The sequence below is a fragment of the Anabas testudineus genome, chromosome 7, assembly GCF_900324465.2.
Source record: "Anabas testudineus chromosome 7, fAnaTes1.2, whole genome shotgun sequence".
Taxonomy (NCBI): Eukaryota; Metazoa; Chordata; class Actinopteri; order Anabantiformes; family Anabantidae; genus Anabas; species Anabas testudineus.
Genome location: NC_046616.1, coordinates 1895694 through 2022394, shown reverse-complemented (window position 1 = coordinate 2022394; position 126701 = coordinate 1895694). Strand labels below are relative to the sequence as shown.

General features: G+C 40.9%; 7 protein-coding genes across 16 annotated transcripts; 6 read left to right on the top strand and 1 right to left on the bottom strand.

Annotated features, from left to right (window-relative positions):
• The first annotated feature begins 9656 nt into the window (after window positions 1–9656).
• nppal (natriuretic peptide A-like) lies at window positions 9657–10996 on the top strand. The gene is made up of 3 exons (XM_026367055.1): window positions 9657–9845; window positions 9925–10238; window positions 10609–10996. Exons 1-2 carry the CDS (start codon window positions 9672–9674, stop codon window positions 10234–10236), a joined length of 486 nt encoding a protein of 161 aa, XP_026222840.1. The 5' UTR covers window positions 9657–9671; the 3' UTR covers window positions 10237–10238; window positions 10609–10996.
• A 2007-nt stretch (window positions 10997–13003) lies between these two features.
• On the top strand, window positions 13004–14617 carry nppb (natriuretic peptide B). Its single transcript, XM_026367057.1, has 4 exons — window positions 13004–13022; window positions 13624–13742; window positions 13944–14214; window positions 14493–14617. Exons 1-4 carry the CDS (start codon window positions 13004–13006, stop codon window positions 14501–14503), a joined length of 420 nt encoding a protein of 139 aa, XP_026222842.1. The 3' UTR covers window positions 14504–14617.
• A 1946-nt stretch (window positions 14618–16563) lies between these two features.
• nppa (natriuretic peptide A) lies at window positions 16564–23677 on the top strand. Its single transcript, XM_026367485.1, has 3 exons — window positions 16564–16674; window positions 18210–18519; window positions 23610–23677. The coding sequence occupies exons 1-3, from the start codon at window positions 16564–16566 to the stop codon at window positions 23675–23677; spliced, it is 489 nt and encodes a 162-aa protein (XP_026223270.1).
• LOC113167497 (rho guanine nucleotide exchange factor 10-like protein) lies at window positions 21424–47673 on the top strand. The gene is made up of 29 exons (XM_026368161.1): window positions 21424–21568; window positions 23610–23686; window positions 24839–24906; window positions 26990–27244; window positions 27343–27370; window positions 27480–27553; window positions 29055–29291; window positions 29370–29503; window positions 31469–31582; window positions 31689–31797; window positions 32022–32125; window positions 32287–32364; window positions 32633–32812; window positions 35034–35150; window positions 35717–35809; window positions 36965–37135; window positions 37291–37436; window positions 37576–37742; window positions 38385–38500; window positions 39237–39364; window positions 39486–39586; window positions 40715–40836; window positions 41864–41950; window positions 42096–42316; window positions 42552–42709; window positions 42820–42962; window positions 43682–43853; window positions 44358–44474; window positions 44801–47673. Exons 3-29 carry the CDS (start codon window positions 24870–24872, stop codon window positions 45385–45387), a joined length of 3996 nt encoding a protein of 1331 aa, XP_026223946.1. The 5' UTR covers window positions 21424–21568; window positions 23610–23686; window positions 24839–24869; the 3' UTR covers window positions 45388–47673.
• A 4681-nt stretch (window positions 47674–52354) lies between these two features.
• On the top strand, window positions 52355–74769 carry LOC113167503 (immunoglobulin superfamily member 21-like). Of its 4 annotated transcripts, none has more exons than XM_026368173.1 (13): window positions 52355–52442; window positions 53954–54045; window positions 54969–55170; window positions 56753–56852; window positions 63066–63178; window positions 65543–65664; window positions 65965–66083; window positions 67981–68096; window positions 70338–70854; window positions 71354–71454; window positions 72518–72710; window positions 72800–72829; window positions 73195–74769. In XM_026368173.1, the coding sequence occupies exons 4-13, from the start codon at window positions 56792–56794 to the stop codon at window positions 73281–73283; spliced, it is 1461 nt and encodes a 486-aa protein (XP_026223958.1). In that variant the 5' UTR covers window positions 52355–52442; window positions 53954–54045; window positions 54969–55170; window positions 56753–56791; the 3' UTR covers window positions 73284–74769. The 4 variants fall into 4 exon arrangements, with proteins under 4 accessions (XP_026223958.1, XP_026223961.1, XP_026223959.1 ...); XM_026368174.1 differs by having other exon boundaries at window positions 52380–52429; XM_026368175.1 differs by lacking the exon at window positions 52355–52442 and adding an exon at window positions 53363–53425.
• On the bottom strand, window positions 74519–115836 carry vps13d (vacuolar protein sorting 13 homolog D). Of its 5 annotated transcripts, XM_026368153.1 has the most exons (70): window positions 115371–115836; window positions 114434–114638; window positions 112959–113036; window positions 111413–111603; window positions 111085–111165; window positions 110457–110573; window positions 110089–110193; window positions 109534–109704; window positions 109115–109215; window positions 108791–108959; window positions 108459–108560; window positions 108078–108264; window positions 107686–107868; window positions 107176–107306; window positions 107023–107077; window positions 106139–106318; window positions 105710–105840; window positions 105494–105626; window positions 103126–105396; window positions 102868–103019; window positions 101494–102543; window positions 101224–101314; window positions 100983–101109; window positions 100706–100886; window positions 100341–100523; window positions 97961–98105; window positions 97485–97701; window positions 97146–97317; window positions 96887–97002; window positions 96429–96647; window positions 96007–96314; window positions 95668–95801; window positions 95412–95567; window positions 94871–95054; window positions 93410–93484; window positions 93089–93289; window positions 92715–92804; window positions 92255–92395; window positions 91992–92117; window positions 90604–90678; window positions 87264–87366; window positions 86767–86919; window positions 86222–86357; window positions 86096–86143; window positions 85505–85655; window positions 84895–85111; window positions 84569–84816; window positions 84282–84473; window positions 84036–84162; window positions 83760–83902; window positions 83424–83554; window positions 83141–83316; window positions 82909–83032; window positions 82217–82452; window positions 82033–82135; window positions 81357–81514; window positions 81147–81255; window positions 80897–81067; window positions 80335–80439; window positions 80042–80191; window positions 79062–79211; window positions 78879–78975; window positions 78641–78789; window positions 77846–77980; window positions 77470–77637; window positions 77212–77344; window positions 76892–77087; window positions 76609–76740; window positions 76282–76522; window positions 74519–75354 (listed from the first exon to the last, which is right to left on the bottom strand). In XM_026368153.1, the coding sequence occupies exons 2-70, from the start codon at window positions 114528–114530 to the stop codon at window positions 75223–75225; spliced, it is 13140 nt and encodes a 4379-aa protein (XP_026223938.1). In that variant the 5' UTR covers window positions 114531–114638; window positions 115371–115836; the 3' UTR covers window positions 74519–75222. The 5 variants fall into 5 exon arrangements, with proteins under 5 accessions (XP_026223938.1, XP_026223933.1, XP_026223934.1 ...); XM_026368148.1 differs by lacking the exon at window positions 90604–90678 and having other exon boundaries at window positions 87264–87369; XM_026368149.1 differs by lacking the exon at window positions 90604–90678.
• Window positions 115837–121395: 5559 nt separating this feature from the next.
• On the top strand, window positions 121396–125467 carry LOC113167513. Of its 3 annotated transcripts, XM_026368199.1 has the most exons (7): window positions 121398–121540; window positions 123212–123544; window positions 123631–123726; window positions 123856–123954; window positions 124334–124456; window positions 124702–124841; window positions 125256–125467. In XM_026368199.1, the coding sequence occupies exons 1-7, from the start codon at window positions 121501–121503 to the stop codon at window positions 125319–125321; spliced, it is 897 nt and encodes a 298-aa protein (XP_026223984.1). In that variant the 5' UTR covers window positions 121398–121500; the 3' UTR covers window positions 125322–125467. The 3 variants fall into 3 exon arrangements, with proteins under 3 accessions (XP_026223983.1, XP_026223984.1, XP_026223982.1); XM_026368198.1 differs by having other exon boundaries at window positions 121396–121540; window positions 123631–123954; window positions 124711–124841; XM_026368197.1 differs by having other exon boundaries at window positions 123631–123954.
• Window positions 125468–126701: the final 1234 nt, after the last annotated feature.

Sequence of the window (126701 nt, the reverse complement as noted above, 5' to 3'; positions counted from 1 at the left end):
CCTGAGGTGTGGAAGGCAGCTGAGATCATTAGGGGAAATGACTCTTGTGTTGCATACCAGCTCTGATAATAAAATTGTCACACGGGGGGACAGCGTGATGACTGCAGCACTGCAGCGATTAGGGAGAGCACTCTTTCTGTTTGACTCGCTCGCTGCTCTTCTGAACTATTCTTCCTTCTTTTGTTGTTCTTCTTTAGTTGTTTATGTAATCTCTTAATGATGCTAAATGAGAAACATCATGTTTGGATGACTGAGTCTCTGAACTATATTACAGTAAGCTGTTACTTGGTTAATTTGTCAGAAAATGTGAGGCACAAAGGCAGACACCTTCAAAGAACAGGTCAATCAATCATTTCATTTCTTCCAGGAATATGTGCCCTGATGGCAGCCATTTAGCCTGTTTATGCTAATGTGAAATACAGGCTGATGCCTGCTGGTGTTCCTCGCTGGCTGCAGAGTATACAGTCTACTTTAGCAACTTTGCATGTCTCTCACCTCAGTATGCAGTTGATTTTTGTGAAGTGACATTTTTCTTATCACTACAGTATGTGCAACATTTCCTGAACCAGTGGCAGGCGCAGCCCCAAAGCAGAATATTTCCTGTGCTGGCAAAATGTTTCGTTTCCTCATATACTGCTTCTGTGATTGTCCAAATGTATGGTGATTGTAGCCAGGAAACTAAATTTCACATTCATCTATTCACAAGTTGTTTCCAAAAGACTCTAAATTATCTAGATGCTGCTTTGCAGCCTGGTCTACTGTTCCCCTTAACTACCATTTCTTGACGTGGCATATTGGGGAAAAGAAGTGTCAAGCCTGGAGCAGTGTCTTATCTATTTATAGTGTCTCCTTTTTTGGAGGAATCAGTGACTTCATTTTCAGGTCCGCAGTCAGTTGCCATAAGGTATGGAGAGTCATAAATTTATCAGCTCTGGAATTGTCATTAGCTGACACATGCTAATGATAATTCCTGACCTGCCTTACCACCCTTAATGAGCCAATTAAAGCCTAACTAGCTAATGAGTGTTTTCAAGTAGATATGGGCCCAAAGTTTTTCATATGGGACAATTACAGTTACATTTTTACAGAGTGTGGTTGGTAGCTGAGGACAATTTTAAAGCTCACTTATGACTTTCTCCTCTGTCCCTTCTTTCAGTGCACTATAATAAAGGCCCACAAATGTGTGTAGATTACTTTCTCATACAAAGGTATAACCAAGGCTCTGTCACTTGTGTGCATACAGTATTAGGTTTAATAGCACCTTCACTAATAAAAAAAAATATTTTTATTAAAAACAGTTTTCATAACTACTCAAATGCAGCTAATACACAGGTGGACTGTAGGAGGTGTTGTCATCACGTTTCTGTGGAGAAACTCAAAATGGCTTCCTGGGGACTTGGTGGCTGCAGATTATTGTTTCACCTACATGGGGTGTATTTGTGAGGGGCTTACTTTCTGTTCTCCTTTGTGTTGTAACCAGTGCATTAGTGACTGTGGGGGCTCCTGCAGCCTGAGGTAACACCATTGATATCTGTCAGAACGCAGTGGGATGCCAACAGTGGGGGAATGGGGTCACTAAAGAGGTTTTAATGACATTGTAAGCAGCTCTTTGTATCTGCATGAGAACAATGTCTTGGAGGCATATATGGAGTTACACACTGGAACATATTTTGATGTGGTTTTGTTGCCTTGGAGAAACTTTTGAATGGGAAATAGGGACTTCAACTGATTCTATTCTATAATTGTTTGTATCATTCTATAACCTATTATTAACCTGATTATGTAAAGCTGACTTTATGTCTTTATTTTGACAGTATATATTTTTCCGATAGCTATATGAATGACAATACTTACCTCCACAGGGACAGTATACTAACTTTTGATGCCCTGTACTATCAAAACTACAAGGTTAAAAATAAAGGAAATAAATACTTAGCAATACATAGAAATGTTAGTATAGCAGGGAGCGGGACAGATAGAGCAGAGCGGGTTGGTTCAGAGTATCATGCTAACACTACCTTCAGTTGCATATTGTAGCCTTAGACATCATGAAGCAAGTGCAAAGTGACATAAGAGCATCATATTCAAAGTCCAGTGCAACTAGGAATTAAAGGTGCATCTAATGTGATTTAAGGGCTCAGACACACCAACACACAACAAACCCATGAAGGCCAGAGTTAATTAGAAGCTGAAATAGTGATTATAGCTGACAGTGCTGGATGACTCATTTTAATGACTTTATAGTGAATATATAATAGCCCAGTGACATGGAGGTTGTCACAATCAAATGTCTTTTGTTAACCGAATGTGTATATTTGATTATTTTCTACAGTAAAATGTTTCTAAAATGTGATCTGAGTTAAAAATAGCACAAACTACTGAAAAGTATATGAAACAACACTGTCCTTTACATTGTTATGTCAGTAAAAGTGGCATTAGAGGGTCACATTTTAAAGATGTGTCCACTCGTCTTTCCACAGCCAGCGGGAAGGGGAAAGCTTGATGTAATGGCGTGGGAGTCTGGGATCAGTCTAGGGACAGGAATAGGCAACAGGCCTGATGGACACCATGAAGGTTAAAATGGTAATCTGCTGCAGCCATGAGCAAGGTGGACTGGAGGGACACAGAAGTACAGTAAGTATCAAGCACCTTCAAATGTGCAGTATAATTCTCTGAAACGTGTGTTCTTTACTGTTATAATAATAGCTACAGACTGTAAATGACAGGACTTAATAGTTTATTGCAAACAATTAAGACAGTTTTTCTGCAGGTGTAGATGTTTAAACCAACAAAGAGCACAGCATGCACAACCAAGACAACTATAATTGTTTTATACTAGACAGTAGTACGTAGTGTTTTGGAGAAGAATCTGTGTTTAAATCACAGTTATTGTGTAGTGAATAGTGAAGGAGTCAATGGGGAGAGACATTGAACTAACTAATTTCTTGGTGATGGTGTGTTCCTAATTCTTGTTTTTATTATTATTAGTATTTAGTTCTTTGTTTATTTAATATGATAGCAAAAACTTAGCTAACAATGTAAGTTAGCTGATTTTTATCTATTATTAGATTATTACATCTATTATTAGATAGATCTAAATCTGCAAACTTACATAGTTGGCAATTTTTTTCCGCACTTCAAGATCCACAAATCGTAATATGTTATTTTTAGTGTTTTGCACTGCTGGTGCAGTGCATTGATATATTTGCTTATATATTTGATTGGTAAGACAAATTCTTAAATAATTTAAATGCATTTCTCATTCAATAATATCACTGGATTATTGTATGCGGCATGTCTCAAAGACGGAACCTGTTTTCTGTGGGAAGTCTATCTCCTACACATGTATTTAGGTTTTCTCACACAAATGAATGAATGAACTTTAGCTTGCCTGGAGCTCTGAATGGCAATGTTGACTATGTCTGTCTGTTTGTGTATTAGCACTGTGACATACTGAATATTGCATCAGAGGTCCTAGATCCCTGACCCTAAATAGGGTAAGTGGATAGAGCCAATGATATGAAACAGAGAACTGAGCTTCTAATGCCTCACTGGTTCTGCACCTTCCCCATATCTCCTTATTGTACAGCTAATAAATGGTCGCATTAAAGGAAAATTATTAGGCCTACATGGAATACCCTCAGTACATGCGACTCAGAAATACCCACAAGCCGGCCATTTCATCTCTATAGACAGTTAACAAGTCAACCGGATCTGCCCTATTACTTACAGGGTCAAGTTTTGACCTCTATTTTTGTCAGGTTTGTAAATGATTAACAGTTGGTGGAAATTAGTAAATGGTGGAAGGAAGGTCAGACAGAAAAAAGTCAGAATGAAAAGAAAAATAAATAACCATCTGCAGACATAATAATATGACTTAATATTATACAGAGTGTAGTATTGATTGCAGCCTACCTGTGGCAAGTTGCTCACACAATTCACACTACATGTTCGGACAAAAACCAATGCAAGTCCTGTAGAGCCCTATGCAAACTCTGTGGACAAGTATAGGTCAAGGCAAGGCTGTAGAACTATTTTAAAGCTTTGAGCACAATAGATTCAGTTCTTATAAAATGGAAGTTTGGAATCCTCAGTCCTCTAGTGTTGGCTGTCGAGGTTGTGCAATGCAAAGATGCTCTGAAAAGCTTTTAAATAAAATGCATTACTATTATTGAAGAAATATGATTAGGATGGCACAGATGAGACGGGTTATCCATGTTATAAATGTGATTTGTGCTGGTGTTGATCATATAATAACATTGCATCAATCAGAACTTTGTAATAGTGGTTAGAGGTAAAACATAAGACAACTTGACTGAATTTTGATCATAACCTACTAATGCCATCCCCACTGTGAAGCATGGTTATGGCAGCATCAAGCAGAATGCTTTTCAGCAGCAGTGTCTATTGCTTCCAGAGTGTCAGCTACAAAAGACAAAGCTCAAAACAAAACAAAGCTCCCCCAAAAAAGCGGAGGCCCATGAACAGATCCCAGGAGAACTCCACGAAATGGTTCAATTGCACAAGCTAATGAGTTACACATCCTACATTATCAGTGGGTAAACGGTAAACTTTTCAGTGAAACTCTTAATGTTTCATTGTGAAGTTGAATGACGTTCCGCTCGGGCAGCCGGCTTAAGGGCAGATAGCTGAGGATTCTTCCAGCCTCGTGTTGCAGATACGGTAATCTGTTGAGAGGAGGAAGTGGAGCAGCAGTGTTGACACGATGACACAGATGAGCATCTGTCTCTATTCCATCATTTATCAGGTGCCACATTCTCTGTTTAGATCATAGACCACAGGACATGGATTCACATAGTCAGAAAATGAGTTGTAACCATGACAGCGTTTTTACCATTCTTGGTGTTGTCATTAGCAGGTTAGCAGTGTGTCATTTTGTGTCTGCCTCAGGTGATGCTGTTTGTAAAATAATACCACCAGAGTATCTTGCCCAATTCCCATATGACCCTATAAAACACACTGACATAACTGAACTCTCATTATTGACAGGTGTAATGGGATGAAAAGATGTTGTACTGGAAAAATAAACAATGGTTTCCAGTAAGAAAACCACAATATCACTAATTATTAAATGATTAATGGATGTTTTCTATTGAAGACTTGTTCCATAATTCATAGAACCAATCTTACTTGTAACGGACTGTGATTTACAGGAACTCTGAGGAAATCAGATCAAGAGAGTAGATACCAAGGACACAAAATCATCCTGGTTTGTAGGATATATCCTTTGTTTGTTGATAAATTTACGTTTGTTTTAATTGATTCGGTTTTAAGTGGCACATATGTACCATACAAATGAAATTGACTAACTTTCTTTTCTCACAGTGGGATACACACTCAAAAATTATAAAAATACATGGTGTTTAAGGAAAACTATGCGTTATTATGATGTGACTTTCACCCATCACCATTCTGATTGGCTGTTCAGCTTAGTAAGTCACTGCACGACAACAGAAGTCAGGATGGTGCCAAGTGCTGCTTTGTTTACGGTTTATAGATCCACTTTCTCTTTTTGAATGACAAATACAGACTACCACCACCTGCTGGTATTGGGAATTGTTTCCCAGTGCCACTTTTATGGTTTTAACATCGATTCAAAGCACAGTTGCACACCTAGAATGAACACACAGCACCACGTAAGGCATGAAAAGGTAACCACGTACCAACATGAAAACATTCCAACAGTGAAGTTCAAAGCATTTTGATTTGGGACTGCTTTGCTGCCTCTGGACCTGGACAGCTTGTCATCATGGAGGGAAAAACTGAATTTCCAAATTAATCAAGGTATCCTACATGATAATGTCAAAGGTGTCTGGCCACAAGTTAGAGTTGGTAGAAGTTGGATGATACAGCAGCACAATGACCGTAAACATCTAAGCTAAGCTACTACATGATGTCTTCAGAGAGTTTCTCCTGGAAGTTGGGCAGGTCTAATTGACAAGCTACAGGAAGAACTTGCTTGAGGTTATTGGTAAAGTCACTGTAAATGACTGTAATGACTGTGACTAATGAGGGTTAGAAATATTTTTGTTTACATTTGTGACTTCATGAAGATCAGATCACACTTCATGACTAATTTAATAGAAAACTGGGAAATTGCGAATAATTCATTCATTATAAACAAACTAACCAGATTTGAATACAAACTTTACTACTGTACTATTTAACTTCCTGTAGATCTTATCTCGCTGAAATATTAGATATGTCATAGTACTACAGTTTGTGTTCATAAGTTACAGTGACCTGACCCAAACCTGGTCCGTCCTGGTCGTGGAGCGTGTTGACTCAGGTTCAGGATGTTTTGATGCATGGAGCTGTGGCTCAGGTTGGATGCAACACAGCTTTGAGTGACGCTCAGGTTGCAGCGGCCTCAGTGAGTGTGTGTAAGTGGATTGTATTGAGTAGATTGTATTATTGATTGAGCTTTTATTAAAATGTTTTTATGTTATTTGTTCTCATGTCTCTCTTGCAAAAGAAGTATTGATCTTAATGAGATTTTCTTAACTTCATAAGGCAGACAGTGTGTAATATATTTTGTAGCTACCTTAACCAAATGGAACTTAATGGAACCACAGACAGGAGACTTGATGACAACATCGGACATCTGGCATCACAGTCCTGCGCTTTGTACGCCCACTATTTACTCTGACCTCCTCCTAACGAGTCCTTTCCAGGTAATGAGTGTTTCACAAATCGACAGGTGCACATTCACAATTAAAGCTCAGTAAATACGAAGCAATAGTGTCTTTTGTAATATTAGAATAAAGGCTCATCTTTTTATTGTTTGCCAGCTGCAAAAATCCTTTTTTACTCTAAAAATGCCCTTGGGGGTTTTGACCTAAGTGGTAATGTAAGGTAATGTTTACCATGGTCGCCATCTTAGTTTAACACAGTGGTTCCGTTCATAAACATAACGCTTCATTTATTAATAAAAACATTTCCTTTTAACTATAATCCAGCCATTTGTTATTTGTCACCATAACATAATTAGGAAAACAATGTAATTGTCTTCACATAACTGTTGATATGGTTGTTAATTCCCAGAACTCTACTCTTAAAGCCCACTGCAGTTATTACTTTCTGTTCTGGATTACAACTGTTTGCACTGTTACATTCATCTGAGAAAGGTGTTGTCTGCTAACTAATGGGACATTAACATATTATTTATTAAGTAAGTACTTAGAAACCCTCTTTTGGCACCTTTAGTAGCAGCTAAGAGCCTTTAGTTCTAGATTTAATTTTTTTTGAGATATTTTAGACTGTTTTCATCACACCGAATGTATGAGATGTACCCACAGACTGTCCGTGCTGTTCAATTAGAAAAATCCAGTTCATTCACATTTAAATAAAGACCAGGCCAAGGCTTTTTTCACTTTGAAAAATTTCCATGGGGTTTGTAAGTTGCTCATGAGAAAGTCTTTGTTGTGCAGACATTGGGTATTGGCACTAAATGAAAAGTCATAGTATCACTGAAGTGATAATCATTTATCATGAATTGATCCCATGATGTGAATCTAAACAGTGCTGTTGAGTTATAGCATTTATATAAATATCTCATCACTAGAGTTGAATGGGAATAAAAGAAATGGGTCATTTGTAGTAAAAATACCAGTATTTCATTAAACTAGCATCATCTAAGTGGGGGATCCCTCCTGAAGGATGAGCCTGCACTGACGTCAGTATGTGTGCATCTCATTTCAGAGTTGAGCAAGCACCATCGTTTAGACAATGAGACGCTTATGCTCTAATTAAGGCCTTTAATGGAGGGGAACCAGCGATGCGAGGGTGGATTGAACATTCTTCATCTAAGCGACAGTTAAAAGGTTTAAATGTCAGCGAGTCTAACCTACTGACTCAAAAGGGAAACCTGCATATTCCATGGCTCAGTCCTTCTGAAGCTGCAGCTGTAGAGTAAAATTAAGTAATAGAAAGTTTTTACTGTTGCCGTTAGACGGAGGATCAGGTACATGTACGGGGTTCCCTTAAAGAAAAGAGCAGTAAGTGGATGTATGTTTGTGTTTCTGGTGGGATTTAATGTTTTTGGAACTTTGTGAGAAGATGATTGATGTTTATTCAGCTGACGTCAAGCTGACATCTGTGTGCCTGTGTGAAAGTGACCTGACTAAAATGAAACAACTAATTGATTTGGATTCATGAATTCTTTTTGGATTATCATTCATCTTTTTCTCATTTGTTCTATCAAATATCTAATCTTCATGGTTCGGCACCGAAAGACGGAAGAGAGCTCAGATTTTATGTGTAAAAAACATGTGGAACATTCATTGCTGCCCTGAGGCCTGAGTCAATTTCATATGATAGCCCTCCAGTTGAGAAGCTGATGAAAATGTCAATTATCCATCATCCACCTCCGCACAGTGCGCTCAGCTTCAGAGGGTCCAGGGCTAATTGCTCATCATTTACCCTCGGTCCCTGTCTGGATGGCAGTTGTGGAGGAGGTGGTATGATTGACGTTGGAGGGAACAAGAGTAGAAACACAATCGCATCAATCAGACAAACTTCAGATTAATTTTCATTTTCACTACCTCCAGCCAGTCCCACCTCAGGACTTTGCAGGTGCCTGTATGAGCCCCTCTGGACGAGGTACGAGATGGAGAAAAATGACACCAGCAGCTGCATCAAGCAGCTTATGTTTCCACTGAAGGCATGAACACAAGCTTCAGGAGCTGCTCAACCTACATCAGTTTGTCGTGTTTTATATTTTCCATTTTCACAAGCATTTTCTCTGTTTGTTGTAAAACAGACCATTATCATCTGGTTTTCTCAGCGGTGTGTACTGTATAAAACATATTAATGTGACTTTCTGTAGCAGAGTCAGTTTGTGTTTCAACAGGAAAATAAAAAGAAATAAAGTGCCATGCAACATAATGTGGGGTTTTTAGTATGTGAAAAGGTTCGTTCTGTCAGACGACCTCAAAAGCAAACGTGCAGTGACTTAAGATTCACATTTAACAGTTACTGGTAAAAAAAAGAAAAAACTAAGAAATGTGAAGTTAAACCTTTAACTGCTGTGAGTCAGATATTACATTGATCTAATGTTGATAGAATGGGATTTACTGGTGGTTTGGTATATTTGTATTTATTTATTTAACCCTCATTTGTTGAGTAGTTTTACAGAGAATTAACAGTCTCTGTTTTTCAGCAGGACCCTGATCATTCAAACCTGGATGTTCACGTCAGTCCTGGTCTTTCTGTCTGCAGGTGTATGTTTTCAAGGAGGAATATAGGAACAATAGCATGAATATGATAAATATATGTGTGTCTGTAGCATAATGTGCCTCTCCTGTTTCCATCACTGTCTTTTCTGTATCTGCTGCACCTTCACTTTGAGTGATTCCACTTTGCAGCCTGTTGTGATCATTTCTCTTCTTTTTCCTCTAATATTTATTATAATTTAAAAAGAATTTATTATAATTAACTACTTTAACTCTGCTGTGAACCAGTAGCTGCAGTTATTCCAGTCAAACCTCTTTCTACCTGACACTGTCAGGTTTAGTTGAGGTCCTGACCCTGCACCCTGACAGCTTCAGAGGACTCGGACCTGTGAACGCTTCCAGTTCCCATTTGCAGCTGTTCTCCCACGTGGAGCAGCATTAGTCACCCTCCGTTAATTTTCCGGGACCTCGTGACGGATGCAGGTCGGTATAAAGGCGGCACCTGGCCCCCGGTGGAGAGCCAGAGGAACCGGAGCCAGACAGGAGGGAAGAACTCTGCAGAACATCATGAACCCCAACATCTCTCTGTGCTGCCTGTCGCTGCTCCTACTGCTGAATTTCGTTGGAGCCAAACCCGTGTCCGAGCTCCAGGTGAGTTTACCTGTGCACGTCGATAGGTGGTGGTTTGACGGCGCTGGACGTGTCACTGAGAGTCTCCTTGTTCCCGCAGAGTCTGAAGCAGCTCCTGGAGGAGGAGATCAACGCTGCGCCCTTCTTCTCCTCGGAGGAGGTGGAGGTGGAGGGCGGAGAAGATGGAAACACGGAGAAGTCGGTGTTCGGAGCTCCGGAGCAGCGGCCGTGGGACCAGTCCGACCCCAGCAACTCGGCACTGGCGGCGAAAGAAAACGTCCTTGCGCGTCTCTTCAAGGACCTTTTAAGAACCTCCAAGCGCTCATGGAACCGGCACAAGAAGGGGGGGCTGAGGAGCTGCTTCGGGGTCCGGTTAGAGAGGATCGGCTCCTTCAGTGGGCTGGGATGTTGAAGGTAGGAGCTGGAGAGAGAACAGAGAATGAGTCCTAATCCAGTATATTAATACATGACGCAGAGAAACTCTTTAATCAGATCCTGGAAATGAGACCTTCAGAAATAGATCTTCAGTTTGAAGTAAGTAAAGCTGGATAAACACATTTTAGTACCTGACAAGCATCAGGTTATTGTACACAGAGGAGGAAACAGCGTCCAGTGAGCATTTATTATACTTAGCAATTATTATATTAATATAATATTTATTGGTGCAGAGGACAGTGAGGACCTGGTTCTGCTGAGACCTGCTGTCCTGTTACAGAACCTGCAGCTGCAGCAGAGATCCGGCTGTTTCTGACCTGTAGTGTTGTCCTTTCTGTTCTGTCCACAGACTCCAGGTTCCCTGGTGCCCTGGTTCCCCTGTTCCCTGGTTCCCCTGTTCCCCGGTTCCCCCGTTTCCCCATCGGAACCTCAGTGTGAGCAGAACCGACACCAGAGCTGCTCTCAGAGCTTTGACACTTCAAAGGGCGTCGTTCTCATTCAAAACTGTGATTTGCTTTTTTCATATGTGAGATGTTAATAATGATAAATTATTGTACATGTATTTATTATTTATTATTTTCTTGTCGGTTAACGTAGAGTTGTAATAGATTGGATTCTAGTAAAAGAATTATTTTGCATAATTTCCCGAGTGTGTGATTGAATTTGTTTCTTTGTGGGGACACAGATGAAAGCAGCTTCTTCATTCTCAATAAACAGGTGTGTTCGATGGGGAACCATTCAATCCAAGCACAGTTTATTATTTCTTCATTTTAATATCTGAGCTGTTGTTTGAGGACCACTAAGTGGTTCTGTTCCAGTATCAGTTCAAACTCAATCAAACCATGACTCAGTGGTTGATCTCGAACTGACTGGAAACTACTAAATCCAACGACTGGATCCTTCAGATCAATGTATGAGGGCGAAACAAAGATATGTTTGAAAAACTCTTCAGTATCAGACTTTACTCCAGATCATTCTTCTACATTATGACAGGAAATGAATTGATTTAATATTTCCTGTTTATAAGTACAGTTTGTTTTACTTCTACTTCATTTATAAACAGTTCAATTCTGTTTAAGGCATCAATAGAATCTGTTAAACTTTAACTTTTCATTTAAACCTCATATTTGACATCATTTCGTATTTGACATCATTTCGTATTTGATGATGACTCATCCTCTATTTCTGAATTTTCACATTTTAAGATAAACAAAAGATGATTGTATTTGCATAAAGTGAATTACTGCATATGTTCACCACATGGTGCTATGTTCATGAAACACAGTCCTCATCTCCTCTCTCTCTTCAGTTGCACTTGCTGGCTGCAGAATGAGCAGATCCAGTATTACTACATGCTTTGTACAGTGCACCAGTCCACATTTGTTTTGAATACCCTTTTTTCACCCTGCATTTTTCCAAATCACATTCTCAGTGCTGCACATTTCACACACCACAGATTAGTCCTGGAGGTTTTCCAGCTTCACCTGCTACTCACATGCTCAGTCCCACCTACGCTCCACTGTATGATGAGGGCTTGAATGGAGCTCCTGTTGTATTTATTGACTGATCAACTAGGACAGTTTATCTCTTCTGCTCCAAATTGATCTATCTTATCTGATTTGGGGAGAATTACTGGCATGGAACCTATAGGTGACTATTAAATTATCATATAGACTTTGTAAGCATCAATACCCACTGTCATCTCTGAGTGTAAGACCAAATACAAATACTATGATGATGATGATGATGATGATGATAATAATAATCTATTTTAACCCTTCGGTAAAGAGTGTTTTTATTTCTCTCTAGGCATGAAAAAAAAAACAATGCAATTCAAACTTCTTTATGAACCTATTTTACAATATGCATTTGACTTTTTAACAAAAACAAAACATGTATTTAACAAACTAGCTAATAGCAGAAAATGATGTACTGTAAATTTGCATTATTAGTCACGTGGAAACAGCTAAAGAAGCTGTATGACACAGTACATGATAGTGATCACATCATCAATGTGTTGAGTTCTTTCCTGATTGTTCACAGTGACGCCATTTAGTTGGACCCAAAAGAAACACATTCTGCAATTTTCTCATTTGGTCCATTGCTGCTGGAGCTTTTTTATTTTTTAATCAGCATCAATATGTAAGAGATATGATGTCTGATTCTGTTTCTCTTAGTTACTTTCTGCATCAGACAGATTAGACATCACAGCCTGTCATTGAGCAGAGTGCTGGTTGGAAGTTTGAGTCTTTCCCAAGTATCACGTAGCAGAGTCTCTGAATGTGGATCCTCCCACCGAAGACCGTTAGGAGACAGTAACTAAGTACATATACTCACGTATGTTACTTTTAATTTAATGTTACTTTTACTTCATCAGAGAAAGATGCTCTTTGTGCTCCTCTACAGCTTTAATAACTAATAGCTTAATAATAGCTTTAAGATACTGTACGTTATTGCGAAATGGACCATTGTGCTTACTTCCAGTATGTTTTGATGTCAGTAACTAAGTACTGTAATAGTTTCCAGTGCAGGACTTGTACCACTAAGTATTGTCTCATATTACAGGTTTGTCTCCCACAACATTAGATTTTTATTTTGTTACTAACTAGAGGATCAGTTTCTGGATCGAAGACATGAAATGAATGGTGATAATTCAAATTTTAATTAGATTCTAAGTTGGTTTGGGTTGGTTTTTTTTTCATTTTTCCATTCATGAGACTCACAGGTACAAATCTGGACTAGTCATGTTGTCAGCAGCATCAGGTTCAGCTGTGTTTAAAACACTTTGTTCATTTCATCTGTAACTCTGTCAGGTTTCTGTCCAGATAAATTAATTTCTTAGTGGAGTTCCTTTACAGTAAATCTTAAACATGTACACGTAGAACACGTACTTTGTGTTGAGTTTGAAGCGACACCTCTTCTTGTAGCAGTACGTGCACTTTTACTTGATTATTGAGTTTGTGTACTTCTGCCAAGCCCGGCTACCCTACCACAATCACGTACACCCCTCCATTTAGTAACAGTGTCTCACTCCCTGTGGGTTTACTATTTCCCGTATCTCAGTGACAACACTGTCCCGTGTACAGGGGGGTTGGAGTAAATTTCTGAAACAAAGTAGTGTATGGCAGCACCTATGTCATACGAATGCCCCATATCTAAGAGACAAGGCTTTAAAAGGAGCAGTTTCCGACAGCTCCTGTTATCAGAGGCAGGTGTCAGGAATGCAAGCTCAATTCTTGACATACCTACGTGTGTCGAGCTCAAGTATAAAAGAGCTGAGGGCTCTAGAATCCAAACAGCTACCTAGAGAAGAAGACAGAGAGCTTCCATCCATCCATTCTTTGAACGACTGATAGGAACATAGAGAGAAACATGCGTCTGTCTTCCATCCAGCTGTTTGGCTTCTTCATGTTAAACCTGCAGCTGGTCAGCTCACATCCCATCAGCGCCGGTTTGACTGACACTGACATGGACATGTTAAAGGTGAGTCTCCAAACACTTTGATTTCATTTAAACCATTAAGACTCCTGTTGCCATCCCACATTTCACTCAAGAGCCACTTTCTATGGAGACCTTTGGGCCTGATGTGATTTAAAGGGATTCTTCAATCACAGATAAAGTTTTTCAACCTGTAATTATTAATTGTTCTAATGCATCTAACTCATGTCAATGTGACTGTTGCAGATGCTCCTTCACAGACTAGAGGACTCTGTTTTAGAGCAGACTGAGGTGGATCAGAGAGTCCCTGCAGAGAGGGATGGTCTGAGTATAGAGGATGCTACAGATGAACAGGAAACTGGACTGGATGAAGCTGCTATTAGGGAGTTTTTCTCAGCTAAGAACCTGAAGAGTGTCCGCAACGACTCGTCCAGGAAATCCTCTGGGTGCTTTGGTCGACGGATGGACAGAATAGGCTCCATGAGTTCTCTGGGGTGTAACACTGTTGGCAAATACAGTAAGTTACAGCTGGGTTGAACTGGTGTAATGTCTGTGGTCCACTGAGACACCAGCAACAAGTTTCACTCAGTCCTTGGTAGTGTTGGCAAAGTATGACGTCTACAGAAATCATTAAAAATAACTCCTTCTACATTTATTCCGGTGATGCAGCCTTTAAAACGTCCTCATTCAGATACGTTTAGTGAGGCTACTTCAAACACTCTAATTTGAACTATTAATATAACAAGACAGTATTTATACCATTAACACCATTGTTGTTCTCTTGTCTTCTTGCAGGTCCAAAGTAAAGATGAAGTCTTACCATCGAAATTCTGGAACTGCAACGTCTCTACTGAAAGATATTTTTATTAGAATTTTATTTATTAACTAATATTTATTATATATTAAATATTATTTGTGGCTTATGTATTTATTTAAAATTGATGTTTGATTGTTCTTTATGTACTGTTCAGTGTTTTAATAAATGTTTACACCATGCAACAGCTCGAGTCTTCTCTAAGACCTCAGTCCCACTTAAACTGCTTCTTCCCCATTGATTGAGCTAATTTCAACAATGAATTCATCCAAAGCACCAACATGCCATCCAGACTAGACTGCACACAGATGTTTTACCTTCAATCAGCATGTCCAGTAGATCAGATCAAACTTTCCTTACAAACAGGCTACGTACCACAGACTTTTAGTGTTGTATCAATCAAACCCTTTACTCCACAAAGCCAGTGATGTCCTCTTAGCTTCAGACAACTGACTTGTCTCCAACCTTCATGTTACATCTTAGTACTACAGAGACATAGTATTACAGGAACAGCACTAGGTTGTTTTAAATCATATCTACCAGATAATTGAGGAAGGAATTTATTCCTGTTCAGTGGATTCTTCCATGTTCACAAAAGTTAGTTATGGAGTTCCACAGGGTTCTGTGCTTGGACCAACATTTTTCACTTTATACGTTCTATTAGGAAACACTCTAGAAACCTCCATTCCTGCAAAGATGTCACACAACTATGAAATATCTATGAAGTCAGACAAAGCAAACAAATTTAACAAATGTCAAACATGCTTAAAAGACATAAAGGTCTGGATGTGCTGTAAAATTCAGAGAGACGTTAATGCATGTGGACCCAAAAACCGCAGAGATATGGTATCTAATATTAGACTACATAAATGTTAACCTCAAACAGTATCATGAGCCATCTGAGAGTCATCTTCAACCAGTGTGTGTCCTTTACCTACATGAAATCTTTGACTTCTTCCACCTGAGAAATATTACTAAGATTACTATATGTTTTTCATACAATTAAGTAAGGTCTTAACTGTATTATTTAAAGTGCCTTTAAATGATTTTTGTTGTGATTTGGCACTGAGCTAAATAATCTAGTAATAAAGAGAGAGTAGTTTACCAGATTACGTCTACTGCTGGGTAATTAGTTTGAAAACTAGACAAATAAACCTTGTGACACTGATGATGGCTTAAGAACAGTGACTTTGTTTGGGATCTGCATAAGAACGAATGGACTTCCAGTCAGCAGGCAGGTACATAACTTAACTGACCCACATAATGGGCCAGGTAAGATCTATTAGATCACAAGATGCAAACTCTTCATCAGCAGAAAGAATAGGAAAACCAGGTAAAACACAGACTGTCTGTTTGTTTTATGGACTGATGAGGCCGTGATTAACCACTACCGAAGTGTGGACTTGGGGAAAGGACCTGTTCACATTCCAAACCATACAAGCTCAGTGGTGATAGTGGAAGAAGGGTCATGGTTTGGACTTGTGTTCCTTCAGAGGTGTACAGAAACAAACATGACTCAAAACCAAACAGTAAAGAATAAATCAACTATTATAATAATACTACAAGTGTCTTGTTGACATCGACATTGTTTCCTTCCTCTCGTACCCCAGTAGCATCAGTTTTAACCTACTATGGTCTTTTTCAGTCCCAGGAGTGGAGACATGGTGAAGTGTTTGCATGGTGAATGCTGCATTCCTGTCGATACACACCACGTCTGAGCTCAGGGCTCCAACACGGTTCCTGAGCTCATGCCACTGGGAAGCATGATGGTACACAGACACGTATACTGTACACAAACACACACACACACACACACACACACACACACACACACACACATCACCTACCACCAAGCGCCACTTACAGAGACATCTGACCAGCTGCCTTATCATGCAAAGGTGTCAGAATGCACTTGTGAGGGTCTACAAAATGATGAGCCACTGACACTCACTGTCTGTTGCATGGCGAGTGTGTGTGTGTGTGTGTGTGTTGGCATGTATATAAAATCGTGGAGGCAGGCTGGAGCATCAGTAGTAACAACAGAAGGATAACATGAGGATTGCGGTCCTGTGGGGCCTCCTGGCCCTGCTATGTCAGCACACACTGGTTAGCAGCCACATACTGGGAAGGTCCTCGTCTACCAGCGACCTGGCTCAGCTCAAGGTAAGAAACCACATTTAGACTTTACTGAACATTGTACTGAACATCGAAGGTCACATACGTTTTGAATTGAAGTCGGGGAGTTAGTTATCAGTGTTGTGTAGAGTTTAATCCTGTATTTGCTAGTATTTCTCCACCAGAATTTAACATCACCCAGTGTGGAGATAGTACTGGGACTAAATTTACAGCATTTTTGGGAATCAGATATTAAGTTATTAGATGCTTGTTGGAAAGAATGATGATACAATATGTAATCTAGTATTTATTATACGTAGTTGTATGTTCCACCATAGAAAGGGACAAAACTGTAGGCTTCACTAGTTTCAGTTGAGCACAGTCACTCTCCAACACTCCAAGATGTCAACTCTGTCTTTTAACATGAATGAACTCTCAGTGTGCATCAAACAAACGTATTCTAGTTAATATTTGATAGAAAAAGTATTTATACCATGTGGACTTTCCCAGAGAGGAGACATGATGACTCCATCAAACTGGCATTTGGGAAAAGGTTTCACCCCAACAAGTGTTTAAAACATGCTGAGGCTGTAAACAGATCATCATAAATATAAACCAACTCTTAACTCCTAAAATTAAACATATTTGACTTTTAAATGGTTATAAACTACTAAACAACATCAACCATTCAGTTCACCTTTAGGTCAACAAGTGGTCAGATTTCCATTTAAAAATGAAGCCAGTTTAATTTAAATGACAGAAAATACGTCTCCATCCACGGCTGTAGATGCTCGTATTAAACAGATAAAATGAAAGATTCCTCATGATCTGAAAATCCACAAACACAAAATACAATATTAGAAAGGAGCCAAATGCATTTCTACTGTAAATATAAGAGCTCATCTACGTTTATCAATATTCGAAATTATGACTATTGCATGACATAGATTTGCAGTGTCACATGGTCAGATGGTGTTTTACATGTGCATGTGTACATTTATATTTGTATTCAGATTTACTGTATCAGCTACTTGTGGATTTTACTTCTGTAATCAGATTACATTTGGTGGAGAGACAGTGATCTGTCTGAATCTGGATCAGATGCTGTGAGTGATCGTACTAAATCACTTCAGTGACTGTTTCAGCTTATTTGGGACTTTTGTGTCTCAACACCTGAATTGTGTCAGTTTGCTGAGAACTAGTTATACTAGTCAAGACTAGTTTAAAAGCTTAATATCTTTTTCCCATTCTTGTTCTAGCTGCCAAACACAAATCAGTCAAGTCCAGATCCAGTAGAAACCTCGTGTTGTTGCTCTTTTCTATATCTGCTGGTGGGTTTCTACTGCAGGAACTGGCTCTTAACTTAACCCCTTGGTTCAGGTCCTGGTTTTGTTTCCTGTGCCCTCAGCACCTCTCTGGAGGTTCTAGTAAATCAAGAACTAAATTAAATAATAAAGTTGAGGGCGAGGGGAGTTCTGGGGCATGGTTCTATTAGGTTCCTTCAGTGGAACCCACCTTCTGTAAAGCATACTGACAGAGTGCAGTTAGTTCTGAATGTAAACCCATCTTCACCTCTTCATCAGTCTCTACTGGAGCGCTTTGAGGAGACTCTGGCTGAAGCAGGCCAGGAGGAGGATTCTGAAGGAGACTATGAAGGGACAAACCAAGAGTCTGCACGCAGCCGAGAATGGAGCCAGGACCAGGAGGGGGACCAAGAACCTTTGATACCAGAAAGATCTCAACCACCAGCAGAGTCCCACAGCAGGGCTGCGAGTCAGAGGAGCCGTTTGCAGGACCTGCTGTTGGCCACCAGGAAACGGGCCTCTAGCTGCTTCGGAGCCAGGATGGATCGAATAGGAAATGCCAGTGGTCTGGGCTGCAACAATGGAAGAGGTAAGACTGAAGGGAATCAAGCTAAGGTTTGTGTAAAGGCTGCTGGTACTGACACAACATGAACATTGACTATGGATGTAATCATAGAACCTCATGATGATTCAATTAGCTGAGCACTTTAAATTTAAAGTTACTACACTTTGGCTTTTGTTTCTGAGAGTGGCATTAGTGTTAAATCATCCTCCTGAGTTCTTTTAGGAGCTGGAGACAAGAGGCAATAAGATTAAATCAAACAAGCAACAATCCACCTTTTAAGAAGCAGAAAAAAATAGTTTATCCATCCATTCAGCGCTGCTTTCCAGCAGTGAGCAGACGTTTAAAAGTTGGACCTAATTCAGCCTCTTATTGTGGGACTGCACAGAACAGAAATATACATAAATACAACATTTGTCTTTTTTGTTCGTTGTTATTTTCCAATCAGGGTAGTTCAGCGGTTTCCTGGAACTCATGCTGGATTACAGTTTTATCTCCAACTGAAGACCACGACTGAAGAAATCGGATAAAGATGATTTTGCCTTAGTGACGGTTCAACTGTGTGTAACTCTTATGTTTTTCTGTACTATTGCCACCGACATGAAATGAGGTAACTGCAGAAATGTGTGTTGGTTGCTAATAAACATAAATAAACTTTTTTTCATATGAAAACTCGTCTCGTTTAAAATAATGACAGTTATAAACCGGCCTCCTTTAGTCAGTCTGTGTTTGACCATGTCGGAGATTATTTAGTTGCTGCTGCTGGCGTCGCCTGATTTCATGCAGCAAAGTCACTGGATATCAGCTCCAATTCACCATCATCAGACCTGACGTGTTGAGCTGACAATCATGAGGTTTAAAATGCAGCAGGACAGGATTAAATGACTTCATACGGCAGTGAGACCCCTTCACACTCGACTGAAAACATGTTTTAGAATCATTTTCAAATGTGTTGTTCTGTAAGTTGCTGAGTGCACGTTCATGAGACAGGCAGTAATCAGTACTGTATACTGCACTACTACTGAAATAACTTCAGTCCAGATAAATATTCATGAACTAACATCTGAACTTGAATGATAAAATTGAATTTGATGTAATCTGAGACGTACCGTCATTGAAGCAACCTACCCAATAATTGTTGAGACTGTTCAATCTCTACTAAACATGGCCTCCTAATTGTGAGGAAGATATTTCCAGGGTCTATCCTCCATGACTGTAACGTAGTTTCTTCTAATAATTCAGTCTGGATCAGGATGGATCCAGTGCTCCTGTAACACAGATTTGTACAATTGGTGTATTGATGGTAACTAACTTGCTGTCATATATTAAAATAGATTTTTGAGAGAGAGGATGTGATTCATTCAGACAGTATGTCTGATTCAACCATTAACCACTATGGTCTGAATACATTTGACAGGCAGCAAGAAGGAGATGTCACTGAGGGTTTGGTAAAAGTACCTGTCACACTGTTCTGTCCAGTTAGATGAGGACGGTCGTGGAGACCAGTTAAACCCATAATGCAGCTGCTGCTGGGTGAACCAACACAGACCTGAGTCCACTTCTTAGGGAACTACAGGACAGAGGAGAGGGCTGGCCACTGTTAACTGTCTGATCCAGGTGATAAGGACACGAGCAGGTTTTCTTTCCACTGCGGGTCAGAAGCCGTGTTCCCTGACCAGACTAATGTGGAAAACCTCGAACCGGGTTCAGATCTATGAAAACAGATACTCAGCATGAACATGAACTTTGTAGCTGTCAGGTTCACTCAGTCTGGAAAAACTCTGTATCCGACAGAGGCTGCTACGTTACGCTAGACCCCAAATCAACAGATAAAATAAACTGTTGAAGTTAACACTGGATAAAAATCACCTGCTCACAGTGACGTCTACTTTAAATCAGAGAGCACCATCTTCTGGAGAGTCTTCATATAAACTTTTATACAACTGATTTTTACAAAACAACACAAGAATCCCCTCCCCATTCAAAACATGTATTTTATAATATTTTATTTACTACATTCATAGAAGTACAGTCCATTATACAGTAGTCTACACAACAGAATTAGAGTTAGCTCCACCTAGTGAGTACTTCACTTTATTGGTACTTTCAGTGTGTTTCACTGGTAGTACATTGGTACTTCTGGAAGTATTACTACACTGTGCTATAGTAAATATTGAGTACTTCCTGCACCGCTGCACTCAGCTTTGACAAATCAGCCAGATTAAAGATTAAATTCCAGTTGCCTGATTTATAAAAGTTAAAACAGCAGAGACAGAGCAGTACTCAGTTTTCATAAAACAAGTGAGGTTATGTGAGTTACTGTAGTCAGATGGATGAACTAGTGACTACTTGAAGCCACTTGGCTGCAGCATCCAGCTGGAACAGTTGGTTCCTGTAGGAACCAGCTCCAAACCACTGGACCCTGGTTCCAGTGAGTAGAAAACAGTCCCACACCGCCATCTAGCGTTTATTCATATGTAGTGAACCCACTGCGCCAATATCCTTAAGAAGTAATATTTAAACTTCATCTCGTAGTTTTTGATAAATGTATTTAACAAGTTAGAGCAGGTTCATCAGTTTGATCAGTGACAGACAGTTCACAGACAGACAGACAGTTCACAGACAGACAGTTCACAGACAGACAGACAGTTCACAGACAGACAGACAGACAGTTCACAGACAGACAGACAGACAGTTCACAGACAGACAGACAGTTCACAGACAGACAGACAGACAGTTCACAGACAGACAGACAGTTCACAGACAGACAGACAGACAGACAGTTCACAGACAGACAGACAGTTCGTGCAGGTCTATGTCCTCGGTGATCATCTGTCTCCGTCCAACGAGGCTCTTCCTCTGCAGCAGAGCTCGACTCTGCAGAGGAAGAGGAGGAGACAGAGGAGGAGACAGAGGAGGAGACAGAGGAGGAGACAGGACGGAGGGAAACACAACAGGAAAACCCTGGATAGACACTTTCCTGGAAGCCTCCGTTTATCCAAAGTCATGTTTTTTGGAGTACGACTGTGAGGAGGCTGCGTCGGGGCCGGTGGACGCAGTAAACCCGGAGCCTGAGGTGAGACTGGTCCTGGACACGGATCCTAGCTGCGAGGACTCGTTCAGCTTTCGGGTTCTTTTCTTCTAACGTTTGTTCGACGCAATAACAAACGACGACACGTTAACGCAGGAGGGGGTCATTAGTCAGGAGGAGGAGGGCTGGACAGGTAGACAGGAAGTGGACAGGTAGACAGCAAGTGGACAGGTAGACAGCAAGTGGACAGGTAGACAGCAAGTGGACAGGTAGACAGCAAGTGGACAGGTAGACAGCAAGTGGACAGGTAGACAGCAAGTGGACAGGTAGACAGGAAGTGGACAGGTAGACAGCAAGTGGACAGGTAGACAGCAAGTGGACAGGTAGACTGGAAGTAGACAGGTAGACAGCAAGTGGACAGGTAGACAGCAAGTGGACAGGTAGACAGGAAGTGGACAGGTAGACAGCAAGTGGACAGGTAGACAGCAAGTGGACAGGTAGACTGGAAGTGGACAGGTAGACAGCAAGTGGACAGGTAGACAGCAAGTGGACAGGTAGACAGCAAGTGGACAGGTAGACTGGAAGTAGACAGGTAGACAGCAAGGGGACAGGTAGACAGCAAGTGGACAGGTAGACAGGAGTGGACAGGTAGACAGGAAGTGACCAGGTAGACAGGAAGTAGACAGGGTAGACAGCAAGTGGACAGGTAGACAGCAAGTGGACAGGTAGACAGCAAGTGGACAGGTAGACAGGAAGTAGACAGGTAGACAGCAAGTGGACAGGTAGACAGCAAGTAGACAGGTAGACAGCAAGTGGACAGGTACAGGAAGTGGACAGGTAGACAGCAAGTGGACAGGTAGACAGGAAGTGAACAGGTAGACAGCAAGTGGACAGGTAGACAGCAAGTGGACAGGTAGACAGCAAGTGGACAGGTAGACAGGAAGTGGACATGAAGGCACTTGATGTGTAGAAATGTGAAGGCTGAGTGAGTCGGTGCTCGGTGGACTCGGATCAGCTCAGATCTCTCAGGTGAGCTCGTGACCTGCTGCAGACACCTACCTGCATGAACACACGTGAGCTGTCAGCTGAGCTTCCCAGACTGCAGGTTTGTGTTGAGGTGTGTCCAGAACAAACAACCAAGTGTTTTTCTGTTCCAAAGAAAAGAAACCGGGAAAACGAGCTGCTGCACTTCACCTGAACAGGTTAACGTCCACCACACCTGAGCAGCCTCACCTGAGCTGTGCTGCTGCTGCTGACTGTTCCACAGATACATGATACAGATACATTTGATGAGTTATTATTAGTTAGTTATAAATAGTTATTAGAGTTTCTTATAAATTACTACACTACACTATACTACTATACTCTAGATCAGTCCCACCACAGGGTTAAATGAACTGACTGCTATTAAAACAGCTGCTAAACATGACGTTTGTTATATTCACCCCCCACCCCCACTTACTGTGGAGTCTTGTGCAGAGGATGCTCCAGACAGACACGTCCATGTTTTTGGTTTTTCACCTGCTTTATATCTGTGAGGCTCCGGGTCTGAATCGTCCCCCGGTGCCTTGACCCTGATACTTGATAACCTCCCCCCTCTGGTCCAGTAATGTAATTAGGTCTTAGACTTGAGGTTATTATTATTATTATTATTATTATTATTATTATTATTATTATTATTATTATTATTATTATTATTATTATTATCATTATTATTATGCAGTGGGAAAATATATAAAATTCTCTTTTTGACTATGTGCACACAGTCTTTTTAAGTAGTGCTGTTAAAATGTGTGAATCGTGTCCTCAGTTTGGTGCAGGGTTAAAGGTCACGAGTTCAGTAAACATGCAAGAATGCGCCTTCGTCTTGTTTCCATGTTTGACTTTGGGCTTTAACTGAACGCCGTCACCGCGGTGGGAGTCAGTAGATCACTGGCTCGGGACAATCCAGAGGCTGTTTCCTCCTCACAGCTCCCCGTCCCTCTGCTATTGTCCATTCAGCCGCCCGTCCCACGGCTTCGTCTTCAGAATGAAGCCTTTTTCCTGATAGTCCCTGAATTATTTCTGTGTTTTGTCTTCATTGAAGTCGCCACAGGAGATGATCGCTCTCAGTCCTTATCTGAACACTTCCCCTCAGACTCTGGTAGCTTCTAGAACAGAAAGGTGAGTGTGAACTTTATTTAATGTTTCTGTGTGAGTGTAATTTAAAGTGTCTTTAACAGTTGCTAGTTCAGAGAATCATTCCAAGCTGTGATCTCATGTTTGAGGAGCTTGTCATCAGATTGTGTAACTGACTCTAGGAAAGGACATGTCTGGCTTTGCTGTGAAGGAATGTAACACACTCACGGTGCCGCCGGCAGAACTCAGTAACGTGCAGATAAACAGTAGCAGGTTGTCCACATGGATCAATACCGTCCCAAACGTCTGCTCTTTAACATGCCTGGGGGGTCGAACCTTTGTAGATCCACCCCCCATCACCAGTCAGCAGCAGAACTAACAAATATAATCACATCACGCTCTGGTTTCCAGTCGATTCTGACTCTACACTCCGCTGACGCAGGTCAGAGGGCGTCAGAGCATCTGTGGAGCCTCTGTAGATATTACAGCTCCTTCCTGTGAATGTTTCAGGCCAAACTAAAAACAATACGAGCTCTACATTACCCACAATGCAATTTAACCAGTGAGAGTTCATCAGGAGCGGAGTGTATTATGCTGCTACCAGCTAAAGTAGTGACGAGCCTGTAGCCTGCAGCAGAGATGGAGAACAGGCTGCACAGGACCGGTAAGTTCACCACCTCCTGAATCCTCAGCTGCAGATTTTTGTATTTTTCAAACTTCTGATCCGTCTAACAGCGACTGAAGGCTCATCACCTGAGGACATTTATCAGTTATCACTCCGTCCAGAGACCCTTTTTTTAGATTATGCAGTAGCAGCGTCCATCACCTGGAAACCAACGTTGGCGTCAGTGGAGCTACTTTTATGTCAGAGGTGACTTCACATGTTAGTTTTCTATGCAGCACAAAGCCAGGGCATCATGTGGCTTGAGGTTTTCAGCTCACTGTATTTAAAGTACAAATCATTGAGTGGCTGGAACATGATGCTTCTGTAGCTGACTCACACGGACTGACGCGAGTGCAAACAGGCACTAAACATATATGTTGTGCTCCAGGGGCCGGACACCCTGAGATAATATTTCAATCTAAGAAAACAGGTTTGACTTTAGACCATATCAGGGTTTGGGACTCAGCTACAGCTGGTTTGTCCAGCACTCAGCTGCTTCTCTGACTAATTAAGGTGTTTCTGTATCTTCCCAGGAGCTGATGTGACCATTGAGAAGGATCCACCATGACCTCTCCTCATCCACTCCTCTGTCTTCCCTCAGGTGAGTCACTCAGCTGCTGATGTTCTCATAGTTCCTAATTCACAGTATCATACAGGGTGGAGATTCACACAATCCAACTTGCTGTGACGCTGCTGAATTAGTTTTCAGATTTGGTGATATGTATTATGTTGGGTTCAGATCTCTTTTTGGTGTAATACTATCAGCCTTTATAAAACTATAAGGAGCACTCCTCTGGCTCTGACAGCTCAGCGTGGTACAACATCCTGTAACAAGGGAAACTGATTGAACTCAGCACAGGCTAACTAACCCTAACCCACAGCCAGGCACAGGGGATCCGTCATCTGCAAGTGTAGCCTGAGTCACTAATCCCCTGCTGTCATGGGGAAACACAACATACGGCTACTAGCCCTACTAACCTAGTTACCGTATGCTGGGTAAGAAGGAGCAAGCCTCTGCAGGCCATATGCTGCAGAGACAACTTCAAGTGAATCTACCTGAGTCAGTTCAGCAGCAGCCTGACGACTGGCACAGTGAACTGTGGACCCGTCCCTGTAGCAGCTACTGTTATAAAAACACAGTGAGCACGAGCACTGACCACGTCTGCAAGTTCATTTATGATTCACAGAGAAATTAACCTGAGCTCCTGCTCCCGCTGACCCCCCCGTGTTCCCACAGACTCCACGTTCTACTCCACTACATACATGCAAGTGAGAAGTGACAGTTGGAGAGTCGGTGCTTAAACCCATTTACAGAGTGTAATCTGTTGTCAGCATCTGCTCCGTTCACAGTGAACAGTCTGTTTGACCTGTTGTCTTATCTCACGTGAATCGTCTGGACCAAAGAAAAGATCAACAAAGATTTTACATTTGGATCAAAATATATTATATATATATATATGTATATATGCCAAAAGAGTGCAACACCACTCAGAACACGACGTTCTAAACAGAGAGCTGTGGAAAAAGTTACAACCTGAAACACTGATGGGATATATATATATATATATATATATATATATACATATATGTATATATATATCATATCATATCATTAGTATAAAGCCTAGTTCATCTTCTTATTGTGTTAATTAACTAAACGTCACCACTCAGTGTTTTCAGTTTACAGTAGTTCTGATTAGTTGTGTTTGATAAAACATAACTAGAGTTATTAGGTTGACGTTAGGAGACGTTCTGTCTGTTAGTTAACTGCTGATCATGTTCGTGCTTGTCACTGTTTTGATGGATGTTTCTACAGAGCGACAGTTTTGGTGACGTCAGTGGTTAAAACTCAATCTATTGATTCATGTTGTATAAATACGTTTTGAGGTTCTTGGTTTTGGCTGAGAGCTGATTCTCTTTTTTCCTCCTTAATATTGTACCACTACTTTTATTTGACAGCCATAATTACTAGTTACTAGTTACTAGTAACTTTGCAGATTAATGCAGTCTTAATGCTTACTGAGGACTTTTATTTTGTAGGACTTTTACTTGCACTTTTGTTTTTTACAGAAGCCAAGAAGCTACTTTGAATTTCTAAGTCTAATTATTTATTATTTATAACCTAAGAACAGGTGGAAAAATGTTTAATTTAATTAAATATTTTTAATTTCTCCCATCAGTGTTTCAGGTTGTAACTTTTTCCACAGCTCTCTGTTTAGAACGTGGTGTTCTGAGTGGTGTTGCACTCTTGCACTCAAGAAAAATAAAACTTACAAAAAGAAAAATAAATACAGCTGTAACACAAACAGAGCACAGGAAACTTTAACCTTCTCAACTCCACTCCTAACTGTTTTATTTCTCCTGTTAATAACAACAATCATTTTATTTTTTTAATCTTTATTTAAAGGTTTTTCACTTGCACTGAGGTCTTCATAGTTTCTAGACTTTGCTAATGATACTTGGACATTGGTAACGTCTATAATCTTATTTCTAACTAAAACTAAAACTAATGAACAAAACACACTTTTTGACTTTTCGGCACTTTTACTTAAACAAAGAGAGACGCAGTAGCTCAGTAAAAAGCAGAAACAAACAAATGATGTATCAAACTTTGATGGGTGATCGTGACCGTAATCACAGTTATTTAGAGTATTTTGGACTAAATCTCCTGCTTCTTTCCTCAGTACCTGCATCTAACGGGGGGCCACCGTCAGAGAAAGACGAGGATGAAGACGAGCAGGGGGAGAAGTTTGAGTTTGATGACAGCGATGACGGCGATGACAACAAACCTACGGAGATGAGCTTTGGTTCTGAGACAAAGACCGGCAGGACCCCAGCGTCAAACTCAGTCCAAGAGACGGTAAAAGAAGGAACGGACGGGACAACCAGCCCAGAGCAGAAGGTCCAAACCTCCTCAGTGAACCAGCAGGACTGCTCTGGTAAAACAACAACTGGTTGAATGTATTATAATGATGTATAATATATAATATATATAATGAGTGTTTACAGGCTTGAATGTTCTTTTGTTTTGTTTCAGATATGGAGGTCAGAGAGTCACCAGAGGGGTAAGTTAGAATAAAATAAATCTGGTTATAGAAGCTGTATTTAAGAGCCACCAGAGACACAATAAAGCTATGACTGTGTCATGAATGAGCTCTAAACCACTTGTTACAGACGCTCCACCTCCTCTGATCTGGGAGTGACCAGAGAGTCCGAGAGTTTGTGGAAGGCGAGCAGCATTTATGAAGGTAAGAAACGAGGACTCAGAACCAGACGTGGTCTGTGTTGATGATCATCAGAGTGAGGATGTTTTTGTGTCGGCTCTTGTTCGGACAGCCCAGCCATCACATCGAGCCAAGGAGTGGCTCAGCGTGGTGTCAGAGCTCACGCAGAGATTAAATAAAGGTACAAAACCTGCCTGTAGTAGCTTTGAGAGTAGCTCTGTAGTAGCAGAGGTGAGGAGACAGCTCTTTATTTAGAAAACACCAAAAGGCAGTGCAGGTTTCTCTCCTGTTTCCTGTCTGCTTCTCCACTGACAAGCTGTCAAATAAGAATAAAAGGCCAAAACAATCATCTTAAAACATGTACATGAAAGCAGAACTCCCACTGGTACAGGGAGTATTTTTCCAAGTGGGGATTTCACCCAGCAGGTTTCACCCAGCTGTTAACATCAGTAATAACCAGCTGTCCCCCGCTCTGCACCCCCGTAAACTACAGTGTGTGTACAGAAAGTCCTATTTCCTGTTCAGTGTATGTTCACAACCCAACAAACAAAGAGCTTATAGTAATACTAAGTATTACTTAGTATTACTTATAGTAATACTAAGTATTACTTAGTATTACTTAAAGTAGTTCACAGTGAATGAGTTGTTAGATTGGACATATGCAGACCAGCAGAAGAGGAACTCAAGAAAGGGATGATTATATTAATACGGCCTAAAAATAAGATAAATAATTCAGTATGTGTGAAGAGAGACCACAATGAAAACCGTCAAACTACAGGTGATCTTCATGTTTGATTAATCCGTCTCTGGTCACTTTGAACAGACTCTGCAGTAAATTATATTTGATCAGAGGAAGTCGAACAGAGCTGGATGTAGGTAGAATAAATATTATAAAATACAGTTTAGAGACCAAAATAACCTGCTGTATATGATCCTAAAGAAAAATGGGTTTCATTCAAATCTAATATAACATTATCTGCTGATTTAATTAACATTCATTCAGTGACCAGGTGTCACCACTAGATGGCGCTTTGTTCACAAAAACCCATTCCCCCACTCGCTACAGGTACACCTTATACCTGTACATCAAATACATATTTATATATAACATGTACAATCAAAGCCAAAAGAGCTGTTCTCACATGAATTGCTGATAATTCATAATTATTAAAGGTTTATAGTGTCTAATGTTCAAACTTCACTATTTCAAATGAATAAGAGGAGCAAAACATTAGAAACACCTTGTAAATTAGAATTCAATTTAACACTGTAAAAGTAGAATTGCTTCTGCCGTGCACTTCAAAAGTTCCAGATCACTTCCAAATTTTTGAAAGAAAAGCTGATTTTACATGAGCATTTCTTAGTGACTCCACACTTTTATGGTGGATTACTGTAGCTGTGTGAACTTGCAGCTCCTCTGTAGCTGTTACTGCTGCGTCTGTGTGCACAGTCTAGTTGTGAAGTTCATCTGATTTAAAGAAAAACACAGATGATCCTTAAACGTCGTGCTTCAATGCTTTTGTAGGAAAGTCTTCAATAGCTGACGATGGTCTGGAAGAGTCCGGCAGTGTAGTAAATGGGTGTAGGCCACCACTGGACGCTGTTGCAGATGACGTCCGTCCACAGACTGAACATCACACAGGTGATACAGAGAAACCAGCCAATCAGAGTGCAGAGATCTGCAGCCCAGACAGTGTGTTCAGAGACCCAGAGGTCGTCTACGATGACGTGCCTGCTGAGACCCTGCAGCGCCCAGTGGAAGGTAGGTCTGACAGGTTATTACAGACACAGCTATGAACTGTGTTCTATGAAACTACACAGTGTGTTTGTGCTTGTGTAGATGTAGATGACGTCTACGAGGACATCCAGAGACCTGACTGCTGCGGCTCCAACGGCTGGAGCTCCAGTGAGTTTGAGAGCTGTGATGAGCTGTCGGACAGCGAGATTGTTTCTCCCGCCAGCAGCAAAAGCAAGGTACCATCGTTTGACTGACTCAGTCATGTGTGGAAGCTTTTATGCTTATTTTGCAAAATTATATTGAAGCAGTTTGCATCATTTCCATCCCAGACGGAAAAGATGTGATCATGTTTGCTCATCGACACGAGTTTTGATTCACTTTTTTATGATTTTCTTTGCTTGTCTTTCTTTTTTGGAGTTTTATTTCCTCATTGCTCTGTGTGGTATTCTTTATTGTTTCTGACTTGCAGTTAGGTCCAAAGGTAATAAAATGATCATGTGTTTTGGAATTTGTCCTCTGAACGTTTCATTTTAAATGAAACACTGCTGCTACCATGTTCGACACGTGATGTCGTTGCTTTGGATCAAGTTAGTCTTGGTTTCATGTGTCCAGAAGATCAGTTTTGAGGTGTTCGAGGTCTAGTCTGGCCTCCTTTTTTTCACTCCTAGTGTTTTTCCTACCTTTCCTATTGTGATTTTTCAGCTTCCTTCACTTGCACAAACACCTCTTTGCACCACATATTGCCAATTCCAGTGAACAGATACTAAATGCAAATGTAAGAACCACATCCAGATCTTTTATCTGCTTGATTAATCATGAAGTAACCAGGGAACAGGCCACACCCGCTCATACACCTGCTAGTCAGCAATTTCTTCCAATATTTCTGAGCCTCCAGAATAACTCCTGTATTCCTGAATGCCACACTTTAGACTTCCAGACCCCTCGAATTAAAGCTTGAAGTGTTGTCTTTGCTCCCATCTTCAGTGTTGGATGAACAGAGGACGAATTCCAGGAACACGATCATGATTCCATTACTTATGGCTCTCACTGTATTTCTTAGTGGGTTCATTACTTTGGTTTTGGAGCTGCTTCTCCACAGAAGTTAGTCTGTGAGTACTGGTCCAGCCCAGTCAGCTCGGCAGCCACAGTGATTTAATACAGCTGTTAATGTACAGTTTGAATGAAAAGAGGAAGCGGATTATTTCTGGCTGCTCCTTTTCCCTGTCAGCACTTCTATCTTCTGCTTTTGTCACCATGTGTTGGACTTTCCCCACTCCGCTCATGTGTTAGTATTTTGAAAATGACACGGTGCCATTTGAGCACAGCTCGTCACTGTGGAGATGTTATGAAGTAAATAAAGAACTGAACGTTTTAACGAGGGTTTTAAACTGAGACTGACTGATACGGGAGGTAGGTGTGATTAGAGTTCATTCATTTGCATGTGTTCTGTCAGTTTAAAATGTACCTTAACTTAACATCGTTGTGTTTATTTCTTATTGAATTCAGTAAATTGTTTAATTGAATTAGATTTTCTCACATGCAGATTCCAGTTAGTTAATAGTTGACGTCTGAACTGAAGTTTAGTTTGAAGAATGCTTCATTAAAGCTGCTTGTTGGGTGTTTAAAGAGAAGGTCAATCCGACCTTTACGCCCACGTCACGCTGTGATTGGTCGACTGTGCAGATGTGAGAAAGTAAACCAGGGTCTGAACTCACTCTCTCCCTCCTGTAGTTACTATTTCAATTTCACCACAAATGTCTGTTATATATTAATTTCTCATCATTTCTCATTTCTGAGGTGGTTCTCTGTAGTTATCACAGCATCAACGTGAATACACCAGCTAAAAGTGTTTAATTTGACCTTAGTATCTTACAAACAAGGAACTGAAAACAATTCACTACTATTATAACCATTAAATGAACGTTACGGTTCGTCTGAGGGGGTTCTCAGTCGTCCAGGTCCTGGACTTTCCAGAAATGCTGTTTATTGACTGCAGCTGCCGCCACAGACTTTTTGTTTTTGTGTTTTCAATTGTTGATTCTGCACAATGAATGTTCAGGTGTGGACTTTCCAGCTAATACTGACTGATCCTGGCCTCAGTGCACGATACTGCTCCTTTCTCTTCTTGGGATTAGCTGTTGCCAGGCGTGTTAATCTGAAGCAGTCTTGTTTTTCTGCTCTGTCTGGTGTTGGACTGCCAGCTGCCTGCAGATGTCCTGAGGCTGAAGGAACGCTGTGCTGTCAAAAAGAAGGGGCTGGTGGTGCGTCTCAGTGCTCCTCATGTTGCTCAGATCAGACAGAGCTGTGACAACAAGGTAGGACTCGGACTCTAAAGCATCCATCCATCCTCTCCTTATGATACAGCTCCTCCTCCTGACCCTTACACTGCGTATACACTTGTACTTGTGTTCCCTTTTCCAGGTGCAGCAGTTGATGAAAGCAGCAAGGAATGGTACCAAGGACGGTTTAGAAAAGACAAAGTTAGCCATGATTCGCAAAGTGTCGTTCCTGCAGAGGAAAGATTCCATAGGTACAAATGTCCTGGGACAGTTCACCTTTCAAAATCACTTCATTCATTTAAATATGTTTGAATGCAGAATGGATCTGTTTCTTAGTGTGTGTGTTGTAGGTCTGCAGGTGTTTAACAATGAAAACTCAAGTGTTACAGCCTCAACAAAGATTAAACCTGCAGTTGTCCTTTAAATTATCTTTAACTAATCCACCAGCATAAAGTGACTGTGTTTGATTTTGCAGGTGAGGGAAAGGATGATGAAGGTTACATGCACGTGTCTGTGTGTGAGCTGAAGCACCCTCCACCACAACTGTGCCCCATGCCAGAGGGGCTCAGCAGTCAGCAGGTGTGTGTTTGGATGGGGGTGTACTGAGAACTGGCCAGTTCAACAGATAACGATGGAAACAGCTAATGTTCTTTTACACAGGAACTCTTAATTCCACACTTTGTAGAAGCATGTTTGGCAGTAATCACAGCTCAGAGTCTTCTTGGAAATATCTTCCTCAGGTTGTCAGACGTCTCATTCTCAGCTCCATTGTGCAAAGTGAGAGCAGCTACCTGAACTCTCTGAAGAGAATCCTCCAGGTGAGTCACGTCTCTCCTCAGGTAACCACAGAATGGGGCTTGCAGTTTATATTTGTAATAATCAATGACTTCAAAGTCCTGATCAGTCATTATTTAGCTGTTATTAATTAAAATTATGATAATAATAATTAAATTAAAAACCCAAAGTACAAAGTGTGCAGTTTAATCTGGAGCAATCACAGCTTTCTGTTGAAAATATCACAATACAAAGACAAATGCTGAAACCACAGATCAACACTGTGCTGAGTTGAACCTTCTCTGTTCTCAGGAGTACCAGAAACCTTTGCTGGAGCCACAGAACTGGATCCTCAGCCCCAAGAAGGTGCGTCAGATCTTTTACCGCGTGCAGGAGATCCATCAGTGCCACTCGATGTTCCAGATCGCCCTGGCGTCCCGCGTGGCCGAGTGGGATCACAGCGAGAAGATCGGAGACCTGTTTGTGGCCTCGGTTAGTCCTCATTTCTGCCTGTCTGACTTTCTTTGCCTCTGACTGATGTGTCCGGATCACTGGTCTTTGACCCAGGTTTTCTGTTAAAGTGTGAATTCTCCAATTTCATCGTGTCTGATCGACATCACCTGGGTTTTCAAAGGCTGTTGAATCAAAACAAATAGAAACGCTGCTCAGACTCCAGGTGAACCTTTGAGGATGCACAGGCAGACATATGTAAGAGCTGATTTTAGATCTGTGCATGAAGGAAGAGTGAGTTATGAGCCAGCTACAGGGATTCTCACGCTTGTAATGATCAAAGCTCGCACTGGTTCTTGGCAGCCTGAGTCCCCTGAGCACAAATTCAAACAGAGAGCAGAGCGTTGCCTGTTCAGTTCAATTAGGATGTGAAGGGTCAACCTGTGAGAGTCTTTCTCCTACTCACAAAATAAAAGCTGCAGCCGCTGAGAGATTCTAACCATGAAATAAAGGCATTTAATTTGTTGGCCAAAGATCTAGTTCAGAGTCATATCACTTTAATAAGAAGTTATGATAAAAGGTGATAAATGGAAGAATTGGAATCAGGTTTACTTTTAGTCTGGGCCGTTTTCAGTCAGTCCTGGTGTGAGGAGTGTTTGACCCCGTTGTTAAGGACGACACGTTGTTTTAAAGGCTGTGATTGGTTGAAACGTTCACTGTCTGTCCGTTATCCTCACTCAAGTGGTTTTTTTAACCTACACAGCTGTTTAGTCCCAGTCCCCTGCGTTCCCTTGTCATTGTACATGTGGAGATGCTCTTAGTTTAACTTTTAGACCTAGCTGTGAGTTGTTCTCTATGATTTGATTTCACCACGTCAACGATCACAGTCATTCCAGATTTGATGGATAATAATGAACTTGGACAGTTCTTAGGTTTTGGTAGTTTCCTTAATCTGTTGTCATGTTTTCTTTGATTCATTCCAATAATTTGACTCTTCTGAAACAGATAAACATCTTTACGCGACCACAGGATGTGTTTTCAGACGAGGTCGTCTACTCACTGCATCAGTGTGATTAAGAAAACTGTGAGAGTTTAGTTTGTCACCATGATGGAGGCTCCTGAAGCTTTTAGTGGCCCCCGGTCAGTGTTCTTGTATGGAGAGATGTTGGAGATTGTTATAAAACTGAGACAATGATCATCCTCTGATGGTTTAACTATTAAAGCAGCTGGATGTATTTGATAAACTGATGTCTCATTACTTCTCTCAGTGACGTAGGTGAAGTCTGCTCTTTGTGGTCTGAACTTCCAGTGAATTAAATGAGGAACATGTTGGTCTCAGTATGAAGCTGTGGAAGTTCTGCAGTAGTTTGTCTGATCACTGCTGATAAAAGGTTCTGACAGAGACGGGTCATCACTGCTCTCTGGTTCATGTTCTCCTATTTTAGTTTCTGCTGTTACTGTGTTGGCTGATGTGAGCACGTCTCTAATGAGTCATTCACTGTTTGGAGAATGTTTCTCTGTCCTTCCACCAGTTTGTCCTCTGATTAAGAAACTCCTAATCCTCTTAAAAGTCCTCCTTCCTGCTCTAAACTGTTTTTCACCTTAGGAGATTCTTAGATTTTCTCCACTAGCAGCAACTTTTAGGCTCAGCAAGCTTTGGGAGTACGTTGGACTCACAGAGAGATAAAATATGTAAATAACACGTTCCGTGTCCAATTTTAGACAAAGACATGATCCAAACATCTGGTTGTGTCCCGTGATTCATAGTCAAAATGTTTGGCAGCCTCTCCGATGTTCCATTGCTTTGCTCGACGCTTTCGTTTCATAGAAGGTGTTTCTGAAATAATACAACAGTCAAAATATTTGTGAGAAAGAAATATGTCGCTCAGTGCAGCCGTGTGGCTCCGTTCTGTGATTTTAACGGAGCTGAGTTTACAGCACAAACACATGATTCATTTACGATGAATGAACATTGAGTTTTCGTCGAGTTTTCCCCTGAAGTCGTTTGAAGGTTGGAAAACTTCTCCCACTCTGAGTCAGGTTATAATGTTTTATAACTGGACTCCACGTGTGTTTGTGGCTGCACACAAACAGTCTGATGATCTTTGGACGCACTCCACCAGTGTTTCAGGGGTAGAACAGGGTACAAAGGACTAGAATTAGTATTAGCAGTAGCTTTATGTTCAAGTGCATAAAGACTGTTTGACTGATGTCTGTGAACTTTTTAAAACACTTATTTTAGTCCTGATGTTTCCTTTCACAGTTTTCAAAGCTCATGGTGCTGAACGTGTACAGCGACTACATCAACAACTTCACCAACGCCATGGCACTGATCAAGAAGGCCTGCATGTCTAAACCGGCTTTCTTGGACTTTCTTAAGGTTTGTTTTGCATTTAAAACAGTTAACACTGTGTTTCCCAGTGTTTGCTCTCCTTTCCTCTGCGCTGCTGCAGACCGGTCTGCAGTGGGCGGGTTTCAGTTGTTTGTCTGATGGAACTGAAAGACTGATATTTTTATCCAGGTCTTTTATTTTGACTAAGAGTCTGAACTGAAAACGAAAAAGGTTTAGACATTTTAAAAACTTAGATTTCTTAGATATAGACCGACACAGGAACTTTAAAACTGCACTAAACTCTGTGTCAAATGGAAACTGGGTCTTTCAGCACAGGAGCCTCTCGCTCAGGTGCTCCACCCAGGGTTTATCAGTCGTTGCTGATGCCTCAGAATACACCAACCTTCTTTATCCAGTGCCATCTAGAGACCTTCTCTGCAGCCTCCGTCGTTGCCCGTGCAGCTTTCTTTGTCCCACCACTCATTCAGTTTGATTCAGTTTGAAATATTTATCTCTGGATTTCAGTGCAGTGGGTCCCCTCTCTGTAGAGGTACAGCATTCAGAGTCAGTAGTTTGTGGTACAGTATCATCACCTAAGTTTCTTCTGCTTTCAGAAGAAGCAGGCGTCCAGCCCAGACAGAATCACTCTGTACGGTCTTATGGTCAAACCCATCCAGCGCTTCCCTCAGTTCATTCTGCTGCTGCAGGTGAGTGACTGAAACACAGGTGAAGGCGGTTTACACATCAGTTACATCACGTCAGCTTCACAAACTACATGTTGAACAGTGGTTTTAGACAATAGTTCCAAATAAAAGGTGTGAAAAAAGTTATATTTTAATCTTCGTTAGTTAGGATGTAATGCTGCAATTCACAGAAAATGTTTCATTCTTCATAGTATAAATGACAAATGAACCCTAATTTAACAACTATTTAAACATAATGATCTTTAATATAAAAAAAAAACACAACATGCACAAACAGATTGAAGATGGAAGTTAATAAATCTTCGCTGACTCCTCCCTGCGAATCCCGTCAGCATTTTCAAACAGGAAGTGGACGCGGCGTGCGGTCAGATGTAGGTCTTTCTGAAACTCTGCGCCTTCACTGGAATATTTGGTTTCATTTCAAGTCTTGAATTGTCACTCTGAAACTTTGTGTTGGACTTTCTCACAAGGGGAAGTGAAAGGCAGCCAGTCCTTTCTCTGCTGCGCCATCACCCACTGTTACAAAACAAAGGCCGGCGGGTATCACTGCAGATCAGATCTCTACTGATGGAACCTTCTCCCCAACAAGTTATCAGAATATAGGATTTCCGTTAATAGTGTAGAGTGCACAGAGATTAACATTGTCTTCATGATTTTATAGGTGTGTTTCCGTTCAGCTGCTTCGTTCTGTCCCTCCTCTGGCTGTCTGCAGGTTTTATTGCAGGTGTCTGTCCACTATCATCCATCTTCACCTGACTAGAACGACGTTTTTGTCAATGAAACTTGATTAAAGATGAAAAATTAAGCAGTTTTCAACAAACCTCACAGAGGAAAGTAGGAGAATTTTAAACATGAATATGTTGGTGCGTGAGGCCCAGTTACTTTTATAGTATCCAACGTGTCTCTTCTCCAGTTCTGCTCTTGATTCACCAGCTGCTGTTTTGTGATCAAAGCATTGTCTGGAGCTGTTTGTGGTTTCCTTATATTGTACAGGATAATGAATTGTTCCATCATGTGATAGTTCACAGTAGAGACCTTGCAAAGCAAAAGGAACTGACCCTGATTCCTTAACCTGACAACATGTCTTGTCACAAAGAGAACATGCAAACCTCAAACCTGTTGCTCTTTGTTTTCATCGTTGTTGTGAACATTTTGTAGGACATGTTGAAGAACACTCCCAAGTCCCACGCTGACCGACTGCCCCTGCAGCTGGCGCTCACCGAGCTGGAGACGTTGGCCGAGAAACTCAACGAACAGAAGCGTCTGGCAGATCAGGAGGTTGAGATCCAGCAGTTAGCTCATAGCATGGGGGACCGCAACTTCAACAAGGTAACACAGGACGCATCAAACGACACATCTAGTTTATGTAGTATTCTATGTCGTCTTACTATTCACTTTTATCTCTTGGTGTCATCCTGGTGTCACAGTGTCATCCGCTGATTTATCATTGTGATGAAGGAAAACTAATATGTTTGTGTTTCCAGCTGCTGAACTCGGAGCAGAGGCAGTTGATTCACTGTGAAGTGTTGACTGAAATAGTTTACGGTGAGAAAGGTCAAGTTCTCAAGTCCAAGGAGCGAAAGATCTTTCTCCTCAACGACACCCTGATCTGCGCCAATGTCAACCTGAAGTAAGTTTACTTCTCATCTTCGGAACTTTCTCGAGGTGTAAAATGAATCTACTATTTCTAGTTGCCGTGAGTCCTGTTCTGAGGACTTGTTCTGCTCACATTACTCGTCATGTCAACTTTTATAACATTTGTCCACCAGAGGTCCCCCTGACATCAACAGCCTGGTTCCTGTCGGTCCTAAGTACACGTTGAAGTGGAGTGCCCCTCTGCTGCAGACTCAGGTGGTCGAGGTGGGACAGGACAGTCTGCAGACCTTGGAGCGTTTCAACACAAACAGACGCCACAGCTCCATCTCCAGCACCACTGGTACAGTTAACAACAAAAGGTCTAAATAAAACCAAAGAATGAATCCAGGCAACAGTTTCTGTTTGTACAGTCGCTGCTATTTCAGCAGTGGAAGCTTCAAACTGCTTTAGAGGAGTCACAGGTGTCTTCGTCACTTCCCTTCTTGTGTGTGACCTTTTCTGTCAACTGCTGATTTACATCAGTTACTTTAAAGAGGTCAATACTTCTGCAATCACTTATTTTCAGTTCAGTATTTATAAGTCATATTAATTTCTGGATATGTGTTTTTTGTTGTTGTAATTTAGTAGAGTAGAGCAGGATTCAGTGAAGCCATGTGCATATGAAGTCAGCTCCTGTGTGAAGATCAAATTGCAGCTGAATTAGATGACCTAATTATAGCCTTACACTGTGTTATTATAAACATGTTAAAATTATACTTAAAGGCTGTTATTATACAGCAGCCTAATTCACAGTGCATGCAAAATGCTTAGTATGTGTCAGCTCACAATTTATTTAGCTCCTGCTTTTTACATTTGGTGCTGCTTGACGCTCTGATCTCCTCTTTTGATGGTCTGTAGACACTAAACCATTAATTAATTTGTTAATAATTAGAAAACAATGCTGCGAGGATAGTTCATTATAATGTGACTCGCTGTGTTCCAGGTAAAATGTTCCTGGGTCCTCCCAGACTGTACCAGGATCTGGAGGAGCTGCAGCATGACCTGGCTGTGGTGGAGGAGGTCTCCCTGTTGGTGGGCACGCTGCATGGAATCTACCAGGTAACAGCACTCAGAGTTTGAAGGTATCAGTTCTGAACTGAACTAAAACGGACTAATTCATATTAATTTAAATAACTTAAATCATACTGTACTTGATCAGGCTTCTGTGTTGCTTCTTCTCTGAAGCAGGTTCCCTGAACTCTCACAGAATCCAAATCAGTGCATGTAGCTCCCATTTTAATAATAATAATAATTAATTAATCTTATTATAACTTTAGATTTAGTTGTTTTGGGTGTTTCTTCCTCAGCTCTTTTCACTGCATTCTGTGTTTTCTGTGATTAAAAGTGACATTTAAACAAAATCTCTTTCTCAGACCTATTTTAAGATTTTAAAATACTCAGCAATAATAATTTTTCATCAAAAAGTTCAATCACCTAGATAAAAAACGACAAAAAAAACCCGTGCATGAATATGTAAATGCTGTTGGTCCATGTAACACCTGTTCTTTCAATTATCTCTGCTCAGCTGGGAAAACAAAATTTCGTTTTTTAATTTGTTTGCAGAAAGTCTGAAAAGTGAGGAACATTTTCCTAAGATACCTTTTTCATCTGACATGAAATACGAAACAAGCTGTCACTGTGCCACATGCACAAAGCTACAAGGTTCTCGAAGAAGCGATGAGAAGTAAATTATTGATGTTCTTGTTTGAACTCAAACGTCACAGTCACATAACAGGAGTCAGGCTTTAAGTTGTTTGTTTGTCTGGTTCATCTTTCCTTTCTCCTCTCGTCTCAGAATCTGAACACCACCGTGTCTCAGGACTGGTGTCTGGCTCTGCAGAGACTCATTCGTCTGAAGGAGGAGGAGATCCAGAACGCCAACAAGTGTCGCCTGCGTCTGTCCGTCCCGGGGAAACCTGACAAGTGAGTGTCAGGACGTTTATCGAGCAGAGACTCTGAAGTTCAGGTTTTCTCAGGCAGTAAGTGTGTAGCGACATACTGTAAGTACATAAGTAGTTTCAGGTCCACTGTCCTTTGCTCTCAGGTGTGGTCGTCCAGTGAGCATCATGGTGGTCTTCAGCACTCCCAGCCCCGTCAGCAAGATCACGTGGGTGAACCGGCTTCACCTCGCCAAGATAGCTCAGAGTAAGTTCTGCTCTGTGTCGCAAGTTTTCCATCTAAATGTAGAACAAATCTCCAATAAGCAAAAGAAAATGTCACTTTATGCCTTTCCGTGCACTACTGTGAATATTAGAAGTTGGTTCATTGACATAAAAATAAAGTGTGTTTCCTGTCAAATGCCGGAAAAACAACAAGATGATGTAATAAAACCGCGTTAGTCAAACCTCAAACTGTGAGAAACAGTGGAGAAAAAACATTTGTGTTTGTTTCGTGTTTCATTTTAGGGAAGTTACTGTTTCCTCGATGTGCACACAGATCTGATGGGTTTAGTTTTTCTCCAGCGGAGCACAAACTTCAGTGCCGCTGGAGTCGCACGATATGTGTTTGTCATGATTAATTTAGGCCTGTTTCCATTGCGCTTTGTTGCATTTTTCTTTTATCTATACCAACACTCAGCCAAGTGTAAAAAGTTTTGGTCTTTGGGAAACAGTTTTTTATGTGCAAATTGAAAATACTGCTCATAAATATTGGGATGAAAATGGACCTCTTGTGTTTCTATCCTGGACTGAGTGTACTCTCCAACCCACAATTGTCTTTAGTTAACATCCAACTCTTCTTCTGTGTCACTGATGTTCTGATAAAGACATTTATTCGTTACATTTTCTAACTTTTATTCACAATAGACTTTTATTTTGAAAATCCACTGACAGCTTTCAGACAATGGAACACTAAATGCCTTATTGTACATGTGTCACACATGCTGTGTGGGCACACTGAGGTGAATCCATTTGCATGAAATTGAAAATGAAATTTGCATCATGTGTCCTATGATTCAGATGCTATTTTATTCTTTCTTCTCAAGAATGAAAGAGAATCACATTTCCTGCTCAATTTGTGCACATCTGTCCTCAACTTGATTTACAGCAACACGGGCTCCGAGTGAAATTTGGTGTAGACTGAGTGAAATGTTTGGATGTTGCCTACATCTGTCAGATCATCTTTAACAGTTTGTTGAGGAGTTACAGAGTGTAGACCTCAAATATGAGAGCAGCAACGACAGATAATAGGACGATGTATTCCTGGATTGTCCTTCAGGGTGTTAGTCACCTAAAAACGACTGGTCTCAAACGTGTGTGTGGTTTGTTTGCTCAGGACAGGAAAACACTCCAGGTTGGGAACATGCGGAAGAAGACGGGAAGACAAAAACTCAGTTTAACTGTCCACTGCTGACCTGCAGACTTCCTCTTTTCGCTTACAGAACACAAACACTGAAGGTAAAAACTGCCGCCGGTTATTGATGTGAATGTTTCTGAAGAAAGACGAATGTGAGGCCCTGTTATTATTTTGTTGGTTTGAGGTATGTGTGGTTTTACTTTCCGAGCAGAAACATGTTCCGGTTGTGTATCTGTGAAGACTGAGGAGGATGCAACATTTCCACATGAAAATCATTTTTAGAAAAACAAACCGTAAAAAAGCATTAGACGATGATGAAACAGAGACCGTCACAAATCTTGAAAATCCATTTTTAAAATGTGTTTTTTTTTCGTCCTCACTGTCTCACTGAGCTTTCTCATCCTTTCCCAAGGCTGTGACACTGTGGGTTGTGCCCGTATCATCAATGAACAAGCACATGACTTAATAAATAAATAAACAAATATATGTAAAAATAATTACAACAATATTTATTTTAATGAATAAAATAAATAAATTAAAGCCCAAATAAATACAGAAAGTCAGTGAAGTAATAATTAATTAGCATTGTCAACAGATAGAAAAATGTATTTCAGCTGCTGTGTTGGTAATGTTTGGACTCCAGGACAAGAATATTAAAAACGCTCCAGACCAGAAGAGCAGAGCTCTAGAGAACAAAGAGTTGTGACAGTGAGGGGTCAAAAAACGACCTGTGACCTGTCCAGGTGTACCCTGCCTCTCACTGGGATCAGCTCCAGGTCCCTTCAAACCCTTAAGAGGAGAAGTGGTGAGGATAAGACGCACTGACAGCTCTGTAGTGATGAGTTAATGTTACCTTTAATATCGGGTGCATCAGTTATATATATGAGGTGATATTAACATGACGTGATATCTATCAGCTGTGTCTCAGCTACAGTTAACATCCTACAATCCTGCAGTGACTCTAGAACATGTGAGTTCTTCTTTTTAAACCGGTCATCTGTGCATTCTGTGAACACAACACTGAAAGTTGATGGATGTAAAAGGAGCATCCACCTGTGGAAAGTGAGCGTCTTGTATTTTTGTCCAGCCGTCCTCGTAAATGAAACATGTCTCTTTCTGTGTGTGTAGCTCGAGGCAGCTCTTCACAGTCCATTTCAGTCCAGTCTTCTTGGTTTCTGCACGGCCAGCACCTCCTTACCTCAGGGTTACCTCTGGGTCAGTATGTAGTCGTGAAACTTTTCTTCTCCATATTTGTGCGTTTCATGTTTTTTACATGATCATTGATTATGAACTGTCAGAGTCTTGTTTTCATTTCTGCTCCCTGAGATAAACCGGGCTGTTTTGTTCCAATGCTGTTCAGGTTGCAGGTGGAGGAGGCAGCTCCAACCATGGCCAGGTGGAGATCTTCTCCCTAAACCGAACCACCCCTCGCCTGGTCAAGACCGTCCCACTGAGGGCCTCAGTCCTCTGTCTGGAGTATGCGAAGGAGCCGTGTCCCAGCATGATGGAGAAGGAGGCCGACAAGCCCCCGAGTCCTGCTAAGATAGGAAACATCATCTGTGTCGGCCTGCAGGACGGCAGGTCGGTGATCTTCACCTGATTACAGATGAAACCAGACTGTTACTGCACGTTATTTAGTGAACTTTAGAGGTGTCGTCGTCTCCCTTCTGTTTTTTATACTAACATAGACTAACTTTGTCTGTAACACGCTGAGAGCTTGAGATCAAGACAAACAGAGAATAAAACTTTCTTTTAAGTCTTCTTTCATTAAATGTGCAGTTCGACTTCTCAGTAACTCGTCTCCTTGTTTTCCCAGCATCCACGTGTACAGCAGCATGAACACAGCTGTTCAGTGCCTGCTGACCATGGTGAACCCTGACAGCTGTCCAGTGCTCTGCCTCAAACACTCGCTGTCTTTCCTCTTTGCTGGACTGGCCAACGGCAAAGTAGCCGTGTACCAGAGGAGGAGCGGAGGTAGGTGCTCACCTACAAGAATCATCCACATTCATGTGACACTGCTGCTGTAATCGCTTGAGCAAATAGATCAGAACAGGTGCCTAACTACAGACCATTCACCCTCTCAGAAAGACTGTGGGACGAGGACTCGTGTAGACTGGTGTCTCTGGGCTCTGAGCCGGTCCGCAGTCTGCTGACGCTTGAAGACGCTGTGTGGGCCACCTGTGCCAACCGGGTCAGTGTTATCCAAGGAGCCAGCCTCCACATACAGGTGCGAGTTTTTAAATCCATTCACTTTGTGTTCTACATTCACTGTGAAAGGTCTCAAACCACCTTGGTGGTCTGATGGTGCATCGTCATAGTCACTTGTATTTAGGACGGTCTCCCTGATTTTCAAACCACGGAGCTACACCACAGCTCACACCTGCTTGTAGGCTCAGTTGGGCTAAAATGAGCTTATTCAAATGTCACTGCAGTGAAGAAATGTTGTATCCTGCATTATGTTGGTTTGGGATCACATTAACATCAACATCGTGTGCCAGAAACCCGTCGCTGCTGGCTAACAGAGCACGACTGCTGTCCTAGTTCTCCAGAGAAGCTGAAAATCAACGTAGCAGATCGAAAATAAATTCAAATAAAGTCAAATATGTATATCCTAGTTCCAGTAGGGACCCGCTCGCCCACCACAGTGTTCTCACCCTCTCAGACCTGTGTCAGCCATCAGGTGTGTGTGTTTCCATCCCAGGGACTTCATCACTTGTTGTGTGTGAGCTTGACTGACAGATGAGTGTGTGTCTGGAGCTCACAGGCTGCTAGAGGCTGTGTCTCCTCTCCCTCTGTCTCCACATTGATTACCTCAGCTCAGAGTGAGTGTGTGAGTGTGTGTGTGTGTGTGTGTGTGTGTGTGTGTGTGTGAGTGTGTGTGTGTGTGTGTCATGTCATGTCATGTTTTACCTGTCCACTGTGACCCTCTCTGTCTCTGTGCCGTAGAGTTTTGAAGCCCACTCGGATCCAGGCTTCAGTGTGAGTCACATGGTGCGTTCAGGTGGGGGGGTTTGGATGGCCTTCAACCAGGGCTCCTCCATCCACCTGTTCCACACAGAGACCTTGGAACAACTGCAGGAAATCAACATCTCCACTCGCACCACCCACCTGACACCAGGTGAGTCCAATCAAACAGTCTGTAGCGTTTATTTTAACTGTCATTGAACGACTTCTGGTCTAAAAATAAATAAATTATAAAGCGCTATAAACGCTTCTGTGTTTATTATCTAATAACAGGGTTTCTACTGGGACTTAAAAATCTTTTAGGCCTTAAAAACTTAAATCTGACTTTGATATGTCTTAGAAATTCTGAATGATGTCTGATTTCATATCTTCAGCCTCTTGTTTCATGTCTTGAGGATGAATTTACTCCACTCCACTGTCTTGTCAGCCTGCAGATTTTTTACATTTTTACTGTAAATACTTAACATCATCTATGACCATGGGCCATGAGCACTTTAATTGACACAACTAAATTAGCTAATGCAGGAATTCTAGTGCTGAAATGTTTTCATTCTGTTCATTCTTAGTTTCTATATTGATATAAAATGGGTCTGAAATTGTATTAAAGTAATAAAATAATTCACTGTTCTGACTGCAGTTGTAAATATTTATATCCCAGGTGAAGTCTGCGTGACCAGCTTGCTGATCTGCCACGGTCTGCTGTGGGTGGGGACCAGTCAGGGCATCATCCTCACCTTCCCTGTACCCACCCTGGAGGGAATCCCTAAGATCACAGGTTAGTACTGATCACCACCACCACCACTCTCCTACCCCCCCCCCCCCAAAGCCTGGAGACACATGCAGTACACACATAGATGCAGTAATCCATGTAACATCTCTGCAAGGTGAACTCATGTCCACATAAGGTCCCAGCAGTAACTGAATCATCTCTGGAAGGGGAGTTGAACTCAGCAGTACTTTAGGATCACACGTAGTCACATTGTTATGGCCTCATGTTAGAGGTAATTTATTACTTACATTACTGTAAAGAAGTGAGAGGGATTTTATCCTTGTGCACTTGAATTTGGGGTGACTTCATCTAGAACTGTCCCGCCCCCTCAGGTAAAGGGATGACATCTCTGAATGCTTATTGTGGTCCGGTGGACTTCCTGGTGGCGACCTGCAGCACATTGGCCTCCGACTTGCTCAGGCGGGACTCCATCTTCAATGGCAGCGAGGACGGTGCTAATGGAGAAGTAGGAGGTAAAGGCGGCATGGAAGGAGATGAAGGCGGACAGACGTTGGAGCAGAGCAGCTTCCCCCAGGACTCAGAAGTGCCTCGACTGAGGGAGGAGAAACCCAAGCGTCTCCTGCTGCAGTACCACCTCCGCTCCACCTGCCAGCTGCCCGGGAAGCCGCTGACAGCCCAACCCGAGGGGAGTTCACGGGTCTCCCTGGACACACTAGAGCACAGCCCCGAGGACGGCTCCATCTACGAAGTGAGTGAAGACCCCGATGTGTGGGTAAGGGGGCGGCCTGTGGATTGGGGGAAGGAGGGTGATGTCAGGCGCAACAAAGTCACCTCCACAGCCATCTTCTCTGGTGGTCGAGGATACCGCAGGATAGGACGGACTGCTGCAGACGCCTGCTCAGACGGCGGTGAGAACACACTGATGGTGTGGCAGCTGCCTCTAACTCTCAGCCAGTGACAGACAAGTGTGAACTGTTTCCTCAGTTACTGTGATTCAACAACAGTTTACATCTAAACATTTCAACTAGACTCAACGGGATCTGAATCAAAGGAGCCAAGGACACCTAACCTGTGACGGGTTGATATTTCTTCAGTTGACAGGCGAACACCACAAGCAGGTAACATCACTTATGAAATCTGCATCAGGCAGCAGCTACCTCAGTAGTATTGGACATCATGAAGTATCTTCGTCTCCTTTTCCAGATGTGATCAAACACCACAACATTAAACTGCATCATCTTTCAGCTAGTTTGCATTGCTGCCTGTTGCGTCACAGCAAACTCTCAGAGTTAGCTTTACTGAGGCTTTGCACCTTTTTAAGGCACAGATTTGACAGATTCTTCCTCAGGCACATGTCTTCTATTTATCAGACTGTTTAGATTAATACTTTGCGTCAGCCCTGTTGTAATTGCATATGCATTTAAATAAATGCAGCATTTTAGGATTATGGTGCCCTTTGGGTGGACTGTCAGAGAATGAAATGAACCACAGAGAACCAGTTTAAATCCTGTTCAGCCAGAAACAGTCAGAATTAGAAGAACTGGCCGAACGTCAGATCCAAACACGAACCATGACAACGTTGATGTCACAAATGGACATTTACCAAACCTGTGAAAGTCAAAAAAGCTAAATGTAGCACACCCCAATCCAGAAGGATCGGACGACAAACCTGACAATTAACATTAAAAGAAGAATTAGCAGGGTGGAGAGAACGTGTCTGGTCTTCTGAAAAAATTTAAGTTTCAGGTTTAATTTAGACAAAACCGCTTTGTAAGCTCAATGCAGCTATAACCATCTCTGTTTTCTGTGTCATGTTTGGTTCTGTGGTCCCTGAACACAACAGGTTCACGAACAAGAACTAAAACAATTTTCTGTCACTAAAAAAACCTTAAATTTGAAATTTGTGGTTTCCAGCAGTGTATGAGCACAGAGAGCAGAAAATCTGGACTGGAACCAAAGACAAACAAACAAAACAGGAAATTGTTCCAGCTTCAAATTTTCTCTAAAACCACCAGTGTACAGTTTCTTAGTAAACCTGTCCCTGTGAGGTACAAACTGTATCATATGTACAGTTACTGGGAGGATGGATGTAATCCGTGTTTCATAATTTCAGCAGAAAAACTTTTTTTTACCTTGTTGGAGTTACTCCTTAAAACCACGATTGTTTTCTGGAGCACTGACGTTAGAACTGTTCCTGTGACATCTAACAACGCTGCCACTTGACCACTTGTTAGAATAAAGACTTTAGCTACAACGAGCAAACATTTCAGTTTATTATAAGTGTTTTAGGGTTCACATGAAAAATGGGATTATTTTGAAAAGCACTCAATGTATAGAAGTTGCATCATGTACTGTATGTTTATATGTTGTTCTACATGGATTAACAGTCATTACAGTATTTATGTGACAGGCACCTTAACATGTCCTTTTCATAATCATGCGCTTACCTACTTGTGTTATAATGCAATAATGGTACTTAAAGTGTTGGTGAAAGCTTTCATTTCTGAGGCAGAACAATCTTTGCCCACTGCTGCTGTGTCTCTGTAGTGAAAATCTTTTTAGGACCATTTTAGAGAAAGAATGCACTAGAAAAAGTCCAAATATTTTGTAATGTTAATGTCAATGATGTTGTAATGTGACAAAAACGGATTATATAACAAGATGAGGATGCAGTTTCACTAAAGCAGAGCAGAATCCTTTCTGAAATGATGCTTCCACTTACAACATTATGACTTATTTTACTTTCAGCGTCCAGCATCCACAGTGCATTTTTGTTGCACATGTTCACAGGTGAGAAGAAAGAAAAATCCGTTCAGCCAGAAATGTTGAATTCTGTGTGTACGACTTTAGGTTTGTATTATGAAATGTATTTATGTTGTTATAAAATGTCATATTTGCATTTTTAAACAGGCTGTATGTGTCAGCTTGTATTTCATATGAATTACCCAACACCGTTTACAGATTGTTCTATTACTACATGTAATAATTTTGTTTGTGATAAATGAAAAGTACAGTGAAAAAAACATCATAAAAATGACCTTAACAGTTTTTTCTTGATCACAGTTGAGTACGTTACTAGTATAAAAACTACAAGCAGTTGTAATAGTACTGTGGAAAAAATTCCCGATTCAGGTGAATTGTTGAATGTCACCTGTGTTGTTTCACCTTGACTTTGAAGCCGTGATGGTTGCAGCTCTGGTACATTTTACACTAGCACTTTGAAATAAATGTTTATTTCATTTGATTATTAATTTTTATTTATTTATTTAGTCTTTTAATATGTTCAGTATGTGGTCTCCATGTTAGTTAGCGATGAATCAGAACCCACAGAACTTTATTCATATTTAAATCTGTTTAATGTGATTACATTATATAATGTTTTTTAAAGAGTACTTTGAAAGATTTAAATTACCAATCAATTTAGTCTATGGAGTACTAGTACAATAATTTTACCTTTTATTGTATTTCTTTTTAAGTCAGAGTACTGTGCTCACTTATACTACATATACTTATACTTTGAAATAATATAATGTATCATCGTAGAAATTTGAATTAATACACTTAGTTTTAGCACATCAAGCATGATAATGGTTAATTTCCTAAGTGCAAGCTAGTACTTACTACTACTTAATTATAGTACATGAAAATCCACTATTACTACTGTTACTATGTGTACATGAATATCAATATAAGTAAATAGAATAGTAAATAGAAGTACTTTTGACTAGAGGAGGAACAACTAATGACAATGTGTTTAAAATGAACTTGCTGATATTAAAGCATATTGAAGTACATTGATTTTTAATTTGCGTGTACAGTATATTATTATATATTATTAACTAATAATCCTACCTTAACCCTAGTTTATTTAATTAAACATGGTCTTTCACTAGCTTTAACCTGCCACACTGTATAAAGAAAAATATTTCTCCTATGTTTTCCTCTGAATTGAAATTTAAGAGAGTAAATTTACATGAATTCATTTATTTACTGCAACATTCATTATTCAATTGAAAGTTTTGAATTCATGAGAGTCATAGCACACATTTACAGAAAAGTCTTCTGTTTTTTCTGCTGTCACTCATAAAATATGCAAATATATGCACATATTTTACGCACATCTGCATCAATTCAATCACAGTAATGAATAGTACACATAGCATGAAATACGCCTCAGTAAATATTACAGTAACAAGACAATTACTGTGACATGGTGATTGTACCACTGACGACCGAGCTGTTGTGCAGGCTGAGATTCCTTTATCACAATTGAGACTCGGATTCATGTCTTGATAGTTTCTGAGAGATGTGCAGAGTTATTTTTAGAAGCTCAGCAGAGTTTAGCCATCTGTCAGATCCACTAAAACGAGTAATGTCAGTGTGAAACATCAATCTGTAGGTTTTCAGGCACCGTTGTTGGATAGAAAAGTATGAAGAATATGATGTACTGTAGTGTTGTTCTGTTAGTGACGATCACACACAATAATACTCATATATATTCATGGTCAGTTCTCTGACTGCTGTCTCAAAGTGATGCTGAAAAACTAGTTCATGCGATCATTGTTTTTAGACTGGAGTATTGTAATTCACTATTAATAGTTTGTCCCAATAACTCCTTAAAAAGCCTCCAGTTAATCCAAAATGCTGCAGAGTTCAGACTGGAATTAGCAAGAGATCATTTTTCTCCTTCATTAGCTTTTCTCCATTGGCTCCCTGTAAAATCCAGAATAGAGTAAAAAATCCCTCTCCTCACGTACCCTTAATGATCAAAGCCTTTAATGATGAAGCTCCATCCAATCTTAAAGACCTCATAGTCCTATATTATCTCCGAGTGCAGCTTACTTGTGGTCTCCAGAGTTTCCAGATGTAGAATGGGAGGCAGAGCCTTTAGCTATCAAGCCCCTCTCCTGTGGAACCAGCTCCCAGTTCAGGTTCTGGAGGCAGACACCCTCTCTACATGTAAGACTAGACTTAAAACTTTCCTTTTTTATAAATCTTATAGGTAGAGATGGATCAGGTGACTCTGAACCATCTCTTAGTTCTGCTGCTATAGGTTAGTCTGCTGGGGGACCTCTACTGATACACTGAGCTCCTCTCCTTATTAACTTCGTGTCTTCTCTCTCCTGTAGTTCTGTTTCCTCCTCTCTGTCTCCCTCTCTCTGTTCTCCTCTGCAGGTATCCTCCTCCTTGCAGCTGCTTATCTCCAGAGTCCAGTTACTGGTCCTACCAACCTGTCCAGTGTGTCTGCTGGCTGCTGTGATGTTCTTTTCTCTCTCCTCTTTCCACTCACCCCAACCGGTCGAGGCAGATGGCCGCCCACCCTGAGCCTGGTTCTGCTGCAGGTTTCTTCCTCCAAGGGGAGTTTTTCCTCTCCACTGTCTCCTGGTGCTGCTCAGTGGGGTTGTTGAGTTTTCTATATAATTCTGTAAGCTCACTATATAAAGTGCATTTAGATGATTTTGTCGTGGATTGGGGCTACATAAATAAATTGGATAACTGAATTGAATGTTGATGACGAAGTGTCATTACTTTTTCCAAAGCTTGAGGTCTAAATTTACCAGAGATATGTGGAGGTGTGCAGGGAGGTGCAGCCGTCCTCTAGATTTTGATTTGTCAAGGCAGGAAATGCACAGGTTTAAAAATGACATTAAAGGAGCTCAGGTAAACACAGCGAGCTGAATAGACACTGGTTGTTTTTGTGTTGAATTTGTTGATGCTGAAGCGCCACTTAGGAGATGAAGAATAAAGAAGAACTTAGGCGTCTAAAGTAACCTCATCACTTCTCTGGAGTCTCATCAGTTTTATAAGTCATTTAATAAATGTTCTGATAACATGACAGGATTCTCCTTATGTCCTCATTAGAGTTTATTTGCTTTTAGGAATGATAATTACATGACGGGTCATGTCTCAGGAAGACAAACAATGAGACGAAGATTTAACTTCCCTTTGTGCTGCTGCATCCATTCACTCAACATCAGTGTGACTGCACTAAATACACATTAACTGTGAATAATTTCCATGAGCATATGCAAAAATGACATTTGAAGCGATTTACTGGATCACGTTTCCCCCCATTCCTACTTTACCTTCCTACATTAAGATTAATGTTGTTTCCTACACTCTGTAGAACTTCCCTATCACAAGTTCTAATCGGTTATTTTGATATCCTGAAGACACTGAATGTTCTTGTTTGTCTTGTAATTTAAAAGTAAAAGTACATCCTAGTGGATGATGTGACTCCAGGATAAAATGAATGTGGTAACACAGCAGCTGTACTTCAATTTCTTTAGCCTTTGGGAGGCAAGGTCCTATTTTTGACAGCCGATCTTTTAATAACATGCCAGACCCAGAACAGACCAAACACAGCTGAAACGCTGTCTGCAGCTGTCCTTAAAGGGTGATGTCACCAATTTTGTATTTCTTTTCCTACGGTTCTTGTTTGGTATTAAACCTACTGGACTATTTTAAATTTATACAACTTTTACCTCACTACATGTCAGATAGAAATATTGTCCTTTTACTCCAGTACATGTGTTTATACATAATATTCTCAATACAGTTTTAGTTTTTTGCCATAATTTTCAGCTTTGAGATTTTGTCATGCATTTGGACTGAAGTTGCACATTTATATGAGCAGCACCATCACATTCAGTATTGTTTAACACAGTTTTATTAGTGGAGTACTTCAAGTACATTTTAAACCATTTAGTGAATGGTCTAGTGGGGTATGCTTTTAGGTAATACTTCTTTGTATAATTCTGTCTCATCTGTTGTCAGAAACCAGATGAAAATCTGAACTGAAAAACTCTAATTAGAGTGATGTTGCCCTTTAAACACTGATTGGTTGTATTAACATTGAGCAGCTCATCTGTATAACTACTCCTAAATACAACCGCAGTTTTAATGGCACTCAGGTGTCAGGTGGAAGTGTGACTCACCTTATTTTTGTTCCTCCACTCAAGAAAGTGATCTGTTTTTTGTTTTTTTTTTAAAGGCAGGCTTTGTTTTTACGCTTAGTTCAACTTTATATATTGTATTTTTTTTTTTTAGCAATAGAAACAGTGACCATACTGTGCCAGAATAATACCATTTGCTCTGAGTTGTGCAACAGGATTATCTCTTTTTGCCTCTGAACTGTCACTGTTTAAGTATCAAACTGCATTGTTGCACAAAAGAGCAGTGACACGCTGCTTTGTCCAAAGCATAGGTAAAAGCAGAGGTGGTAAGTAACTAAGTACACTTTGTAGAACTATTGTATTTAAGCACAGTTTTGTGGTACTCGTTTTACCTTACTTTTACCCCAGTAGGAAATATCATAGCTTTTCTTCCACTACATGTATCTGACAGTTTTAGTTACTTTGCACGTGCAGATTTCTTGTGCAGAATATATTCAGCTAACAAAAAGGCTGATGTATTATTATGGATTACTTTGTCCTCTTTGTTTGCCGTTTTATAGGAAATTAGCTATAACTAACTAAAGAGTCAGTCTGTGAATAGAAGATATTAAATGAATGTTGATGTTTTTTCGCATTAAATGTTTCTGAAGTGGTTGAACATGTTAGATTTTTGCAGAAATCAAATTTATGAGGCACAGATGGAACAAATCTGAACTAGACTTGTACTTCTGTGTTATCAACATCATCAAGTTCACTCCTGTTAGAAGAATATTTAAGATTGTAGACAAGTACTTGCACCTTTGGTTAAACGTCCTTTTGATGTATTTTGTTATCTGACTTTTGATAATATATTAATGACGTCACATTTTAAATATTCAGGTTTATAGGAATCATTCTTAAATCTCTACAGCCAATAGACTGTGACGTTTCCAGGTGCATCATCTGACAGCCAATAGAATGTGACGTTATTGCGTCATCCATTAAAGACGTTTCCCCATTGGCTAGCACCTGTCCCGCAATCAGCACTGTTAATTTACACTTCACAGGTCTTTGCTGCGCCTTAAATCTAGTTTAATGTCACTGTCACGGAAAAGGAGCTCTGAGGTAAAGGGAGCGAGTGAGTTTTATGTTTTCTGTTTAAACATTAAATTATAAGTTTAAAACGTCTGTATTCCGCTTGTTGTATTAGCTAGCCCCTTTAAATCGTTAGCACTAGCTTACATATCTAGCTAACTGACCGAATATCGTAAATTAATGTACATGTAACGTTACCGTTATTATTTTGTTGAAGTAAAGTTTATAGCACATGTGATAGTATAAAAATTAACCTAGGATGGACAGTATTTAATAGATTATGTTTGAAAACATGAGGGTCTTCTTACAGTCGAGGGCAGTTAACGCTAGCTAGTTAACGCTAGTTTAATGTTGACTACATTAGATTAGCCGGCGATGTTTTACACACGGTTATGAACACATAATGCTTTTCTGATGGCTTTTTTTTTAGAACATAGAGACTCTTGTGGCCATCTGGATAAAAACATAACTTATGAAAAAGATCTCTAATCGTGTACCTGAGTGATGATTTTAACCAGGTCGCCGCCATCTTTGTTTTGGTTTCCAGTAACAGAGACATAACTTATAAAACCAAATTTTGTCCTTCACATGACTGAGCATCTTATTTTAATGTGCTTGGGAAAGTCTTCTAATTGAAGAGATACCTTGATACAGCAGTACGTGTTTCAAAACCTGTTTTGTTTCTTCTAACATAGGAGGTTAATTACCTTGAAGGTTACACATGGTTAACTAGCTGTGTTCAGAAAGGGGCTGTTACTTTGAGTGATGAGTTATGAAGGTAGCTACTGGTTTAAATGAATTTGAAGTGAGTATTTCTGACTCAGTTAGCACCTGAAGTGAGTGGTTATCCCAGTTCAACTTACAGGAGTTTCTGGAGGCTGATGCTGCCACAGTGAAGATGAGTTCGTGGAATTAACCAGGGAGAAAATCACCAAGAATTGCAGCTGTCGCAGAAGATGAGTTCAAAAGTACAGTCTGAAAAATGCTGAGTGTCAGAGAAAATTATTCTGTCTGCTTTGAGAGAGTGTGAGTCTGTGACTGATAGACATGATACACAAGTATGGGCTTCACATATTACTGTTTTTCATCCTTAGCTAATATGAGAGCAAAGGCTTCGATGGTGGATTTCTCTTTTCCTTGGAGCAATAATATCTTCTTACTTCTTCCTTCTTTATAGTGTAGCATTATTATTAAAATGTCTGGAGATACTGGCCTCAGCAGCATTAGATTGAGTGCAGCATTGGCAGTTCATAGACGGAGGTAATGGAGGTAGATCTGCCTTATTCTTTTGGGTACTTGTGTGTCAAATGTTAAGGAAAGGAAAGTGATGATGATGATGATGAGGAAGAGTGAGATTAAAGCATGGGAGACAAAGCAGCTGACATGCATAATAAAACCTTTATGCAGGAAGTAGATATGTAAATAAAGCAGATAAAAACAACTCGCCTACATAGCTCGCCATAAAGCTTAAAAGGTTAATGTTGAGTATTATGGTCTTTACTTTGTAATTCAGCTGTACTTCATTTTGAATTTGTTTTGCTGTTAATTTTCCAGGTCTGTCTTACCCTGATAATGTCATGTTTCTGCCTGGAATCATCTGCAAGATGGAGCTGCAGAGACGAATACAAATGCAACAGATGAATATGGTAATGATTTCTTCTACTACTTGCACACACTCTCTACTCTACATCACAGTCATTCCAATACCCACGCTTGTAGTCCTTTATGCCAGGCAGTTGTGAAGTGTGTCACCTGTCTAAAATATGGACATGTAACCCACACAGGATGCACACTTGCTGCTCTAAAATGGCTTTCAGCACAGCAAATGTAACCCACAATTTTCTAATTTTTCAATCCAATAAAACATACTGATTCACATGTTGGAGGTAATGTGTGTAGAAGCTGATCCTAAAACCGCTTATTCAAATAAGTAACACATTCAAAGACATAGGTGGTGTCATGATTAGGAAAACAGGCTGAAATGTCTTACTAAGCTTAATTTTCTTGTAGCCTAATATTAGAGGCAGTAGTAATTTAATAAAGTCTCTCTCTCTCTCTCTTTCTGTGTCCTTCAGAAGTGGTCTGCAGTTCTTTCAGTATATTTCCTTTAAAACTAGATGGAGTTTACTTTTATTAAATATATAATTCTATTGTTTGTTGTAATTGAATAGAAATGCATGCTATAGACATGATACTTGAAATGGGTTTTTGATGCCATCAGCATAATTATTAATTAAAATTTGTAGCCGCACTATTTAATACTGAAGCCCCTGTCTAGGGGTATGAGGTTTTGTGACCTACTGCATTCAGTATGAAAAATATTACTTTTCTCCTAAACATGTTCTTATGGCAGATTCACCATGAGGTGTTGTTACTATTTGTCAACCAGCTGTTTATTTTAAAATGAAACTGATCACATTTAGATAAATCTTTTTTTATAAATGTCTTCATTTAAAAATGTATTAAATAATTCAAAATAATATAATTTTGCAGTATACCTACTGTGTGTGTTTGATGCTATACATTCATAAATAAAACCCACACATCTCTGTGTTTGTCTTTTCCTCAGGGACACACTATTATGAGCTCCACCAAACATGCAGCTATTCTCCACATCTCCATACTTGTCCCAGGAACAGGAGTGGTGACACAATTCCCCATTGAACATGTCAGGTCAGCCTGAAACTGCAACTGTACCTACAGGTTCTGCAGAATACGTTGTTCACAGCACTATGCGTGTTGTGCAGTTAAAGAGGAAACACAGCAGAACTGTAAGTGCTTGATATTGCGGCCAACATACTTTATCATTACTTTGTTATCTTAAATGCATGTTTTAGTTTTACTACTTAACAAAACTACAATATTAAATGAACTCATTTGGCAGACGGCTTTATCCAAAGCCACTTACAAGTGAGGTACAAGATACAAGGCAAAGGCAGGGTTAGAGTAAGGAGGTCTTGCCTAAGAACCCCTACTGGAGTTAGGCCACAGCTAGGATTTGAACTCCAATCTCCCACGTGGAAGGCTGTGATCTTACCACTACTGCAATATAAAAGAGCTTTTATACCTTCTACTTCACTGCATTAGTTGGACTGTATTTTTGAAATTGTTCTCCTAGAAGGCTCATTTGTCCATCAATGTGATACGCTGGAGTAGAAATTGCACACCTATGAATGGCTTCAGTTGCCATATGAGGCAGACAAATTAACATCTAATAATGTAGCATTAATTAAGAAACTAGTACTAATGAATGTTAAAATATATATTCATTTTAAAGCTGTGCGTTGCAATATAATACGTGTCTTTTTTCCCATTTTTGCATTTTATTTGCAACTAAAGGTTCTTAAGCTATTTTTTCAAACTTTTGTTTTGTTTCTGGGACTGTCCCCTGTATGTTTCCAGTGGTGCTGCATGATTGATCTAATCTCAATTGGGGTATCAGCCTGTGTATATAACTGCATTTAACTGTGAATTCACAGAGCAGTTTGCTCATTATCTGTAAATCCATCAAAAAGATGACCATTCAGTGTCTGTGGTTTAGGCAGCTGAGTGTCTGGTTATGTGTAGGACTGTGTGCAGTGTTGCCAGTTTAGCTCCTGTCTCTCTAGATTTAGCAACTTCTGATCCAGTCCACGACAATCGCAGTATCCCTTTTTCACCAAATGGTGCAGCCCTAATTTCCAGTATTTAAAAAAGAAATTAGTTTGCTATCCTTTGTCTAACATCTTAGTGTTTAGTCCGTTGTTCACATTAGTCGGTTACTACTTTGGTAAGCCTACTACTGCTACTATTCATGCTCTCAGATTATTTAATTTTATTTTTTTGCATTTTAGACACAAAGAACTTTATTTGGTGCCGCTCTCAGGGGGAAAATGAACATGTTGCTCCTGGCATAAATGTGTTATCGGTCTGTTGTATGTTGTTTTGTTTCACCCAACATTTTTCTATTGTAGATCTAAATGAAGAGAGCACAGCAACCCAGATGGGAGCTGTGCGAAGCAGTTCTGCCTCGCAAAGGAAAACGCATAAGAGAAAAGATAGAAGGAAGGAAGATGTTAAACTACTGTGGCAGAAAAAATTTGAAGAAGGAAAACATGTGAAACAAAAAGAGATGGAGATAAGAGTACACATAGTGGCACACGGGGGGGGGGAGACAGTGAGTGAGAGAGAGAGGGAGAGGGAGGGAGAGAGAGAGAGAGAGGGAGAGAGAGGGAGAGAGAGGGAGAGAGAGAGGAGAGAGGGAGAGAGAGCTGCTTTAATCCTCTGACTATAAACCCGAACAGCACAGTGAAGCAGCCTCACTGTGAAGGATGGGATATGAAACGCTACCTTTGTCCTCTGGTATGATAATAGATGGAGCCCTCATCGGTCTGAGCAGCAGCACCCAGCAGGATGACTGGTCCTCTCGCCCTCTGCTGCCTTCTCCTCTCTGCTCGTACTCTCATTACAGCCGGTAAGTGAACGTGATCTGCAACAAGCAGTTTCTCCAGGAAGCGTTAGTGCTGTTTGATTAAGGTGGAATAATTAGTTAGTTGTTTTTTTTTGTTTGTTTTTATTATTATTGGTTTTTTTTTAATATTGTTGTTTGCCTTGATTTCATTGATTATTTTTAATTTATCAATTGAGGTATTTATATTTTGAATTCTAGAAATGTCACTGCGCTAGTAGATTTTGTAGTTTGTGGAAAAAAGGTTTTTAGGCACAAATATCCCAAGATCTTTGGAAAATAGTAAAGCAGAAAGCTGAGATAGTTAACCTTTTAATAACCAGAATTTTGATAAAACTCAGAGATCGAAATATCTCTTTTTCTCAAATGTCGGGGTTAAGGTTTCAAATTTTCTTCACAACCATAATAGGGCTGATGTTTCTTTGTAAGTGTGACCATACTAGAACAGCCATAGATGCTGCATCAGCTCGATGATTTTTGATCCTTTTGAAGAAGTTGTGGGTCACAAAAGTTGTCATAAATTAGAATAAGATGTAAGATGTTCTACTGATCCAGTAGAAAGACAGGAGTATTGATTAAGTAGACCTTCATTTCCTCCGAAGCACATCATTGTTTGTCTGAGCTCCCAGTCTGCCATTTATTACTTTGTGTTCAGGATTAAAATCATCTTGCAGTGACACTTCCCTGAGTTGGTTAATCCGTCACAGTGAACAATGTGTCTGATTTTATTATTGTTTCGTGGCAACGCAGTGGAAACTTTTCAAAGTTGTATCACTGCAAATAAGTGTGATTTGGCAAAAGTGAACTGTGATGGATTACATTACAGAAGTCGGTCTCTGCAAGTTGATTTTCTTATAGCAGTATAACGCAAGGATGGAAAACTAACCACACAACATAGGGAAACTGGTCTGAGACTCAGACCTGCTGAGGCCTTCTCCAAGTTCACTGTGTAGCAACCTGCTGTTTTCTGTGGACTGTGCTTTAGGGGAACTTGAAGGAAGCAGCATTTACACAGTGTACTGGCGGACATTCCTTTGAGTTGTGTTCATAGTGGATGATTTTTGCATGTCACAGTTCAAGTCCAATGACGTTAATTGCCAGAGCAGGGAAGTAATGTGTAGGAAGCAGTCAGGCAGAGAAGGTGTGAAAGTTGTTGCTGTTAGTTAGCATAACCCAAACCATACTTTAACTACAGCCCTTCCCTGACCCTAATTAAGCACTAATGTTGTGAAAATAATGTTTGTTAAATCGTGTTTTAGTTAAAAACAATATCACTAAATCTAATCTGGGGTTTTGCATAGGTGTCCAGCGTATACCCTCATGTTTGGATATAGATTTGCGATAGGGTAACACGGTTTGCAGAGTTTTTCCCCAGGGTCTTCTAAGAAGTTAATCTGGCCGTGATGATATGAATGGAAACCAGTGGATACCCTGAAGCGAAGAAAACATCAAAAAACTGAAGATATTATGAGCTTTTGAAGGTTTCTAGTAATAAAGTAAACATGCGCTAATGTTGTGTTACTGTAAATCCTGCAGCTGCAGTCTATTATCATGGCTTTTGTTGATTACAATATAGTACAAACTCATTTTAATCAAAGTAATTCAGCTGTTTATGCAGCACGCTGAACAGAAGAGATGTCATATAGTTAGTTACCTAATGCTGTTGGGACATATTTTGCGTTGTGGATAAAAAGCCCATTGTCTGACTCTGACCCACATTGCTCAAGGTAATCTGTACTTTAAAATGATTAAATGCTTGTGACTGTTCAACCATAAAGTGCATGGATGTTAATCCCAAATCAGAATTCACAGATTTTCTGTCCATGATCTCAGTCTAGGGAGCCTGAGTCTAGATTTTGGATTATGAATGAATCTCTCTTCCCACTGCTAGAAAGCTCAGAGCTAAGACAGCCTGGAGCTGTTCCACTGATAGTAAGTGGACCACTGTCAGTGTAGGATGTCCTCAGGATACAACCAGTCCAACATTTTACAAATGCAGTGAAAACTGTGAATGTAAAGCAGGAAGAGACTTCCTCTCTTCTTTCATTTAAAATATGTCCACATTTGTTGTTGTCCTTACATCCTGGCTTACAGGGGACCCTTGGCTTTAATTTTATCTCTTGTAATGAGGTTTAACTGATTATTCCACATTAATCCACATTATTTGCTCCAGTTGATTTTCAGTTGGTGAAGTTTTGTTATTTGCACCATGCCTACGATTTTTTATTTTATCATGTTTTCTTTGTAAATGTACTTTTTTTTTTTTTTTTTTTTAAGCTTGGTTAAAACCTTGCTTCATCCTTAGTTTTGTGTGTAATGTGTATTTTAACAGAATTTTCAGGAATTCACTTGTTAGTATTTGCTTTCAGAATTGGATATACAGCAAATCAACAAAGAGCTGGAGTCCTTAACTTTGATTTGCCTAAAGTTTAGAAGCAGAGGGAAATGGCTATCCTGTGTCCATTGTGCCATTACGCATCTTTAGAGACCAAAACTAAAACCACTTTATCCAGAGACGCTTTATTAAAGTGCTGAGGTGCCTTTAACTATATGAATTTATTTGTTTCAGCACATTATTCCCTAGAAGACTACTCTTACTTTTAGCTGCACTGGTGTTGTGACTCTATGGATGGTAATGTCTGTCTTTGGTACAGGCTGCTCTGTCTTGAGAGGATTAGGTGATCCTCTACGTTTTCCTCCAGTGCCATCATGAGCTTGAGCGTTAAGCTTTAGAAGAGACGATGGACTTATAATGCACGTTTCCACTGTGGGAACTTTTCCTGGGGAACAGAAACCTTTTGAAAAACTTAATTTTCAAGGCCACCCCTCCAAAACATCCCTGGTAGTGGGGTGGTACTGTTACGGTCCAGAAACTATTGTAGTTGGGCATTCTTTTGCACACTCAGCATTTTTAAAACCCACTGTGCATACGAGTTGTCTTGTTCTGTGTTTTTTGCCACGGAGTTCAGGATGGAGAAGCCAGACACATTTATAGGCTGATGATTGCGTGCATATAATGACGTCAAATGCAACCAAGCATTGTGCTTTTGATCAGTGGGCTGATTTGCTTAATATTCCCAGGACTTTACTCCTGCTGTGTAAGTGTTTATTAAAATTCATTTGAGGACTTTTACCCCAGTTATGGTTCCTGCATCTTGGAAAGAGAAATACCAGGGATTTACTTTCAGTCAGACAAATTAAAGATACACATCATCTTAGTCAAGCTTTAGAGATGTGTTGTTATGTTTTCTGTTGTTTGTCAGATGAAAGGAATTTCATATTTGAGGTCTTTTTCAGGAGGGATTTTCGTCTGAAGTTTGGCAGCTTGTTAGCCAAGTGACAGATGTGGTTGCCCTGAATATAGAACTGAGCTCTGTGATCAAAGATGGGAATTAACATGAGGCGACCCTCCTGTTTTTTCCATTCAAAGCAGCTTTTGTTTTACCGGACAGCCACCATTCCTGATGCAAAGTACAGCAGCACCAGTTGAATAGTTTTCGTAGTCTTTCAACTTGCTCCCGATGTGTTTGAGAGTGCAGCCTTTTATCTGACAGCAGGGCACAATCTCTGCCTTCTGTACTGGGAGAAATTGACAAAGAGGAGAGCGACTTCGCTGGATAAGCCAGCTTTATCTTCTGCAGCAAAGACAACAGAAGATGGGTGGAATATCAAACGCGTTACAGTACACAGCTCTCTGTAAAGGCTAAGCTGAATTGTCCTTTCTGCATTTGTTACATTAAAGTATAGCACAAGCAGCCGTAGTCCACAGCCAAACCTAAGCTGAGCAGGGACAGTGATATCATTTCTCAATATCTCATCTCCCTAACTTTAATCTCATTCCAGAATATGCTTTCCCCCAGTTAAATGATTGCTTTCTGTTGTTTACAGTGGACATATTCATAACCATATGAATAGGTTATCATGTGCGAGTGCTGTTATATCATTTTAGATATGTGTTAATCTCTGAGCCACATTGTTTGTGTCTGTGTGTGTGTGTGTGTGTGTGTGTGGAGACTAGAGCTTGGCAAATGGCTGGGTCTTTGGATAAAAAGCTGCAGGGAGGATTAAGAGGAAAAACATGGGAAAAATAATCTGTAGGCAGGCTGACGTCATGCAGTAGAGGCCAGTGTTGTAGAGGTGAGGCTGACTCTGATGACAGAGGGCATCAGAGTGCCTCCCAGCACCGCCAGGCTGCCACTCAGCAAGGTGCCTTTGGTCCCTGTCCATGTGTCAGAGGGCAGCCATTCAGCTCCTGGACATCAGTTCACCCCACACCAACCACACGCTGCAGAGACTTCCTCAGGCTGGGGATTTGTTTTAGTCACTGACAAATGACAGAACGGGAAATTTAGCTTTTGATAAAATGAGAATACTTAAACCAGTTGGTTTGGGGAATTTTGTTGTGGATGTGCGATTTTGTTTGTGAGAATAAAAAAACATGAAAGTGATGTTTTCCTAACTACATGTGACTTCATCATGACGTGGGATTTGACACATTTGATGTGTAGCATTTCATAAATTAACTGAAACAACAGTCACAATGTCAACTTTTTTGATACTGTGATCGTGTCAAGTACGGTTTCTTACAATTTGTGTGTCAGTAAATGTAATTACCACAAAATGTAAACTTTTTTGCAAGGCAGTGCAGTATCATACAATTGTGCAGTCGATTTCAATTTGCATTAACCCATTTAATCCCACAGTAACATATAAACCTCAGATATGGTGTAAATACTGCTTCTCCTGGGGATTAGTGCATCTAAGCACTGAGCGGTCTGTGCGTTTATTAGACCGTCAGGGCTGAGGGTCAGCTTTCAGTTCACTGTGGAATACACTTGCAGAACAGCCGGTCCTAATGGATGGAATGATTACCAGACTTTAATGTACAAAGAGCACCCACTGATGCTGACAGACAAGAACCGGAGTGCCATAAAGAAATGCAACAGCTGTACGTTCCTGCTAAATTTAATCCCATCCTCTCCAAGGGATAGAGTCCATATTAAAAATTCAAGTGTGAGGAGAGAAATCTGGAGCACTTCGAGGATAAGTTTCTATCAAATGCGGCTGCTGTGAACACAGAAAACTATTTTTTTTGTTGTTGTTTTGTTTAAAAGTCATTTCAGCAACAACATTCAATAACACTGAATTATTATCCAAGAGAATTTGAATGTTATTCTCAAAATTCACCTTGGCTGATTTGTGATCTTTGGAAACTTTATGGTATAAACTAGAATTTAAAATATATATGGGTTAAAGTTAGTTTGAACAAACTTTGACTGGAAAGTATAAGTTTCTAATGACTAATTGAGTCTGTCTGTGGAAATCCTCAACAAAACCTGTCCCCTGCTGCTGTCTTTCGCAGTTCAACCTCCTGTAAAGTTCGGGATTTTTCCACATTATGCTACAGCTCTCTGTTTAATTCCACATTTCACTTTGCTCCTGACCTTCCTCATTTTGCACAGTTTGTGTGTCGTGCTGTTCCCTTGCTTTGAGGTATGTCTCAGTGTTACACAGTCAGCATGATAATGTACTGATTTCCCTTTGCTGTTCATCCCAGTATTTCAGTTTCTCATTTTCCTGGGCAAAGTTGCCATTAGCAACGACATGCAGTGCCTGTATAATGCAATCCAGTAGTTTTTCTGTTTCTATCTTTTTTGTTTGCTTGCTAGAAGGCCCTGCTAGGTTTGATTTTAAAATAAATGTGGCACATATAGTAAAAGAAAACCTGGAATATTGAGGAGGACATGCAGTAACAGCTTTATGTTCCAGTACAACAGTCCTTAATGTTGAGTTGTGAACAGAATTACTGTGGAAAAAAATATCGTTGATGCTCCTGGTTTGTGATTTCTACCTTTCTAATGCTGACTCCCAGACTGTCAAACCACTTTGTAGTCTTCATTTCCTTGTTTGTTCCACTGTACACATTTTAAGTCTTTATTTTTTCTTAATCTTCTTTTCCATTTTCTTTTCTCCTGTTATTCTGTTGCATCTCAGCAGAAATTTGTCCATTTTTCCTCCTACCTCTGTGGACTCCTCTCCATCAATACTATTAAGGGTCTCAGCATGTTGATTTGTCTGTCTGTCCAGCCAGTAAAGACCAGTAATGCTTTCATGTTGGATTCAGTTGTAAATGCATAAAAATATACAGCATCTAATGTCACAGTTTACTATAGGAGTCATACTGTAGATTCTATTTAACGTTTCTTCTCCCTTTGGCAGGTTATTTAACTGTTTCTATTGAGCCTCTTCCTCCTGTTGTCATTGGAGATACAGTCACACTCAAGTGCAATTTCCAGACAGATGGTAACCTCCGAGAGATTGTGTGGTTTCGGGTGAGTACACAGGTGAACGTAATGTAATAACAGCTGCTCACTGTGTATGGTTAATGAAACTCCTTCCTTCTTTAGGCCTTAACCCTTTCATGCATAAATTATGAGAACCTCAGTGTTTTTATTCCTCTCTAGGCATGAAAAAAACAATGCAATTGAAATTTTATTTATGAACCTATTTTTCATGGAGTTACAATAAAAAGAACATGAGTTTGACTTTTTAACAAAAAAACATGTACTTAACAAACCAATAGCAGGGAAAAATATACTGTGTGAAAGCTATGAGATAAAATAAATAATGCTAATCTGATGTTTTCTCACATTTAAACATGTTCTAAGACTACCTAACTGCCCTAGACCTAGACCTAGAAGCTGACAGATGAACTGCAGAGTTTCTAGGATTTCATGCAAAAAGGCAGGATTATTGACCACGGCTCTACTAACGCTAACCCATGTATAGTGCATATAGAGGAGAACAGCCTTTTAATAGCTGTCCACTGTAGTGACTACTATGCATGAAAGGATTAATGTGTTTTATTAAAAATTACCATGTTTAGTAAACAGAACTGAGAAAAATGTTGATATATCATATTTGTTGGTTTATTTAGTGGCTAAGATTTGATTTTATTAGACAAAATCTAGCTTGCAACAAGTAGTACATTGAGCTAATAGTGTTGCAGGATAAGCTGCATTAGAAATTAAGATTAATAGATAATTGATAACAGAAGAAAAGAAAACTTGCACTGTTTGCAGTTTCCTCTGTATTTAAATGGGGTTGTTCAAAAATGACATGAAAGATAATTGCGTTTTATCAGCTTAGGAATCTTGTGTTGATTTATCAGGTCAAATTTCACAACAGAAAACCAAATATCATTTTCTTGCTACTGTACAAAACTAAGAAATGTAACAAATCCGGAAAATACAAACAAATTAAATCCTAGATAGCACATACAAATGATTAAGTGAATTTGTAGCACCCTCTCATTTTCTCTTATGTAAGAATAAAATTCACATTTGTGGTTTATTGTGTTTTAACTTCATGTGGCCTGAACCACTGCCTCCTAATTAGTGTGACATACCAGTATTCTGTTGATTCATCATCTTTATCTTTTGGTACCATCTAATCCTACTGTTGGCTGTTAAAAAGATTCTTTTTCTTAGGATCCTTGATTTCTGTCTGCACACCTGAATCTCCACACTGAGAAATTTTAGTCAGTGAAATTTTGCCACAACCTGTGGAGAACTGAAGCTTTATATGGCAATTTGAGGGCTGTTCAAATCTTACAAACGCATATTTTCTCATGACCAGGTGGTGTCCATCAGTCTGAAACGAGCAATCCAGTTTATTTAAACAGTTTACTGAGATAGGTCTGAGAAATGTAGGACAAATATAAAAATGTTCTTGTATTAGGACCATTATGTGATTTTTATTTTATTTTTTTAAATTACTTAATTATTGGATTGTTGAAGAGCTTTCTTTTTGTTTGACTTTGAATAATAAAACATGATTCATTAAAGTAATGAAAGAATAATCACTGTAGCTCTAAGCAGTGATCTAAATTGTTTTCAGCATTTTCACCACCCATTGGCAACTATTTTGATCATCTATGGAGCCCAGTTATGAAGAGGAAAAAATTATTGTACGAATAATTAATAATTCTTGCTCTGTAATTAATAATTTGTATGCACAAATTACTAATTCATGTTCTTGGTGTAATACATATAATAGCTTTTGGCGTGCTGTTTCTGGGGGAAGTTTGATAACAAAGTGGATATTTGTGAAGCCTGAAGCAGACTTTTTAGGAACCGGATCACATCTGCAGTGTGTCTGATTATAGTAGAACAGTTTGTATCCTGTAAAATATGTGTAAGAATCTTAATGATAACACAACAATGTCTTTGAATGTACAAATCAAACATGTATCTAGAAATCTCAGTCTAAGATTAGAACAAAAATAATTCATTCTAGATCATGGGTGGCCAACCCTGGTCCTCAAGAGCCTCAGCCCTGCTTGTTTTCCAACTATTTCTGCTCTACCCTCTGCTGATTACATGGATCAGGTGTGTTCAGCCAATCAGAAGCAGGAAATGCAGAGATAGTTGGAAAACAAGCAGGACTGTGACTCTTAAGGACCAGGGTTGGCCACTCCTGTTCTAGATGGTCCACAGTGTAACGAAGTAGTGAGGAGAACAGCGCTGGGGGCCTCAACACACGAGTAGCCTTCACAATACTCTGTTCTTTTTTTACCGTGATTAAGTTTTAATGTTTTATATTTAGATAAATTGTACATTTTAACGCTACATCGTCTACTTGGTTACAGCTTCTGTATTCTAGCTCAGTGACACTAACGTGCTTTTCTGTTTCAGGTGAGTGAAGGAGGCAGTGTCAAGCAGAAGATTTTCACCTATGATGCCATGTATAACACCACTTTCTCCCACATGGAGGACAACCGCAGAAGAGAGGACCTGGTCTACCAGTCAACAGTTCGGTAAGGCAGACTACTGCTGCTGTGCTAGAGGTGCTTTGATAACCCATATTCTTTGAATGACAGAAATGTTTGGAGGCACAGTTACACCTGTAGTCTACTTTTCTTTAACATTGGTGTAGTGGTGGTTGATGAGTTTTACTCAGTTGCATTTTTCCATTCTAATCTTAAAAAACTGAAATGTTCACATTGCAAATTTGCAACAGGGTCTTTACAATCAGTACAGCAAACAACACCCTCTGTCCTTAGATGCTAAAATTAGAAAAAAATGTTGAACACTGTAATCTTTGCTTATATGAACAGGCTTCCTGAGGTCCAGATGGAGGATGATGGCCTCTATGAGTGCCATGTGGGGATCTATGACAGGGGCTCCAGAGACAAAGTGATTCTTGCCTCGAGCAGCATCATCCTCACTGTCATAGGTATGTATTCTTTTCTGAAGTCAGATTCAAATACAACACCATCTTTAGAGGAATGTGCATCACCAAACCATAGATATTGGTACCATATTTTATTGTAATCAGTTCAATCAATCCAACTGTGAAGGTATTTCACCACAGTCAAAACATTTCAACCATGCTGATGGCACTAAAGGAAAAGTAAGCTGAATGAAATTAACATTCCCAGTCTCAAGAAGCTTGGCAGCTTTTTTGACAATGATTTCAAATACAGTTTTTTTTAGACTCGTTTCAAAATTGGGCTTTTAATGGTTTCTTTGAACTGTTCTTTTTCTGGGGCAGAATGATGAAATTATCAAATATAAATGTGCAAATCATTTTAGGCTTTCTGAAATCAACACAGGGTCAAAATTAAACATACAGGATGTATAACTTCCTGTTAGTGACTGTTACGGACTACAGCTGGTTGCTCCTCTGAGACAGCATAAAAATGATTTGTTTACCAGTGCTCGTTGGATTGACCAACATGCTTTACAATGTAAAGGTCTAAAGAGGTCAGTGCAAATCTGAGGGAGAGCAAGATTTAAGGTAGGTAGATTTACACATGTCTTTTGGGGCCATTTTAAGCATCAACAGTTTCCAAGATGATCAGTTCAAACAGCTGTATGTTAATGTAAGTTATTTGAATGTGTAGCCACTTTGTAAAGACAAGGCGTTCAGTCCCAATAACACTGTACCATGTTTTGTGCATGGTGGTGGGAGCATCATGCTCTGTGGCTGCTTTGCTACCAGTTTACCTGGTCCAATGCAAAAAGTGAATGGAATAATAAAGGAGAGGACTACCTCTAACTTAAACCACCAGCTAGACAGTTGAAAAAGTGGACTCATTTGGATTTTCCAGGACAGTGACCTCAAACACATTAAAGATGGTTGTGGAATGGCTGAGTACGTCCTTTGACTTGTAGAGAAACAAAATCCACTGAGCAAAGAGCAGCTGAAAATAATAATCTGTGAATAAAGACAGAAGATCAAAGTTATCATCTAAACCCAGTAGAATCAAACTGGCATACTGACTTTAGTTGCAGTGTTTTAAACAATGACCTCTCAGCACTGTTTAATTAGTCAACAGTGGATTTCTGTTTTTTTAAATTAACAGTCTTCTTTCTTATCTGACTTTTGCTAAAAATAGATGAAACTATATTTCAATATCACTTGTAATTAAAAGTGTAGTGATACTAACTCAGAGGTGTCTGAGTCACTTTTCTTGTATACTGTAAACTTGCCTTTGCTAAAAACACACCTATCAACACCTCCAAACCTCACTAATTAACACGTTGATAGTTTAGTTTGTACATGAACAGAAAAGTAAAATTACTGTTTGTAGTTTGTGTAACATGCACCATAGATAGAGAAGTTGCACAGACGTGCTGGACGAATGAAATAAAAAAATAGTTGGTGGAGATAAATCCCCCTAAAACCACAAACTGCTGTTTTTACATTTGTGTTTCATCGGCATGTTAATCGTGAGCTTTGCCTTGTTTTACTTGGGGGTATTTTTTGAACTTGAGCTGTTTTTCTCAGCTCCCAGCTTTTATCCTGTATCCTGACTCCAGCTCTGTACCGAACACAGACATGAGACTAAGATCCATCTTTACATCTCACTCCCAGCAAGATGGCAAATCAGCAATTTTCTCACAATTTATTCCTTTGATGAAAGTATAATTAAATTGATTTGAAATGTTGTCTTCAAGGTGTTCCCAGAGCAGTCTCAGCTCTGAGTCACCACCTGCACTGACTCATTGTTTAACTGTGATTCATTTTTTCTTATATTTCTCATTGCCTATATTGTGTATTAGGTTATTTTCTATTCCAGTGAATCCAAAGCACTTTCATATTTCCACGTCTGTGTTCTTCTCTGCAGTACCTCCCAAGTCTATCTCTGTGGTGGCAGCCAACAGTCCGGCTCCTTTCAGCCGCTACGAGGCCCAGAACTTCACTCTGATTTGCATTGTTACAGGAGCAAAGCCAGCTCCCACGGTGAGATGGAGTCTTTTTTTACTCTTTGTCTTTATTGAGGGACTCAGCCTCCACGCAATCAAATTTGCATCATCGCTTTGTGTGCTAGAAAGGAACATTTCATGATGGATCAATCTGTCCAATTGTGATCACAGAAGACTTCTCTAACATCTTTCAGATATCCTGACGCAGTGACAGACTATACTGGTTCTTTCACTGCAGGATGGAAATTTGGGCATAGCTGGATTTTAAGCATATCATGGTCACAGACAAAAACAATGCCCTAGCTTGATGCTGCCTGCAGCAGCTTGAAAGTTTGAAATGAAAAAAGCTATTTACAGCTTTGGTCTGTACCCTCTGTGCCCTCTTTGGAAAATGTATTGGGAACTAATATCAGTGGATTAGAGGACAGCTGCATATGTGATAAAAGTCCAGCGAAGAGTGGCTTTATGTGTCCTGAATAAGACAAAATATCAGTAAGATGGAGAGGAGTATTACACATAATCACAGTCACGACAGAACGGCACTTTATTTAATTTTATCTATGGAATTGGACGGACTCTTCAGCAGCTCTCTGTGTTTAAACAAGGTCACCTCTGCCTGGCGCAGGGTTATTAAAGTTGTGGTAAATAATAACGGACAACAATCCCTCTGGTCCCATCACCATGTGTTTTGAGAAATAAACAAGATAAATACTGCCCACTGATGCAGTTATGTGTAGAGCAACGGTATGAACAGCAGATTATTACTTATTAATGTGGGTCTGTATCTGTACATTTGTATCTGGATGATATTAGAAATAATAGACAGAGATGGAAGGTAGAAAGTAGACTTAAGGAAACGAATGCTATGACATTTTGTAGCTAATGTGCTCAAAACTGCAGGGAGATTTGTTCAGCTGCACAAGACGTCCCAAACAAACAGAAACACCTGCAGCGCAGACTTTATTCCATAATTGACGTTTTGGCACTAGTATCTCTTCTTCAGAGCTTCAGAGAACAAAACAAATCACATTATATATGAAGTTTTCAGGGCACCTGTAAGAACAAGATGACCCACAAAAGCACAGTAGCAATAAATAATGCAGAATTCGATATACAGCACAGCTCAAATATCCCTCAGCCCACTTTCTCTAAGAGACACCAACAGGAGCAACGAATAAGTTTAACGTGCTGAGGGACAGATTCAAATATTTAAGAATTATACTAGATTAGTATGTGTACAACAACTGAACAGAACAGTTGGTAGTACCTGACCCTGATTATGTAAAAGTACAAGTATGAATAATGTGATGACTTAATAATTAATCTAAAGGGCGACTACTGATGAGGGTGCGGCTGCTCAACATGCTCCTGCCTCTTGTATTAGCAAGAATCTGGTGATACGATACGTATCATGATACAGCGGCAATAATTCAATATATTAGGATACTGCAACCAAGACAACATGTTGCAAATATTATTTTTAAAAAAACACAAGTTCTGAGATAAAAAAACGAAAACAAAAAACCTCACAACATGCGCAACACTGCCATCGAGTGGTCTGGGGTTTGAACGCAAAATTAATTACTTGTATGTAAATTATGAATTTAATCAACAGTATTTTTAAAAATAGACACAGTCTAAAAGGTACAGCACATTATTATTACTATGCTTTTAATAATATTAATAATAATATTATGAAAATATATAGGATCACTTTGCGATGCTGTGATATTAGCACAGTGTGGTGCAGATATATTAAAATATATGATCTAAATACTTCTTCCAGGTCAGACACTGTCCCATTAGCATTCGCTCACAGAACTTATTGTACCCTGGTTCTCCTCTGCTTTGTTCATTAAGCGACGTTTGATGTGACCATTTTCATTCCCTTTATGTTTGATGAAACAGCCAGTGTCAAGACACAGTTGTGATGATCTGATGTTGACGTTGGTTCTTTTCTGCCTGCTGAGCTCCAGCTAACGTATCCCTCAGCAGGGTAGCTGGTGAAAAGCACTGACATCAAAGGATGCTAAACTCTGTGAGGGGACCACTATTAATTTTCTGTTCAAAATCCACACTGTTCTTAACATGATAATGAGGAAGTCAGTAGTTATGGAAGATAGTTAACTTCACACTTAACGTGATGTGGCTGCTTGGCAGAAATGAACAGAAAACAAAGTGTTTCAAAGTTCAAATTTAAAGCTTCTGTCAAGAGGGAAAGGGTCATTGTTATTTTATCGTTCCTGTTCCCGCACTCACCTGCTTTCCTGCCTTTCAGGTGTACTTTAAGCGGGATGGAGAGCTTATTGATGTGGTGCCAACTCCCCAGTCTGCCTCTTCAGTAAGAGACCAAAACAAAGCCCCAAGTCATGAAAAGAGCCAGCATAGGCCCCGGGCAGGACTCTGGGGTTCCCAGATCCTCACCAATCGAGACCTTGATGACACCAAACTCAAGAAGTCTCTGACCCTGCTGGAAAAAGAGGGGAAGCTGGCTCGGCTGGGCCAAGACGGCCCCAGTGACCCCGAACAGGAGCAAGAGCAAACGTCCGACCCCAAGCCGACCACCGAGGCAATCCCAGAGACGGTGGTGAGCCGGGAGTTCCCCCGCTGGGTCCAGAGCAGCGACCCGCTCTACTACTTCCAGCACCAGCAGAAAGCAGCAGGCGATGGCACCGCAGAGGTGAGAGCCATGCTGACCTGGAGCCTCAACCCACAGCTGGACAACGAGGCTCTGTTCAGCTGCGAGGTCAACCACCCTGCCCTGTCCATGCCCATGCAGGCTGAGGTGACGCTGGGTGAGTCCCGCTCAGACACATTCACACTCTCTGAATCCAGTCTCTCAGAGCATGTGTTTAGAAAACTCAAGACAAAATGCAGAATTATCCTTTAAATACTAAGTCAGACACACTCCCAGGAGACCTGGCGCAGTTCATGAGCAGTTTCACAAAGAGCTAATGAGATGAATTAAAATTTCAACACACATTTTGAAAGATAAATTCAGGACTGAAAAGAAATTAAAGGGCTACTGATTCTGGTAAATCAGCCAGAACTGAGAACAATAAAACTGGGCCACACTGCGCCTTCAGCAGTTTGCACTGCATCCCTTTAACTGGTTTATATCACAGCTACATTCAACGTGGTGGACACGTTTTCTGAGCAGGTGCGTACATCCTTTAAATGTGTGTCCATATTTAGGTCACGTGTGCTGTAGGACTCTCCTATTATTCAGCTTCTGAATGTTGGGTGTGTACTGTACAACAGCAGTCAAACGTGGTATTTATACTTTCCTGCCAGCCGCTCCCAGAGGACCCAAGCTGTCCACGAGCCCCAATAAGGCCAAGGTTGGAGACACGGTGCGGATCACTGTCCAGGGCTTCCAGCTGGGACCTTCTGCAGTGAGTTTCAAACACAGTGGTGCTTTGAACAGGGATCAAAAAATGTGACCAAAGGGTAGGAGACATTTCAGTATCAAACACATGGACGGAATAAAATGGGCACAATCCTGAGCGTTTTCAAAGAGCACCACAGTTTGTGTGGATCGAGTTCCTTCCTTCCTTCCGGGCATCAATTGGTTTCACTCTTTTCTTTCCCCTCTGCAGAGAAACTTGCTGAGACACGAGTTACATTTTGTCACAGAGTAGAGTGACGCTGTTTCAAACAGGGACTGTGTCAAAGCTCTCTGTTGAATTATAACATGCGTCAGTGCAGAGGATTTTACTGGGATTGATCTGAATGGATTTGTCTGTGTATCATGTTTTAAGGTTCACTCTTCACAGTTTGTACTGAATGTAAACACTGATGCAGGAAGAGGAAGTTTGCCCAAGGACACTTAGATTAGCATGATAATGACGGTGTTCTCATGCAAATAATTTCCCAGTAAATCTTTTTCCAAAATCCTGGAATGATTCTGGTGATAAATTCTAATTTTTGCTGCAAATGTCTGTTTCAGTTTCATCCTGGCACATCAGGTTCAGAAACATGAGGCTGGTTGAACTGATAAAACAAACAAGAACGTTCTTATCAGCCTGCTAAGATGTAGATAAAACCTTCTTATATCAGCAAATATATCAGGACAAGTGGTGCAGATTTGGACAAATTGTAAACCGTTATTGTGCTAAATTATCAAGGATGTGTAGATAGTTTGATGTGCAGACAGTTGATGTGCTAAATAATTAAAGTTTACAGACGCTTGCAGTTGCAAGTTTGCATGAGATCGAGACAGGTTCAGTAGGTTAGACGAGCAGTGACGGATAATGATGATTTCCTGGGTAAGAAAGAGGAGAATGGAATCACCACAGTTAAACTAATGAAATATACTGTGTTAAATCAATTGGCCAAAGGATTGGAAGGTGACGTTTGATCAAAAAAGAAACTCTGAAATAATGGAAACAATTTATTATTCAGAGTGGACAAGAAAGGTGTGTGTGTGTGTGTGTGTGTGTGTGTGTCTCTCCACAGATTGAGGTCTTCCCTGAGCCCATGTTCACCTGGACTAAGGTGGGTGGACTTCTGCTGGACGGCAGAGAGGAGCACAACGGCAGGGAACTCATTCTGGAGAGAGTTCCTGCTGAGCTCAACGGTTCCATGTTTCGCTGCACGGCCCAGAATCCACTGGGCTCCACTGATACCCACACCCGCCTCATTGTGTTTGGTGAGTCTGGAGAAGTGTGGATGTCGGAGGTGGGGGTGGGGTTTCTAATCAGTATCAGTTGTTTATCAGCTGCTGTTTTGTTTTTACAGACAACCCAAGACTGAAGAAGCATGTTATTGGTAGGTTCTTTTACACTTTGAGAGATTTCATTTTCATTTCATACAGTCTTTTTATTTCATGTCAGTGCTCCTGACCGTGGTTTTACCTTCTCATCCTCCAGTCAGTTCAGTTTCTCGTGTCTTAAACGCTGCCTTGTGTTGATCACCACGGACACTTCTTTCCTGTCTATGTTGGTTTATTGTTGCTGTAACCAGCTGTAGATTAGTAAATATCTCCACCCCCTCATGTCTGCATCATTGTGCATAATGCAAGTGAAAGGCCCCCCCTCACAGAGCCTTTCCTCTGTAATGTGTAATTTAATAACTAAATGGTGTAATTAGAACAAACCGTGCTCCCTAATGCATTTTGTCTTGTTTGTGTGCAGCCGTTGATGCATCAGCCAGTCGGAGCTCCTTCACTTTAACTCTGCTGCTGCTGCTTCTGCTGCTGAGCTTCACCTGCGAGCTAACGTGACCCGAGGCTCTGCTTCCCCTCTACACACCACCACCCACGTCTACCTGAAGCAGCTGCTCTTCAGCATCTCCAACCCCCCCCTTTGCAGTGGTTAAACATCCATGCAGCTGTTATCAGCAGCTGCTGGAACATTAAAGGTTACTGCAGGACTTCAACCCTGGGAGAGAGGACAGATAACTGGCACAGCATCAGAACCAGATCCAGATGCTGTACAACATGCCACCACACTGTGAGCTAATGGGTTACTCCACGCTGACCACAAGTATGTAAGCAGCTCAAACTATCATACCAGCGGGAATCTTGGACGTAAATGTCTGCAGGGTTTGCTCCAGATATCAGTATAACAGCAAACAGCACTGAAGACGGTAATCCTGCTCATCTACAGGCTGATTACAGGCCAATTCATACTTTTACTACAGATGTGCACATTGTTTTATTCACTGCATTGGTTATACCTAACGTTCCACACATGCTCAGTACGTGGTCGTAGGACTGTGTTGTACACATGGATGTGGAAAATGAATGAATTGGTCTAAATCTAAAATCTTTCAGACACAGCTGGTTTGATTTCATTCACCTAAAAAGAGAAATGTTACCTTTGATTGTAGTTTCTGTAAGTGAAGATGCACTCGTTCTAACAAATTAAAGCCCCAATAGGCAACAGCTTTAAAATAATTTTAATAGTTTATTAGACTTGTAATAAGGTGAATGGTAATGTGGCTGTACAGCCAGGTCGTCTGTTACAGCACTAAGTTAACTTTGGTAACGCTAACGTCTTAAAATAAATTTGCTGTTTCCTTCCTGTGCACTAGTTAAAGTTTGTTTTCTTAACAACACAGCATAGCAACGTGCTAATGGACTCTAGCTGCTGTAACAGGAATTCTGGGAGATGTAGTGAATGTAGCATCAGGTGCAGCTAAAGAGCAGCCAGTCAAGTAAAATAGGTATTTTACAACATTACTGGTGAGGTGCATGTCAGGCTATGACAGCAGGTCTGCAGCTACATCAGTAACATAAATGAGGCTTAATATTTGTTAGCATTAGCCTCAGCAAACCAAATGTGAAGTCAACTTACTTATTGAGGCTTTAAATGTTAATTCAGTTGCTCAATATCAGCAGTAAAACAAAACTATAGGTGATTTTTGAACTTTAGTTCCAGCAGGTGACAGAACTGAGGAAACAACGAGTGTCGATGTGGATACGCTTAGAAATAACAGGTTCCACACAGTGAGCGCTGTAGTTGTGGTTCTTTATTTAAAGTAGTGTTCATGTGAACATTATTATACAGACTGAAGCCCGTCCTGAACTCTACTCTCCTCACACAACTTAAAACCCAAATCTCTGCACTTAACAACTGAACAATTTCGAGTGAAGCCTGGTTAAAGGGAAGTAATCAGACCTGGACGTCTGTGATTGGAGAAGGCAGAGACAGTGACAGGCAGCTTCAGTATGTGTGAGGCAGGAGGCTGCAGGTCCCCCCCCCCCCAGAATAATTAGTCTCTTATACACAAAATATATTTTCAAGGCAGTTTGTTACTTTTCACATTATATCAGCGTCAGCTGTTCTTCCCCATCCGTCATAATTAATACATTATGTACACTGGTTTATACGTAGCTCTATTTATATTCTGTCTATTCACAAACATGTAGAACAACTGTACGATGTGCACACCTGCTGCCAACAGCAGTTGGATAAACTCAGAGACACAGCGTGTCAGCATCTACATCCACACAGACTCTCACTGTCCTGCATGTGTCTCTTAATGTCATGTACATGTGCTTTGTCAGACAACAGGTCACAAGACTAAAAGTGCACAGGTTTGACTTTTCCCTTTACTGCAGCGTGTCAAACACTTAAAAACCTGAGGCCTACAAAAAAAACAACAATTAAAACAATCACTTCTCAGGATTTAGGAAACACTAGCGATCTTTCACTTGGTCAGGACTCGAGCAGCAAGCAGTCCTCGTTCTCACTGGCCGGCAGCATCAGCTGCTGCTCGTAGTACAGACTCTTGGCGTAGTTGATTTCTTGAGAGATTTTGACGGCGAGATTCTCGCTCTTCACGTGGACCTGTGAAGACGATCGTAAGCTAATGTTAGGGTAAGACAGACGGACACAGGACTCATGCACTGGGCGCTCCACGACCCCGACAGTCACTGACAGTCGACCTGTGGTTTCTCCGACCGATCAAGTCACAGCAGAGCTCCGAGCTCCAGATGCTGCTAATCTAGTGTTTAGAGAAAGTTGGAGTCAGACTCTGTTTCACTGATCATCGTTACTACTTTTCTTTTCTGTTAACCCAGGTCTCCGCCCACACTCCCTGCTCTCTCTCTCTCTCTCTCTCTCTCTCTCTCTCCCTCCGTTACTCCCCCTCCTCCCTCACAGTGACTGTTTCAAACACACCGACATGCTGTAGCCCGATTGCAGCAGATTTCCGTGCAGGGTACCAGCGATGCCTGGGGCGTCCTCCTAGCTGCTAACTTATGTGAATCCAGAAACGGATCAAAGTATGTTGACAAAAGTTAATTTTAAACTAGTTACTGCTGAGTTTCATTCATCCAGGAGATCAACCCGCTGAACTAGAGGAACAATAGCTTGATAACTGAGCTGCTGTTCGAAGCAAACAGAAAAAATGCAAATGTCCGAATCAGTTTTCCTGAATAAGAAGAGTTCTTAATCCCGAAACTGCAGTGAACAAACTCAGCAGCAACATGTTTCCAACTTAGGAACCAAATCAGGAACTAATTCAAAATCAAAGTTCCCTGTTCTCGAGTCAGGATGTAACAAATGAAAGAAGGTGATGTGCTGACAGGTTATTATTTGTTTCTACCTACGAGCTGTGAAGCTGTCGGGAAATAAAAGTTTGATTTCTAACGATCACTTGTTTTGTTTTCTGTATTTTTCTATCCATCATTCAAACTGGAGCTCCCTGTGGTGTCAGACAGCGAAAACTGGAAAGAAATGAAGCTGAGTTAAAGAAGCAGTGTGTCATCCTACCATGGGTTTCTGGTGGGAGGGGCCAGGAATCGCCACGCCACTGCTGGTGCTTTCAGCCTTTTTGGTGAGCTGCACGTACACCTTCCCATGATCCTTAGAGACCAGACAGTGGTAGAGGTCATCGTATTTGACCTCCAGGAATATGGCCTCACGGTCCACGTAGTCGCCCGGCTTCAGGAAGTAGACCACCTTGGAGGAGATGAGGACGCAGTAGCTGTCGATGGGCTCCACGGCGATAAAGCTGGAGTGAGAAAACGAACATTGAACCACTCGAGTGCAGGAATCAGGGGGTTGGACTCATACACAGTGGAGACAGGTGAGACTCACAACTCAGAGTGGATGTTGTCAGTGAGGTGGAAGAGCTGCTCCTGTCCGTCAGCCTGGACGGGCGAGTATCGAGGCAGCAGACCCTGAGGGCCTTTACAGCAGCGAGGCTTCCTGACCCGCTGCACACTGAGCCTGGACAAAAGAACAAACTCTCAATACCTTAGTTGGATCTTAAAATGGTTACAACAAGCAGAACCTGTTCAGACGCACACAGATCTACTACGCCCCTGTTTTCTCAGCAGCCTCGTTTATGATTCACACACTGATGATAGACTCAGCCCACCTGTGGTTACTGAGACTAGCCATGTCCCGCACAGTCTGTGCCGTCTCTGAGGCAAAGTCCAGAGCTCCAGCCACTGGTTTGGTCACGGTCCCGACCAAACCTTTGCCCAGGCCCGAGAAGAAGCCGCTGACTCCGCCCTCCGTCTTCACCCCCTCCACCGTGGAGGTGATGATGCTCGTCATGCCCCCGATGATACCTGTTGGAGGGAGAGCTTATTAAAAACGTGACGGCGTGTTTACACTGATGCCTCCGAGGTCGCACGGCTGCAGCCGGAGAAAGAAAACGAGTAACAGGTCAGATCAGTGAACTGTAGCTTGTACCGTGAGCCAGTCCATGGATCCCTGCGACCAGGTGCTCTCCACTAGTGGCTCCGTGGTATCTGATGTATTCTCGCTCACTCTGGTGCCGGTTGTCCATGGTCTTCCCCAACCCGTCTGACAGAGTCCCTGCGAACTGACACACACGGAGGAGGAGGATGTTCACGACACATGGCTTCTTCCACTATTACGTATGTGATTAACGTGTTGAACCCACAACACGAACACCTGTCAGGTGTACACAGGTAGGCAGAGACGTACCTTTGCAGCTGAGTTGGACACACCGTGGGTCACGTTGCGTATGAGACCGCCTACGTTGCCGTATCTGATGAGCTCGGTCACGCCCTCACTGACATCATTGAGGAGGCCCATTGGGTTTCCCAGAAAGTCCACAGAGCCCAGGATCTGAGCTGCCTGGCTGATCAGCTCCTGTGGAAACCATGATGCACATGACAGGTGATGAACATCATCTTTCCCTTCACAAAATATAATTAAAATGACAGAAGTTGTGAATGAATTATAATATTTTTACTACACGTCGATCCAAAAATGCTGAATTTTCATTTTAAGATCCCACTGTGTGTCATTATACACTCTTAGTTTGGACTGTACTGGTCTATTAAAGAGTCCTTCTCACCTCTCTGAAGTGCTTCAGGATGTCGTTGAGGATGATCTCCTGAGTCTCGTAGGGGTGCACTCTAGTGAACGGGTACATGTTGATGACGGCGTCCTCAAAACGAACCAGAGGAAAACCCAGAGTTCCTTTCAGAACCTGTTTGGAAACAAAACCATGAAAAATGTGAGAAAATGTGGAAGCAGCAGCAGCAGCAGCAGCAGCAGCAGCGTTCATGTTGGTGCCGATTTAAAATCATGTCTATTGATTAGAATGTGTCTTGGTCAGGGCTCAGGCCCCAGACTTCCACAAGCAGCAGGGTGAGTCTTAATTCAAATGTACATGTACTCAGGGTACAGGCAACATATAAAGTCAGCTCTTTTATCCAGATGTGTCTCTGTATATTTATCTTTCTCTAAGTCAATAAACCTATTTCACTTTTGAACACACCTTTTTCTTCCAGTGTCAAGACAACATGTGAATCAGTGAACTTTAGGGGCATGGGGCAAATCCAGTTTAGCTGTTTGCTCTTACTTCTAGTTTTTATGCAAAGTTTTGTTCGACTCAGGAAAAAAGGAGGCTTATTTCTGAAAATGCTGAAATATTCTGTTGATATTAAAACAACCCCTGCTGCACTAAGCAACTGTCTGTCTTTGTCTTTGGAGTCAGGTGATGTAACCCTGTGATAAAACCAGCAGAAGGTGACGTGCTGCTCTGCGTCAAAGGTGGCACCACTTTGCGTCAGCTAACTGCAGATTTATGGAGCTGGGCAGAAAAAAAAAAACAAATCTAAAGGAGAATTTAAACAAGCTGTGTTACCTTGAGATCAGGAGGCAGCTTGTGAGAGGTGAAGACACTCAGTTTGACCTGGGGGAGGCTGATCTTCAGGTTCTCGAAGTAGTAACGTTTGGGAGGTCCAGCATCCTCGTTGTGCTTCTCGTGGAAGTTTTCATCCAACCTCTCCAGCTCTGCAGTCGTTACAGTTTTATTTTTATTATTACTCTGTGCTTCCTCACAACATCACACATGTTAACAATGACGCCAACTAACGACCCACCAGCTTCAGTTTGTCCATATCCAAAGAAGCTGAGCAGCTTGAGCAGCAGTTTCTCCTCGATGTTGACGGTGAAGCGTCGGGCGGTCACCATGAGGTGCTGTGAACACATCACGTTACGTCCTTAAAAACCAGGAACTAATCTGGTGTTCTACTGCACAGTGATCCTGACTCGCACTCACTCACCTTGTAGAGCTCCGTCAACATGAGGCTGCTGGGAACCTTGACGGAGTTCACCTGCAGTGCTGGACCAAGCTCATTCACACTGCTCTCACTGGAACTGGGAGTGACGCACAGCATGACAGGCTGCGTGGTGCCCAGCAGCTGGTTGTCCACCTGGTGACCAGAACACGGCTCTTTATACAACGCTCTCCACTACAGCATGACTTCAGTTTGTTCTTGACTAGTGGTAACTGTAAGATGAGTAATAGTCGCTGCTCTGTCATTTTAAAACAACAATCGATCACAATGAGCCTCATACAAGAACTCGTAGGAAGAGATTTGTTCCAACTTCCCACACACGAGCGGTTTTAAGTGTTCCAGACCTGTCGTACGTGTCGTTACCAAACAAACTCCACTTCTCCACACTTTGACAGGTTTAATTATGACACATCGTACAGCTCGGACTTTTATTCGAGTCCTTTGCTTTAGAAAGATATTTTTTAGTATCTAACTTCACGCAGCCTGAACTGTTCCCTCCTTTTTCCTGTCACAGTCCAGCGCTGCTCGGATGAAACCTATTAACATTTTCTAACTGTCTTCTACTGTGACGAGCAGACTTTTAAATTAGTTCTATTTTAGTTTTCCTGACAGCACACTTGAAGCTTCACTGTGTGAGATTCTTATTTTTACTCTTGTTAATAAAACTTCCTCCAAACTTTTGTGGTTCCCCGTGAACCGGTGGCACTGATCAATCTGAAACAAGTGATTCATGACTGAGCAGTTAGAGAGTTTGATGAATCTGATGTGGAACACTTGTACGAACACGACTCTCAAAGAAAAAGTGGAAGAAATGTCAGAGAACAATACGATAAAGTTCTTGCACGAGGCCCAAACTCCAAATAAAACGATTTTATTTAGGAGTTTGGAGCAGTTCTGACTTTACTGTAATCATCTATGAAATACAGTTTGTGAGCACAGTATACGACCCTCTCTTGTTTTCTCACCTGGATGTTCTGAATGCTGAGCTCCAGCACCTCGTTGGCAGCAGTGCGGGTGAAGTGGACGTTGACACCAGACAGTGTAGCGAACACAAGTTCCTCGGGAACCTTGTTGACCAGAGAGACACCGAGACCCTCATCCAAGTTCACCAACACCTGGACACGAGTAGAAGAAGACGTCAGAGGAAACAAAACCCATGGTGTGTTCAAATGTCTCCAAATAAAAACAGAGAAAAATAAGAACAAGAGGAGATTTGTGAATTTGTCGTGGGCTAAAATGTCAGTGACAAATCTTGTACCTCCAGCTCCTGCTCAGGCTCCTTCTTCTTCACCTCCTCTTTGCTCCGGTCCTGTTCTGTGCTGGAAGAGCTCCGGATCATCCTCCTCTGATTAAAATCACTGATCTACAAAAGGAGAAGAGAAGTCGCCATTATCAGACCATTAAGGATATTTTAAGCTCCATTATCTGACTGATGGTGTCTGAACTTTATGCAGCAGAGAAAAACCAGAGAGGAGGTGGATCTGAAGTCAGAGACAAAGTAAAACTACTTAACTTCTCTGAAAATATTCACCTGCACCTAACGAATTGTTATCTAATGTGAGTGTAGACCTCAAAAACACCATGATACTGGAACTATTACTGAGATGATAATAAAAACACATTTTGGTTCTGTCTTTGTCAACGTGCATTAAATAAGTAGAGCTAGATGAAAAAAGGAGACAGAGGAATGAAAGAAGAACCCCTGTTGAGGTAAATATGCAGCAATAAACTCAACTCAGTCGCAGAAACCACCTGATGGTTTCAGTGTTCTGATAAACGGGGGCCAGCGTGGGAACATTTTTACTGGGCTTCATTCTCACCTGCAGGACACGTGTAGGTCCATCTGGCAGCACCTGGACAGACAACACCCCAGAACCAGGTCTCATCTTCTGGTTGATAAACTGCTGCTCAGGCCCAGGCTCCAGCAGCCCAGAGTCTGGTCCCAGCACCACCTCTGCTCCATCATAAAGTCCTGCTTCCCCACCCTTCACCTGAAACGTCACACTAAAGTCTCAGGACTCTGAGCTTCACAGTGGTGCAGATTATTTTGAAACTGGGTGGTGCACCCACCTGTACTACGAGTCGGGGAAGACCACAGGTCAGCATGCCTGAGCTGAAGTACCACGTCTGGGTGGTGCTGCGGCGTGAATCGGGCCTCCTCAGCATCAACGGCTCGAAACTGGAGAGACAAACAGGAAGCAGTAGAGTAACCTCCTAAATGTCCTCATTCCATTAAACCGACTGCAGCGTCCAGAGCCGACTGAGAGGAGCTGCACAAACCTGTTGTCGCTAACGGCCGCGAGCCCGGCGATGTCCAGCACCAGAGAGGAGTCCAGCGGGCGAGGCTGGGCCGGCTTGCTCTGCGGTGGAGACGAGCCTTCGTGACATAGCATGCCCCCCCCAGTCATTCTCCACAGCTGGGAGCGCTTCCCCGGTTCCTGCACAGAAATCAAAACACATATTACTACAATGAAAATAATTTAATGAGAAATAAAGAATTGTTATGTAAATGTTCTAAATACGTCAAATAATCATTTCAAAGTCAAAAAAATGCTTTAATAAAGTGATAAAATAAAAAGTAGTGATTCCAGAATCCAAGTTGCTGTTTGTCTGAGAGAGAAAAATGTCACAGTCACACTGAAGAGTTGAACTTAGCAGTGAAGCTGTTGCTGACTGACATTTTTTCTGGCACAAAATAAATGTATTTATTAGTTTTTGCTACTTTTCAAAGCAGCAGTATGACCTCTGCTGAACACGACTACACTTCCTTCAGAAAGTAGACAGACTTTTACTGTGTTGTCTCCTTTATAAAAGTGTTCAGACTCCACCAGTTTAAGAAACAGCATCTGAACCACAATGAGCGGCGCAAGAAGTGAAGGGTTCTGTCAACTTTCTGAAGAACGTGTGTTGAAGTGTGTTTGTTCCGTCAGGGTTTTTATAAAACTAAAAACAGAACCTTCTTTTTCAGGATGACCCTCTGAGTCTTGGTGTCCACGTCGAGAACTAGTTCAGCACAGGTCACCAGACGCTTCTTCCCAACAGGCCTCTTCTCAGCGCTCCTGCAGACACAACAATGGTTTTTATACAGGAAAACTCGCAGATATGAGATGATGTAATTGCTCGGTGAGATTTTCTCATACTGTGAGAACGTGTGCGTGGCTGCGATGTAGATGAAGTTCTCGTAGTACAGCTTGTTATATTCTCTGAAGAAGTTCATGTCGGCTGTGACCTCTGAGGATCCGGCTCCCTTCACGGTCAGGGTGAGGTAGGGCGGCAGTGTGGGCTCATCACAGGCGTAGTCCAGCTCTGAGCCCGCCTTCACCTCAGTGTGTAGCCGCATGTCAGCCACACCATGCTGCCAGAACTGAATGGGCACCTGAGGGCATTCAAACAGTGGAATATGTTATGTGTGTTCTATTCTGAGCTCACTTTCTGACTGATAACTGTGTCCAAATGTTCTTTCTGATTCAGAGTCGACTCGACATCTTTTCTGAAACAAAACCTCCATAATGGCGCCTGCTGGAAAAAACAACGGTGTGTGGAGGTGTCAAAGTAGATACGGTCTGAACCTGAGCTCGCTTTGTTCTTTCTTCATAGCTAATAACTCGCAGGTACCGGCAAGACACGAATGACAGAGAAGAGAGACTGAAAGTGTGCTCTTTGATACCCACTGGTACAATTAATCACATCACATCACATCCACACTACAAAGACACAGGGTTCACTAGGAGAAAGATCAGAGAGTCTAGTAAGTGAGGTGGGCACAAGCCTCCTTGTCCACCTGCTCCTGGTTAACAGATCATGACAGTGATGCTGATGAAGAGTGGCTTACTTCAGAGATGTTGTCAATGCGGAAGGGTGGAGGCAGCTGGTCGGTGTCAGTGAAGGAGATCTGGTAGGTGGCTCCCTTCAGGCTGATCTCTGTCCGCAGGAAGAAACAGTTGCCCAGTGTGTCCCTGTTCAAAACAAATCCACTTAAAACCAGTCCGATAATTATCTGCACACTTCACCTCAGTGACAAAATGCTGCAGGTCAGAGCAGCTAGGGGTCCAACGTTAGCTGACCTCATGTTGACATGGAAGGACTTCGGTTTGTTGACCTCGAAGCCTCCAGACCAGGTGCAGTTGGGGGTGTCCATGAGGCGCACACACAGCAGCTGGTCGTAGTCATTACGGGGCCAGTGGAAGACGACGCTGGAGCCCGGCAACGTGGAGATGTAACCCTCTGGGTTTGCCGTCCCCTACGAGAAACGTATCCCTTAATGAGCTGCTGTCTCCTACTAAACTGTGTGAGGTGTGCGTCTTAACCAGAACACGGAACAGTTCCAGATTCAGGTGATTCACTCACCTTTCCTCTTGCAAACTCTCTCTGAGCAAAGGCCAGTTTGTGTGTAGTGCGGTTGTCCAGCAGGTAGCGAGGGGCAAAGGTCACGATGTGAGTGTCCCTGTAGCGTCCTTTTCCCTTCCGCACACTGATGCCTGCGTTGATCAAACAGGAAGTTACCAATCCCTCAAATTAATTATATATTTAACACCAGTCCAATAAAATGATCTTCTCTGATAGTTTGAGGACTGATCCTATGTATCAGCTGGAACACGATCAGACCCGAAAAAAGCCCCTTTGTACAGAGCATAATTAAATCAGTGATGTCCATTAGTTTAGAGTGTGAATGCATCAACTTACCTATGTTGTAGATGAGACCAGGCCTGTTCCCGTGTTGAATAACCTTCACTGCCCTGACTCCACTTCCTCCGTCCAGGGAGAAGCCCTGACACCAGCCTGGAACTCCATCTGGGTGGATCCCTTTTCCAATCCGCATAGTGCACCTGGGATCAAGGCAGACGGGGAGAAATGAAACACAAGGATGGATAAAACAGCAGGAGGATTTCTGGGTAGAATACTGCTATTATGTTTAGTCCAGGTGAGAACAGAGTGGTCTGCCCTCTCACACACACTTACATAGCAGGTTGCTCCTTGTCAGTGTAGCAGAAAAGCAATGGACTGAGGCTTCGGGCCAACTCGTGCTCCTCAAACTGACCTGCAGCATCAGCTTTGCTATTGTCCTGACGGAAGATTAATGGCAGACCTGACAGAAAAAACTGGCTTCAAGGAACAATAACAGGGAGCAAGCTCTCAAAGCAACAAATAGATTCAGTTTTTTAAAACTGTCAAATCTGTAGTTTTTAATACCAAAACCAACATTACCAGTCTTGTTGATTAGCCAGTAGGGGGCAGAAATCAGGATCTTCAGAGCTCCCTGTGCTCTTAGGATGATGCGTATGGTGAGACAAAGCAGACGTTTGTTGGTGTCGTACAACCTCATTCGTACCACATAGTTCTGAGTCCCCGGAGGAATCAGCAGCTCTTTGCAGATGGGGAAGCTCTCTAGCAGGATTCCTGAAGAACACACATCACAAACATAAGCAGCTTGAACAAGGAGGAGGTTCAGGGTATCCACTCTATGTAGTGACTGACGTTCGATAAGTTCTGACCTAGCTCCATGTTCTGTGAAGTGTCCGCAGCGTGAAGTACGGCCTCTTTTCCAGGCTTCAGCGAGCCTCTGATGGACGTTCCCTTAATGTAGTAGTTGAAGTCGCAGGGCAGCAGGTTGGCCACCACCATGGTGGGCAGCAGGTAGATGGTGTGGCCTGGCTGTCGATAGATCTGCTTTGCACCGTCAGAAACCGTCTTAGCTGGCTGCTGCTCTGGGTAATTCTCCTTTTTGATAACCACACAAAATCTGCAAGAGGCAGAAAAATGAGAGGAACGGTACCGAAGACGAGAACAAAGAACAGAGAGTCAGGTGACTGACGTTTACCTGAATTTACGCTTAAGGTCGTCATCGAAGTCTGCCGACTGACACTCCCTCTTACTGCTGCTGATCTCCCCGGGCCGCTCCACGCTGGTCCAGTGGATGGGAACCTTACAGAAGAACAAGCCAAGGCCTTTGGGCCGAGCCTGCAGCCGCCAGGAAGTCAGGTGGAGGGGGACAGCCAAGGCCTGGCCCGGAAGGACAGGAGGCAGCACCACTGGTTCTGTTAACACAGGGATAAAGCGGACTTCAACAAAACAATATAAAATAAACTAAAAAATAAGTAAATAAATAAAGATATTTAACAAAGTAAAAATAAATTATGTAGGACCAATGTAAAATAAAATGAAACTGTCAAACTACTATTATGTTCTATACTAGCTACTACTATTTTAATATAATTTTATATACAGAAAATACATAAAAGGCAAAAAACTAAACATTAAATAGCTACTACAAAATCTAGATTTAATAAACACACATAAATGTAATTAAATTAAAATTTTAAACTAAACTAAAATGGAATAGATGCTGTGTTGAATTTTACATACGATATATGAAATAAAATTTAGAAATTTGAGCTGATTTTGATTGATATGATGGAGCAGTGTCTTACTGTCGGGAGCTGAGGGGCTGTCCAATCGGACCTCCATAGGAACATCCAGTCGGTTCTTCACCATGAGGGCAGAGCGGACAGTGATGACCTTCCTGGCGCTTCCCTCCAACGTGATGGAGAAGACCACTCTGACTGGAGGCAGAGCTGAGAACTGAGAGGCCAAAGAAGAAGTGTCACAGAAGTGTCCATTATGTTTAAAATCATACTGAGTATTTGTTCCAAATCATTGTTATTATTATTACTACTACTGTTATTAGAGACGGGCCTTTATTTCCATGTCCCATATTTCATAGAGTTGAAACCACAAACCTAACTCAACAGGAACTGATTTTAACTACTGCATGTTGTTACAGAAATTGAAATAGTGCTGTAGAGATGCATTAAACGACATACTGTATTAAAATACAGGTAATTCTATCTCCACTCACTGTGGAGACAGATTATTAGTTCATGTTGGCCTTTGCTGGTCATGGTAGTTTAGTATATAACTAATTACTGTATATATATTATATTACTGGTATATAATGAGAATTAGAGCTGCTATAGTGCGCACTTTCATTGACTACTCACTGATCTAGAAACAAGACTTACATAAACATGTGGGTGGATGATGTTGGTCCTGCTGATGGGACTGCCAACCTGAAGAGGAGTGAAGGAGAAAAAGATGTTTTAATCATGTTTTAATAATAAATACTAATGTTTTTGACTTATGCTCACAGTGTTGGAGGAGTTGTTTCTGTCCGGTGCTGCATAACGAAAGAAAACTCCCACTTTGTCCACAGATACCGCCTTGACTTGCTCCCATCCACACACCCGCACCAGCAGCTGATGGAGCTTCAGCTCATGAGTGTGTCTGCAGAGGAGGGAATCAGCAATACAGAAATTAGTTTTTGAAAACTCACCACTGCATCATTAATGCTAGACTGAGTTTAAGAGCCTATGAACAATTGTTAACATCAATAAATTAAAACATGCATGGGAACATTAGTAAAGTTCCATCTCCTAGTCATGTTGATGTAAAAGACTCATGAAGATGAAGAAGGTGAGGATGATGGCTAAAACTACAGGAGTGACATGTCTTAAAATCCCAACAATCAAACTGATTTTATATCAGTGTAATAGAAACAGAAATACAGATAAAAGACAAACGTGACGAGTACTAATAATCTTAAAAGAAGAAAAGTATGAATAACTGCTAAACCATAAAACAACATTAACTGGACCAAATGAAAAGGTTCTGTGAATGTGACTCAGAGCTGTACCGGTGGCGGAGTTTCTCACGGGCCTCAAACTCAAAGGGAATCTCCTCCCCAGGCAGCACCTCTCTCCACTGGCTGACGTTGTGAGTGTCATCAGTTCCTGGACCGTGGACATCTGAGATGGAGTCTGCACTACTGCTGTGTGACAGTGCCACCCTGTGTGAAACAGATGGATCGACTTAACAGGACACATTGATCAGAAGACTTGTGTTTATCCAAAGTTAATTTCACTTTATCTACAAAACTACTAGTGAAAAACCGACCCTGCCCACTGTCACACTGACTGTACACTAACATGAGTAATGCAACCCTCCTGGATCCATGAATGATCTTTGTTCTCATTACACAAGACTGATTTTTTGCTAATCACACCATTTCCTCATCATTACTACAGTAATATTTTAGCTCCAGGAGACCCTATAAAACCTATACCAGATTCCAAATCCATGTACTAAACTAGTTTGCTGTACATGTACCACAATGGTTATGGTTCCACTTACCTTGTGGGGGTGGTAGTCAGGGTGGCAAACCACATGGTACATCCTGTGTGGTTGCGCAGAGCATATGGCACGAATGGCTGCCTCCTCTTGGACAGCTTGACATCTGCTGGAAACAGAAATCAAAACCAAATCAGAGAGAAGAGCGTGTTTGGCCTTTTACATTATTAAAACTAACTTCACTAGTGTATGTTCAAAACAGTCATGCACTTGCTTTCCTCTCGGGCTGTGAGATCTCGAAAGCAGCCAAGGTGCAGACACCTTGAAAGTGTTTAGTTAAAGGAGCACTCTATTGATTTCACCCGTGAAACCTGCTGCACAGAGAATTGTTGGGGTTCTGACAGTAACTCTGGGTGTTATTTATTTATTATACTTATTTCAGACTGGGCTTGAAAACAGCCTGAACCTGGACAAGAAGTTAGTGATATCTCAGAGAAAAATTTTTAATGAGCCCCCAGTTCTGCAGAATTCATTAGAGTACCCCTTTAAAATGTCAAGTAATGAAAAATCATACATCTGAATATTGGACATTTTCAATTATAACACTATAAGTGGTTATAATTGTCCTGGCTTGGCCTATTTCACATTTTGCACATGAACACACAGTACAGTAAACGCAAAACAATACGTGGAGTCAACTGTAAAAGCTCTTAAACATAAACAGCAATAAATAAATGATTAAGCTACAAGACACTGAATGTAAAGTGAAAAAAGTGTAAATATTATCAAACTACTGCATCAACATTTGGACAAAGTAACTTGTAGTCAAGTTAGCATTAATATCATAAAGACAAAAACATGATTTAAAATTATTAGATGGAATAACTTTGCTTAAAATGTGTAAAATAAGTTTCTATACACAAAGTGGTAACAGAAACTGGATTCAAATGAACAGTGCAAACTGTTCAATTAGACAGTAAGTTGATGATGACAGGCATTAATTCGGTCTCGAGCTGTAATCAAAAGTTTAACCCGGCAGAATCTTCTCTTTTTCTACATAAATATCACCTTTGACAGTTTCCTCTACAATTTGCCTGTTAAACTCCAATTCGTACAGCAGCTCCATCAAATCGTCTTGGTGCAAACGCAGCAAAACAGGCCCAGACAATATCACTGCCACCACCATGTTTTACAGATGGGATAAGGATCATATGTTGGGATGTAATGTTTTATCATCACCTGTGCAATGTTCTAGTTTAATCTCAATGGTCCATAAAACATTCTTCCAACAGTGACCTGACGTATTCACATGGTCATGAGCAAACTGAAGACAATTAATGTTCCTTTTGCAGTGCAGAGGCTTCCTACTTGCAACTCTGCCACGACACGACTGTGTTTCAAAGCTGGCCTGAATAAAGAAGCAATGTCTATTGACATTAGCTACTGCACGAGAAGCCTTTTTATTTCCCACATGTTACACTGGGGTTCTGGTGCAGTGCTGGTGTTGAATGTGTACATGATCTATCTGAGTTTGAACTGGTGAAATCCAGATTCTCTAACACTTTATTTGAGCCACAATGCACCTTTTCAAACCAGTATTGTCGAGATCAGATTTTGATGACACACATTTCTCTTCTTTTAAGACAGGGCCTCCCAGACTGACACACATTTGCCATATACAAATATATACAACAATAAATTAAATAATAAGTGTAATGTCCTTTTATGAAGTTTTAAAACTTCCTTCAAAATCGGTCCACACTGTCATTTTTATGCAGAAGTGGAGAAAATTCTCAAGGGATCATATCCTACACAACAGTCTTTAAAAATCATAAAGACAACAAGCACCATGTCATGTGAACTTTCACTCATGCATTCATAACTACTGGCCATGCAGTGGAAAACAAATGACAAGCAAGTCATGCTGTTAAGGCAAATTTCAATCACTTAAGAAGAGGAGGAGGAGAGGCAAGACAAATTATGATTATAGTGAAATCTAACAATAGTTATGCTAATGACTGTAGTCATCACTTAAATTTAAATATTCACACAGTCAGCCATTGTTGCATTGTGCAGCCAAAAGCACCAGGTAGGATTCCTGCTGTCATACCACCAGCATCTTTCCATTCCTGATGAATCATCAACTATGGGCCCCAAGATGAGAGGCTGTTTCCATTTTAACACTTCTGAGTTTATATAAACCAGAACTAGTGCAGCAACAGCAACTTAATAAAAGTGTTTTGAGATACATGTGTAGCTACTTGAAGTCCTATGAATGTTAAATGAGTCGCAAGTGTGAGAGAATACATGAATATGTAAGAAAAACAGGGAGGAAAATGGTTTGACATTAACAATCCCCCACTATTTATTCTCAGTCCATCTATCCTGTTGACAGATTAAAAGCCAACAGTGCCTTAGGTCACTCTTACTTTGTATTTTTTGTTTTTCACTTTCATTGAGGGATAATTTTATTTATTTATGTTGATCTTTTTTATTTTTATATATTATATATTTATAGTATTGTGCAAAATTTTTACTGTAGCTAAAGTGATAGATTATGATAGATAAAGAAATTTTATTTATCAATTAACTTCATACAAATAGCAGATAAAAAAAACCTGAGACCACCCTTTATCTTTTAAACAGCACCAGTTCTCCTGCAGTAGATACACTTATGCAGTTACTCTGTGGATTTAGGCTCAATCGCTTCTGTCTCTTGATACCAGACTGGTTTCATGATAGTGAGACTGAGGCTCTACGGCAGCCAAACCATCTATAGAGAATGTGAAGCTACGTCACTTTGTATTTTGTTTTGAAAAGAGACACTACTGAGAATAATTACTATTCCACTATCTGGACACTGTAAATAATCGAATTGGACTAAATGCTTACCCCCGGGTTTCTAGTTAACGCTTCTCTGGTGGCTTGGTGCAAGAGTTGCTAATTCACAAGTTGGCAAACTGCATTAAAAAGGCAGTGGGAGCCTCACAACACGACTCACATGCAAACAAATTCGACACAGCGTGACGTCAGCTTCACATTCTCTTCTGCAGGAGTCTTTGTTCTTCTAGTCTGTGCAGACAGTTCTTTATGACTAAGTGGATGTTTGAGATCAGTGTCATGTAATAAAATAAATAATAATAAATAATAAAATGCCTAAAGCCTTTGTACAATATGTAAAACATTTTAAACCTACAGCATGACAGAGATAACATGTCTTGGTCTCATTGGTTATGATTATACTGTCATTTCCTTGCAAAAAGTATTTGATACTTTTAATCCTATTGACCTTATTGCAAATCTATGTTGTCTCACAGCACTGGAAGGTGGGGAGCAGTTGATGATGACTGAGTGAGTGTGCTGGTGAAGGAGACTGACTGGGAGACTAAACTCTGAACTGTACCTCCGGAGTGAATCTGCTGCTCGAGGCAGGTCAAGCTGGCTGTGCTCCTAGTTCTAAGGTGAGCAAGAGGAGCACCTGACAGCAGAGAGAGATAGTTACGGAAGAACAGAGACACATGCAGAGGGAACACACAAGAGGGTTAAAGGTTCATCATCCTCATTCAGGTCTGTGTTGACAATCAGCACTTCTCCTTTATGAATAGTGCAGTTCATGCATCAAAACAAGTCATCTCCCTTCTATTTACATGTGCTCAGCAGAACAACTAACATATCATGTCCATTCACGTCCTATTTGACAGAAGGACCGAAGGAACGTGGCTGATGAGTGGCACGTTTTGTGGCTTTTCATTTTCCCCCCCTTCTGTTAACTTTACAACTCTTTTCAGAGCAACGCTAAGCGAAGCTACCCATCAACCAGGTTTCTCTCAAGATGAACTGACAAAACCAAAGTAACAAACGGAATCACTGCCAATGACATAACTGTAGTTTTTCTATATTATTCTTCTTATAATCAACAATTCTCATTAAATATAAAAACCAACCATATGTTGTCTTTTAAAACTTTCTTACACTGCCCACTGGTTCTTACTCAGGACCTAAAACAGCTGCTGACATTAGTTAACAACAAATGCTTATTAAACAGAGGTAAGGGTACTTCTTTTGGTTGTCTATTGGGCTGAAGTGTGAGCTGCTCCAAAGGTCATTATTTATTAGATTTACTTGAATGTTTGGATCAGTCTTTAGCTGCATCACTCAGCTTTTACTCAGCCTCATCATCTACAGCCACCCTGACATAATCTTGCAGGACACCTTTATTAACACTTTAATAATTAATTAATTTTACCCTCATTTATGAAGATAAGGCCACCAACCTGATAAACTATAACAAGATATTGCCTACATCGGTAAGTTCCTACCATATTTTAAGATGAGTTTTTAACATGAATTCAGGTAATTCCTAGAGGGTTCACTAAACATTTCTATCCACTGTATATCAGTCTTTGTATATATATATCATAATAAATATTCAGTTTAATCATTATTAGTTTTGCCTGTGCAAATGAGATTTGATGACAATAAGAATATCTCTAGATGTATAATTTACGCTGACAACATCAAAAACAGACTAAAGATCCCATTAAATGTTCTGTTCAGTAATGTTATGCAAACACATTAATACGTGAGTTCTGACTAGTGTTGTAAAAACTGCAGGGAATAAATATGAAATCAACCAGCACAAAGTTGAATCCACCTTAACTTAAATATTTGAAACACTTTTTAAATTTTAATTCTTGTCCATGATGACACATCCTGACATCCATTTAAAACACACTTGAGGTTGTTAATTACGCAGCAATTTATTAGTGATACTGAACAGTTAACACTCACTCTGTGTGAAGCTGGGTGGGTCGACCGAGGAGCCCATCCACGGCTCAGGAGCTGACGACTGGGGGGCCTGTTCTTCCTCGTTGCAGTAATCAGCTATCCAGGAGCTCTTGGTGGTGTTGTATTGTTCTGCAGGGTCAGATAAAGACATGTTCAAGTCTGACAATGTAACTACAAACCAGCATAAAGTTAAACAGTGATTTGACTAGATGTGCAGCTTGTGCATGTTTATGTGCAGAGAATTATTTTTTCTGGCCTTTACTCACCCAACAGAACAGAGGTGATGTTGACATCAAGTCTCTGTTTGGCTTGAATCCCCATCTTGAGACGTGGAGGGTGGAGACGGCCGGCGGCCTGCTGCTGCCAGGACAGGAAGCAGGGCCAGGGCTCAATGAAGGGCTCCCAGCCTGGGACACACACAGTTGTACAGGGACAGTTGTAAAAGAATTGGATTTGTACACCTTGAGAGTGAGGAAATGGGCAAAGAAGACCACCACACACTCCTTACACTGACTGACACAATGTCTTTCAGCTCTCTCCTCTGGCAGCTGTTACAGAGCTGTTTGGCAAAGCTACCAGAAACCGGAACAGTGTCTTTCCGCATCACATCTCATTCACAACTGATCTTGCGTGTTTAACTGTACCTGCACACTGAAATTCACAATACTGTTTATCCTATAAACTTTAAATAAATGTTCTAATGCTGCAGGTAGGTCCTATCATTACCTGATAACTCTCTGTTGTAGTAGTCTCCAGAGAGAGTGAAGTTTGCTTTGCCTTCCTGGGTGGAACCAATGCGCTGCAGCACAAAAAGCCCTGCAACAACAAACAGAGCTGATCTTTGACACATGTTACACACAACAAGACAGACAACTGAAAAGAAAACACTTACCACACATCTCTGGACAATTATCTGCTGCATTCAAACATTGGTTCAATCAGACATTATTCAGACTTTGTACTAGTGACCACATACAGCTGCTCCGGTAAATGTCTGGAAAAGTTCAGGGGTCCAGTGCATGTCATGGTTTTAATTACGACACTAGTCCTCAGTTCAAGAGCGATCATTTCCCATTCCTCTATTTTAAAAAGTCACTTACTGGAGAAGGTGAGCTCAGCCAGGGGTATGTCACAGTCCAGACAGTCATCGATGAAACAGATGCAGACACTTTCAGCCTTCACTTCCACCCCGGACAGAGGAGCCGAGTGGCTGCTAGAGCCAGAGTCAGCCCTGGCTCTGGGATGGCCCGCTATGTTCTCAGCGTTCTCCAGCAGCCACGTGGCAGCCTGGTCTAGCTGGCCTAAGGGACGTATTATTGTGTCTTTATACAAGCTTTCATTAAATATTGTTTAAGACTTTCTGACTTCTGCTGCCATGTTACCAGATGTAAAGAACAGTGGTAAAGATCTCAATCACTCACCTTTACAGAGAATCAGGGCTCTTTTGCAGTCTTCCTTCCTGAAGCCAAGATCGCGTAAATGGTTCAGCTGTCCCTCTGTGGAGACAGGAGAGCCTCATAGTTAGCTTTTACTGAGAGCAGTCGTTTGAAACACAGCGTAATACATGTTATTATATGAAGTTAAAACTGAAAATAACACTTTCAGATAACAAAACGTGTATCGTGACCTGTCTTAATACTTTTGTATTTCCCTACTTACTAGTTCTGTGTGCACTTAAACCTTTCGCTCTTATACAATACATAAATCAGCTCACACATACATTTGTATGCAAATAGGAAGAATGGATAATGAGCCTTTATTCTAATGTTACTGCAGCCTGATTGCAGACGTTGGAGTTGTTCGTTAGAACTGGCTTGTTAGAATTTGGCAGGTCAAAAAAAAAAAAAATTATATTATTAGAAAACTGTCAGTTAATGAGTTTTTCTCAAATCCAGGTTTCTCCACTAAACAACTGATTCAGGGTCTGAACTGGTGCCTATGAAGCAGGGGAGGTATCAGCCCTCACAGTCCCCTGGGTGACGTGGGTGAAAATTCCTACATCAAGGATAAAAAGACTCTTATATATGGCTATAAAAAGTCGTTGCAAGCTGTGCCAAAGAGGGGTTGCTAAGTACTGTCTTAGTAGGGCGCCCAAACTTCTGTACAGTAAATGTCACAATTTGGAGGTTTCTTCTGTGCATGAAATAAAAAGTGTAACCACATTAGCATTTAACTAAACGTTCAATGTTTAATCCCTGTTTGCTGCAGTTGCATTTACTTCATTTCCCTTAAAGAGGCCGTTGTTTAAAGGTCTCGTTCAACGACCTGCACGAATATGTGAAATCACACTGTGGTTCCTGAACAGTTTCATGTGCTGCTCAAAATATTTCTTATTCACAAGTTGATTTAGCCGTTTGATCTGTTGCACAATCAGTAAATACTGCTCTTCGATGTTCTCGGAAAAAACATATTTAAATATTTACTGAATTAATCTATAAATAGAGATTTAGACAAAACTTAGACAATTTTCAAGTTAAACCCAGACAGTGAACAGTATTATACTGAAGTGAACTCAGTGATAACAGGTATTTGTTGTGATGCTAAATAATCAAGAACAGAGAGTAGATCAGCTTTTAAAATGCTCACTGAATTGACTGAGGTTGTTGCGCTGCTGCATTTATACTGTGTATGTGAACAAAAAGACTGATTTGATGACAGAGAGGGTTACAGCTGCTGCCTGAGAACAGAGACTTAAATAAACTACAATAAACAAACATCTGATCTGTGGGACCACCCTGTATTGAGGAGGGTACAAAAAGCCCCATGATGAAAAATGTAAATACAAAGATATAGATGACAGAAAAGATAAATAAATGATCAAAGAAAAAACACTGAGACTGAAACTAAATCAGCTAAACCAAAATGCTCACTGATTTACTTACCTATGAGGGCCTCAGTCTTTTTCCTGAAGCCGTCTTTGGGTGTAGCAGCAAGCTCTGTGCTGGGTCCAGCACTGTGAGAGTCGGGGGGCTCTGGGGTGCCGGACGTAGGGATGGACTTGGCGATGGCCAGGAAGAGCTGAATGTCATTGTAGGACAGACGGATGTCCAGAGTGGGAAACTGAATCTGCCAAACAATCACATGCACAATTACCTTTCACAATACGTGTCCAAGTGGAGTATTAGTCATCACGTGAAAACAGTTATATAATGTCTTCTGTGGTTGAGTGACTTGGGCAGAGCTTCAAACTCTATGTCTGGAGTTGTGCCTAAGAACACTCAAAGCTGCTACCAAAGTACTAAAGTATGTGAATACTCCAATACTAATACTCTAAATTAGTTTTTTTGTTTGTATTTTTTACACAATTGAACATGTTTTCACATCAAGTGTAGATTCAATTAAATCCTCTGCACATGTGCAAACAGTAAGGGTGTCTTAATGCTTTCTGATGCCCCTGTATATGTCACATAAGTTAGTCCTGACCTCCAGCAGTGGCGGAATATCCTCCACATTGAAAGCGTCCAGTAGACCTGAGCTGCTTTGATATGTTGGGCTTCCACACAGCTCCACCTGTACATTGACTGGGTCGATAATGGACAATGCTGTCTCCTGCTCACTACCCAGCCGACACGAGAACACCTGGGGGCGACATGATACATCTCAATGAAAGCTAATAAAACTATGATCTTCATATTGGATTAGTAGTTATTAGTACTAAAACAAGTACAGTAGCAGTCACCTCTATTCCTGCAAGGCTGCCGGAGAAGGGTCTGTCCAGCAGACGAGGTTTGTAGGTGAGGACAGTGGTGCCTTTTAGAATAATAGCATTGGTATCATGACAGGACGAGTCCTCCACAACCACAAACTCTGTGCCTGAAGTCCAAAAAAATATATACATATAAAAAAGACGAATTCAGTAGCATACACAGGTCAAATCATGTAGGATTTTATACAGAAAGCTGTGTAGTTTGTAGATGAAGCAATAGCTACAGAGGTGCGGCTACATGTGTAATTCTGAGGCTCCAGCTGTATTGTTCTAATCTAGTTATAATTATCATTCTTGGTCATCGTTTCTGACCTGTGACGTTGATCTTAACCTCTAGGCAGCGGTCCTGATTGACCGGCACTGTGGACCTCTTGGTGACCACACCGGTCTTTACTGTCTTCGGCATGACAGCCCCGGTCATGATGGTGGTGGTGCAGCTGCCCGAGTCAGTGCTGGTGTTACTAGGCCAGCGCTGTCTCGGTGTCTGAATCTCAGTGCCGCCTGGTGCCTTCTCTACCGGCACCCGCAGGAAATCTCGCACCAGCTGGAGCCAGTCGAAGATTAGAAAGACCCTCAGGTTGTTGAGCACCACCGTGAAGCAGGAGGAGTCACGTGTGGATCTGCAAGAAAATAGACAAAAAATGTTTATTATTTAACACTATTTATAATTTTTAATTTGTGCTTCTACATAAATTTCTACATGTTCAATGAGTGAGGAAATTCTCCACTGATACCTATAATGTAGTTCCAGCTGCAGTGACGCCCGGTTAGTTCCTGTTTTGGAAGGCTGGAGAATGCAGTCGAAGACATTGTGTTTGGCTCTTTCAGCTCCACCAGTGTTTAGCCCTGTGTACCGCGTGTCATATGCCAGCAGAGAGTGAGACACTAAGTTCACCGACTTGGATCCATTGGAGAAACTCTCAAAGAGCAGCTTAGACTTCATGAAGTCAAACCTTTTTAAAACAAATACAAAGATGATTTAGCAACAGAGTATATCATATTTCTATTATAGGTGCTAGTTGAACTATTTATAAGCAGTTTACAACAGAGTGTAATGCATAAGCTAGTCCAGGCATTCTGCAAAAATAAAAAACACCAACACCAACAACATTTTGTGTCTTGCTGGATGAAATCTGGTGAAGCAGCATGAAATGTTATTTTATAGGGAAGTGGGCAAACAGAAAAAGCTCACCTTGCTAATGAGCTTTTATGTTCACCGGGTTTGGGGCTGTCTAAGAGCTCCAGACTAACGTCCATCATGTCCACCAGGAATGACAAGTTGGTATAAACATCTCCACTTAACACCGTCTGAAAAAACAAACATCATCACTCTATTCTACTTGCAAAATAGCTAATGTAGCTGTAAGATGAAGACTTAAGGTAAAAACTGACAGGCACTTAGTAAGGTGTTGTTTGTCAGAGTGTGTGTGTGTGGTGGCCTGCTTTCTTACATAGGTGCTGGGGTCCTGCAGGTTGTACGGTCTAAGGAATTCTTCCACAGGCTCTCCCAGGTTGTTCTCCAGCAGGCCTCTGATCAGCTGGTAGTGCTCCAGGTCCAAGGAGCAGTGTACTGACGACAGGCTGCCATGGATGGACATGTCAGGTACTGCATGGTTCTGCTCCCTGGCAAGAATGAACACAAACAAGAGTTTGGATAATGAACATGGTCCTATACTGATGTGTTTCATAAGTTATCTGTGTGATAACAAATAGCCTGATTGGTCCTCAACAGAATTGTATTAATAATCATAACTTTTGTCTCCAATTAAATAATGAAAAGTAGGGCGTACTTGTCCAGGTTGCGTTCCACTTTAAGCTTCAAACGGCAGCAGTCTTTCAGCAGGTTGTCTCCAGTGCGACGGACAGAGTATGAAGGAAAAATGAGGTCTGAGGTTTCGGGAGGTTTACCATCACTGTCCCAGGGCTCAGAGGGCAGGCGCTCTGCAGCAAAGATGTCCATCTCCTGCAAGTCCAGTGCAATGCAGTCCAACAGACATATGTCGTCTTCTAATGGGGAAAAACAAACCATGTCAGGTGACAGCCATTAAAAATGACTTTTTATTAGAATGAGCACCAAACAACAACAATAAAAGTCTGACTTTGTCTGGAGAAATAGGAGTCAAGACCATATCTTGTCTAAGGGCGACTTTAATAAGAGAGTTATTATAAAGATTCTCATTTTCTGTTGTCTCAGCTCTACTGCATTTAGTACCTACTGTATTTGAATGTAAACAGATTTTCGTTAAATCTTGGCAACTTTACTAACCTGAGCTTTGAGGGCCATCATCTTCAGAGGCCTTTGCTTTTGAGGCACGTGGCTTGCCAAGGGTAAAACCTGTGGAGGTGGTGGAGGGGGAGGTTCTAGGCTTTTCTTGTTCACTGGCCTTTTCTGCAGCCTTCTGGACAAGCTCCTTTTTGCAGACAAAGCAATCAGAAGAGACACCCAGTTAGAAATAATTAAGTCACTTTAACAATATGATCAATACTTACAGACAAACGTAGATGATACTTGTTTAAAGGGGTCAAAGAATAAAATAAATGCAACATATTTATGAGAGAGGTTTGGTATGGTGTTGATGAATACCAATGATTTAGCTTCCATAATTTCTTTTAAAGTATGTCATGAAAACGGGGGCCACAATTTTGGAGGACATGCATTTGTCTTCACTGTTTTAAAAATGTGATGAGTCACTGAATGCCCCTTTAAGTATAATAATCCAATGACACTGGATCATTATTATTTTCCAGGACAGAAAAATTCAACACGGAAGTGTACTTTTTAAACCAAGACAGTCTCAGGTATGGCAATGTAAAATCAACAAGCGCTGGCAATTCAAGTTCAAACTGTATCAAAACAATACACCAACTTTTCCCAGTAAGTTCTTGTATCAGTATACAGTATATCAGTGTCTACTGCACACGTTAATGCAGGACAACGTACTAGAATTAAATCTTTTATAGTTTGGATTCTGTTGTAATAATTTTGTCGTCAGGCATCAGAAACGTCAAATGTGTTTGCTAAGTTGGTGTATTACATTAAATAGTACATGCAACATTTGCTTAATAGAAACCTCAGTCCATCACACCAAATGCGTCACAGACGCAAACAGTCAAACTAAGACTGAACAACAAAAGCAAAGTAACACCAAATCACTTAAAGCTGTAAATCATCAATTCAATCAGTATCTTTCAGGTATCTCTAGAGTCTTATCAGGCTATTTTCTGGATTTGTAAAATTTTTGAAAATCTCTGCACATCAAAGCAACAGCATGCTGTGGTACCTTGTATCGCGATGGATCCTTGTATGAATTTGCATGCAGTATAACATTCTTCACAAAAAAAACACAAGATGCATATGAAAGACCAATATCACATTTACCCAGTGATCCCCTTCCATTATACACTGTTCTTCAAAACAAATAATGGCATAAACAGGGTTCTGTTCTTCAAACTTGATTTGATTGTTGATGGTTAGAGACAAACTGTATCTGAAAATGTGTGACAGACTCAAAACAGTATGTTTTAGTCACAGTTTGACCAAGAATAAAATCTTTTTGATACAAACAATGCATTTTATTATGGATATCATTAGAAAGGTGCAAATTAAAGAGAATATTCAGTCAATTAATTCCTGATTTCTGCCAGTTATGTCTTAATAAAATGTTTCTCCACACTAAAAAAGTCTTAGTGAGGAGACGTTACGTTAGACACACTGCATTATATATAATATAAAACTGTCTTTTAAACACAAACGTTACAAATGCATCATAAGGACAGAAACAATCAGTTTATTTCTAAATATATTTATACATTTAACACTTCCAACACCTCTAGATAATCTAGTAAATCATTTCAGAATGATAATTAATGATTCCTTAACTCAGGTTTATTTATATTTATAGCATGTGCAGGTTTTAAATTAAGATTCTGGCTTTTAACTAACTACTGTTCCTCTCCAGTGACAATGTGTTGTCCCTTGCTTCTTTTAATGCAACACCAATCTTTAACTGTGATTGGAGGATTTAATTTGCTGGCTGGGAACTAAAAGGTTATTTTAGGTAGCTAAAATTACAATGATTTTTGCCATTTTAAATAACAGATGAAGAGGTTTGTTTTCGCAGGGTAACATGATGTTGTTAAAGCCCGAGTTGGTCACATTTGAATAACAGGACTCTTGACTTAGCCTGACACTTTTCATCTGATAGAACAGACCGCTGAAAAGGTTGATCTTTAAAGTTTTTTCTAAAAAATTAATCTGAACAAATGAAACACCACAATCAAAGGTAAAGAGAGACGTGGATTTAGTTTAGTTTAGTAGATTTAGTTATAGAAGCATACTTTACTATCTTCGGTAAATCATGAGGAAATGCTGTATTCATTGGGCATTTTAAATAAGATTAAAATAATACCATACTAAAATGATGATAAAAAATAAACATTTTCACTGCTTGTTCAGGGAGTCAGGCCACCATGAGGTAATCCTGCATTTTTAACTTGGGTAATACCATTAAATGCACAAATGAATACAGTAAAGTTAGTCAAAAACAGAGAAAGAGAACCGACGATAAGGGAGCAGTGCATGAGTGGATGAACTGGCAACTCACCAGAGAAGGGAAAAAGGCATGTGCCATGGTGAGTTTCTCTACCTTGTCTCGAAGGGAAATGGTTCCATGAGCCCCAGCTGGTAGGAAACAGTTCTGTACCCTCAGCTGACCGAGATTGGCCACAATCACTCTTGGTGACTGCGAACTCTCTGGAATGAGAATAACTGGGGCGCCGGCCTCAATATCCAGCAGAATCCTGGATGCTCGCTGAGGTTGATCCCGCACCTGTAGAAAAGGACAGGATGACAATACTTCCTATGCAAAACTGTATGCGCTATGTCAATTAAGCATTTTCATAATGCAAACCAGAAAGAGTAGCAGTAGTATCTTTGCAGTGGCTAACGGGATCCAATGAAATAAATGTCACTTAAATGTTTACAATGGTGTAGAGAGATAAAAGTACTTACAGTTTGACCCTCCATTGCAGCCCTCTGCCTGCCAAGGACATCCTGCAGCTGGGTGAAGTGTTGGATGAAAGCCACCACCTCAGCCTGGAAGCGCTGGGTGTGGACATACTGCACTGAGGCCATCTGCAAAGACACCTTGATGTCACATTCCCGCTCCAGGTAGGGATCAGGCTGGCTGTATCTAAATGGACCAGAACACAGAGGTGATTAAAAACAATTCTTCAAGTTATTCAGGACTGTGAAAATAAATTTTCCGTTGAACGTCAGTGCTATTTACTTATGGATGTTGAAAATAAGAGCCTCTCCTCCTCGAGTGGTGAAGCGCTCTCGGTAAAGATGACCATGTGGGGTCAAGTCACTCAGGGACAAACTTCCTAAACTTCCTTGTAATGCCAGGTCACCGTCTGAAATGTCATAATGTGATAACATTAGATGATTTGTGTATGGTATAGAGAAATCCAGCAAGCAGCAGTAACATTTGTTGTGTGGAGGGTTTGGGAGAACAAATTCATACATACCCAACATTTCCAGATGAGCAGATAATTTAGACACGCTCGCTCTGGCAAGTTCATTTACTTTCTTGTTCAGTACAAGAGTCAAAGAATGAACCTAAAAAAGAAAACATTGAAAGGTCAAATCATGAAGCATTCATTTACTGAACTCAGTCTTACAGCTCGAAAAACAAACTCAAACCTGCTCAAATCAAAAGCCATAAATTTCTTACCATGAACGCAGCCTACCAACCAATATCATTTGGACATCCCAGCCATTCTAACAAGCATTCTAACCTTTAGGTCCACTTTCGTATTGACGGGTTCTGTTGTCTCCTCCTCCTCCTCCGGCTCATCCAGAGGGTTTCCTGGTACAGGTTGAGGTGACACTGGGGGGACCTTCACTGCATGATTATTGGCTGTGGAGCCAATACCAAAGAAGTCCAAGATAACCACCCAGGTCTGTAGCGTGATCAAAACATCCAGGCAGTTAAAGTCAACATCCACGCTTCGTGCCACACTGCCATACCGTGTTTTGAACTCTGGGTGGTTCTGATCAACCAGCAGCACATTGATATGAACTAATGAGTCATCAAAGTTTGGGGGTGGCTCGGGAGTGGGTGTATGATGGCTTGGAGAGGGAGGTGGGGTGCTGGGACAGTTCGGGTCTCTCTTGGATTTGCGGCTGCTAGATGCTGGGGTGCTAGGGTGCCTCTGGTAGAGCTGAAATACGTTTTGGGCCTCCTCCATGTGGGCAGGCAGTGAGCGAGGCATGTCTGGGCACAGGGCGTTGGATGCTGACGGACAACTTTGGGAAAGGTACTCCTTTGGAGTGAAGGTGGAGGGCTTGGGAGCTCCACGGGATACCATTAAATTTTTGTACTTAGACTCAGGGTTCTGCTCAAGGAGGTCCTCCATTAGCAGCGAGCGCAGAACCAGCTGGACTGCCAGTAAGTTAGGGTGGTCTTTGGTAAAGTCTCCCTCCAGATCTTGGAAGCGCAGGCTAACCAAGCCCTGGGAGCCCTGAGTAAGATCAGCACTAAGCTGGACCTGTAATTCTGCCACATGCAAAGTGACTTTTAGTTGAGTGAATGAAGGGGAGTGAAGACCAGGTTTGGCCTGCAGAGGTAAAGGAGAGGAAAGCGATGCTTGGGAAAAGGTGATATGAGGAGGATCTCTTGCAAACAGCCCTCCTTGGGGGTCAGGAAAGCGGTGAGGTCTGGCAGAAGAAGGGGTTGGCGGAGGGGGTGTGGGCGGTTGACTTGGTGTGACTCGATGGTCCTCAATCAGGGATAAATTGTCCAGCGTCTGGAGCACTTGTTCATACACAGGCTTGCACAGGAACACCTATCACCAGAGCATCACATGTCGATAGGATTAGTAAGCATTTGATAACCCACATAACACATTTGAGAATGAAAATATGAATCCATAGAGAGGTGAGATGAGGTCTAATAAACCAAAATAGGCTTCTGTTTTTAGCTTGGATGGATATTCAAATAGTTTCCAGTTGTACGTGTTTTTTATTAATCATAAGCAACTCAACACTTCACAAACCAGAAGAAAACCTTCTGGTCTTCTGTTTTATAACATAGTCATATTATACAAATTATATGACCATTACTTAAAGACTTTATATTTGAGACTTTACAGAATAGATATTGTGTGTACCTGAACAGGGTTGACAAATTTGCCTTCAATTCTGAGCAATCCTGTGCTCTTGAGAGGGTCCTCTGTGGTTAGGAGAGTAAATTGAGAGTCTTCGTCAATGGGAACTTTCTCCAAGGTGAACTGTATAGTGGTGTCTTTAAGTATATGGAAGGCTGAAAAAATAATTAACAATGTGAAGTTACAAAATGTGAAACCTAGCTTTACCATGTAAACAGAATCTACAAGTTAGACCACAACTTAACATTTAAACGTTCTCACCTTTTCCCCGACTGAGGAACTCAAAGAAATCGTGACGTGTGAACTGTGGTTCATCCTGACTGATGCTCCCATTGCGGGATGGTGACATGGAGCCAGTGTTTTCCCCCTTGAATGGCCTCTTAAAAATCAAATGACTCATGTTGAGTGAATACAGCCGAATATCCTTGACCAACACCTGCAACTTCTCTTCTTCAGAGTCCTGCCCGGTAACAAAATTCTGGATTGTTATGCTTCCCAGGTGACCAACCAATAGCTCAGGGTGTCCATGTTTACGTGGAATAGACACAACTGGTGATTCAATGCTGATATTAAGAGTCAGTTTGACTAAGAAAGTGTCTAAGGTGGATTCAGGTTCCTCCGTGTTAACATCTTCCTCATCTTCAAAAGAGTAAGCCCAGCTATGACTCTGAGTTCGACTTCTTCGTGAAGGAGTCTCAAACAGCGAAACCATACCGCTGTACTCTGCTGTTTTTGTGACTAAAACTGTTGAAACTTTGGTGGCTGCACTTTTCAACATTGAGCGAAAATTGTCTTCTACCTCATTGGCAGATAGACTTAGCTCCTTCAGAAACTTTGCTGAATGGTTATAGTGCAAAGATGCCATTTTAAGTTTCAAGGAGCACTCCCCTTGGGTTTTCTCCACAAGGCTAAAGTTTAAAGCTTCTGAGGCAGAACCACCTGTGTCAGGAAGCAATGTTATCCCACCAAGAGTTGAGGAGCTGTCTTCAACATTGCCAATGCTCACCACAAACTGGCTTCGGCCTCCCTCTTGGGTCAGGTCCACCAACTGCATGGATCCTAGTGAACCATTGATGTCCAAGCGACTGCCCATTGACACATTGACCTTAGTGCCACTTATGCTGGCAGTGGCAATCTTCAACCCCTTCTTCTCAGCAACCAGAACAGTTCCAGTGGACACGGTCCGAAGGAGGAGCAGGTTGAGACGATGGATCTCCACAGTCAGCTCTTTGTTCTGGTCATAGGTGGCCTGATATGTCCCCTCTTCCTGCCCACTGGAAGACTGTGCTGTATGTTGTGTTGATGATGCCCAGGTGTTTTCTTCTTTGGGAAAGGACTTCTGGAGAAACTTGAGCAGCTCCACCATTGTCTCAGGGTTGAGAATGATGTCCAGGTTATTGACCTGCATGCTTGTCACTTGAAGAGAGCTGTCCAAGTTCATGGAGGGGCAGTCTGAACTCACAAACTGGTACTCTAGTTTAATTAGAGCCTCCTGATCTTTCAGAAAGGAACTGGGGGAGACTCTATCCATAGACAAACCAAAGGATGATTCAGTATTGTGGCCCTGATGTTCGGGAGACCTGCCATCAGGTGACGATACAGGGGACGAAGGTTGGCTCTCTCGGATGCTTCCTGTTGGTATGTCAAAACTGAGATGCTTATGAGAAGCCACAAGGAGGTCAAAGTCTGAACCATAGGTCTGTAAGGTGTCTACCAGCAGAAGACCATGGACAGTCAGAGAGACTTCAGCATCATAAGGCCGCTTAACAAAATGAGCATTTGTGCCAAATACCTTGAGAACCGATATGTAGCGGCCATCACTCTCTACACCAAGCTGCATGTAATTAATGTTGAATTCAGCCAACAGTAGACGAGATTCCACCAGGACTTCCCGTGTGTGCTGCTCTAAAGTCATTACACTATGGGTCAGGTTCTTGGCTGAATCCTGCAATTTCCATGAGCTGTCCTCTCGCTGAAAGATCTTCTCATGTCGGAGGGGAAGAGGGTCCGGAGACCGTATATTGGGACCTCTCTCTTGGCTTCTGTCCCCTTCAGTCACAGATGGACTGCTTAGTCTAGCCAGACAACTCCTAAGGGCAGTCATCTTCTCAAGGTTAATATGAACTTTGAGATCTGGTAGGGTTCCTGACAGAACAGCCCCAGGAAGCTGGGGGTCTGATGTGTAGCGTAGTCTCTGCTCAAGCTGCAGTAACACATTGAACTTCTCCACTACATGAGTAGGGCCCACTTCACTCTCTTGAAGATGTTTCCAATTGTCCTTATAGCGACCAACCATTATTTGCAGATCCTTAAAGGACAAGGAGTATTTTTCATAAAGTTTTCTGCTAAAGGCCTGAGTATTTTCAGGTGAAGGGAGGCTGAGCAGTTCAGGGCCTTTGACTTGTGTTTTCACAGGCAGCTCTAACTCAGGCGGTGGAGACTCTGGTGGTGTGGCCAGTGGTGTCTGGTACTCATCATCGCTCATGTCATCCCTTTCAGGCTGCATATCTTTTGAACTGGCCTTAGTCTCATCTTAAAAAATAAATAAATAAAATAACTATAGGTTTATAGTAGCAGTAGGTATATATCTAAACTTTTTATTTTTGGTAAAAACGGGTTACTGTTTTACCTTCAGAGTTTGTGAGGAGAATCCTGCCTAAGTCAACGACAACTAGCATCGGGTCCCCTGACTGGAAGTCATCAGGAAAAATCACCTGTGGTGCACAGATGTCTAATTTCATAGTCCAACGCTTACTGTTCTCCTGCAAAGAAAACACATTGGTGGCATTTATAAAGTATCAAATGGACAATTACTTCATGTCCTCATCCAGTGACTCGCTCTTACAATAAACTCCCCAACAAGCAGTTGATCAATGGTTTGTCGAATCTCTGCCTTGGTCTGCATCTTCAGCTTGTTGTACTGTCTCCTGGCAGCCTCTGCCACTCTCAGCTCCAGCTCTGATTGATAGCCAAAACCTTAGGATAAGAGAAACAGGTAAAAAATTATACAATTAACCAAAGTCTTAACTCAGAGGATGATCATTTCATGGCTCTACTGCAATTTTATGGTTTGTTTGATCAGTTTGCTGTATGTGCACTATTACTCCTTAATCACTTACTTTCTTAATTACTTGAACGTTTTGTTCCTTTTATTCGATTATTTGATTTTCAACAATGCCACCGACACAGATCTCTTGAACAACTTTTTAATCCAAACAATTAAACATATACTGTATATAAAAGTACACCAAAGAAGGGTAAAATATTTACTTACCTGAGGTGTGAACTCTTCCTTTATAGAAGAACTCTGTCACCTTTTTTATTGCTTGCGGGTTGTAGATGATGTTTAGTGGACTAGTGTTAACTTCCAATCGTCTTTCAAACTTGCACCTTGCAGGGTTACGCTCATAAATCATCTCAAACACTGGTGATGACAAGCACTCAGTATTACATCCTGACAATAGAAAAAATATATATAAATCTATTAAGAGACAAACATCTTGCTGAAAGCTGAAAAAAGGACCACACTACATACCGATTTATACTGCCAAACAAATGATTCCCATTTTTCATGCTGCACAACAACATTTAGTAGGCCCTAGTGGTGTTGGGCGCTGACAACCACATAACATGCAAATGCTGGATCCCAATTAACAGCCTTATTTGTTGTGTGTAAAAGTGAGTATCCTTCTTCATATTAGAATAAAATATGGTGAATCTAACTATATCAGAAACAGGACTGGTAAAAAGCAGACAGCACAATGCATGCTCTGTGTTTTTGCCCTGATTTCAGCTAAACTACTCAGGAACCAAAAGCCGGCACCATTTCTTTGACTGTGTTCAAATGTGATATTTTCACAAATTCCCAGGTATTTTTTAAATAAATTAATTAATAAAATGTTTTTTTTTAATTAGCTATATAATGTCCCTAAGTAGAACCGGGCTACTACACTTTTAACAGCTTAAACAAAGTAATCATACTTTATAATCATACTACGTACATTCATACATTTTGTCATTTGCCTGGAAATGTTATTTAGCTTATTTATTACATAGGTAGTATAGCAAAGTCACAAAGTGATTCAAAAATGCTTTAATATTGCTAATAAAGAGAAATAATATTAAATAAATTCCTAACACAGAACTCAAGAATCTTACCTGAGGTATTGCTGGACTGGCCGGTTGGCTGACTGGTGGTAAAAACAACTTTGTCCTGAAACAAGTGACAAAAAACCTGGGTTATATAAAACTTAAAATTAATCCCTTCACATTACGAACTCGCCTCCGCATATTATTTACAGCACTGCTTACTGTTTTGGGAGATACCAAGACAGGGAAGATGGTGCCCTGAGTGGTCAAGTCTCTCAGGAACAAACCACCGAGCTTCACAGATAGCAGGGAGGACTCAGAGCGAGGGAGAGACTCCACAATCACCTTCACACCTGTGGAAATCAGTGCACAAGCTCTATTATAGGAGCTGTGTCTGTCTATAGGGAAAAACATCTTTAAATTAGTGGATTATACATTTTCAATTAGTCATTTGTCTCCAACAATACAGGGTAGTTAACCCCTGCATAAATCTTTTGGCCTGCAATTAGGAACTTTATTTTTTAAGTAGTCACTGCCATCTAATTTTCCTAATTTCACAACAAACTATATCATATTTATCAGTATGGTGATATAAAGATACCTGTACTGTACGACAATAAATCTTAATATCCATATCACCCACTGTTAACAAATTGTCTCTGCGTTAAAAATGTCCTGCTCCACTCATCTCACAAAAACCCCTGAAATTTGTTCCCATTCATCCAAGTGTACCTGAGAATTCCAACTGGATGACCCCACTCTCAGTCAGTGCGTCCCCCGTCCTGTCCTGGTGGAAGAGCGTGACCGCACCCTTCTCCAGTAAGAACTCCAGCCGAGCAAACAGGTGGTCTCGCTTGGTGAACGTGTTCAGTGTTTGAGAGTCCTCCATTGGGTCAAACAAGTCGTCTGTCTCTGCTGGAGAAGCATTAAATAATCACGGCCAGCAAACAGAATGTGTGAATATCACAAAAAGAATATTAAATACTAAAAAACAAGTGTTTAGACTTAATCCACCAATGAGTTCAAATATCTCTTTTGTCAAAATACTGCAGGTCACTCAAATTAAACTGACCACCTGGTAGAAACTTCCCCTTCTCTGCAGCAGACAGGAGTAAGTCTCTCACCTAGAATATCCCAGGAGGATGGACTTGGCAGAAGCTCTTCAGGCCTGTCTGGGTCTTGGGACTCTACATGCCAGCCCCCCCAGCCAGGGAACCAAGACTGCAGGTACTGGATCATCCCGCTCCCACTCTTAGGGATGGTTGTGGTAGGGGAACAGGGCTGAGGGTCAGTGCTGGGCTCTCGCACGTTCTGTGAAGAAATAACAGAACGGAAGTTTAATCATTATCTGTGAGAAATCAGCTTTGTGTCATTTGTGAATTCACAACCAGCTGAAAGCAGAGTGTAGTTAAGAGCACACAAAATCCACAAAGACTATTTACTGTTTGTTTTGCTATTTACATTTTACAGGTAACTGAACCCCTGTGTAAACCATCTGAGTTTACCTCTGCGATTTCTTCCTGCTTTCGAAACCAGTCGTGGACAATTTCTCTGAGACTCTGCAGCTCCTCCAACATCTGCTCCTCCTCCACCCGCTCCAACTCACTCTGTGTGATGAAGATATCAACATATCAAACATAGGTTCAGTCGTGTGTAATTCTTAACATGTTTGAAAGTCATCATCCCAAAATACCAAAGGTTTCCTCCTAAAAAACATGCAGGTTAGATTAACTGTTGACTCTAACTGCTTGTAGGTGTATGTACTAAGTGGGCTGTTTGAATTTTATAGGATATGCTGATTACATTGACGAATCGTAAACGAGTTCCACTGTAGTACCTCTTCCTGTGGAGTCAGCGGAACAGCTTTAAGCTTTCGGAAGTACAGGCTGGTGTAGGTTTGGGCGTCTCGTGCCCGGTGCAGAGCAAACTCCCAGCTGCCTCTCCGCTGCTGCTCCTTGATGTCACTCAGGTTGGCTTGGATGGCAAACATCCACCATTGCTGAGCGCTGCAGGAAGAGATAAACACACACTAGACTGAAATCTGACTGAGTGATTTAAGTTGGACAGTTCACATTTTAAGAGTCTGAATCAGTTTCTTCTTAAAGTCAACAGACTTTTTTTTGCCACAATGTGAAGCCTCAGTGTTTTCGTGTGAACTTACTTCCCAAAAATGGGGACTTTGGGTCTCCACTTCCGATAAAGCATTTCTCTCTCCCTCCGGTCCAGTTCTTTAAGGAACGCCATGATCTGCTGGTACTGGACCTAATGGGCAACAAACAAACAGCATCACCACTCTGTCTGAACTTTCCTGTTACACAAATTAAGGAGTCAACATTTATTAGGCTATGAGACAGTACAGTAATTATAGCAGAAGTTGTACGAAGAAGTGATTTGGACGTCTGTTGTGTGTCTGCAAAAACTGGTATGAAAAGGAATCAAAAGTGCTTCAACGTGAAGGAATCAAATTTCCATGCTGTTATATCTCACTCACATCTCAGCTGAAGAAATGTACAGTATGCATTTTGTAAAACTCTTATTAATAAGTGGAAAAGGTGTAAGGACATCAGGTGTTCATCACACCTGTGACAGACGTAAGGACATGGGTTCCAGTTGAACCTGGCCTTCAATCCTCGGCATATGTCGGGACCTCAGAGGCTCCTTGGAGGCATTTCTTCTGAGCAGCACAGATGCATACACTGGCTCAAAGATGTACTGATGCTCACGGCTCTGCATACACTGGGTCATCGCCTCCTGTACAGTTAGAAAAAAATAACCAATTACATGAATTTAAATTTTGCATTAAAGAGAATCAGACCCTAAACGTCTTATTTGATGTAATGTGCTCCACCAAGTGGCTTGTATTGTGTGTCTCATAATTCATGTGTCACTTGTTAATAAAACAATTAAAGTTAAGCATTGAAATATCCTGACATTCAACTTGTGTTATGTGCCTCAGCAAGTAGGAATATCTGCCCTGGTCTTTGACTGGTTTGGTATCATTTACAATAAACCTCGTCTAAATAAATAAATAATGACATGACAAAACTCAGGATTAGGGTTTAGTGCAGAACTAAGCTCTAAAGTATGTGTCCTGGGAGCTGGATCCTAACTGTTGAAGGCCTCCACATTCCTGACCTGAATCTGATTTGCAGGCAGCTTTCCCAGCATTTCACACTCTGTGTCCCAGTAGACGCAGAAGTTCTCAATCTCCAGCTGCTTTTGTCGGAGGAGCTTCTGGATCTGTAAAGACAGAAAATTCCTGTTGATCATGAATGCAAAGACTTGTCGTAACACAGGCAGTCAATAATCATAATTACACGACACATTCCTTTTGGGGAATATAATGCACTTGTGGATCGTTAATCCACTGTATGCATTATTTTACAACCACAAAATAAGTTATGCTACGTACATTTATATTTAAATTATCCTAATCCCTCACAAAGCTAATACAGAATAAAGTGTTGTGCAACGTTACTCAAAAGTCAATCCTAAAAACTTACCGACTCTTTGGAGGGGTTCTGTGCTGACACTCTGTTGATGCAGATGCCAAAGGAAAATGGTTTCTCTGGGTTGGAGACGTCATCCTCAAATCTGAGGTGTACACCTTGGATCTTTAACTGCATATGTTAAAAAAAGGGTCAAACTCCACGAACTATGTAATGACTTTGAAGAGAATTAGAAATCCACGGTTTATTTACTTAGATATTCTTCTTTAGACTGTGTGTGCGTGTTAAACCTGTATGTTGTGTAAACCTCTAATGTATCATAAACTCCTGATTACAGCAAACAAACCTGTTACAACATCCAGCTCCTACCAAGTACTGTAAATTATTGTGATGATAACCCATACTGACACTGTTAAGGGTTTTGTTCCTTTATATTATGGACTTATGAGGCAAGTTGAGGCACAGCTAATACAACAATACAGGAACAAATCCATGAAGTATAAAAAGGTCTGTTTATACTGTTCTACAGAAGTACTGATTTAACTGTAGCTGTGGTGAAGTGTATGGAGCAGTTTGAATACTTAATCTACCGTTAATGTTAGAAAAAAAAAAAGTGTAATTATTGATTTAACTGACTGATAGTATACATGCAGTATTTATGATTTAACATCAGATGTTTTACCTCGATGTTTTCCACAATCCTGGTGACCACGGAGGCAGTGACAGAGTACCAGTAAGACTCTCCTCTCTGTTCACACTCACTCTGGAGAAGGCAAACATTTACCAGTTTTAAATATCAACTTAACATCAAATGTACATCTAAAACCTTGCTGTTACAGGAACCTGAAACTAGTTCTGTCTTTGTCTTAGATTCGAAATGATTCAATCAAACACCAGAGAATAACAGCTGCAGGACATGATCTCAGCAGTGGAATTCATTAAATGAGGATGATGACAGGAATTTTTTTTTTAAGAAATAAAAGGCTTGTCAGCTGTGTGGCTCCACCTACTTTGAATTTGTCCTCGAGGGCCTTAAGGAGGCGTTGTTTGCGCTCTCTCTCCTCCTCTTGCTCCTTTTCTGCATCATACTCCTGCAGTTGGGCGGGGCCGATGATCAGGTTGAGCTGGGACATGGAAATGACCCATGGGTCACTGTGAGGCCGATAGAAGGGGATCTGGAGAGTAATCTTTCCAATGAAGCCTGGTGGAGGAAACATATGATTCTTAGTTCATAATAAATGGAACAACTAATAACTAACATCAAACTCTGAATGTTCACTAATAATTAATTATTAATTAATATTCAGACTATATATTTCTTTTTATTTCCTCATGTGCTGTAATGTTGCTCTGTGTCCTGCACAGATCTAATTTTGCAAACCTGCCCTAGTGTGGATCTCATCCTACTTGAGGGCTGTTTATAGATCCGACTTGAAGGGTGACTTGTCTGAGGACACTGTCCCATTCATACGTGCACAGTGAGCTTCAGTGGCTTATAAAATGCAAAGTGACACACAGATAAACGATTTTACGCTAATCATCTGTCCACATATCCAGCTGTTGTCAGTCAGCTACATTCTCAAGAATGAACTGAGCCCTAAATGCCTCTACAAAAGGAGCACTCCTCCGGTTTTATACAGAAAGACTTACATACTCTTTCAGAAAAGTAACTAAAAAACAGGCAATTTCAACTGTTGGAATAAATCTGACACAATAAAGACACAAGAAGTGAGGGTGTCTGAGTATTTGCCATCTTGCTTCAGCTTGCGACAGCATACAAACAAACAAAAATGCTGATTTGAAGATGATTTGGATCTTTGGATCTACAGATGTTACAGATAAATGCTGGAAAACAGAAAAAGTCAGGGTTCCCTCCTGCTTCTGACATATTTCTCTTTTGCAGATCAAACTCCCTGATTTTTCCCTCCTAGGCGCCCTCACACTCATCTCTTTTCAACAGTGAAAGCAGGCATGCATGATGAAGAATGTCATCTCCCCCGTCATCACATTAAAGCACACATCACATCACAAGAGTTCTCTGAATGTTTGTTTATCTTCTCATTTGGAGGATTTTTGGTTTTTGGATAAACTGACCTGTAAAACATTTTCATTTGCTGACTTAATGTGAAAGAAGATTTTTAAAGCACAAATTCAACATGTCACATAAATATTCTCCAACATACGGAACAGTTTTAGCTATGTTAAAAAACAAAACACAAAACAAATGTACTATGTCAACAACAAGAAGCCGCCCTGAAGCCATAGTGTGTGGCTGATGAGCAGCTGAAGAGGAAACGCTACTTGGACCGAGACTCGGACGGCTACGACCTGCAGCTCTACAGCAGGAAGAAATTACTGGAGAAGGTTAAAGATGGAGTGAGACTGGGATCTGGTGAGTCATAATAATAATAATAATAATATAATAATACACAACTGGTTGGGTTATGTTACTAAAAACAGACGACACACAACTGACCACGATTTTCTGCTGGCCTTTTCAAGTCTCCCCATTAAACCCACCGTGAACAGGAAGTGGAACAGGGGCTCGCTTCTCACCTGCTTTGACTTCAAATGGTAAGTCAAACTCTCGGAGGGCATCTTTCCTCAGAGGGAGATTCTCCAGCTCCACAGCACCTGAGGAATGATAGGAGACGGACACACATGGTACTTTACAGTTAATATGTGTTAAAAGCTGGGGGAGCATTCGTATAGGAGCCCAGTTTTTATGTTTTGACCCATCATGAACGCCACACTGATCATTTAAACAAATGTTTCCTCTGTCAAAGGTGCCAACTTTAACTTGACCTGACACACATTAAAGCCGTGTTTAATTCCTACCATTACACAAGCAAAGATTAAATATGTGCCTGAACTAAGCTGCTGTGACTGGTTCCACTGTGTCACTTTTTCAATAAACCTCAATTAGACCAATAATTAGTTATAATTAGAGGTTAGTCACACTACTTCTGCTACTAGTAGTGCAGTGTAAAACAACATCCCTGAGGCAACAAAAAACTAATATTCACTGTTTAAAATTAGTATTAACTGAACTAGTTAATTTTATGTTAAAGCTGCAGGATTTGGTGAAAACGTTATGGTGCCAGTATTTTGCAAATAATTGTACAAATAATGCAATATAATAGTAACATGAGTCTACTGGCTTATTGTCCACTGGTTATTAAGGAAAATGTGCAGATGAATCATTTTCTCACCTGAAACATATAAAGAAAGCAGAATAAAACTCTAAACTTCTATCCTTAGGTACTATTATCACCTCAATAAGCATCTTGCTCTAGTTGTAAAGCTTTTCAGCTGGAACGTTGAGGATAGTACAGGACAGTGCTAAATTCTACTGTATTATACTGAGTTTCAACTACTTTGTCCAACAAATTTATATGAGTGAGAGTAAATATCAGAAACACAGTTTGTAATCATGGACGGAAAAACAAATTTCTACATATATTTATCAAAGCATCGTAGTGATAATGTCACAGGTAAAACTCAGCAGAATCTGGTTAATCAGCAGAAGAATGACCCAAAACATCAAAGTACACAGACTACAGCATGACTTTAGAGACACAGAACCCACTGTTTGGAGTAGACTGTAGAACAATGCACCTTTGATTTAGTCCTACATGTCAATTGTTGTTTCTACTCGCACATGTTTGACACAGCTGCACCACTGTGAGACTGGTACAGATAGAGGAAGAGCATTTTCATAGTGTGACTTACAGTGAAAACCGTGGCCTCAAGCATAAAAGCCACTTCATATGCAGCATTAAAATTCAAATCAGTGTGCCTTAATACAGTTTAGACTTTTTAAAAAGTGTTGTGTATTTGCTAATAGTGGAAACACACAACAATAAAAACATAAATCAAGTTCACGTTAATAATTTATTTAACCTCCGAGTCAGGTCAAGAGGAAAAGGAGGAAGGCAAGACACATAAGCATCTAGAACACTGCACCATGCTTTGTATAATAATCAGCAGTAATTTAAAGTGACCAGAACAATTAAAACATGTCTAATTACCTTTCAGAAGGGCGATAGAGAGCTGATCTGTGTTCAGGTTGCTGACATATTTTCCCAAGTATGTGTTTAGCACCCAGGCAACAAGACCTTCCAACATCCTGAAGTCTCAGGGACGATGAGCTCCAGCTGCTCCAAGGTGTCAGAGGAAATAGTGATGAAGAAGAGCACCCTCCTGGCTGTAGCCCTCACTGGAGGGGTTCAATGTCTAATAACGACAGGACACACATTATCTGTCATCTGCTCAGAAAGAACAGTTTAGTAATTGCAGTTTCATTAGACCAAATTAGATTTTCAAGATTCAAGAACATCCAGAGGGAAATCTGGTAACCCTCTTCTCAAAAAGTAAAGGTTAGAAGTACGAACGTGCTGATCGTGATAATACTAAGTAAGCAGTACAACTGAGACATTGAATACAGGATAAGGTACAGTTATGATATGATGCAGAGGAACAGGATAAAGCTAATTTGATTTCCCTATCAGTATAAATAAATTCTGCTCTCCTGTTTTGCCAAACTCATTGTAAAATGATGCATTTAAGTATGTTTTTGCATTGGCTCAATAAGACTTTAAAAATTGTTTTAAGTTAGTCTGGTGATAAACTAATAAACAGTTTAGGATAAAGAGCAGCTGACTAATAAATAATAATTTTGATGGGTTGAACCTTTGGTGATCTTTATATCTGAAGGCATTTTAGAATGTATTAGCACCCATTTGTCTGCAGACACCAGACAGCAGCTGCTGTCTCCAGTAATTTAGACACATAATGAGTTCACAGAGCTTCAGTCACCGTCAGTGTCTTATCCAAGTCTGCCGTCCATTAGCCTGCGTTGGCAGAGTGACAGTAACTCTAAGAGACTTAACTGGGACCAGGAGAAACGCCATAACACGACCTGACCTCGGCGTTAGTGGAACAACCACAGCAGTGATACCGACTCACCTCTTAAGACGACACTTGTCGCTCTTCATCGACTCATCGAGTCCATGTCTCTGCTGTCAGAAGGTGGTCCTGTCAAAACCACTCAGGACGGGACCAGTTAATGCCACAGGCACCGTCAGCGTCACATGCTGGGGACTGCAGGCGTTTACGACAGTCCAACACACCGACCGAGAAGCTGTGACCGTCAGCCGACAGCTAAACTCAGCGTGGTTCTGGTGACGGACAGGGTGAGGTTGTGGTCCAGGTTAGCTTAGCCACTTAGCAAACAACTAGCATGTGAAGGTTGCGCGCTCACAGCCAAAAACAGACAGCTGGCGGTAAAGTGCACTCATAGGCGACAACATGCGGACACGTTTTCATAGAAAACACAGCGAACGCCCCCAGAATGAAGGAGAGACAGTTTTAAGTGAAGACGTCAAAGTTGTGTCCCCGCGTCGTAAATAAACTCACTTCCTAACAGCGTTGAACTTCCAACACGCACTTCCTGTCACGTGATATAAACACGCCACGCCTCTCGTGGTGCGTTTCAGAAAACAGGAAATACGAAGATTGACCGATCGGTCCGTAGGTGCAGAGTGAGTCCTGCTGTTTTACTTTAAAATGAAAAAATAAACCACAACACATCAGGAAAACGGTTTGTATGAACTGGTATGATACGGTGGGCTTTTCCACTTCAAATATTATATTCAAGGTTAAAAGGAAAATACAGCATCCACATGGAACAAGCAACTATTTTTAATACGAACAACAACACTAAGAATAATATTTTCTATTAAACACCACTCCTGTGCATCCTCCTAAATCAGTTTTTCTTTACGCACCTTTAGAAACAATAAGTCCATAAGAGACTTCACCAAAACACCAAACACTGTTTCATACTGGAATCATTTTGTGGATGATTTGCTAAGGGAAAGTTCCAGACTTTAACTAACTAACTAACTAACTACCTGATAACTAACAAAGTTAAAGATGTATCTTTTAAACTCATTCATAACGTTTACCCAGTTAAAACCTACTGTAAAACATCTTTATCCTACACTATGTGACATTTTGCTGTGACCCCCCCGAGGCTGCTGTTAATTGATTGTGTGTCTGTGAAAATATTTTGGATTTACATTTGTTAAGTGTCTATAGGAGCACAGAGCTGCTGCTGCCCAGTGCTCATATGCTCCCTTCATGGTGAATGTTGGCACAAACTGACCCACGGGACACTGAGAGAACACACAAAGACTAAGACTGTGCACATTTATGAATTATTTAGTTGTAATTCACCGTGCGACATCGCTCAGCAGTATATTTATTTATTATTTATATTTTTGTCATTGTTTTACGTCTGGACAGGTTTGTAGTTAAGGTCAAGACCTAGAGTCCAAGAGTTAAACACCAAAATAGAAATGAAAGAAAAAGTGACGGAACAGTTTTAGTTAAGCTCAAATAGACTCAGTTTGCTGGGGAACCTCCCTCGATGCACTGAGCTCCTCTCTGATCTAAAGAGGACGAGGAAGAAAACGTATATGATGTTCCAGCTCAGGTATGAGCGGCCCCGCATCACAGCACATTAAGTCGGAGAAGATCCTCAACCATCGAGGTGAAGTTATCTGGAAGTTGAGTCAGGGAAACTGGACTTCCTTCTTGTTCGGTTGAAACATTTCACTACTCATCCAAGAAGCTTCTTCAGTCCTGGTAGCACACACAGAGAAATCCAGATGATGAACATAAACTAACCAGTTCAAACTACTATATTTACCAATCAGAAACATCCTGTGCCAATCTTTGTTGTTGAGGTTCTGCTGCTGCAGACACAGCATCCGGAGCCGGCACATGGTGCTGACCACCACTGTTCTGGGCTTAGTTAGGTTCACAGAAGTTCTCCAGCAGCTGGTTGAGGGTGAGAGAGTGGGATGGATGCACTGTCTCAAATCCAGAGGACCCGCTGCATAAAGTGGGTTTATAACATGGATTTGATGGATTTTTAAATTACAAAATCAAATCAAGCAAAATAAACTTGAATACTGTCTATAAAAAAGGAAAAGTATTAAACATGCAACAGGTTATATTGCAGATTTACGTTACATTACTCTCATCTCATACTTTAGTCAGTTTGTATTTATTACTCTTTTTTTTGTGTAACATAAAATTGAATTACAAGCAAAAAGCTTAATATGCTGACTTTACAGTCATAGTTTATTCTTGAACACAGAAGCAAAAGAAAGACCTCAAACACTACATGAGCGCTCTCTGTGAGTCCAGGCTGTCATTTCCACCACAGGGAGGCGCAGTTGTACTGAAACATGCTGGAACCAGAATTCAACAGTTTGCTGTTGAGCACCCTGTGATTCCTGAAACTCAAATAAAATGACTCATCTCTGAAATGTACAGTTTACATGACTTCATGCACGGCTCTTTCTGATCTGCACACATCACATGGGAACACTTAAAATTAAACTTCCGGAGAAAGTTAAAGAGGATATGTCTCTTTGTCGGAGCCTCGATGACATCTAACACATGAGAAGCAGTTGAATTTAATGAATCCTAGCAACGCAAACTAGTTTGGTCAAATCATTTTTGAGGCTCCATTGAAGGTTGTCAGGACTCACCTTTAACGACAGGGTAAAGAGTTTGGAGGTTTTTCAAGCATATCCAATTGGATTGGATTGGATTGGATTGGATTGGATTGGATTTTTACCCGTTCTTGCTTGATACAGTTGCTTCTGCTGCTCAGCCGTCCACGGTTTCTGTTGTCTGATTGTCCTCTTCATGAGGCTCCAGACATTTTTAATAGGAGAAAGATTTGAACTTCAGTAATGTCACTTAAAGCACAAAGATGATCTCAATGACAGGACGTCTTCTCATCTTACATCAACATCAATGTACTCATCATATGGACAGTACGTTAGTAGGGTTTAACTGTAAAAACAGGAAAATAGACTAACTCACCATGGACAGAAGACAAAGACAAAACTTCGGGTCATTGACTTGACTCGGAACAATGAGTCAGAGCTTATTGAATAAACTCAAACCTGATACTCAAGATCATTTTATGGGAAGAGCTGTGAACTAACACACCCAAAGTGAGTGAGAAAGAAAAGAAACTATAACTATAACAAGGCAACAGCCTCTGCACTGTAGAATCTACAGGTCAAGAAAACACACAAAAACACAAAATACACAGTCCAGAGATGTCTTCAGTTCAGGTCCAGGCCAAAGCCAGAGCCAACAGAGACCGGGTGAGCAACTGAATGAATTCTTTGTAAAAAGAGGGTTCTGTGTAGAGTGGGAAGTGGATCTCATATGGAATATGTAGTAGAAGAAGTGTGGATGGGAAAGCAAAGTGTGGTAGTTATTAACTTTTTTAATGCTTGTAAGAAATTAGTTGTTGTTTTGTGTGGAAGTGTAATTAGTCCAACTTTATTTGTGGCTATGATTAATGACATATTTGATGAGGGGCCTCTGTACTGTGCAGCATTAGGTCCAGTTTGTCTAAGAACAGGCAGAACCTGCTGTTAACTTGATGATCCTGTTTGACTTTGACGCCGTCCTGTATGTTGATCCTCTGGCTTCTGATCCTCTTGTTACCACACTTGTTACTGAACCCACTGAAACTGGTCCGAGCAGATGTTTAAATTTGTAGGTGAAGGCAGCAACCAGTCAGCTCCTGGGAAACCTGTGCTCGTTCATGCTCAACAGCCAGTCAGAAACATTTCACTTTACAGTGATATACAATTTTATTGTATTAATAAAGAGTAAAAGTAGCAGCATACTGTATTTGTGCATTTTTCTATAGAGGGCAGCCTTTGCCCACTTGTCAAAGGAATTGAACAACTGTAAACAATTAAGATATTTTATTAAAGGGGTCATATTATTATTTTCATGGTCTGATGTTATAAATATTCTTTTGTGAGGAGCTCAATGTTTTTTTTGAAGTGCTGTATCTGTTCATGTCCGTAACTGCACCCACCAACTACACCGTCTCACTCAGACTCTCTCAGGTGAGCTTCATGGGTTTGACCACAGCTCTGTGTTCCTGTGTGGGGACGTAATCTTTCTTTTCTTTTAGCCTTTTTATTATTTATTTATATATGTGTTGACTCTGTCACAGGACAGACCATGACAAAAGGAGTTCATTTAATATTTTGTCAATAGATCCTCTGAATGAATGAAACATAAACCCAAAATCCTAAATTAAGAATATTAATTTTGTCTGGTACATGTACACATAGTAATTTAATCCCATTCAGCTCATCCTGAACCTTCTCTAATACTAAATGTAATAGATCGTCATGGTATCTATTCTGAGATACAGTCTCCATTTGTTTTCTTTGGTGAATGTAATGTGCTCCAGGTTTTCACAGGTGACAGGTAACAGATAAGGGTGATTAAGGACAGAGATGGAAAGGGGCTAACAACCCACGAGAGTGTGCAGAAAAGATGGAAGGAGTATTTTGAGGAGCTGGTGAATGAGGAAAATGACGGGAGAAAGAAGGGAGGAAGATGTGGATGTTGTGGAGCAGGAAGTAGCAGAGATTGGAAAGGATGAAGTTAGGAAGGGAGAAGCGTTCTGGTTCCGATCTTTAAGAACAAGGGTGACACACAGAACTGCAGCAGCTACAGAGGAATAAAGTTGATGAGCCACACAATGAAGCTGTGGGAAAGAATAGTGGAAGCCAGGCTTAGGAAGAAGGTGGAGATTTGTGAGCAGCAGTATGGTTTCATGCCCCATAAGAGCACCACTGATTTTTGCTTTGAGAATGTTGATGGAAAAGTACAGAGATGGTCTGAAGGAGCTGCATTGTGTCTTTGTAGATTTAGAGAAGGCGTATGACAGGGTGCCGAGGGAGGAGCTGTGGTACTGTATGAGGTCGTCGGGAGTGGCAGAGAAGTACGTCAGAGTAGTTCAGGACATGTATGAGAGAAGTATGACGGTGGTGAGATGTGCTGTAGGTCAGACAGAGGAGTTCAAGGTGGAGGTGGGACTACACCAAGGATCAGCTTTGAGTCCCTTCTTGTTTGCTATGTTGATGGACAGGCTGACAGATGAGGTCAGACAGGAATCTCCCTGGACAATGATGTTTGCGGATGACATTGTGATTTGCAGTGAGAGTAGAGAGCAGGTGGAGGAACAGCTGGAAAGGTGGAGGTTTGCTCTGGAAAGAAGAGGCATGAAGGTCAGTCGTAGTAAGACAGAATACATGTGTCTGAATGAGAGGGATCAAGGTAGAAGCGTTAGGTTACAGGGGGCTGAGGTGAAGAAGGTGCAGGAGTTTAAGTACTTGGGGTCAACAGTTCAGTGTGATGGGGAGTGTGGAAAAGAGGTGAAGAGGCGAGTGCAGGCAGGTTGGAGCGGGTGGAGGAAAGTGTCAGGAGTGTTGCGTGACAGAAGAGTGTCAGCAAGACTCAAAGGAAAGGTGGACAAGACAGTGGTGAGACCAGCTCTGCTCTATGGGTTAGAGACGGTAGCAGTGAGAAAGAGACAAGAGGCTGAGATGGAGGTAGCAGAGATGAGGATGTTGAGGTTCTCCTTAGGAGTGACCAGGTTAGACAGAATAAGGAACGAGTACATCAGAGGGACGGCTCACGTTGTCTGTGTTAGCGACAAAGTCAGAGAGGTCAGACTGAGATAGTTCGGACATGTTCAGAGGAGGGATAGTGAATATATTGGTAGAAGGATGTTGGAGATGGAGCTGCCAGGCAGGAGGACAAGAGGACGACCAAAGAGGAGATATATGGATGTTATAACAGAGGACATGAGGTTGGCTATTGTTAGGGTAGAAGATGTTCATGATAGATTCAGGTGGAAAAGGATGATTCGCTGTGGCGACCCCTGATGGGAAAAGATGAAAGAGAAGAAGAAGAATTTGTGATTCTTAATTGCCCTTAGGTGTGGATGTGTTCATTTGGTTTTAGAACAGTTTGATGATGAAAAACCTGATATTAGAGTAAATATCATCACAGTATCTAAAGCTGCAAACACATGTACACATGCACAGTTAGGGAGATAGAGGAAGGAAATTGTAAAGCAGTTTTAGCTTCCTGATTCATAGGATAAAGAGTGAACTGACAGTGGCAGTTGTGTTGCAGCCAAATCCATTTTCTCTCCTTCAAAACTCTTCTTCTCAGGAACAAATTCAGAATGGGCCTCCGCTATGTTGTGCTCTTCTGCTTCTTCACAGGTGAGGACTGCTCCAATTGTTTTATCAATCTGAAAAACAAATTGTAAATCAAAAGCTCAAATCTGAGCCATGCAAACATTATAATGTACATACAGAGATACATTCTAAAAGGACACAAATTATATTTAGATCCTGAACTTGTGTCATGGAGTCAGCAAGGCACTAGGTTAACAGAAGAAACCCAGAAACATATGTCTACATGGATTTCTGAGATATACTGAGACATTTAGTAAAAAAACAGTCACATGCTTGTTCCTGGAATAGTGGTATAAAGTCTGACTATACTTAGTTCAAGTCTTGTCTTTTTGAGTAATGATTGACTGAAAACATCCAGACTGTATGGTCATCGCTTTGTTTCAGTGACATCTGTAAAGTGCTGAAGTTAGAAAACTTTAGTATTTTGATATTAATAACTAGTAGTGTCTGTCTAGACCTTCCTGCCTCAACAGATTTACACTAACACCCTCAGATCTCTGTGATATTGTGGATCTCAAACAGAACTGGTCATATCTCAGCTTGACTACTGAAGCTGAAAGGGTTATCAGCTGGGTTAGGACAGCAGGGTTGTCCAAAATGCAGCAGCACGTCTCATTTTTGAACAGCCAAATAGTACACATTACACCACTATTCAGATTTCTAAGTAAAATGTTTTTTACAGATTAGTGATGTCTTCTCTTTTTCGATAAAACCTCTCCTCAATGGGTTAGGGTTAGGGTTAGGGTTAGGCAACAGGTTAGGTAACCCTAACCTGTAGGAAATAAACTGGACAGACCAGTACAATACCTGAAACATGCAAACTCACACACATGAAGTCCAATATACTTTACGTTAGCTTATTGATCCTTACATTGTAGGCTGTAGGCTAGTTTGACCACTGTGTGTGTTTGCGTGTTCATTTAATTAAACCACAGATGATTTCCTGATAACACCACCATTATACCACCATCTCACATTATTGTCTCAGTTGTATTATGCTGTTGCAATGTCTCATTACAGAATAAAGTGATATCTTGTGATAAACTCTATCTGTCCTGTTCATAATAATAATAAATAATAAATGTATTTATAGAGCACTTTTCTAAACATATGTTACAAAGTGCTTCACAAGACAGACAAGAAACACATGTAGCCCAACAAGATCAACTTGAGCAAGCACTAGGCAAACAGTGGAGAGGAAAAACTCCCCCTGGGGGAAGAAACCTCCAGCAGAACCAGGCTCAAGTTAAACGGCCATCTGCCTCGACCGGTTGGGGAGCAGGAAACAGCTATACAAACAAAACAATAATACAAACAACTACCACATCGGTCCTTGGGGAGACCAGTTCCAACGTAAAGACATTGTAATCTAATGGAGAGTCTTCCCAAGGACAGATTTGTTTTAGCTTACAGAAGATCGCAAAAGGCTCGCCGGTAGAGGTATGTTTTAAGGAGAGTTTTAAAAGATGTTACTGAGTCAGCTGATCTTATATCCTCGGGTAAGCTGTTCCAGAGTTTAGGGGCTCTAACTGAAAAGGCTCTGTCACCTCTAGTAGTCATTCATCACAGGATATTGAGCAAATTCTATTATTTTACAAGAAGAACTGCTGCAAACTCCTGGAAAGTGATGAGCTGTCATGAATTTGTTTCACAGTGAGTCTGTTACTAACTGTTCCCCTTCTTTGCTCTCTACAGCGCTCTGGGGTGGAAACACCAGCATCACCGTTTTTCAAAAAAGGGAAATGACTGATTTCCAAATTCAATGGGAATTCTCATCCCCTGAAAGCATGAAGTTCTTCTGTAAGAGAGAATGTAAACGTGAAGAAGACGTCCTCATTAAAACACAGGAGAACAGAGCTCAGAGTGGCAGATACAGCATTGAATATAAAAGCAGCTCGTCTGCAGAAGCATTTCTGTATGTGACCATCGCAAACTTGACCAAGTCTGACTCAGGGCGATACAGGTTCGGTTTGGGGAGATCTGAGGTTTCGACTTCGTACGGCATCTTTGACGTCAAAGTTATTGATGGTGAGTTTCTACCAAAACCATGAAACCTAATACATTTGACAGTGTATTCTGTTTAATTATTAACACGTTCTTTATCTTTTCAACAGCACAGGGGGAGGAAATCAACATCCATACAGGAGATGAAGGAGGAGAAGTCACTGTAGTGTGCTACTTCTCTTCCTCTAAAGGCAGAAAGTTCTTCTGTAAGAACGATTGTAAAGAAGGAAACGTTCTCATTGAAACAACTGATGTGCAAGCAGAGAACGGCAGATACAGCATCAGATATGGACAAGAATCTGTCACAAATAATTTTTTTCTACGTGTGACCACAGCAGCTTTGATCAAATCAGACTCAGGACCCTACACGTGTGGTTTGGGTGAATCTTTGTCTTCTGCTTCTTTCCAGAGGTTTGAGGTCGGTGTTATTAACGGTGAGTTAGAGCAACAAGAAAGTTGTTTTTCTTAATGTTGGTTTGTATCTTATATACAATTTAGTTCAGTTCAATTTTATTTGTATATCCACCAAATCACAGCAGACACATCTCAAAGCATTTTACTGGGTTTAAGGTTTAAGACCTTACAAAATATAACTGTATACATAATTATATAGAAAACCAACAACCCCACTGAGCAGCACCAGGAGACAGTGGAGAGGAAAACCTCAGATGATACCATCAGAGGGGAACAGAGAGGAGGGAGGAACTACACCAGCATCTTGTTTCTCTCTCCTAGAGTTGTTGATGATTGTTGTTGTTGTTGTTGATTATTGTTGTTGTTTTTGATTGTTGATGTTGTTGTGTTGTGCTCCAGCCACTTCCAAACCAGCCTCAACAGTCTCATCTCTGTCCACACTGACACCAACAACACACAGTCTAAGATCCAGTTCTGGAGGTTCCTCTCCCACCCTTCCTGAGACCACTGACCACGCTGCAGGTAGCCAACAGTTCATGAAGTTACAAACATTAATTCTTCACTACAAACAACAGTCTCAGCTAAAGACTCATGTTGATGTTGTTTACATGTGATATCTTATTTCACATTTGATGAAAACACAGGACAGTGAAATGTAGGTCTGACCGTGTTTGATCAGGTCAAAGGTTTTGAAATAGCAGTAACAGTTTTCTCTGTTACCTCTATGAAAATGGATTTTTATGTATGTTCTCTTTCTTCTTCCCGAGTCTCCTCAGATGTCTCCCACCCAGTGTTCCTCTTACCTCTGGTGATATGTCTGTCTGTGGTTCCTGTGCTTTTGGCTGTTGTCCTGTTGTTTCTGTACAGAATCAAGAGAAACAGGAACTCAGAGAGCAGCTACAAGGAGGTGACTTACTGACATTATTAAACCTTTTCTCTCTATGTATTTTTCCATGTGCCACTTTTATATATTAAAAAATATCCAGGCCTGATTCTTCCTTGTGCACCTAAGTGTCTTTTTTATACTGAACCGTGTCTATGGTAGAGACTCTTTTTGTTGTGTGCGACACATCTTGAAACAAAAGTTCCCTCAGCTCTTTTATATCTTCTTTCATTAAGTCTTAAATGAAACTCTTATCTGCTGATATCTGCTTATATGTATGAACTGTATGTGTGTCTTCTTCAGGATCACTAAACAGTTTGTAATAAGACTAAGACAAAAACTGGACACAGACATTTTTAAAATAACTATGTATGCAGCTAACTAGTTGTTGATATTTCCTCACTGGCCTCTCTGACTAACTGTTGTATTCATTTTCAGTTGGTCGTCTATGAGAACTGTTCTCCAACGTCCACATGTGAAGCATCCATCCAGAACCTTGGTTGAGGCAGCGGGGCTCCACACAAACAAGACTGAATTAACCCTATAAGGCCAATTGTATCATATTTGATACACAAAAATCTTTTGATTACATAATTAGCATAAACTTCTGATGTAACATAAAAAACAAACATTAAACATTAAAAATCTTACATTTTGAAATGTCTTGAAATGTTTTTTCAACAAAGTGTGCAATACACACTCCATTTAAAAATATAGGATGTTGTAGCTACTATTTATTGGACTGGGCTTTAAAGGGTTAAGACCTGGATTCTGTTACTATGCAGGTTAAAATGCTCATATATTCAACTATGAACCAGCTACTATGAGTGAACAGAGAGAGAGAGAGAACAGAGTGAGAGTGGGATGGATGCACTGTCTCAAATCCAGAGGACCCGCTGCATAAAGTGGGTTTATAACATGGATTTGATGGATTTTTAAATTACAAAATCAAATCAAGCAAAATAAACTTGAATACTGTCTATAAAAAAGGGAAAGTATTAAACATGCAACAGGTTATATTGCAGATTTACATTACATTACTCTCATCTCATACTTTAGTTACTTTAGTTTGTCGTCTATGAGAACTGTCCTCCAGTGTCCACATGTGAAGAATCCATCTACCAGAACCTCAGTCCTGCCAGCAAGAGTCAAGACTAAAGCTGCTTTACACAGAAACACACACGACACAAGTGATCCCATCTGAGCTCAGACCTGGATTCTGTCATTATGCAGGTTAACATGCTCATATACTAGTTCAGAATAGCTGTGGTGTCTGAACATCATTTCTCTTTGGACTTCAGATGAGATTTCTGTTCCGCAACCTGCAACAGTTTAAACAGATTTAAATCCTGAAACAGCTCCTGTGTTCTTCACCCCTTTTAATTGAGAGAAACTATAACAAGGCAACAGCCTCTGCACTGTAGAATCTACAGGTCAAGAAAACACACAAAAACACAAAATACACAGTCCAGAGATGTCTTCAGTTCAGGTCCAGGCCAAAGCCAGAGCCAACAGAGACCGGGTGAGCGACTGAATGAATTCTTTGTAAAAAGAGGGTTCTGTGTAGAGTGGGAAGTGGATCTCATATGGAATATGTAGTAGAAGAAGTGTGGATGGGAAAGCAAAGTGTGGTAGTTATAAACTGTTTTAATGCTTGTAAGAAATTAGTTGTTGTTTTGTGTGGAAGTGTAATTAGTCCAACTTTATTTGTGGCTATGATTAATGACATATTTGATGAGGGGCCTCTGTACTGTGCAGCATTAGGTCCAGTTTGTCTAAGAACAGGCAGAACCTGCTGTTAACTTGATGATCCTGTTTGACTTTGACGCCGTCCTGTATGTTGATCCTCTGGCTTCTGATCCTCTTGTTACCACACTTGTTACT

Coding starts and splice junctions, on each gene's coding strand:
- LOC113167503 (XM_026368173.1), top strand. CDS start 56,792: ATGACTGGTCCTCTCGCCCTCTGCTGCCTTCTCCTCTCTGCTCGTACT. Junction 56,853..63,065: donor TCGTACTCTCATTACAGCCG/GTAAGTGAACGT, acceptor TCCCTTTGGCAG/GTTATTTAACTGTTTCTATT. Junction 71,455..72,517: donor TCCAGCTGGGACCTTCTGCA/GTGAGTTTCAAA, acceptor GTCTCTCCACAG/ATTGAGGTCTTCCCTGAGCC.
- nppb (XM_026367057.1), top strand. Junction 13,743..13,943: donor CTGACATGGACATGTTAAAG/GTGAGTCTCCAA, acceptor TGACTGTTGCAG/ATGCTCCTTCACAGACTAGA.
- nppal (XM_026367055.1), top strand. CDS start 9,672: ATGCAGGTCGGTATAAAGGCGGCACCTGGCCCCCGGTGGAGAGCCAGA. Junction 9,846..9,924: donor AACCCGTGTCCGAGCTCCAG/GTGAGTTTACCT, acceptor TTGTTCCCGCAG/AGTCTGAAGCAGCTCCTGGA.
- LOC113167497 (XM_026368161.1), top strand. CDS start 24,870: ATGACCTCTCCTCATCCACTCCTCTGTCTTCCCTCAG. Junction 39,587..40,714: donor CCTCGCCAAGATAGCTCAGA/GTAAGTTCTGCT, acceptor TTGTTTGCTCAG/GACAGGAAAACACTCCAGGT. Junction 43,854..44,357: donor CACCACCCACCTGACACCAG/GTGAGTCCAATC, acceptor TTTATATCCCAG/GTGAAGTCTGCGTGACCAGC.
- vps13d (XM_026368153.1), bottom strand. CDS start 114,530: ATGTTGGAAGGTCTTGTTGCCTGGGTGCTAAACACATACTTGGGAAAA. Junction 81,515..82,032: donor GGGTCATCCTGAAAAAGAAG/GTTCTGTTTTTA, acceptor ATTTCTGTGCAG/GAACCGGGGAAGCGCTCCCA. Junction 75,355..76,281: donor CCTCCCACCAGAAACCCATG/GTAGGATGACAC, acceptor TCGTCTTCACAG/GTCCACGTGAAGAGCGAGAA.
- LOC113167513 (XM_026368197.1), top strand. CDS start 121,501: ATGGGCCTCCGCTATGTTGTGCTCTTCTGCTTCTTCACAG. Junction 123,545..123,630: donor TGACGTCAAAGTTATTGATG/GTGAGTTTCTAC, acceptor TCTTTTCAACAG/CACAGGGGGAGGAAATCAAC. Junction 123,955..124,333: donor TGAGGTCGGTGTTATTAACG/GTGAGTTAGAGC, acceptor GTTGTGCTCCAG/CCACTTCCAAACCAGCCTCA.
- nppa (XM_026367485.1), top strand. CDS start 16,564: ATGAGGATTGCGGTCCTGTGGGGCCTCCTGGCCCTGCTATGTCAGCAC. Junction 16,675..18,209: donor GCGACCTGGCTCAGCTCAAG/GTAAGAAACCAC, acceptor CCTCTTCATCAG/TCTCTACTGGAGCGCTTTGA. Junction 18,520..23,609: donor GGGCTGCAACAATGGAAGAG/GTAAGACTGAAG, acceptor TCTTCATTGAAG/TCGCCACAGGAGATGATCGC.